This window comes from Zootermopsis nevadensis, unplaced genomic scaffold (genome assembly GCF_977971745.1).
Source record: "Zootermopsis nevadensis isolate Lab colony 2312 unplaced genomic scaffold, Znev_1.0 Znev_ptg000007l, whole genome shotgun sequence".
Lineage (NCBI taxonomy): Eukaryota > Metazoa > Arthropoda > Insecta > Blattodea > Termopsidae > Zootermopsis > Zootermopsis nevadensis.
Window position 1 is genome coordinate 969281 of NW_028259139.1, and position 143577 is coordinate 1112857.

At 37.6% G+C, this 143577-nt stretch overlaps 10 protein-coding genes and 1 long non-coding RNA gene across 18 annotated transcripts in view; 6 read left to right on the forward strand and 5 right to left on the reverse strand.

Annotated features, from left to right (window-relative positions):
- The window catches only part of LOC110834661 (uncharacterized), a 9083-nt gene extending 7344 nt beyond the window's left edge, over positions 1 to 1739 (forward strand). Inside the window, exons 9-10 of the mRNA XM_087343882.1 lie at positions 1 to 57; positions 1557 to 1739. The exon at positions 1 to 57 is cut by the window's left edge and continues 165 nt beyond it. Of these exons, the coding sequence (XP_087200008.1) occupies positions 1 to 57; positions 1557 to 1681 (182 nt within the window). The 3' untranslated portion in view covers positions 1682 to 1739. The remainder of the gene's footprint in view (positions 58 to 1556) is intronic.
- Positions 1740 to 9502: 7763 nt separating this feature from the next.
- Positions 9503 to 19147, forward strand: LOC110834663 (uncharacterized). Its single transcript, XM_022074064.2, has 11 exons — positions 9503 to 9661; positions 10373 to 10504; positions 10679 to 10799; positions 12512 to 12664; positions 12934 to 13069; positions 13346 to 13473; positions 14393 to 14518; positions 15022 to 15186; positions 15523 to 15744; positions 17422 to 17548; positions 18766 to 19147. Exons 1-10 carry the CDS (start codon positions 9521 to 9523, stop codon positions 17544 to 17546), a joined length of 1449 nt encoding a protein of 482 aa, XP_021929756.2. The 5' UTR covers positions 9503 to 9520; the 3' UTR covers positions 17547 to 17548; positions 18766 to 19147.
- LOC110834662 (rho guanine nucleotide exchange factor 39) lies at positions 18366 to 25993 on the reverse strand. Of its 3 annotated transcripts, none has more exons than XM_022074062.2 (10): positions 25826 to 25993; positions 25647 to 25715; positions 24822 to 24988; positions 23724 to 23854; positions 22688 to 22909; positions 21808 to 21994; positions 20745 to 20908; positions 19990 to 20259; positions 19508 to 19633; positions 18366 to 19058 (listed from the first exon to the last, which is right to left on the reverse strand). In XM_022074062.2, exons 3-10 carry the CDS (start codon positions 24925 to 24927, stop codon positions 18774 to 18776), a joined length of 1491 nt encoding a protein of 496 aa, XP_021929754.2. In that variant the 5' UTR covers positions 24928 to 24988; positions 25647 to 25715; positions 25826 to 25993; the 3' UTR covers positions 18366 to 18773. The 3 variants fall into 3 exon arrangements, with proteins under 3 accessions (XP_021929754.2, XP_021929752.2, XP_021929755.2); XM_022074060.2 differs by having other exon boundaries at positions 25638 to 25715; XM_022074063.2 differs by lacking the exon at positions 25647 to 25715.
- Positions 25994 to 26212: 219 nt separating this feature from the next.
- Positions 26213 to 37641, forward strand: LOC110834665 (aurora kinase C). 2 transcript variants are annotated; one of them, XM_022074072.2, is made up of 8 exons: positions 26213 to 26289; positions 27568 to 27758; positions 28744 to 28983; positions 29832 to 30023; positions 31065 to 31199; positions 31873 to 32031; positions 33067 to 33298; positions 34539 to 37641. In XM_022074072.2, the coding sequence occupies exons 2-8, from the start codon at positions 27586 to 27588 to the stop codon at positions 34668 to 34670; spliced, it is 1263 nt and encodes a 420-aa protein (XP_021929764.1). In that variant the 5' UTR covers positions 26213 to 26289; positions 27568 to 27585; the 3' UTR covers positions 34671 to 37641. The 2 variants fall into 2 exon arrangements, with proteins under 2 accessions (XP_021929764.1, XP_021929765.1); XM_022074073.2 differs by lacking the exon at positions 26213 to 26289 and adding an exon at positions 26316 to 26539.
- Positions 30055 to 39138, reverse strand: LOC110834667 (uncharacterized). Of its 2 annotated transcripts, none has more exons than XR_015533880.1 (4): positions 39007 to 39138; positions 38792 to 38874; positions 33098 to 36283; positions 30055 to 30426 (listed from the first exon to the last, which is right to left on the reverse strand). It is a non-coding gene; the product is annotated as an uncharacterized LOC110834667 (long non-coding RNA). The 2 variants fall into 2 exon arrangements; XR_015533879.1 differs by having other exon boundaries at positions 37747 to 38874.
- An 83-nt stretch (positions 39139 to 39221) lies between these two features.
- nbs (nibrin) lies at positions 39222 to 50263 on the forward strand. The gene is made up of 10 exons (XM_087343880.1): positions 39222 to 39444; positions 41386 to 41519; positions 42021 to 42187; positions 42759 to 42918; positions 43768 to 44023; positions 45273 to 45410; positions 45553 to 45973; positions 46943 to 47369; positions 47784 to 47942; positions 49952 to 50263. Exons 1-10 carry the CDS (start codon positions 39420 to 39422, stop codon positions 50147 to 50149), a joined length of 2085 nt encoding a protein of 694 aa, XP_087200006.1. The 5' UTR covers positions 39222 to 39419; the 3' UTR covers positions 50150 to 50263.
- An 868-nt stretch (positions 50264 to 51131) lies between these two features.
- RpL14 (ribosomal protein L14) lies at positions 51132 to 53094 on the reverse strand. Its single transcript, XM_022074092.2, has 4 exons — positions 52942 to 53094; positions 52563 to 52664; positions 51943 to 52137; positions 51132 to 51484 (listed from the first exon to the last, which is right to left on the reverse strand). Exons 1-4 carry the CDS (start codon positions 52942 to 52944, stop codon positions 51197 to 51199), a joined length of 588 nt encoding a protein of 195 aa, XP_021929784.2. The 5' UTR covers positions 52945 to 53094; the 3' UTR covers positions 51132 to 51196.
- Positions 53095 to 53188: 94 nt separating this feature from the next.
- Positions 53189 to 64997, forward strand: ZC3H3 (Zinc finger CCCH domain-containing protein 3). 3 transcript variants are annotated; one of them, XM_022074088.2, is made up of 8 exons: positions 53189 to 53444; positions 54182 to 54270; positions 55358 to 56675; positions 56860 to 57035; positions 58491 to 58725; positions 60807 to 60962; positions 62004 to 62199; positions 64438 to 64997. In XM_022074088.2, the coding sequence occupies exons 2-8, from the start codon at positions 54201 to 54203 to the stop codon at positions 64891 to 64893; spliced, it is 2607 nt and encodes an 868-aa protein (XP_021929780.1). In that variant the 5' UTR covers positions 53189 to 53444; positions 54182 to 54200; the 3' UTR covers positions 64894 to 64997. The 3 variants fall into 3 exon arrangements, with proteins under 3 accessions (XP_021929780.1, XP_021929783.1, XP_021929782.1); XM_022074091.2 differs by lacking the exon at positions 53189 to 53444 and adding an exon at positions 53464 to 53871; XM_022074090.2 differs by lacking the exon at positions 53189 to 53444 and adding an exon at positions 53860 to 53992.
- Positions 64998 to 65560: 563 nt separating this feature from the next.
- LOC110834687 (LETM1 domain-containing protein 1) lies at positions 65561 to 71571 on the reverse strand. Its single transcript, XM_022074118.2, has 5 exons — positions 71185 to 71571; positions 70377 to 70739; positions 69989 to 70277; positions 66924 to 67070; positions 65561 to 66014 (listed from the first exon to the last, which is right to left on the reverse strand). Exons 1-5 carry the CDS (start codon positions 71256 to 71258, stop codon positions 65838 to 65840), a joined length of 1050 nt encoding a protein of 349 aa, XP_021929810.1. The 5' UTR covers positions 71259 to 71571; the 3' UTR covers positions 65561 to 65837.
- A 928-nt stretch (positions 71572 to 72499) lies between these two features.
- Positions 72500 to 94106, forward strand: LOC110834678 (phosphatidylserine lipase ABHD16A). The gene is made up of 12 exons (XM_022074095.2): positions 72500 to 72669; positions 72773 to 72826; positions 73061 to 73300; positions 74690 to 74760; positions 77200 to 77366; positions 77809 to 77926; positions 78700 to 78835; positions 79717 to 79881; positions 80155 to 80339; positions 81533 to 81666; positions 89308 to 89453; positions 90982 to 94106. The coding sequence occupies exons 1-12, from the start codon at positions 72571 to 72573 to the stop codon at positions 91090 to 91092; spliced, it is 1626 nt and encodes a 541-aa protein (XP_021929787.1). The 5' UTR covers positions 72500 to 72570; the 3' UTR covers positions 91093 to 94106.
- Positions 82967 to 86993, reverse strand: LOC147874572 (uncharacterized). 2 transcript variants are annotated; one of them, XM_087343884.1, is made up of 4 exons: positions 86910 to 86993; positions 85321 to 85482; positions 84863 to 85062; positions 82967 to 83707 (listed from the first exon to the last, which is right to left on the reverse strand). In XM_087343884.1, exons 1-4 carry the CDS (start codon positions 86983 to 86985, stop codon positions 83516 to 83518), a joined length of 630 nt encoding a protein of 209 aa, XP_087200010.1. In that variant the 5' UTR covers positions 86986 to 86993; the 3' UTR covers positions 82967 to 83515. The 2 variants fall into 2 exon arrangements, with proteins under 2 accessions (XP_087200010.1, XP_087200011.1); XM_087343885.1 differs by lacking the exon at positions 86910 to 86993 and adding an exon at positions 86003 to 86404.
- Positions 94107 to 143577: the final 49471 nt, after the last annotated feature.

Here is a 143577-nt window from a genome sequence, read left to right on the forward strand (position 1 = left end):
GCATCTGCGGGGGAACTTTCAACACAGAAATCTCGACAACACCGGCAACAGTAATCAGTAAGTACGCAAACGTAGCTAGTAAACTCATAACCTTATCCTGTTGAGGCCTGGAGCTGAATCACAAATCAGATTAATCCTTGTCCCTTGAATTCTGAGTTACAAAATTTCTCAATTTTGTAATTTTTTTTAACATACATACATACATCTTTATTACATTCCATGGATCCATAAGTTAGTCAGATGACAATAGGATGTGGAGAAAGTCATAATAATACATGTTATACAATTACAAGTCATATAAATGTCACAGAAATTCATCAACAGAGTAAAAGGAGTGTGTAATTAAGTATCTTTTCAATGCTGGTTTAAATTGTGCCTTTTTATTTACAAGACGTGTGAGATTTGATGGTAGACTGTTGAAAATTTTGATTCCTGCATAATATGCACTCTTCTGAAAGCATGAGAGGTTGGCAATTGGTCTATGAAGCTGATTTTTATTCCTTGTGTTGACACTGTGTACAGCAGAATTGGTTTGAAAGAGTTCTTGGTTATTTACAATAAAGTTCATTAATGAGAACACGTACTCACGTTGAAGAAGTAAGATTTCTGATCTCTTAAACAGACTTCTACATGAATTCCTAGGTTTTACGCCAGCCAATAATCTAACAGTTTTCTTTTGTGAAGTCAATATCTTTTTGCTGTTTGATGAATTACCCCCAAAATTATTCCATACTTCATTAAAGAGTGAAAAAAGGCAAAATGTACTGATCTGAGTGTGTCAGTGTTGCTAACATGCAACAGAGATCTAACTGCGTAACATGCTCCGCTTAACTTAGGTATCAGTTTATCAATATGATTAGTCCAATTCAGGTGGTTATCAATTTGCAAACCCAGGAACTTTGTATTTACTGACTCCATTATAACCAATACTTAAAGCAAGCTGTGGTGAGTTATTTATTATAAATTTTATTATATTTGTTTTATCAAGATTTAGGGCCAGCTTGTTAGCAGCAAACCATTTACTCATATGAGACAGAACTATGTTTGATGTTGAACAGAAATCATCAACCTAATATGACAACAAATTCCTTTTATCTGATGCATATTCTGCGCATGGAACTAATTCAATAGAGCAATCTTTCTTGAGAACCTAGTAGTCGCTCATCCAATAAAGAATAATCCTGCGATTTGGGGAAATTGTAGATCCGCTAACAAGATCCGTATCCAGCCCATATCCTGTTTCTTAAAGATAAATTTTAATATCATTCTCCCATCTATGTTTGGGTCTTCAAAATGGTCTCTTATCTTCAGATATTGAAACTAAAATGTTATATGCATGTTTATTATATATAAGACAAGTAAACGTCTTGACTTGCTCAGACACTATCAGCTTCTCAAGAAGGGCTCTACTCTACAAGACTTAGTTTTTATATTAAGCTGGTTAGTAGTAATCTTCTTAATTCTATTCTGGAAATATTTCATTCCACTTTTACCTATATTTAGAAACTTTGCCTTTTGCAATCCATGTTATGTTAATTTTCAAAAACTTTCAACAGGCACAGTAAAACCATTCAGGCTGACTGTCCACACAAACAATGTTGAAGCTCCAAATGACGTGGGCAACAGAGGATTTTGCCTGAACTACGTGCAGCAACCCTGCACAAATAATCTCGATGTATAAAGGTACAAATTGTATCAATGTTTTGTTTTGTTAATAAATAAATTATCTTTTAATTACCCACACTTCAATAACACTACGACCCTCTACGTTAATTCAACGGTATCAGCTTTACCTTCGGCTAATTTTGTATAATTTTGACGCAAGCGCAACGATGCTAGGTCCTGACACTCTCCATCCAGGTTCATTCTAGTCATTTTCGTTAATTAAACCGCAATAATAATTATTCACAACTGATGTATATATTACTGCAAAATTCATATAATACATGCAGTGGAAACAGAAAATATAACAATGGCAATTCAGACACAGACACAATTATTACAGTCACAAACTTAAATGTAATAAACTAAAACAACACACGCACACGCGTAAGTATAATCAGCCGGAAGTTGCTTGCAAAACGGAAACAACATATAAAGAATTAAAAACACCGCCCTAAGTTTACGTAGCTACTACAGGCTTCTATAGAAGTACGCGCCTTCCCATGAAACAAACGCTGCACGGTACTAGAGAGAACCACCTGATATAGAAGCTTCCTTATCGCATGATTATCAGCTTAGATCGATCAAACAACATTGACATACTCTGACATCTGTGGGTCAGTTATAAAACCGTCTAGTAGCCCTGTAAAACTTCTTTGTCTCATTGACGAGATAAATTTTGTATTTTAAAAGCGCTCTTCGCGGTCTGAGGCGTGGGCCTTGTGCCGCTTGGTTGCTGGGACCGTGGGTTCGAATCCCACTAAATCTATAAGTAACGTACTGTTAAGTTAATTATTAAGGAAGATTGTCACTGGACATGTAGAATACTGTAACTTAGCGGCCTCCACTGTAAGGCGGTAAATTTTGATGAGAAGTATGCAATGGCAACTTTGAATTTTGGAACCACTTCAGAATTTGCTTAAAGAAGACAAAAATCAAGAAATCCTGTGTCGAGATGGCCAGTACTTATTTCCATTATCCTTGTTTCTCCTCGTAAAGTTCACCCACCTCTCACATGTCCGGTGTTCCACCTGCCGGACCCCGAGGGTCCCTTAGAAGGCCACTTTCTCGAACCTCTATCTCTCTCCAAAGTCCTTACCCTTCCTGCTGATAGTGTCGGTAAGCTCTTCGAGAAGATCCCACTCACTGCATGCCCGATCAGCTGCCAGCAACCACGTCCGGAAGCTGCAGATCTTGAAATCCAAGTGTCTGCGCATTGCGACTAGAGCGCTTTCGTACGTTGGTAACAAGCAAAATCACGAAGATTTTGTGATTTCATTCTTCGCCGACCACATCAGAGCACTGACTGAGAGCTCCGACTCAAAGTTAGCTGATGCAGGAACTCCTTAGTTCGGTAACTTGGAAGGCACTTGTGCCTACCCTGACTTGACTGAGGTCACTAAGGGGCAACCGAGGGAGGCTCATGTTCAGTAGGTCAGCGTGATTTACTGTAAAGGCGTGACGATATGTGGCCAAAAGTGTCGGAAGATGACGAATTTTACAAAGCGTGACCATGCGTGACAAAGCGTGACAAAGCGTGACTATGCGTGATTTACTGTAAAGGCGTGACGAGATGTGGCCAGAAGTGTCGGAAGATGACGAATTATACAAAGCTTGACCATGCGTGACAAAGCGTGACTAAGCGTGACTAAGCGTGACTATGCGTGATTTGTTGTTACGGCGTAACGTAATGTGGCTAGAAGAGTTGAAAAATGACGAATTGAAACAAAGCGTGACCATGCGTGTCAAAGCGTGACAAAGCGTGACTGGTCGTGACGTATTGTAACGGCGTTACGAATTGTGGCCATAAGTGTCGAATCGTCACAAAAATTTTCAAAATAATATCAAACGTAACAAAATACACAAACCTAACATAACCTAACCTAACCTAACCTAACCTAACTTAACCTTACCTAACCTAACCTAACCTAACCTAACCTAACCTAACCTAACCTAACCTAACCTAACCTAACCTAACCTAACCTAACCTTACCTTACCTTACCTAACCTAACCTAACCTAATCTAACCTTACGTAACCTAACCTAACCTAACCTAACCTAACTTAACCTAACCTAACCTAACCTAATCTAACCTAACCTTACCTTACCTTACCTAACCTAACCTAACCTAACCTAATCTAACCTTACGTAACCTAACCTAACCTAACCTAACCTAACTTAACCTTACCTTACCTTACCTAACCTAACCTAACCTAACCTAATCTAACCTTACGTAACCTAACCTAACCTAACCTAACCTAACTTAACCTAACCTAACCTAACCTAACCTAACCTAACCCAACCCAACCCAACCCAACCTAACCCAACCTAACCTAACCTAACCTAACCTAACCTAACCTAACCCAACCCAACCCAACCTAACCTAAGGTAACGTAACCCAACACATGCTAACCTAACTACTAGTTACTTCTAACGTATTGTAATGTCAAAAATAACCGTAACTTACGTAACATAAGGGAGACGTGCCGAAACGTGACATGGGGATCATGCGTGCTCAAGCGTGACAGAGCGTGTCTATGCGTGATCTAGCGCTCACGTCGTTACGAGGGATCGTCATAAGTGTCGTAATGTGACGAAGATTTACAAAGAGTGACCATGCGTGACTAAGCGTGACAAAGCGTGACTAGGCGTGATTTACTGTAAAGGCATGACGATATGTGGCCAGAAGTGTCGGAAGATGACGAATTATACAAAGCGTGGCCATGCGTGACAAAGCGTGATTAAGCGTAACTATGCGTGATTTACTGTAAAGGCGTGACGAGATGTGGCCAGAAGTGTCGGAAGATGACGAATTATACAAAGCGTGACCATGCGTGACAAAGCGTGACTATGCGTGATTTGTTGTTACGGCGTAACGTAATGTGACTAGAAGAGTTGAAAAATGACGAATTGAAACAAAGCGTGACCATGCGTGTCAAAGCGTGACAAAGCGTGACTAGGCGTGATTTACTGTAAAGGCATGACGATATGTGGCCAGAAGTGTCGGAAGATGACGAATTATACAAAGCGTGACCATGCGTGACAAAGCGTGACAAAGCGTGACAAAGCGTGACTAAGCGTGACTATGCGTGATTTACTGTAAAGGCGTGACGAGATATGGCCAGAAGTGTCGGAAGATGACGAATTATACAAAGCGTGACCATGCGTGACAAAGCGTGACTAAGCGTGACTATGCGTGATTTGCTGTTACGGCGTAACGTAATGTGGCCAGTAGAGTCGAAAAATGACGAATTTAAACAAAGCGTGACCATGCGTGTCAAAGCGTGACAAAGCGTGACTGGTCGTGACGTATTGTAACGGCGTGACGAATTGTGGCCATAAGTGTCTAAACGTCACAAAAATTTTCAAAACAATACCAAACGTAACAAAATACACAAACCTAACCTAACCTAACCTAACCTAACCTAACCTAACCTAACCTAACCTAACCTAACCTAACCTAACCTAACCTAACCCAACCCAACCCAACCCAACCTAACCTAAGGTAACGTAACCCAACACATGCTAACCTAACTACTAGTTACTTCTAACGTATTGCAATGTCGTCAAAAATAACCGTAACTTACGTAACATAAGGGAGACGTGCCGAAACGTGACATGGGGATCACGCGTGCTCAAGCGTGACAGAGCGTGTCTATGCGTGATCTAGCGCTCACGTCGTTACGAGGGATCGTCATAAGTGTCGTAATGTGACGAAGATTTACAAAGCGTGACCATGCGTGACTAAGCGTGACAAAGCGTGACTAGGCGTGATTTACTGTAAAGGCGTGATGATATGTGGCCAGAAGTGTCGGAAGATGACGTATTATACAAAGCGTGACCATGCGTGACAAAGCGTGACTAAGCGTGACTATGCGTGATTTACTGTAAAGGCGTGACGAGATGTGGCCAGAAGTGTCGGAAGATGACGAATTATACAAAGCGTGACCATGCGTGACAAAGCGTGACTATGCGTGATTTGTTGTTACGGCGTAACGTAATGTGACTAGAAGAGTTGAAAAATGACGAACTGAAACAAAGCGTGACCATGCGTGTCAAAGCGTGACAAAGCGTGACTAGGCGTGATTTACTGTAAAGGCATGACGATATGTGGCCAGAAGTGTCGGAAGATGACGAATTATACAAAGTGTGACCATGCGTGACAAAGCGTGACAAAGCGTGACTAAGCGTGACTATGCGTGATTTACTGTAAAGGCGTGACGAGATATGGCCAGAAGTGTCGGAAGATGACGAATTATACAAAGCGTGACCATGCGTGACAAAGCGTGACTAAGCGTGACTATGCGTGATTTGCTGTTACGGCGTAACGTAATGTGGCCAGTAGAGTCGAAAAATGACGAATTTAAACAAAGCGTGACCATGCGTGTCAAAGCGTGACAAAGCGTGACTGGTCGTGACGTATTGTAACGGCGTGACGAATTGTGGCCATAAGTGTCTAAACGTCACAAAAATTTTCAAAACAATACCAAACGTAACAAAATACACAAACCTAACCTAACCTAACCTAACCTAACCTAACCAAACCTAACCTAACCTAACCTAACCTAACCTAACCTAACCTAACCTTACCTAACCTTACCTAACCTAACCTAACCTAACCTAACCTAACCTAACCTAACCAAACCCAACCCAACCCAACCTAACCTAAGCCAACCCAACCCAACCCAACCTAACCCAACCTAACCTAACCTAACCTAACCTAACCTAACCCAACCCAACCCAACCCAACCTAACCTAAGGTAACGTAACCCAACACATGCTAACCTAACTACTAGTTACTTCTAACGTATTGCAATGTCGTCAAAAATAACCGTAACTTACGTAACATAAGGGAGACGTGCCGAAACGTGACATGGGGATCACGCGTGCTCAAGCGTGACAGAGCGTGTCTATGCGTGATCTAGCGCTCACGTCGTTACGAGGGATCGTCATAAGTGTCGTAATGTGACGAAGATTTACAAAGCGTGACCATGCGTGACTAAGCGTGACAAAGCGTGACTAGGCGTGATTTACTGTAAAGGCGTGACGAGATGTGGCCAGAAGTGTCGGAAGATGACGAATTATACAAAGCGTGACCATGCGTGACAAAGCGTGACTATGCGTGATTTGTTGTTACGGCGTAACGTAATGTGACTAGAAGAGTTGAAAAATGACGAATTGAAACAAAGCGTGACCATGCGTGTCAAAGCGTGACAAAGCGTGACTAGGCGTGATTTACTGTAAAGGCATGACGATATGTGGCCAGAAGTGTCGGAAGATGACGAATTATACAAAGCGTGACCATGCGTGACAAAGCGTGACAAAGCGTGACTAAGCGTGACTATGCGTGATTTACTGTAAAGGCGTGACGAGATATGGCCAGAAGTGTCGGAAGATGACGAATTATACAAAGCGTGACCATGCGTGACAAAGCGTGACTAAGCGTGACTATGCGTGATTTGCTGTTACGGCGTAACGTAATGTGGCCAGTAGAGTCGAAAAATGACGAATTTAAACAAAGCGTGACCATGCGTGTCAAAGCGTGACAAAGCGTGACTGGTCGTGACGTATTGTAACGGCGTGACGAATTGTGGCCATAAGTGTCTAAACGTCACAAAAATTTTCAAAACAATACCAAACGTAACAAAATACACAAACCTAACCTAACCTAACCTAACCTAACCTAACCTAACCTAACCTAACCTAACCTAACCTAAACTAACCTAACCTAACCTAACCCAACCCAACCCAACCCAACCTAACCTAAGCTAACCTAACCTAACCTTACCTAACCTAACCTAACCTAACCTAACCTAACCTAACCTAACCTAACCTAACCTAACCTAACCTAACCCAACTCTGCAGTCTACAGCTCCGTAATATCGGACACGCACCTCACACACAACCCGATTTAAGACATCCAGGCGCAGTCTTCAAAATTAAATGGAAGAAGCCTGGAGGTTAAACAAATAAAATCTAACGGGTAGAAAAAATCAGTATACGCAGGGCAGCAAGTGCAACAGTTTTTAATTTTAATTGATAGACCTGACGATGATGGAATGAACATCGAAACATGTCGTCATTTTAAAATGTAACAATATCAAATGTTGAAATGTTATAATTTTATGTGATTTTAACAATCTATAAGCTTGTGTAAAGACGGTGAATAAAATTATTGTATTGAAGAACACAAGCATGACGCAATTAAGATATAAGTTAAATAACTCCCAGATCAAGGCATAAACGTTGGCATACCATGAATGGCTCGTGTTTGGTAATTAAACTCTGTTCTGGAGATCCCCATATTTCTGGACAAATGACAGAAGATTTTAATAAAACGGGGCTACAGAACGCTACCTACTATTCCCTCAAAATCACTTACAGAATACAAAATTATCATTATCTCACCTTCTGCAGTGAAATCAGTTAGGAATGGTAGGAATGAGAACTGATCAACTCTACCTCCGACTGATATATTGTAGCTAGTAGCTAATTCTGGTCTAGAACTCGGTACGTGCAGAGAAGCAATTCCATTGTACCCTCATCATCATGCTTTGGTATTGTTGCTATTTCTGTATCCACAGATTTTCCTTTTCCTGGTAATTCTCCTCTCGAGCCGATGGTGAACCCCACCACTCAGACTTCAGGTTGCAGATTGTATCACTTTCCTCGCAGTGTTCCTAGTACGGCTGTCTGGTGTACAGAATCTGTTTAACGCTATTGTTCAGAGATATTTTTAGTCATTTGGTTGTAATTCCCGTGGTTACAATTATTACCAGAGTGGCAAAGCATTTTATATTTCACATTCTCTAAATTTCTATACTTTTATTTCTTTATTTTCGTTTATTTTCGGGAATCCGTCTATTATATTCCTACCCAATGGCATCGTTCTCTTTATCAGTACGAAAAATTTTATCTTTATTTTTTTGTAATTAAAATGTCTTGCCTTTCTGTTTGAACCCCTTGATTACACATTACTGTTATGTCGTTATGTTCACATACCGACTGATATGTGAACCAGTTTTCTGTCTTACATACTTAGTAGTATAGATGTGTACAAATTATATTATGTCTTATTATGTATTTGTTCTTTGCTGATGTGGGGCATTCTGGTGTAAAGTAGCCAATAATTTCTTCGTATTCTTTGTATAGTTGATTATTTATATTTTATTTAGTGTTCTGCCTGACGACAGGTCCATATGAACAGGATCCTTCCATCCTTTTCTCGGACTGGGACCTGTTCATATACGTTCTTGGCAGATGATACAGAAGTGGTTTGCCATTGCCTTCTTCTGTGTGTGAATGGAGTAATTGTTGGGAAGCCCCCAGAGGAAAACTCCGTGTTGCCTAGACCACGGCCTTGCCCAACACAAGTTATAAATTCGGGCACCGCCGGGAATCGAACCCGAGACTCCCAGGATTACAAGGCCAGCGTTCTGACCGCTAGACCACCGTGATTGTATAGTTGATATGTATTTTAAATTTCTTCTTTCATATTTTTCTCTCAAATTAGTTTGGGCTGCCTGCCTGATCCTAAGCTGCCATAATTGTACTTTCTGTAGGACTGTTCCTTGCCTACAAATACAACCAATTTACGTGGAAGTTGTCCATATATCCTTATTTCGTCCAATTTTCCATGTATATTCTGTGCTATTATGTATTTATTACCTTTATTTCAAAAGAAAAACTTTTATTCCATATCCCGCCAGTTAAAGTGATCTGGTGTTGCATTGCTAGGCAAACCATCCGCATTGACCACAAATTGTAGCTACTGCGACTTTCGTCTGAGGCTATGGCGAGACATTCCGAAAGAGAAAGACTTCTTCTACAGTGGGGGTTGTATTGTTTCTCGCAGAGAATGAGAGTGTCAACGCAGAACAATGTTTCCGTGCGACACGGTCCTGAGGCCAAGCGGTGCGGACACTTGATAAAAGAACGCTCCACGCCACGTCACATGTCACACTGTACTGTGCGCGTCTACGACTGTTTTGCTAACAAGGTAAGGGAAGACACGGTGGGTTAGTGAGCAGTGTACAACATTTCTATTAAAAGAATATATAGATCGCCCTTATAGTATATAAGACAGGTATCGCCAACCGCGTGACCACTGTGAAATGCTTTGGAGCACCAGCCGAGAAGCTGAGGAAAAGAGAGAATTTGGTCACAGTGTTTAAATTAGGATTAAATGCGTAATATGTTGTTGGCTTCTTAGTCGTACAAAAGTAGGCCTGGTCTTTTTAAACGTACGTGCCTTTCTTAAGCTCATGGTGCCCGATTTTTATTGAGATATCCTCCTAGCTGCCCTTACCCAAAATGTTTGTCACCCCTGATATAGAATATAGAGTAGAAACTTGGATGGGGTTAGGCGTAAGAGATCGAGGGAGGGGCTGTGATTTGTTAGCATTGATACTAATTTCGAGAATGACACACATAACCTAATATTTTTATAGCAGACAACAAAGTTAAATAACAGGAATGAGAAACCGTAAACGTGATTTGCAAATAAAATTCACTTACCCCTGTTGTCGCCCCGAACTGAACTTTAAATCCTTCCAGCTATAATGTTTCTTTACAGCTCGCTTAAAATTACGCAATTACGCCAATCGCTTGTTGCGCTTAATTAAGGGTTAACTTTTAACTGCATCACAGCTGCTGTTAAAAAATGTCGGAACCTGCATGCAAAGCTAATAGTAGTAATATCTCCAACTAGATGGCAGCAGTGCGCAGATGCGCAACGATGCTGGTGTTGTGTGCGCTCACATTCGAGTTCGTCGTAATGGGAGCTGAGGTGATCGATGGATCGGCGACGAAGGACCGAACACTGAACGGGCGACGACGACAAGTGAGTTCATACAGAATGTTCTCACTAAAATTAATTTGGTTGAATTTATATTTTCCCTGCCATTATAGCACACATCCCACTATGCACGGTTTATATTATAATATATAGTATAAGTTCATTGTTACAAATCGAAATATAATTTGTCGATTCGATTGATCGTCTGTTGTTCTGAAGGTCGCAACGGAACCGAATGGAGCTCGAAGAAGACGGCCAAGTGCAGGGCTGAAGCCTGGACTGGACAAATCGCTCGTCAATGAGACGCTCGGGCCCTCAGCAGTGGAGAGGAACGGGAAATGTGAGTTTCTAACAGAGTTGTGGTCAACATGTAACAAAGTGTATTAGGATCCAAGATTTACTTATTTAAAATGTGTCTTCTGTATGATACAGGTGTAGATTTGAGAAACTGTTCTGAGAAGAGCAGTTTTAAATGGCACTGACGATACATTACAGTCAGCATAGTTTTTTTGACATTGTTGTCGTACAATCTCATTCTTCTATTTGTAGAGCACATGACAATGGACTGGTTCTAAGAAACTATCAATACTGACTTTAATGAGAAGAGCTTATGAAAATATCTATTTTTCATAAATTTTCCCATCTGAAAGTAGAAAAGCATCAAATAATAAAATAAAACCACTGGAAGACAACCATTATTTAAATAACGTGGTATATAAGAATGATTTTATATATTCTGACACCGCTTTCAGAATAGCAAAAATAAAATATTCGACAATTTCCCAAGAAGAGCTTCGTCGAGTATTTCGAAACATGTTAACGAGATGTGAAACTTGCTTGAAAGCACAAGGAAGTCACCTTGAACATCTTTTGTGATTTAAGGGAAGAACAATTAATGTAATAACATGTATTAGTGACGAGAAATATTCGTAGTTCGCTGATACTAGCGGCACTGAAACTGATTCGCCCGTGACTCACGCGTACAAGTCCCGCCTTCGTCAACAGCAGCGGCCGATAACGCAATGCAAGCACGACCGCAGCCTCATAAATTGGAGACCCGGTACTAAAAGTGATGATAGTGCTCCTGAAACAACAGGCCCACCTGCTGAAACTATATCCGGCTTTGAATTTTCGTGTGCATTATTTTACAAAGAGTGTTGTAGTTCGGGACCAGATAACAGTACAGACACCAAACTCATATCGAATTATGCAAAAATAAATGTTATTTCTTGCAGGATGAGTGGTGAAGAAGGAAGTCAAAACACAATTTATGATTGTACCTCCTGAAAATGATTTATTTTTTCAATTTTTCAAATTTTTTTGTGAGTTAAGTATAACATTAGAATTTATGAGATTTGTTTTCTACTCTACAGTAGTTAGTGTATAAGTGCAATTTTTTTCATATGTATGTGTGTAAAATTCTTTTCTTGGTGAATTTCTACATTCTAAGTTGTATATAAGTGAAAATTGACCTCAGTATTTTCAACAGGATTTTGCAAATAGGCTTCGGGGTTAAAAGGGTTAATATTATACAGCCATTTGCATTAAGATCTTTAAAGCAGTCTCTTCCTTTGAGCTTCTCAGATAAATATTTTTTCTGTTACATCATTTTATGCATTCCTCTGCTCCTCTCATTGGTTCAGATATTCTTATCACCATTTAGTTCACTAATGCCCCAATATGTTCACTCAAAACAAGGGACTGAATGTTACATTCATATAAAACAGATTAAAATTTTAAATATCAGGTTCTCACATCAGTGAGTATGTTTACTGCCACCCATATAATGGAGACAGTAAGCACCTCTGAAACATCAGTTGCTTCTTGACATACTACACATTGCAGCATCCCAGAAGACGGTCATCTTCGGATCAAAATTAATATTAAGTTGGGGGTTTTTAAATTGAAGACAGAATATAAAATAAAATAAACTTCTTGAATTTATTCCTATTAATTTTCCATACAAATTAAAGTTTTTTTTGCATTTTGTGATTAATCACCTGATGCACCCCCATCGTTTAACACTGAATCGCGGTGTCTCATTTTTTCCAGTCCTCTCGCTTTTCACCATCGTGCAGTTCCAAAACCAAGGCTGCGCTGCATCTTCTGGTGACAACGGCAGCTGCCTTACTTCGGCAGAGTGTTCTGACCGTGGAGGCGTGGCCAGTGGACCATGCGCTAATGGCTACGGTGTTTGCTGTGTCTGTAAGTTATCCCAGTTCCAGTTTGTAGCAACCATTTACTAAAAGATTTGTTTCTGTGAATTTTTTCAAAGATACAATTTGAGAGCAGGGAGATGCAAGATTTGGATTGCGGCATTGTGTGGGGGAAATAACAAAATCTGAGGCACAGTGGACAAGGTGGTGACTTTTATACATCAGAAGATCCTTAAAATATTATTTAAATTGTATTAACTGTAAGAGAGCAGAGAATTTAATGTTATTTGCTGTCTAATATCTGGGTGCTGGGCACAGTTTTAGCCACATGTGGTCAGAATACCAAGGAGAACTGCACCTACTTCGTAAACCAAGGTTACCCGGGGCCCTATGATGGTACGGGATCCTGTCAACTTACTATCAACAAGGCACATCCTGACATCTGTCAGTTCAGGTAGGTTGATGATAAAATCCTTGGGCGATCAGCTGCACCAATTCAGGACAAAAGTCTAATAATATTTCAGAGACCTTTGTGCCTGAAATGGCAAATCTGGTCACCTGAGATGATTTTATTGCATTTAGTCAAGATGATAGCTTCAGTCATACAAACTTGTAAAACTAATTCTCCAAAATTATAAATTTCTATTTCAAACAAACACTTAAATAATATTAACATATCAACACTTTAGCCAATAGAAAAATTAATTATAATTCTCTTTCTTAATTTCAGGCTGGACTTTGATCAATTCAGTATTGCAGGACCAGAGTCAATTGACCATATATGTAATAATGATCAGTTCATTGTAGCTGGTGGTAACCCCACCTCGGCCATATGTGGAATTAACACTGGAAATCACAGTGAGTACCCAGCGACAAAACTCATTTTAAGATTTTCATATCAGCCACTTCACCCAGCATTGGTTGCGCTACGTATCACAAGCCACAAAATTTAAGTACGTACCGCAGAAGCGTGCAGTACGACGCATTCAGTACCTTCTTGTTAAATGCTCCTATAAATTCTACTATAAGCTTTATTATTAACTTGTAATTATCTGTATAATGTAGTGAATCTGTAGAAAACAATTTCGCTATATTTTTAACAAACTTGTGTTGAATTGTGGAGATGTCTTCTGGGTTGTAGTGCCATGTTGCGTTACATGGCACAACACCTTAGAAGACAGTCGTCTTCGTACGTGCCACTGTGAGATCCTGAAATCTCACTTTTGTTTAATTTTCTGAAACATCCTCCTCAATCTGTCACCCTGTTCGGTCGTCGTGGCACAGCTCACCATAACACACAAAACTAAGTCAGGTCCACCCACTTCCAATTTCAAAATTTGTTTCTCTTTAATATTATTATGCCACCTCCTTTTTTTGGTAACGCAGTTAGCACAGCATGGTAAAACAACCTGCTATTAATCCATCCTTTTTTACCTTCCAGGTCGATGTTTATAAAATGTTTCTAATTGTATGCATTTCTTGTCTCTCCGTTCATCATTACTCTTAAATATTTCGTGAACTGTATAAATAATAAAATGTCTTATTTTGTAATATCCCAAATCACTCGCTTCCTTCATCATCCTCTGTCCATATATTTCATAAGCACTATTATTAGAAATAATGACAATAAATTACAAAATAATTCACTATAAATTCTCTCCAACAGAGTATTTAAATATAGAATGTGTTTTTCTACGTTTCATACACCCAGAATATCTAATATCGTTGACTTCCGTTGCCATAACAGACGACCACTGAAGGTACCCTGTGATTTCAGTGTACATAGATGCAGGAGTGGGAAACACCAATCCTGTGACACTCAACTTCGTAACAAGCGGGCTATCTTTCCCACGAAACTGGAAGATCAAGATCTGCCAGATTCCATGCAACACCATCTACAGAGGTACGCAGCATTTTTAGTTTGGTTTAAAAATTTTTTGTTTACAACCAGTAATCCTTCTTAGGCCAGGGTCCCAAAAGAGAACACCCATCCTGTGCCTGTCTGTATACATATCTACGCTGATTACAACTTTCAGCATTACACAAAAAAGGTTTTAATGTTTATAATTAATATACGGCAGTTTGAGCATATAAAAAAGAATGATAGCACATCGGAGGTTACTTTCATGGCGATAACAAGAAGCATATTGTAGCATAAAAACACCACTGGAACTTTTTTGCACACCTTTCGAACCTTGTTCTTGCATACATCTGTCAAATCCTGATGATGGAGGCAACAAGGTCCCTGAAATGTTGGAAAACTTCTACCAGATAACAGCCATCTTCAAGCGTTATAATTAACTACTACATTCTGTAATAGGCTTTCTCTTAATATGGTATTAATAAATCTAGTTCTAAGTACCTTTGCTTTCTGTAAAAAATGCTACGATAGAATTGTTCTTCCAGCTGAAGAGGGATGTCTCCAGTACTTTACTGGTGTGTCTGGGCAGATAAAGTCCTACAATTACGACCCAGCATTTGGCCTTCAGCTGTCTAAGCAAGATTACAGCATCTGTATCCGCAAGGAGAGGAACTTCTGCGGAATTCAGTACGCCGCCTGTCCTGATACAGGTGCAGTAGAACATGTGTCGTAGAGGGGTTCGTGATCTGTACTCCCGTGCTTTGCGGCTGTCTGCCTGATTAAACCCCAAGGTCAACAACTTGGTGGAATGTTAGTGTTAGGATTGCTGTAAGCTGTGGTGCACATATTAAAGGTTAACAAAAGTCTGCTATTTGGCTCAGTTTTTAGCCAGTTCAATCCAGTTTACAACTTCAAAACTTAATTATCTTACATTCATTTTAATACCATCCTCCCATCTACATGTCTCAACCAAGTGGCCCCTTCCCATGCCACTTCTATAGCCAATATTCAGATTCAGATTTAAGTTCGTGTCTGGTGCATTTCAGTGAACAACAGGACGCATGCGTTCACTCTCTCTGGCAACACTCGAGGTCAAACTGCAGTATCCTCAAATACAGGTACGATCGGCCCTAACTCCTGCAATGAAGACTGGCTCATTATCCCATGTGCAACAAATGTTGGCAGAACTGAACTGCTGGCATGTGTAGACCGCATCTGTGGGGGCACTCTCAATACAGAAATCTCGACAACAGCGGCAACGGTATTCAGTAAGTGATTCCTATCACTACAACTCATTCACGATATACCGTTGAAAATTTAAACATTTTGAAGTTTGATTTTCCTATTCTAAATTTTGTAATTCTTCTAACCAAATAAATGATAAACCTCTCTAACTCGGACACTTGCGGTTCCACGATAATGTGTCCGACTTACAGAGGTGTCCAGGATAGAGGGAAAGGGGAAAATCATCCTTTCAAATTGTGGTGTAATGACAATGTGGTAAATGTAAAGTATTATGGAGCCCTTCCCAAAAAGGAAATTATTGATAAGAAACATCAAAAGGGTAAATTAAATTTTTACAAATTTTGTTTTCACTAAATTAAACTTGTAGCATGGTAGAACTTTACCAATGTTTCAGAGGTTCCTCCATTACCATCTTTAACAGACTCTATGGCACAAGATCCCAGAAAACAGCCATCTTATTTTCAAATAACTAAAAAGGCTAAATAATTACACCAGAAAGTATCAGTGAAGGTAGTTTTGAAGATTAAGGCCAGATGACAATGACATGGAATCAAAACAGATTTTGAATAATGTTATACGTTGCTACCCTGTTAAATGTAATCTCATACAACGCTGATTTGGTATAATGTTCTTTGTTCTCAGATCAAGTTCTCTATAAAATAATAATCATTGGCTGTAGAATGATTGTGACAAAATTGCATAAATGTAGAATAGTAAATTCTTGCAGTTGTGCGGCATCATTCATGGGCCCATCTCAACATACATAAATCTTATCTTATATATATATTTTGCACGTGGTATTTAAAAAAAAAAAATTCTAACTGTACTTCACCATTTACGTTACTGTAAAACAGTGGTTCCCAACCTTTTTGTGCCTACGGGCACATTTGGTGGGCACCAACCAATTAACAAAGCCAAATTTTCTTTTCTCTGGACAAATAAGAAATGGACACCAAATAATACGAAAAACAACACGACGTTTAATGATACAAGAAACCATGCAATCAAAAATACGTAGTTTTATAAGTACAATTATTAATACTCAAGTGGGAAGTTTGGCGCTGCATTTCATCGGCCAGTTTTTCAAATTTGGGAGTGTAGGATGATGTTGCTGCTCGCAAACAATCGTCAAGATGGGCGTCAGTAAGTCGAGATCTGTGCTTTGATTTTATAATGTTCACGGTTTAACGGCCTTCATTATTCAGTATAAACTCTTTCCGTAACAACGTGGGCACCCAAGAAAGCCTTGGCGGGCGCCCGCGAGCACCGCGTTGGGGACCACTGCTGTAAAACATTGTGTTAACTACCTATAATATTGTTCTGGTAACCTATTAAAACCTTCATATATTTAAAATTAATAAATTGCAATTTTAGGAATGCTTCTACTTTATGTGCTACATTAAAATTACAACAAGCCAGTATTTCTAGCATTCACCCCTTTATTGTTATGATCATTACATTATGTAGTTTTAAATCTCTATTTGGTACCAAATTTTGATCCCCTAACCTCTAAACTGGATTTTTTATTCTTCATAACCTTGTCATTTATAACTGCAATATTCTGATAATTTTTCCCACTCCATTCTACATTGTGTTCTTTCCAGTTCTGTCTGAATCTGAATATTCTATCTGTTAGATACTCTGCTCCTTCCTTACATTTTCTTTCGCATTTTTTAACCGATATTAAATACTTTTAACAGGCACAGTGAAACCGTTCAGGTTGACTGTCCATACAAACAACATAGAGGCCCCAAGTGATGCGGGCAACCGAGGATTCTGCCTGAACTACGTGCAACAACCCTGCTCAAATAATTATGAAGTTTGAAGGTACGAACTGAATATCGACACTATCATGTGGTGTATAGTATTTAAATTAACTATAATTTAAATGCTCTTAGAGAAGAGAGCTGCATAAATAATGTATTTTATTTATGATGATTATGGAGTTTAGAAACAAAATAAGAACTGTGCTATTTGTCATAGATTTTAAAATATCCAACCTCAGACATGTGATATAAATTGCATTATTTCACATTATTACTATTCCTTTTGTATTTGTCTTGTACTTTTGTTTCCAGCATAAATTAAGAAACAATTTTGTGGTGAACATGAGTCAGTTTTCATGAAGTAACAATTATTGATGTTGCACATGTCACGAAGCTTTTAAGGTTAGAAGAACTGGTCACAGATCTCGAAACATAGTTCAGTATAATTATCATATAATAATTTTCTGGTAATTAATGTAATAAATATGTTTTTTAATTTAAATGTTACAATTATGTTCACTATAAGATAGGCATTTCATTTTATAAGGAACTCAATTGGCGACTTTAAGAAATTTTGAATGAACTCTGACGTTAGTCATACCGGATGTTCGTAAAACCCAGCTTTGTTTACGTTGTCCGTCTGGTGTTTTTTCTGGCGTCACCCAGGCAGTTCTTTCGCTTTTGATGATGGTTAACTTGAAGCTGCTGATCGTCTGCCACTATCCTACACCTGACACCAATCTTAGAACCCATCATGTTTTGCTTTATGTATAAGCTCTTAGCTTCTATCATCCAAGGTAAAAGATTCATTGGGAAAAATTACATACTTTGTATGAAGGTTGGGAAACTGTCTACCGTCTATCAATTTAAGAAGTAAATACTTTTAATATTCGATTTTAATACAAATAATTCCATGGTACAAGGTTTCTCTTCAACAGTTCATATCATTATTCAGCTGTTGAAGATATTACCTGCTGTAATGGAACCTTAAAGTTCATTATGTTGATCACAAAACTCAATACTAGCCTCCATGCTGAGCCAGCTCAGTCTACTTCACGCAGTCAATGTTTTCTCTAAGAACCACTAATTTTACCTCCTGTATACATCAAAATTTCTCAAATGGTCTCTTGCCTGAAGTTTTTCCCACTAAAATTGTTAATACACTTCATATTTTCCCCACGTTAAAGAAAGATATCAACGCTATTTTGGTATAAGAGTTAGTGGTCCCTTTAGTTTCATCTTACGTTGGTCTGACTTTTATTTCCTTACTCACTTCAGGCTCAACATCACCTGACCACCGGAACGTTAGAAGCACGCCTAAACAAGCGTTTCCGAATCGCTTGAGAGACACGTGCTGCGACATATCTGAGAACTTGGGTACCCTGCATGCACCAATTTGGAGCTGAATTCTGGATAGTGCTGACATCTCCACTGGTCGCAGAATGAACTTCTTCGTGTTGTGCTTTCTTCGCACTCAGTACAGTGGCGCAGGCTTCTGTAGACGGTACTACTTCTTTCCTTTTAATTGAACTTCTTAGTGGATACAGACTGTCTTTCAGCACTTGTGAATCCTGTAATTATGAATATCAATGAGTTTTTAGTGCAATAGAAATGTCAACTACTGATAAATTTAACAAATTCATATAGGCACAGAAATCTACGCTTGTTTTGAATTAATTATTTCAACATAAAACCAAATGAACTTAACACATACAGTGTAAAATTATTCCTTTAGACTTTTTCCATAATTTAAATTATAAAATTATCAAATCTACAACATTTTGGAAGCTGGATTGGATTGTTTTTCCATCTTTAAGTGGGAAAAGTGGGATAGAGGACAGGCTTTCTGTCCTCTTCCCCTCTTTTTCACCTAAAGATGGAAGCACAATCCAATCCAGCTTCCAAAATGTTGTAGATTTGATAATTTTATAATTTAAATTATGGAAAAAATCCAGAAGAACAATTTTACATATTATAATGCATCATCATCGGAAAACTTCAAACTTCAGTTAACACATACTGATTTTGAAACTGTCTTCATTCTCTTAACTGGATGAAGATCTTCGCTTGAGTTGCATGCATATGGCCGACGAACTGGTCTCCTAGAGCTACTGTCCTTCCTTAAAGTTTGGCGACATTCCTGGTACTGAAACAGTCCACGGTAATCTTTAATACTAAATAATTTAAACCACGATGACAGGCAATGACAAACACAAAACCCAAAGTTAATCATAATGTGGCTGTAATATAGGAATAAAATGAGGCTAACAGACACAAAGACCAGCGAATGCCTGATGACGACAGCATATCCGAGATTTAATAAAAGAGGAACAAGAACTACATTATACAACAAATATCCAAGCTGGTGACATCATCAAATGTTTCTTTCCTAATATTTTTAATGCTCTTTTGTTTTCATTTCCAGCAATTTTAGGGTGGTTGGGACCCATAAATCTTTCCCATTAAACATGACCCTGTGATGATCCGAGTGTATGGACTGACCTGTTTCGCTGCATTTCTCAACGTGGAAATCCAAGTCTCTCCTTCTTCAACCGTAGATGAACATAAGATCAAAACTTCATTTTGGCATGTAATCTTGAACATTCCTTTACTCAGTATCTCGTCCACCGTGCATTTCTTGAGAGGCAGGACGCAACAGCATTTCAAAGAGTTTGGTTCTTTAGGAGGACAGCGTCGCATCTTACAATACATCAGCATGTCGTTGAACAGAATGAAGTAACGGGAATGAGACTTCCTCCCATGGAGTGACACCTGTATCATATTGAATCTGTATGATATGTTGACTCTTCAGTCATTATCGCTTCGCTTAGTAGCCTACCTTCCTAATTTTATACAAAACGCAGCATTACGCTACGATCGTGTCCATTTGACTTATCCCTTAATAACGTATGAACCAAGTGACAGTGGGAATATATTAAATTATAAAAACACTGCTCCAGTAAAATAACTAAATCGTACAATCTTAAACCTGAGAAGAGATGTCAAATATATGTACATATAAGTACCCCACACTTGTTTACAATCACCATAAATCATGGAAAATTATCCTTTATGTTGAGCCAAATATGTAACTGGCACTGACGATGGCTTCATGAAACTGAAATGCGTTTGGCAAGTAAAGAAATAAAGTCAGCAACTGGTAAATGTCTGTTCAACTTTTGTACTGTAGTACTATATGGTATTAAGGGTTTTAAGTCATTTGCATAGTTGTGAATGAAACCTCAAAGTACGCTTACCTTCAGCAGCAAGCCTTCTTTAAGCAACTTCCTGCCAGGAGTTACGATTCTCGGCCTGCCACTGCACAAGCAATTCTGCAGCTGAAGCATCCTCTGCATGTTTTCCTGCTCTTGTACCAAACTATTGATGTGGTCCGCAGCCTTCTCTACTTCACGGAGGGAAGCTGTTGGAAAACAATTTACAATCACAAAGATGCCTATACACAAATAAATTATAACTTAAAAAGTTTAGTTGCATTTCTCTTGTTTTATAAATTATACTGATGTTTAATTATTGCTTTATGGCCTTCATCATAATAACTGAGCAATTTGACAATAACTCCTTGCCTTTTAACGGTCCTTCATCATGCTTCAAAATATACAAATCTATCTATTGATTATGTACTTTCGAACATTTGGAAGAATGTAAAATGAAGCTGCCATGGCTGCATGTCTGGAGAGACGGAAGAACAGGAAACCTCAATATATCAGGCTCTGGGCTGAAATTATAATCCAAGACTTCCCAAATTCAAAGCAGGAATTCTAAAATTCTTCTTCTTCTATGGTTCTCTGGTCCGTATTCGGTCCATGGCCTCCTCAGTTCTCCTCTTCCATCCGGTCCTCCGTTAGGTCCGTCTGTCCGAGGCTTTGATCGAGGTTTCGAAACATCTTCATTTTTACGGCGCAAGGTTGTTAGCCTTGCAACCATCCCCCAGCCTGGAGGACCAGGGTACCTGTCTTAGTCTGACCTCTCCCCCTCGACCAATCTGGCTAGGGAGGCCCTACCAGTAGCTATGCTACCGTCACTGAGGTACTCAAACCCCACCACCACGACAAGGTGCAGGCTCAAAATATAGATTTAAATATTTCACAGAATGTACTTGTCATAAGCTGGTCCCAATTCTTCTTTTTAAACATTTAATAAATGCGGGATTTTAATATGTTTTAGAAAACCTATATAAAAGTGTGCCTGGAAAATTATTTCTACATTGGTACTTTTCTTTTTTTCATGAATGCAGCCACTCATGAATGTAAACACAGAATTTTTTCTTTCTTTTAAAGAAATATTGGTGAGAGTAATTACCCAGAAGAACAGAGTAGTCTGGGTGTGATGCGGGTGTATGTGAGATCACTTGCTTCAGTAGTAGACGATAGCGAGGTATGCGCTGTATTGGTGCAATAAGTAGTGACATTAACTTTGTCGACACTTCAGGGCGACTCTCTTGGTTTGCTATGTAACTGCTCAGAACTGGATTAGTCTTCTGCAAACCCTGGTTAAATATAACAAAAATACATTTGTACACGCATTTATTACAAGATTATGATACAGAATTAGATCACACTGAACCATCTTAAATTATTATATACTTGCATTTTATTGTGGTATGGCACTACCTTTTCATGTCACAATACTGTGTAAATATTTATTAGAATAGATAATGTTTCATTCTTTCTAAGATGAACCACACGCTACATAAACCGTATGTGACGATCCATCCTCAAGATTACGGGCATCAAACACACAAACTAATTTGTGAAAATGTAAGTTAACTGTGATGACAGTTATTTTTAAATAAATAAAACATAGTCAGCTACAATAAAAAAAGTGAAGCTGTCCTGCTATGCGCCTAGGCGCTTGGGGGGAGAGGAGGTATAGCTCCTACTCATTCTTAACCTCGGCACTTGATTGGGGTGAGTGGTCAGTGGCAGCCGCACTTTATCCCCAGGAAAGGACCCTGGTACCCATGGATAGGAGGCTGGGTGGGCTCCAGAGCTGGTCTGGATGCAAACCCTCTGCCCCTGCCAGGGATCGAACCCTGCTACAATGCATCACAAAATATTGATGGCATAATTGACATGACACAGATGACGGTGAATGGTTGTTGTGACACTGTCGTCTGGGGTCAGTGCATTTGAAAAAATTAACCCTATAAGAATGTGCACTGTACGACAGAACGCTGTACCTGTAGAACAGCCATTGCTTCCTTATAATCATAGGCATACACAGAGTAGAGTTTGAAGAATGGAGCTAGCTTCAAGAAAGATGCTGCAATGTTTTCAGGATTATGTCTCAATTCATGAAGAAGTTCACCATTCACATTATAAAGTGTTTCGATGTGCCCAAACAGAGCCGTGTATGTGGCATTGGGAATGAAACTCTTGTTCTTCAAAGGTTCCATGAAAAACTAAAACAAAACAAAAGAATTATTTGAAGCAAGGAGATAAAATTACAGGAGTAAAGGAATGTAAGAAAGAGGATAAGGTTAAAGATACAAAATTACTCCTTTCAGAATCTGAATGGTCCTTGTCCACTAGTTTATTACAAGTTACAGTTTTCACAGAATTTTTTTATTATTACTCCAGAAAATGTTAGGCACCACAATGAGCCCTGTCTGTAACTAAGTACCAGAACATAATGGCATATATGGGGCATAGAGTCAAAGCTCCATATATCTTTAACCTTAGAACTAGTTTGGGTTAATGGTCAGATTCATACTTCAGCCTTCTCAACTGCAAGAGAAATAACATTCCTACAAAGTTCCATAAAAATTAGCTAAATAATTCAGAAGTTTTCATCTGTAGTGTGGTAGAGGGGAAAAGGAATATGAGATGATCAAACTGTATATATCAGCCACTAACATTCCTTCCCTTTTCAAAAATCAGATTAAAATAATTTAATATTTCTTGTTCTCCAATTATTACAAATAACGGACACAGGCAAATTCTTTCACGCTTTGAAGCTGAAACTCATCTAAATAATGTACATAGATTCAGTTCGGATTAAAAAAAAAACACTTTTCCATTATAAAAATTAATTGGCAAATGCTATTTAGGAAAATAATCACTGTTTCCTGTGAAAATCATATGAAACCCACAAAGATGCTTTGTGGGCAAAATTCATTTACAGACTGTTAGAACAGGTGGTACATATATGTGCCCATCCATGATGGATGGCATGTCAGACAACCGCACATACTTTTGAACTACGCCTGGAATTACCTGCATGATAACTTCCAGCTGGTGCAGATAACTAACTTCTGATGTTAGAATTTCTTGAATAGCCTGACATCTTAAGGATTTTTCTCTTTCGTTTATGGAATACTTATTGATGTTGTCCAGTGCTGAGAGGACTGAAAACAAATTATCAGTATTCAAAATTAAAATACTGAAGACTATTTAGTTGAAAATCATTATGCTAAGAGAACATTTGAAAGACTAGGGTATAAAGGGAAGTTAATATTAAATTTTATGCTACTGAATTAGAGTATAGAGGTACGAATTGAATGGAACTGACTCAAAATAAGTTCCAACTTGGAATTTTGTGATGATGGTGATGTAATTAGATTCCATCACAGACAGTTTTCGTAAACAGCTGAAAATATATCAAATGCTGAAGGGGTGTTCCCATATTAATGGATGGCCCACACATGGCATCAAAAGGCTCATCATTGCATTGTTGTGTCTCAATAAAAATATTCTGCCTTATGTTAAGCAGCTTTGGAGCAAGTCTGACCTTAGGGAAAATTTTCTTACTGACAAGCAACATCACTACAATGATCCTTCTGATACCATGTTTGGGTCACCAGTAGTAGGTTGCTCGGGGGGGGGGGGGGGGGGGGGGGGGGGGTAGCGCCTACTCATTCTTGACCTTGACACTAGATGGAGGTGAGTGGTCAGCATCACGCTCCAGCTGCGCTTTATCCCCAGGAAAGGACCCCAGTACCCATTGGATAGGAGGCTGGGTGGGTCTCAGAGCCGGTCTGGATGCAGAGGCTAGATGAAAAATCCTTTTCCCCTGTTGGGGATGGAACCCTAGTCATCCAGCCCGTAGCTAGTCACTATACTGACTGAGCTATCCTGGCTCATGAAGCAATTTGCAAACCCATGTTAAGTACAAACTACACTTCACATACCCAAATATTATCATCACTTACAGAAGAGCAATGTACCAAAATAGTTCACAGAATTATTACAATACAAAAATATTTGCTACATGTTACACTTGAAAGGTTATTGACACTGTAATTCAAAAAGTATAGGATGCAATGCATCTTACACTTTCCTTATAGATAATTCTGTAATCACAAAACATAGCACCTTTCGTCCTTGTTCTTGTTGTAAATATATGGCGTTCATTGATAACATTACGCAGTTCTGCGCTCAATGTAAGCTGCCGTTGTGGTGTATTGTACACAGAAGTCATGCTTTCAAAACATTAGAGATAATGATAATGAATGTTGAAGATGATAATTCTGATAGGTAACCTGCAAAAAGAAAAATCAAAGGAGAAATGTTTTTCTGGCTTGGAGCTGTTGACATCTTGTCTATGTATGGTTATGCCTCAGTCCTTATAGGTAAATGCTGGGACAGTAATTCCAGAGAGGCCACAGCCACTTCCATGACCTTTTCAATTCATCATCCACAACTTATAACATTCTATTCTACATAACCAACAAGTTGAAAATGCATACTTAAATAAGGAACCAGTCAACTAATAAGGTCTTACTGAACTTAAATATTACCTGAAAAGTTTGAAATTGAGAAATGAATGGTATTCACTTTACTAGTAAAACAAAACAGAAAATACAAAACTCATTGTGAGACATTGCTAACTTTATTTCTCACAACCAATCAACAAGTAAGTTTCTGAATTTAAATATTACCAGAAAATTCAAAGTTCAGAGAAAAATGGGGCTCATGTTACTGGCAAAACTAAATGTTCAATAGAGAATGTGTAGAGGGATTACTGAATTTCATTCCTTAAGGAACCAACAAGTGGCACATATTTTAGTAAGTCGCAAATGGTCCGCAAACCGTAAGCTGTATTGCAAAACGATTTTGTGATTGTAATTAACTGTCAAAATTCAAGTTACATTTCATACAGAAATGTGGCATTCTTAATGCATATTATACCTGTCTCACCATACAAGATACGGTGTGAGAAGTTCAAACTGTACACTTTCGTAACCGCTGAACATATACCTGTTTTACCTATTACAAGAGAACAATGAAAACAAAATCAGAATGATTTGTTATGCGTATAACCTCACAATTGATAGATTTCAGAGTTAAGAATTTTATGATATTAAATACGTGCATACCGCCACAAACAAACTCAACGAATGGTTCTCAGCACAATGTTGTCAAGTCGGTGCACGGCCATTAAACTGATTTTAGACTTCCTACCAGTATAGGTTTCTTTACTCTAAAGAGACTTCCCTTTCATCAAATTTAATTTGGTTTTCCTGTGTATTATGACCGTATTACTGACTATAACGTGTATTTCGCTTTAGGCAAAATTCATATTAAATCTCTCGGGAAAAGGTATTGAATCTCTAACATGACCACTTTTAACTTATAAATTAGGTTAAGTAGTTTTAATTAACTTTAATTAAGGTAAATCATAATTATTAATGGTACATTGCGTTGTTTTATTAGACAATGTTGAAATCATAGTCAATTTGGCATTTGGCAACACTGGCACGTTATTTTAAACCAATAGCGAACCGACCATTCCTCTTTGCAGATGTTTTAAAACCCAGGCGTTCAGCAGTGGCTTTTAACGGTTTGTTTGAATTGTTTTAATTTAATATGAGGATGTGTTACATTCATGAATTTCATTAATGCGTTGGTAAAATTTGCTCAGAACTGTTAGGTTTGATAAGAAGCATTGTTAACCTTTAGCAGTATATACTGAAATAAAAATGCATTTGTAAATTTGGTAAGGTTAAAGCCCCCACCGACAATTCGAAGGATTACGGTGTTCCGGATTTCTGTGCATGTTGTTTATTTCATTGAAATAGTGAATTATACATGTAAGTTTTAGCATATAAATGTTCGTGTTCATGACCAAAATTAATTTCAGCATGCTTTGCAATGTGATCTTTTATTGCTGTCATAGCACTTTAAAATACAAGGTTTTCATGTTTGTATGCATTTGGTGATTAACATATGCTATAATTATCTGGGGAATTCCACTATTTCCAGTATTTTTTCAGAAGAAAATCAGAATTGTGACATATGGACAATGTTGAGAGAAGTGAATCATGTAGACATTTATTTAAGAGATCTTGCACAGCTAATATAACTTTATTCTGAGTATATGTTTTTTAATGAAATTTTTAGTCTGTAACTATTCAATCCTCTTAAAGGAAATGAGAGGCACAGACAAAGTTCTAATTACAATACCATAAAAGTCTGTCCAGTAACATGACAAATTCATTTAGGATGAATGTGGTGTTATGGAACCCATGCTGTAATTGTCATATTTAATTCCTTGTTAGGACAGTATTCAGTGTTGAACATTTGTGGTGATGGTAATACATGTTCAGAATCCATTACAACAAAAAATTTCTTAGCCCAACAACTAGTGCTCTTTGAAGGCCTTGTATCATATTGTTATTATTCATTATTGTGTAATAGATGTACTTTTTCCTGGAAAAGTGGACTAAAATTTGCATGCCACAGCCCATAGGTACAGCAGCCCCCCCCCCCTTTTCCTTTTACATCTGAGTACACCCAGAAAATACAGTAACTTTAATTTGCCCATTACGTGAGATCTTCTATGTGGCTTGTTAACTGAACACAACAGTTTAATGGTTAACATTCCTCTTTTATAGTTGGGCATCTTGGAAATGAATTGTCTTAACAGGTTTTTCAAAGTTTTCCCAGTTCAGTCAGATGTTGAGATAGTACCTTACAGTAGGATATCACTCCTTCTGAAACCCCTTCAAATAATGATTCACAATCATCCTACCATTTGATACTATAATCTGTATACTCAAAAACTGTCATTAAATAAATCAAAAATTGGTATTTGACTTGTTCTCTTCTTGTGTTGCAGGTGAAGTAGTTTCTAATTATGAGTAACAAAGAAAACAAACCACAGCCAAAAGTTGCCAAGGTTCCTTGCTCCAAACTGATTCTCAATAGACATCAGCCTCTTGTTAAGTCAGTAAAGCAAACTACAAAGCCAGCCTGTATTAAAAGTGTGACCCAAGGAACAACTCACACTCTTCACACACAGAAACCCATGTTAGTTCACATTCAGACTATTATAGGATTTGAGACTTTCACGGCGAGTACAATCAATAAAATATTCTCGGGCAATCAGCTGCATCAACTGGTTACCATAGTAAACCAACATTTCAGGGTTCTGATGTGACTGGATACCTCGAAAGTCGCCTGACGGGTACTACGGTAAACAGTTGACGCGGCTGATTGCCCGAGAAGATTTTATTGATTCAGACTATTATTAAATTGAGCATTATGGTACAGCAGTGACATTCTACAACCGACACAATTTTGTGCCACTTTGCTGTTGCAGCTGTACCACAAAATATTTTATTTCTGAGAGGAAGATATTGTAGTTATATAATATATAAATAGCTGTCCTAATGTGTTGTTCATTCTTTTTATATGTGCCAGTACAATTTTTTACAAAAGTTGTAAACTTTCCTGAAATATGCTTTCTAGCATGCACATACAGTACTTATACTGAGTAGAAGGTAATTTTGTGTCTTCACAGCTTCTTGGATACATAGAGATTCAGTTTAATCGAAGGCAGGAACGTGAAACATTTATCAAATGACAGAGTAGATCAAGTTTATTTTGCAGTTGCTCTGTGTGTGCTTATTTCATAACATGGCAGGTGCCCTAATAGTTGTCTGTTTCTTTCTAAATCCTGTTAAGCACGCTGTACTGCTTGTGTAATTCAAACCTTTAGTGCTTCGCTACTGTTTGGTGTAGAAGGCACATGAAGCTTCGTTACAAGAAGTCCAAGAGTTTCCTTGTTATCCTTGGCATCCATGAAGTTGGGCATCTGTAGTCAAAACATTGCCAGGATAATATTCATCAATGATTTTTACAGTGCGCCAACAAGTGGAAAATATTCAGACATGCAGGAACCGCAAAGGACTTCATATTTTATTGTAACTTTTATATTTGAAATTCTAGGTGTTCTATATATTTATTTCTGATGTCTATCATCTGTTTCCTGATTGTTTTTGATCTTTTTCAGTGTACGTTCAAGAGATAATCAAGACACAAAAGTGACAATAGAAAATGTTCCTTGCATGACAAAGGTGACCCAAGCATCCAAACCTGTAGAGGTAACCTGTACAAATGGAAAAAATCTCCCATTGAAGGAAGTTCCCGCAGCAGCAAGTCATTCTAATGTAAAATCTGTATCTCAAAAAACTGTAGGTGTTACGGAGAACAACGCTTGTGCGAAAAATGAGTCACAAAAACAAAATGATAGGTGAGCCACATTATTATTTTAACAGTGACCTCAGTCGCCTTTGTGTAAAATTGTCGTAGTTGTGTGGGTTGGCTAGTTTTTAGGAAGACAGATATGGATGGGCCCAGGTTGTGTTCTTTGCTCACACCAGTGTGTAAAGAACACCTAAAAACTAGCGTATACATGTAAGACTTGAGGTTCTCACAGCGGTGAGTATGAAGATTTCCGTCTTCTGGGTTCTTGCGCTGTGTAGTCTGGTCGATGTTTACCAACGTTTCAGAGGTCATACTGCCTCCGTCATCAGGGCGATGAATAGCGTATACATGATAGTGGCATTTACTACATCCTCTATGTACTGATTATACCATCCAGTTTCCAGGACTTAAGAAAAACCTGTCCCATTGCCACCTTGTCCATTTTATGTTGCTTACTGACATGGATGTCGTACTGCGAACAGTTTGTCCATTGGATAGCGCTGCAGCCAAGAACAGTATTTTCATCACTAATAAATATTATGAGCTTTCAGTAAGTGGAGTGATCAGCAATAAAGGCTGAAAGAAGGAAAAGTTGTAATTCCTGGTTTCAGGAAAGGGGCAGTAGCAGTTATGCTGTTTTTGTGCCCTGTACACTATAACAAGACTGGAGAGGTGTGTTCAATGGAGTACAGGCATACCTCGCTTTATTGCGCTTCGCAGATATTGCGTCTTTTTTACAAATTGAAGGTTTGTGGCAACCCTGCATCGAGCAAGTCTATCGGCACCATTTTTCCAACAGCATGTGCTCACTTCGTGTCTTTGATGCCTGGTAAGAACTTTGTTTTCTGCTAATATAATCTTTTTATTTTTGATACATTCTGTTTGTTTTTACAGGAAAAAGTGGACTTTAGCAGACTTTGACATTGGACGAGCTCTTGGAAAGGGAAAATTTGGCAATGTATACCTTGCGAGAGAAAAGAGTTCTAAATTTATTGTTGCCTTAAAGGTTCTATTCAAATCCCAGATTCAGAAAGCAAATGTTGAACATCAGCTGAAAAGGGAAATAGAGATACAGTCACATCTGAGGTATTATCTTCTTACTTTGTTTCCATTATGATACTTTGCAGTTTTCTCTATATTTAACTGTTAACATCTTGTGCGAAAAGGCCGTTTACAGTATGATTTAAATTTATAATACAAAAATTGCATAGACTTGTTTTTAAGTAACTAATTCATAATAGAATTTTTTTTAATATCAAGAAAGCAAATTGACATCATTTTTACACCGCATAACATTAAGTTAAATACCTTATAGTGCATCTGGCATGAATTATTAACTTTGTCTTATACTGTGGTGTGTTCCTATACGAAACTCAACTTTGTACTTGTAGATTGAAACCCTTTTGCTTCTGATGCTGTCTAGTTTTGTAGGTGGTTAACAGCATTCTCGAAGAACCCGTCCCCTCCATCTTCAAGGCCAAAGGCAATCCTGAAAGTACCATCAAAACCTTAAATCTCAGATCTAAAACTTCTTGACGATGGTGAAGAGTCATTTGAATAAAAATTTCCTTGGATATTATCCATCGTCTAGTAAAATGTAAAACGACATTTCGGAGATGGGACTCTATCTCCGTCTTCAGGTTCCTACACAGTTGGGCCCACTAGATAGAGCTAATCCCTATCTCCTATCTCAGACGTTGTTTCTTATGATGAGCATTGTAGTTGTATTAATTCTGTTAAATACTGATGAAAGTACCTCATAGTTCAGTTATTTGTATGAAACTTTTAATTTAAATAGTAATGCATTCCTTTTTATAAGTGTACCAGGTTTTATCAATTGAGTGGGTCTCTTCGCACATGTCAATCCAGTTAGCCCTTATTATAATCTGTGTTAGAATCTCTGGCCTGTCATAGGAAGCAAAGTGTGTATTGGTAAGGGAATATTTACTGGAACTGAGTACGTCTTATTAAAATATTAATGCTGCTTTAAAGCATATAAGTAGGAAAATTATTAGAACCGCTATTCTATGTTGATATGCTGTTGCCTTAGTAATAACTGTTGTAGTTTTTGAAGATGCCTTTATAATGCGGTGTCATAACAGTAATTAAATTTAATACCACTTGCAGACATCCCTACATACTAAGGATGTATGGTTACTTCCATGATGACAGTAGGGTGTATATGATCCTTGAATTTGCGCCAAAAGGAGAATTGTTCAAAGAACTTCAAATACAACCAAACAAAAGATTTACTGAAGAAAGGTTAGTAAGAGTTATATTATCTTTTTTGTCTTCATTCCTGTTTTCTGTCCTGTTCAAGGAATTTATGGTATATTAGCATTCATGCCATGTTCCTTAGAAGTCATGGTGTTGAAAAGTTTCTGACATTCAAGTTGCTCACGGTATTTTATTGTTATTTTATCTACTGAAAGAAAAGGTAGTCTGTCTACCCACAAACTGGCATCAGTGGTCAGATTTTGATAAAACTTTAATTAATAAGTCATTAAAATGCTTACATATATATGGTAAAGTTCATATTTGTAATCCATGGAAACAGAGGAGCAATGGAAGAAAATAACACTGCTCTATTTGAATTTATTTATTTATTTATAGTTTATTTTATGAACCTTTTTCAGTAGCTCAGACTATATAGTATTGAATGAGGATAATAATGAATAATGAATTGGAAAGGATGTTAAAGGAAGTGGTTGTGGCCTAATTTAAGGCACTAGCTCAGAATTTTCCTGGAGGGACTGAGGAAAACCATGAAACTTAACCGTAACTTGAGCCGTAATCACTTCTTTCCAGAGACTTTCTAATTCATTAATCCTATAATTTGTCACAAAATAGTCTGAGCTCCTGACATTGTCATCAGATAAACTATATAAAAATAAGTGGAAAAGCATTCTGTTAAAAAATGCTTTGTGAATTTCAGGACTGCAAAATACATTGCACAGATTGCAGATGCTCTGAGATACTGTCACAGTAAGAAAGTAATTCATCGAGATATAAAGCCAGAAAATCTGCTGCTTGGTCTTAATGGAGAAATAAAGATAGCAGACTTCGGTTGGTCAGTTCATTCCCCATCATCAAGGCAAGTCACAGTTCTCATAAGATGAATTAAAATAAGTAGTTGTCTCAAAGTGTATCCCTGGTATTTTAACTCAGTCACCAGCTTTGTTTACTTTGGTAAATAGCGAAAGGAGTGCATATATTTTCCAACCTATTTTGTCTTACCCTTTTCATATATTGCAGAGAAAATTGAAGATGGCTGTCTTCTGGTGGTGTGAGAACCTCAAATCCCATAGAAAAAAATTATTTCAAAGCTGATACAGATCAGACACTGCATAGAAATTTATACTGTTCATCCATTTCATTAAATATGCACTGTATCAAGAAATGTATATGCATTTATGTTACTAGTTTTAAAAATCTGTTAAGGTTTTTTCTTTGTATGTTGAGCCATTTTAAAGAAAACTTACAAATATTAATCTGAACTTGATGTAAGGTTCATGTTATGTTCACACAGATATGCAATTCACATGATAATTGTTAGCACTGACTGTCCATCTAACTCAATTGGATTCTGAACCAATTCCTTTAACTCAGTTGAAAGGTTTGTTTCAAGATTATCTTCCCTTTCCTTCTTCGTCTTAGAAGATGTTTCTCCACCGAAGTTTTTAATACGTTTCTTGTTTCACACATCTGAGCTATGAGTTTAAAACAGCCATTTATAGAAACTACCGTTGTACTACTAGAACTTTTAACCATGAAATATCTTTTGTAATAGCCTTCATTCTGGCTATTAATATTTGTCTTGGGACTGCTTTCAAATTTTTACAATACATTATCTTCATCTGTTGAAGACCTGTCTTACCAGCATACAAAACAACATGCATAATTTGTATAATCTGTATGTTAGTAACATATTTTAACTACATAATGAGTATTTCTTTCAATCTCCATCTACTGATTGTAATTGGAATAGTGTTAGCTTTGAGTTTCGTCACGGGTCTAGCAAACGCAGTTTTACTCCTTGCTAAATCTACACTTATGTTAACATTTGGCAATGAAAATAGGGCAATTCATGATTAAGTGTGGTTTATCAAAGTGACTTTTCTTTTTTCAGAAGAGACACATTGTGTGGTACTTTGGATTACCTTCCACCAGAAATGGTCCAGGGTCAGCTGCATGATGAAAAGGTTGACTTATGGAGCCTGGGCGTGTTGTGTTATGAATGCCTTGTTGGAAAGCCGCCATTTGAAGCTGCAACATATGAAGAAACCTACCGTAGAATTGGAAGGGCTGAATATTCTTTTCCATCTCATGTATCTGAAGGTGCCAAAGACCTCATTCGCAGAGTAAGTGCAATATATGGCTTCTGTTTCACAGTACCACTGCAGTGGTTAGCGTACAAGCCTAGCATTTTGAAGGTCCTACATTTGATCCCAACTGTTGTCACTAATAATGATGATAAAGTAAAGTAAAGCTGTCCCACTATACGCCATGTAGGCGCTTGTGGGGGGAGAGAAGGTATTGCTCCTATGATGATAATAACAATAACGTAACTGTCAGTATCATGACAACCAGATGACAAATTATCTTAAGACATGGGTAGAGTCAACTCCAGAAATGTCATGTATATAAAATATATCTCAGACAAGGAACAGTGCTCAACGTAATGTTCCGTGATGAATCAATCCTTGTCCAAACCTTCAGAGAATTGTTAGTACTGTGTTTCAAAATGTCCTTACCAATTGCAAGTGTATTTCGAAGTCTAATTTAGCTATAACAACCAGTAAATCTTCAGTACTAAGTTTTTATCACAGGCAGTGTCTGTTTCTTACATCAGATGATCAGCATATAGTCAGCAAGTTAATAAAGGAATTAATTATATATGCAGTGATATATTTCTAATTATTTTCTCTAGGGGTACTGTGATATGGCTAGGGTTAGGTCTCTAATCTGACTGCTGCCACCACTTTTAATGTGGTGTGGGTCTTAGTCAAATCTGACACTTTCACTGGATGAGGTTAGCGTGTACACAAGTCAGGGTTTCGCGCACTGGCCATTGCACCACATCACTGGTTGGCTGCAACTACCCTTGGTTTGGTCCTTGCCAAGGTATACTGGTTCCCAGGCAACAGTTACGTGGGAAAACTTTAGTGTTAGCTGTCTGACTGTGTCTACTTGTCCTTCGTCTTTAGGTGGGAAGAAGATGTAGTATTAAGTTGAGTTGTAAGATTTGAGGTTTTCACAGCGGTGAGTATGAAGATTTCTGTCTTCTGGGTTGTTGCGCTGTGTAGTCTGGTCGATGTTTACCAACGTTTCGGAGGTCATACTGCCTCCGTCATCAGGCGCAACAACCCAGAAGACAGAAATCTTCAAGTTTAGTTGTATTCCATGTACAGGGATTGGCAAATGACACACTAGCCTAGATATTTACACACCATCCATCCAATGGCACTACAGCCCATGTTTGGGCCTTGGCCTCCTCCCATGTGGGAGTCTTCCAGTTTTGTTCCTGATGCCTTGTCTGTGTTTATATTCACTACATGAATGAAGTATGTTATTAATAAACAAAGCTTTTTTTCTTTTCAGTTACTTGTAACAAATTCTTTGCTACGCTTGCCATTAAAAGACGTTTTGAGTCACGGATGGATTGTAAGTAGTGCAGTCAGCAGTATTGAAAATAAATCATCTTCAGAACATACACAGAAATCTACTGTATAATGTCACTGTGGTAGATAAAGTTGCTGTGACCAGTATTTAGCATGTTAACCATAATAAAGTTTTTGTTAAAAAACAGTGATAAATGTTAGCATGGTTGTGTGAAGAAGTAAAACTTACTAGTTGGCCAATATTCAATAAAAATTCTAAAATTTAAGATTTCTGACTCAGAACCATGTTTTCTTTTTGCATATCCAGTTTGTTAATCCAGATTATTACTACTTCCAAGTGATGTTTTTAGTCGATTTGGTTTTAAAATTTGAATGTAAGTCTGTTCTCTTGTCTATGATGAAGAGAAAATGGAAGTTGATGAATGAGAAAATTGAATTTTTCTTCTTATCCCTTTCTGATACCATGTTTGGTTTTTGCTTGGACTATTCAAATTTCCGCACCCCAGAAAATAGGGAACTCATCTGAGTTCCCTATTTTAGAAGAATTATTGTATTTATCAGAATGTTGAATGAACTAGGGAACTTATATTTGGGAACAATTACATTTAATAGACCATCTAATACAAATTTAATTTAATGATGCAGTAGTCAAAAATACCACTTTGAAACTTACGTTTAATATCAGTGGTGAAAGTGGATCTAATTGTCATTGCTCCTTTCTGTCATTCTAGAACTGATAGCTGAAGATTATTGTTAAAGACTAGATGGTTTTGCGTGTGATACACTTGTAGTCATAATAATGTTTTTCATTTTCAAACATAAAATAACTTTTAAACTGAATTTCAGAAAGGTAGGAGCACTTATATACTGACATTTGGAAATTATACATTTACTTGTCTTTTATAACATTTCTTCCTGTGCCTTAAACCCCTTACCTGTACATTTTTGGTTTGATCTTCCCACGCATTTGTTTTGTGTTCACCATCATAAGCTCACTCACAGTACTTCTACATTCTAAGGCATTTTGTAAGTGTACTCAGCACTCATTACATTGATGTGCAACCTCTGGCTTTGGCGGTTTTTATGCCACAATTTACCTATTGGGCTATAAAATTCATAGTCACCTTACAGTTACTGTGGTCAACCACAGGCCGAATCTCCCTGCTTTGAGGATATCATGTTGCAGTTCTCGCCAGAAGAAAACATGGCAAGATGCTAAAGCAAAGAAGAAAACAGGGATAACAAAGACACTGAATAAATTCCACATACATTAACTATTTTCAAACTGCTTATAATGTCTTGATATTTATTTGAATTTACTGTGGAATTAATTGATTGCAAACATGTTATTACTCATTACCCTGATTATGGAGGTAGCAAGGACCTCAGAAATATTGTTATAATGTTACGACACTCGGCTTTTTCTATTCAATGATTTCTGAATATCGGGTTCATCTCATGTTCAAGGTTTTCATATAATAATTCCAATACATGAATTCATGTGAACACAGTACATTATTAATGCAGGAGTTCTGGTTTGAAATGTGCAATCAAACTGAAATTGATTAAATATTAAATATTTTTGTTATGAATTTCATGGAGGGTAGAGACCTATTCTCCATCACAAAGAATCTTCCTCCTCATCCTACTTACTGAGTTTTATTTGTGAATTACTACTGGGTTGCTGGTAAATTTATAAATTGCAGATGCCACATATCAGTATATCTGCAAACAAAATATTGTATTTGTACTATATTTATGTACTGATATCTTGTTTTATTGTTTTTCATTCTTTTTATCATCGTTTATTTTGTACATGCAAAACATGCACAAAAATCCTCTTTGTCTAGATTAAACATAAATGTAGCAGTATATATTCCTGTAATGGCAGATATTCACTTATTTTGTCTACTGTAAACACTCAACTGGCCAAAGAAAAATAAAAAATTAATAAAATAAACAATAAACAGTTGTGCTCTTACAACAGTCTTTACTGTTGAAAAATTGTCAGCTGCTAATCCTATTTAATATTGTGTAATCACAGAACTCTCAAATGTAAAAAGATCATGTAAGATTTGAGGATTTCACAGCGGTGAGTATGAAGATTTCTGTCTTCTGGGTTGTTGCGCTGTGTAGTCTGGTATATGTTTACGAACGTATACTGCCTCCATCATCAGGGCGATACATTACATACTGAAACTTTGGTAAACATCTACCAGAATACACAGCGCAACAACCCAGAAGACAGAAATCTTCGTAAAAAGGTTATATTAACATGTTCACTTTCAGAAAATTAATTAATAAATGTGTTGAGGTGTAGTATGTGCAGTGGATCATAGCAAGACTTGACTAACCTGCTGTTTTTGCTGGTGATAACTAAAAGAAATTGTATTTCCTGAATTTTGTTTTTCAAATTACTAATAGAAATTCATATTGTATGTAATGAACTGTAGAGGCATGCCACTGTTGAGATCATAACTTTGTTTTTGTTTTTTAATTTAAAATGAACTGGTAATAGTGTGGCCTGAAAGTTCTATGTACTTATATACAGTGGTAATGGTTTTTAGAATTGTAATTACTTTTATAATAAACGAGCATTGGGGAATGTTTTGACCAGTAGACAGCTGTGCTGATTATTCCATTCTTGCAAGCAGCAGTGTAGTATGGTACAGTCAGTCCTCACTTTAAGGAGATTTACATTTCGAGCTTCGCTCATGAGGACTTACGTGATGTCGTGCATATCTTCTGCTTCGCTTGTCATCCAAAATTGACTGAACAGAAACGTGTATTAACAAAAATGCAAATGCTGGAGTGTCGCACAGCCAGTCAGTGAAACCAGGAAAATTACATGAGTCAGTTTTCCTTACACCTCATGCTCTGTGTTGGTATGTATCTTGTGAAGATTTTGTTGTCTTTTAACTGTTTTGTGGTTTATACCCCATTGATCCTGGCTCACAGGAAGAGATGTATGAACAGTTTTTCTTCAAAAAATGTTTGTATGCTTTTATGAAATGTGTAGTAATTTACTGTGTTTCTGTAGCTTGTATGTGTCATATCAGGCAATAAAACTGTATTGTATTTTTTGGGTGTCTGGGAATGTAACCCTCCAATTATAACATTGCACTTACGGGAATAAGGACTTACTTTACAAGCTATTCATAAGAATGTGGACTGCCTGTACTACTTACTGTGCTTGTTCAGTACAGTTTCAGTATGTCACTACTGGTGCAGTATTCAAATCAGTTGGCTATGACACTGATTCTAGTATTCAATGTGGCAATGTATCGCTGACATTTCAGCCTTCTTCAGAGTGATGCTCTGGCCTGCTGATTAGACTGACCCAGTGTCATGTCTGCTTGCAGAATACCTTCCATATTGTCTACATCTTGGAGATTTGTGTCTCTTATCCAACATTTATTTGTAATGGAATTCAGTTTTTACTTTGTATCCTGTATTTATGTACATTTTGAAAATATGCTTTCAAGATCATATTTTGCTTGGTGCCCCCCATAATCAACTTATTTACCCAGGTATGGAGTCAAGGCTAGGTATGTTGTAGAAAGTTATTGTAGTAATGATAACCTTTTCTTTGTTTGAAAAATTTATTTAACTCCCCAAATTGCCTATATAAATGCTGCCCCATTTATTCAAATTCCATACTGTAAACCTTTTACTTTTCTAACCTTCTCAAACTTGGGCCATGTTGATGGCTAACACTTCATCTGTCATTTCACTCTTAAAATTTTGTAATTTTTTATGGATTTTGGATAAGCTGAATAGGAAAGTAGGGGACACTTAGTTTCTTCAAGCCACTCCTTTCAAATTAACCTCACATTTAAGCACTGGTTATTTCTCACAAATGATGCTGGAAACTAAGTCATGGCTGTATACTCAATTGTTATTAAGTGTAGTTTCAGGCCAATTTCAATTTTGGTTTAATGTATTCAGTCACAAGTAACCAGTTCATTTTATTCTAAATTGCTTAATTGGTGGTAGGTTAAGCCAAGTTATAAATGAACACTATTCACACAATTTATATTACAATAAAAAAAACTTCCAGGATTTAGATTTTGAAGGGTCTAAATATGATGCATTCTCTGCATATGAATTATTTGGGCTACGCAAATTATCTGCATCTGTTGCTGAACAACAAATGATCCGAATTTTGAACACCGAACACGGCAAAACTATGTTGGTACATTATTTAATGCAAAGTCAGGTGTATAAACATACATCTTGGAACAGTTCAATAGCCACCGATGTTGTCGGAATCGAACCTGTGATTATTCCATATGGCGCATCATACGGCGTATGTTCTGAAACGAAGAGATGTGCACATGTCAGCCCTGGTTGACAGAGTTTGCAGACCTTCATACAAAGACTATTTGTTGTTTAATAGCTGTATAGAGCGCTAATGTCTTCAGCATGATTGTAGACAGTCTGCTCACCGCCCTGAAAAACCTCGAGCAATTATTCCATTAATCTGCATTCCTGACATAGATGATAATTCTGCGGCGAGGCGCACAAGCGACCATGTGCTGTTTCTCCCGTATTTGTTCTTCGATAATAAATGTCCCCAAAAAAGAGTTCGAGGGCATTAGCCATCAATTAATATCAGTTCATTTATTTAATCTAGAAAATTTCGACCTCTCGAGAAAATGTGACCGATTTGTATTAGCAGTGCAGTTTTATCAGGGGGAGGGGGCAGATGAATACACGGTATGTGTTCATTACTATTGTCTGGAGAAGATTCGTTTATGTGATTTTGATGTTATATGTGTAGGATTTCTGTACTGTGGCATCTGAATGTGTAGTACGTTGTTAATTCCAATGGAAAGTTGTGTTTAACCTTGATAATAAAATGTGGTTGTTACGAAATTCTGAAGGTAAGTAATAATTGATAACTTTTTTTCAGACACTGTGGAAGAGACAAATAACTTGTCATAAACATGACACATATTAATCACAGTTTTGGACTTGAATTTCCAATGTCTGTTGAACAAGTGGTTCTCTTTCCTGTATTGTACTTTTCGAAAGTGGGCCCAGATTGAATGTATTTTAGATTAAAGTATATGATACGTTGTTCAGTCCCACCACGTTACACGACTTTAGAGATTAAATACCACAAGATGAAAAAGGATGTGTGTGAATGAGAGGTTTACCAGTTTATGTTACTTTTTTACCAGCGTAACTGGAATTTTTAAGTTCTTGGTGTTTGGTTACAAATAATTACAAATCAGGGCATCCTTTCTCAGTGTTCCCAATGGATATTTTGAGCATGAACTATGATGCTGTAAACACTGAAATTTGATTTATTTCGTGAGACGTAAACTGTGGTGCTCTTTATGCCCTTAAAAATTAAATTGTTCATATTAAACAAAAGATATAGTAAAGTCCATGTAGAAAAACATTTGTCTGACACATTTTTTATTCAGAATGATCTAAAACAAGGAGATGCTTTATCCTTGTGGATTTTCTACTGTACTTTAGAATTTGCAATTGGTAAGGTGTAAGAAAACCAGGTGAGAATGAAATTGAATGGGACACATCATTTTCTAGTCTGTGCTGATGATATAAATTTGTTGGGGGATAACATAAATACCATAAAGAAAACACAGACACTCTAGTTGATGCTTGTAAAGAGGTTGGTCTAGAAGTAAGTAACAGAGAAAACTGAGTAGATGTTGATGTCTCATCACCAGAATGCAGGGCAAAATTGCAGCATAATGGTAGCTAATGGATCCTTTAAAAATATGGCAGAGTTCAGATATTTGGGAGTGACATTAAAGAGTAAGAAATAGATTGATGGCAAAATTAAGGGCAGATTAAATTTGGGTAATGCTTGCTACCATTCAGTTCATAACCTTTTGTCTGCTGTCTAAAAACATCAACCAACCAACTAGATGGCTTACCGAACCTGAAGGCTCATCACCGAATTAACCAAAGCCCTCCACCGGACCCTGTCCTGGACCAACAAAATCCAGTCGCCTTCAACTCCTATCTCCCATAGATCCCGCCTGAGATTATCCTCCCATCTATGTCTAGGTCTCCCCAGCGGTCTCTTCCCCTCAGGCTTCCCAACCAATACCCGGTGCACACCACTTCTCCCATCCATGCCCGCTACATGCCCCACCCATCTCATTCTTCTTGACTTAATCACCCTGACAATATTGGGGGGTCTAAAAACATAAAGATTAAAATGTACTGAAATACAATTTTACCTGTATTGTATGGGTGTGAAACTTGATCTCTGATGCTAAGGGAGGAATGTAGACTGAGTGTGTTTGAGAACAGGGTGTTGAGGAGTCCATAAGTTCTATTCCTCACCAAATAAATTCACTGATCAAGTCAAGGAGGATGAGGATGGGCAGGTCATGTAGCCGACATGGGAAAGAAGAGGAATGCATACAGGGTTTTGATGGGCAAACCAGAAGGAAAGCACCTCTAGGAAGACCTAGACATAGGTGGGAGCATATTATTGAAATGGTTCTTAGAGAGATAGATGGGGTGGTATGGACTGGATTCATGTGGCACAGGATAGGGGCAAGTGGTGGGCTCTTGTGAACATGATAATGAACCTTTGGGACCCATAAAATGTTGGGAATTTCTTGAGTGGCTGAGTGACTGCTGAACTCAGGAAGGACTTGGTTCCATGGAGTGAGTAAGTAAATATGGCTTTTGTTGTTTTTTGGGATACACCTTCATTTCTTTACAAAGTAAGGAAAGTACGTTTATGGTATCGTGATACACATGTTTGTGTGTTGGTGTGTGTGTGAGAGAGTGAGAGATTCACAATTACTAACATTTTCCTGTATGTTATTTCACAGGAGGACAGTACTATTTGCTTGTAGGAAAGAGCCATGTAGTAAGTCGTAGGGATGGAGATATCATTCTAGCAGATGACCAGTCTGTTAGTCGCCGACATGCTGTCATCACTGTCGAACATAATATTAAGGACTTGGTAAGAAATTATATGACGGAAATATTTTATTAAAATATATTTTTTCCAGTTCAATTATTGGAAATGAAGAGTAGAAGAACAGATTGTTGCAAGAAGGAGTTGTGATAGTATCCCCAAGGAAATTATAAAATAATAATTCAGGGGAAGGAGATGTTTAGGAACTCCTCAAACAAGGTTGAATGATAATTGTGTTAATGTCTGTAAAAAGTCCAGCTGTCATAATTAATTGAAAGGATCGTGATGGTCAATGGCGAATGCTCCAGTCTGGATAGTAGTGCTCTGCCAGACAACTAAAACTTGAGGAATATAAGAAATGTTTTACTGAGTAACACAACGTAACAGCAACAGTGTTAATAAATACCTTAGCATGTGATTGCGGGGTGGAGATTTAATAATATTACATGTTCATATGATCTGACTTCTAGACCAGGATTTTCCACTGGTGATTGTAAGAATCTATTTTACATTATTTGTTAACCTCTTCTTATTCTTTTCCCTTAGGGAGACCCCAGTAAACTACCAGTCGTTTCACTTACTGATACAGGCTCAAAGTATGGAACCTTCGTGAATGATAGAATTGAAGCTTCAGTCAGATTGGCCAAAGATTCTACAGAGGTTCTCAGAAGTGGTGACCGTATTCGATTTGGCCTGCAGTGGAATGAATGGAGGTAAATACAGCAAAACAAAGATAGTTCAGTATTTTTGTTGTAGATACTGCTGTTATCTTTTACAGTGGATTGAGGTTAATTGCGACACATCAGGACTAGAACACTTTGGCCCAATTAAGCAGCTGCCCCAATTACGTGAAGTTCCATGTAAAGAGTTTAAAAGGTTTGTTCTCTAAGATTTGTCCCAAATAAACAGCTGCCCCGATTAACTGATGGCCCAGTTTACTGGAATGTGCGCCCGCCCCGGGCCACTGGAAAAGACTAAAACAACACCAAAGGCTGGGAGGTGGTACGGTCTTGGGTTATTGCTGGGGGTTAACCCCAAATATTCAATTGTAAGGCATGTATAAAGGAAATATTTAGAATAAAGCTAATATATAAACTTCCTTTCCGTATAGACGTATTTACGTCAAATTCTCCGGAACCGTAGTTCCACTGTCACTTTTGTTTATGTAAGCATATTTGTGTAAAGAAATAATTGATAAGAATTATATTTCTTGAAATAAAATAATAGGTATTACTTTTGTAACAACTTTCATAAAACAAGGTAGCTTTGAAATTATTTGTGTAGATTGGAATACGTCCCACTGGTTGTTACAACATCTACCCTCACTCCTGATGAGAGGAAGAGGTTGCAACAGCATATCATCATACTTGGTGGACATGTAGTGAGCAGTTGGCAAGACACAGTATCACACGTAACCATGTGCAGCTTGACACTGACTGTCAAGGTAGGGCACCCAAATACTACTGGAATGGAGAAGCAACATTTTATATCCTCGTCAATGAGAATTGTTAGGGGGAGACATACAAAAAGTGCAAAAATGCTACATGCAAATCTAGCTCATTCTATGAATGAAATAATTACAAGAAAATACATATCAAATCTAAAACTTCTTGGCGATGGTGAAGAGTCAATTGAATAAAAATTTCCTTGGATATTATCCATTGTCTAGTAAATATAAAACGTAAAACGACATTTCGGAGATGGGACTCTATCTCCGTCTTCATAACTGTGTAGGAACCTGAAGACGGAGATAGAGTCCCATCTCCGAAACGTCGTTTTTTACGTTTTATATTTACTAGACGATGGATAATATCCAAGGAAATTTTTATTTAAGAAAATACATATTTACTTATTTAACTTACACTTTTGAAGAATAAGAAAATTTATTGCACATACTGTATTGTGCAATAATAGGAACAGATGGAAAGTATGCAGTATATTAAAACACGGCTGTTGTACCTCACTTCGTAAAGTGACGGATTACAGCCAGTGTTCACTTCCTGGCAGTGACATTACATTTTACTTAATCATATATTCGTGTTGGCTGTAGAGCTTACCTGTAACCTATTTCAGGGATGGAGAACATTTTTGCTGCCTGGTGCCAAATTTGTACTGAAATTACTTACCATTGTGAAGTGCTGCCTTTATGATTTTTTTGCTATAGTTTTTGTAGTATGTTGACGTTGGCTTTGTATTGTACATTCTGTCATTATTTCTGTTTTTTTTATGTCTTGAATCTGTGCGTAATTTTTAAATACTGCTGCTACATGGTAAAGAAATCTCACTGTTACAGGTTGTATGTGCACTTGCGAAAGGAAGGCCAATTGTTACACCACAGTACTGGGATAATTACATCAGAGCACTGGAGACTAAGCAGCCATGTCCAGACTGCAAGGACTATATTCCTCCTTTGGCTGAAACAACGCTTAATGTGAATGAGGTGTCATTTGATGTCAATGAAGACAGGAAGAATCTGTTTGTGGGAAAGCATTTTGTGTTCTCTTCTGTGTATCAGTATAACTCTTATTCTTGCATGGTGACTTCAGCAGGTAATGTTATTGCTTGTTTCTTTGTCATATATTCACAGAAGAATGTTTTTACTAACCCCTTGGGACTCATAAGTTCTTCACTGCCATAACAAACGTACACTATAATAAAGATATTTTGGACCAACTCAGTACTGTCCATAATATTACAACCTATTTCCAACTAGATGTAGCTGAATGTTTATGAGCCGGGATAGCTCAGTCGGTATAGTGACTAGCTACGGGCTGGACGGCCGGGGTTCGATCCTCGACGGTGGCAGAGGATTTTTCCTCTAGCCTCTGGGTCCAGACCGGCTCTGGGGCCCACCCAGCCTCCTCTACAATGGGTACCGGGGGTCCTTTCCTGGGGGTAAAGCCGGCCGGGGCGTGATTCTGACCACTCACCCCCATCTAGTGCCGAGGTCAAGGAAGAGAGGAGCTACACCTCCACTCACCCCAAACGCCTACATGGCGTATAGTGGGACAAACTTTACTTTACTTTGTAGCTGAATGTTTACATCATATTTGGGAGGTCCTGGATTTAAATCAGGGCTATCCTGTCAGGTTCTTTTATGGTTTTACTCTTTGAAATTTACTTACTTTAACTATTTGAATAAACATTTCCTTGGATATTTTCCATCGTCTATGAAATAATAAAATAGAAATATGACGTTTCGGAGACGGGGCTCTATCTCCATCTTCAGGTACCTACTCTGAAACGTCGTTTTCTATTTCATTATTTCTAGCCAGCTAGTCGGCTTAGGCTCTCAGAGGGCTGTTACGCCACGGATTATTATTATTATTATTATTATTATTATTATTATATGAGGTCATAAGGAGGGTCAATTGGTGAATGTAAGCATGTAAACATTTCCTTGGTTAAAGGTGGCTGTCTTCTTGGTTATTGCACAATGTAGTCTGGTAGAAATTTGCTGACATTTCAGAGGTACTTGTACCATACTAAATAGTGTAACAACCCAGAAGACCAGCCATCTTCATGCTCATCACTGTGAGAGTCTCCACTTTCTTGGCTGTGCTGTATGAATTATAAGAAGTTAGTGTCCGTCATGGGAGAATTGTATCTTGATTATCTGTTAGTCTTCTTTTTCTTGTGTTGATGATCTTTTAACATATGGTGAAATTTAATAAGTCACTTGTCATTCTTGTGTATTTCAGAAGGTGGAGATGTCCTCTCTTTACAGGTTCATATTGTGGTAAATACCTCTTATTTTTATAGCTCTCCAATTTTCATTTGAAATTTGTTTCCTTTCAGGTGCAAAAGCTGATATTCTGGAGCAAAATGGAATGTCTTTCAAAGACCTTGTACAGCCAAATGTCATTGTAATGCAGTACTCATTTAACAGACCATCTCAAGAGTCCCAAGTGTCACAATCATTTCAAGCACTGAAAAGTGAGTTTGGACGACCAGTTTTCTGTCAGTTTATGACATTCTTCCCCTTATCTCTTTCCACATTCCCCGCCGATAGCAATTTCTAACCCTTTTAATGTCTTTTTTTGTTTAGTTTTATTGTTCTGAATTCTTTTTGTTGCAGAATATTTAAAGTCCAGTGGTAAACGAGTTATCCCTGAAAGTGACATAGGGCTGGCTATTTTACATTGCTCCATTGACACACATTGTAACCCTGATTACAAGATTGCTTTAGCACTGGTACCAAAAGAGGCTAGAGAAATTAACAGCCAACCTGAACTTGTTGTGGCTTTGGATACGCAAGAATCAGAATCAGACAGCATAAAGAAAATAAAGCAAGTGGGAAAAGATATAATTATCCCAGAGAGTGGGACTGTATGTAAACCTGCAGGTTCAGGTGTCACTTCAGCTGCAGAAGATGTAATGAATAATATGGAAAGTGTTCACGCTATAAATGAAACTGTCACTGTTCCTGTCAATAGGGTAGTGAAGGAAAGAGTGTCAGTAAGAGATGAAGAGGGTGCTTCTCTCCGCCCACAGAAAAGGTGAGATTAATGCTTTCTGATAATAGTAGTTTAGTCATCCTCGGTGGACTAGCGGTTAGCGTGCTCGCCACTGGACCCAAAATTCGCAGGTTCAAACCCGGTCGGAGTCGATGAATTTTTAAGGGCATAACTTCCTTCGGAGGGGAAGTAAAGCTGACAGTCCCATGTCATAGATTTACGGCACGTAAAATAATCTTTTGAGCGTGGAACGAGATGTTTCGGAACCAAAATTCAGTGATTTCTCACCCAGGTCTCTCCTGATTCACTACTAGATGGCTCTAGCAGTCAAATTAGGATTGAGTAGAAATTTTGCAGAGACAGTGGGCTGGTCACTCACTACTCACAAATGTACGCTTCAGAGACTAGGGAAACCTCTGAAAGAAGGTGGCAAAGACCAACAACTGGGTTGTAGAGACAAGCAAGAAGAAAGATAATAGCAGTTTAGTTGTTAGTGCAATCACAAGTTCTGAGTTTTCATTCCATATATCTGTTAATATAATTGTTTGTTTTTGGTATTATTTAACAATGCCATATGAATTTGAAACATTTAGAGTATGCCACTATCTGGAAATTGGCTCTCCTGATTTTTTGTCTCAGTTCTTCCAGTCTGATGCAAGGAGTATCTTGAAATATGCCATAATGACTTCCTTTACGTGCACTATTTACATGAAATCCTTTTGTGTCTTAAAATGATAAACAAGCTCTGCATCTGATAATTATCAATAAATGCTTTACAGAACAACTGGTGATTGTTACTATTGAAGAGTGGCCAAGATGTGGAATGATACCTTTAGTGTTATAGAGTTTAAAATGTATTGAATATTCAATTCAGGTTTTGTTATGGGAGTAACAACTTTTGTGTGAGAAGGCAAGAATATATTTATAATAAAAAATAAAATGGAATTAATTTTACACAATGCATGATTTCAGGTTTAGAATCTCATTATGTGGCTTGGTTTATTGTTTTAGGCTCAGAAGTTTGGAAGATGATGGGTTTCTCATGAAGAGAGTTGCTGCCCCTCAACAGACCAAAGCAAGAATAAAATTGGAACATGTTGTCAAAGAAAGTGATGAAGATTTGTTTGAGTTTCCATCAGATAAGAAGGCCAGGATTACAAATGAAGAAGATGAAGATATTTTTGCCTTTGTTGATGATGTAAAACACAAACCACTTCAAATGAATGTTCATGAAGATGAAACTGCAAAATTATCTCTGCTTACAAAGAAAAGAAAGTTAAAGGCCAGTGAAACTATATCTGAACTGAGTTCTGTCAGCAAGAAACATGCCCCAGAGAAGGATGTTTCTCAAATCTCGTGCACAGAATCCGATAAGGATGAAACCAAAGAACCCAATGTTTCTCTTTCTGGCTTCCTTGATGCAGTTCAAGAGCCAAAGGTGAGTGTCTTTCTCATGCTACTGAAGCTAGTAATTTTAACATAATTAATGTGATTTACACTTTAAAATTAGTAAGGTAATCAAGGAGGATAAGATATATGGGAGAGATGAGCTGTCTGTTGCAAAGTATGCAGCCTTCTTCTCCAGTGGCCATGAAAAGGGCTGTTTTATGTTCTTGCTCCTATTGGCCTGGTCTCGGCTCTACCTCTTCTCCTCCTCCTCCTCACTTGACTCTAATTGGTAAATTTTCTTGTGTTCTAACCCTACATAACCCATCAAATTTGATCCTTCCTTCACTTCAACCCTAAAGATGGGGACAGCATATTCCTCCATAATATGTTTTTACATCCTGAAGATTGCATGTTGTAGCAACCCAAAGGACCACAATCTAGACTCGGTAATTGTTTCTTCCAGGTGAATACAATGGACGTGCCCATGATGGACATTGCTGAAGGTCTGAAAAATGTGACTGTGGTTGAAATGAAAGCTTTGATTTTTCGAAATACTCCACCTATCAGAGCTCCTGCCACTGGGTGCAGTCATGTTAGCAGTAATTTCAAGAAGTTTAGAAAGGTCTGTTATCCTCTTTTATGTTCAAAAGTATATGGGGATAAACTATTCAGCTTTGTTCCCTTGGCGTGCAGTAAAAGATGAATACGTATCGTTATTTCTGTCTGAACCAGTTACAGTTCCACAAAATGTTCAGTAACTGATTTTGAAACTGAGACGTTAAAAAAGAATCTCTAGTTCAAGGTTTTCTCTGAAACCTGAAAGTTTATCACCATCTCCACAAAAGTCACACCAGTTGACTCACAGTCTCTTTTACTAAGATACTGGTGATATTACTATCCCATTTATTTCATGGGCTCCCAAATTCTCTCTTCCTCAGTCTTTTTCAGTCAAAATTTTGCATGCAGTTTTGTTTGTCCATTTTGAAAATGCGTGAGAGGGTTGGCAAATATGACAAATGAAGTGGCTGAAAGAGACTGCAAGCTGTTTATTATGTTAGAAAGAAGAAAAAAGAGTACAAAGACATGTTTATTGCGTGTGCTTCTATAGAAAAAGGAACCATCCCATAACTATAAATTAATTAAAACCATCTAATGAAACATGTTATAATTCGTATCAGAGGAAATTAGATATTTGTTTGTTACACTGCACATTTCTGCTATGTGAAGCCGTATTCAGGGTTATGATATTTACGTTACTACAATTAGGAAAACTATCATTACAATGTACATATCATCAAACATTGTTAAAAATTCCAAGTATTAAACAAGTACCTATCAGTGGTAAAACAACTTATGATAAAATCTGCATTGAATTAACTGTGTTTAAAATAAAGAACCAACCCATGTTTTCATCCAATTCATTTCATAATTAGACGTGTATTAATTTGAATTTTTACTAAATATTATTCTGGTGATCAAATCAAACAGGATGAAATCACTGGGACATGTACAACACATGTATAATACAGAATTTCTGTCAGAGACCCTGAAGGGAAGAGACCACTCGAGATTCTTAAGCAGATCATAAATAAATAGGGTGTGAATGTTGATTAGATTAATTTGGCTGAAGATACCGCCACGGTGGTCTAGCGGTTAGAACGCTGGGCTTGTAATACTGGGGTCCCAGGTTCGATTCCCGGCAGTGCTCAGATTTACAACTTGTGTTGGGCAAGGCCGTGGTCTAGGCAACACGGAGTTTTCCTCCGGGGGCTTCCCCGGTTTCTCCATGGCATCCCAACAATTACTCCATTTTCATCATCATCTCGCAAAAAGGGGGTCACAGCAGGAGCATTAAATGTTGCAGTCCCGATCGAACCCATGTACTGATGGGTCATGAATCTTGCTAACCACCAGTGCACACCATGCTGAATGGTATGTACTGGACACGAGAAAAAACTGAAGATGTGGTCCTATGGTTGGCTCTTTTGAATATATTAGTGAACATTTCTGTTTCTTAAAAGGGGACAGAAGATTTCTTGGTTATCTGAGTGACTTTGTGGCAAATAGTTAGAGAGGAAATAGAAAGGTTGGTATTATGCACAAAGTATCCCAGTAGGGATGTTTCATGTGTTCATTAAGCTAGCTTCATTATTTTGTTGTTATTAATTCAAAGACAATCTGCCATATGAGAACATATATCATTAACTTTAAATATTAATCTCAGGTTGTTTGTTATGATTTTATAGCTGATTTCACTGCATAGATTATTCATTACTATTAATTCATTAAAAATGTAACTAAAACTTAAAACTAACTCACTATAAAGTTTTCATTGTCTTTTCCTTCACAGCAGATGTAATGGTAATTTTATCATAACCTGATAACCAGACCCCTCGAGTGAAAATGAATTTTACATTCGTATAAGAGATTATTTGTGATGTATATCGTTCCTGTTATGCCTCAAAATATTAATCTTATTACTAAGCTTGCTTTATTTGCAACATTATTTTATCTGTTTGTTAAAATATTTTGAAAAAGAGATGGTCCATGTTGGGCAGTTAAGATAAAAATTGCAAGGTCAGTAAATTTGATAGTGACAGTCTGTTTTTTTTAAAAATGTTCTGTTTTTAGGTTCAGGCAGTTTACCATCGTCCTGTGATCAGAAAGGAGAATTTAGTTCCATATGATGCTGATACAAAAGGTCTCTGTGAGTGGCTTAATGAAACACATGACAAAGATGAAATGGAAGATAATGATGATGATGATGACTGGGCATTCTTTGGGTCTTCACAGGCTAACAAGAAAAAGACACATTTTAGACACCGATGAATTTTCAATTTTACCAATTTATTTTACGATATTTGTAAAAATATTTAACAACACTTTAATCTAAAGACATTTTATATTTCTTGCAATTATATAATAAATATGTAGTTGCTGAAAGTTACGCTCTCAATAATTTTGCTGATACAGTGGATTCCGGTTAATTGCGACACATCTGGACTAGAAAACTTTGGCCGAATTACGCAACTGCCCCAATTATGTGAAGTTCCACGTAAAGAGTTGAAAAGTTTTATTCTTTAAGATTTGTCCCAAATAAACGGCTACCCCGATTAACCGATGGCCCAATTAACCGGAATCTACTGTATTTTCTTATAGGAAGTCCAGAAATTCTTATAGATACATACGTCTGAATGAGAATTTTCAGTCAGTTTTGTTACCAGAAATGTCTTCCATTGAATTGTGAGCTCTGAATGGGGAACGGCAACTCTGCACATAATATGGGAGTTTCTCATTATTTGCCGTGTGTAGAACACAGGCTGCAAGAGAGTATGCAGGAAAAGGATTGGATTCATGTGGCCCACAGTTTGCCACCTCCAAGTAATAGTTTATTACACCAAACTGCTGGGTGTCATGCACCAGCTGTAGTTACAGGTCACAGATGGCCAGAAATGGACATAAAGTAGAACAGGTTCAGATAGACTGACCTTATATTACTTTTCTGACAGCTGGTAAAGCAAAATAATATCTTTAATGAAATCAGTACTCATAATAATCCTGTCAACTGAATCATTTTCTGGCTATATGGCCTATCAGCTTTATGATGTCAGGTCTTCCCAAATATAAATTTGCCATTGTTATTCTCATTAAACTTGCTTCTGCGTAGAAATGCTCCTCCATTACCTATTTCAGTAATATACCGAACTCCCAACATAATGGCTAGAGTACTGAATCCCTAGAGACATACCTTCTTTTAAAATAGGAGCTAGCTGTGATCAAAAGGGCATGAGGTTCATACAAAAGATGATACTTAATTATTTAAATTTTATTACCTTTCAGAATCTGTATTACATTATAATTAACAAGTGTCATTGTTTACTTCTTGGGAACATCTTTCTTTTGTTTTGGTTCTTTCTTCTCTTTCACTTCTTTCTTTTCTTTAGATTCCCCTTTCCCCTTTGCTTCTTTCTTTTCTTTAGATTCCCCTTTCCCCTTTGCTTCTTTCTTTTCTTTTGGTTCTTCTTTCTTTTTCTCCGTAGATTTCTTTGCTCTGTCCCTCAAAGCCCTCTTTCTGAGTCTGTAATAGGTAAGCGTACGGACCTTGTTCCTTATCTGCCTTGCCTTCCTCAGCTTAAACCGGTCAAAATCTGTCATTGAACGTCGCTGTGCAAAGAGAAAAGCATAGTCAGAAACCAAAGTATAAATCATGTGCCTGAAAATTATAATGTTAAAAAGTAACACATCAGTATGATTTTAGCTTCATGTATCGATCAGTCGGCAATTCCTATCTTACCATCATCATCATCTGTGATCTCAGTAATTTTTGTACTTTCTCCTTGGGTCAACTTTCCATAACCTTTATAATTAGTATTCTTTCACACACGAGAATGGCTGCTTGTTTGGGTACCAGCTAATTTGTATCGTAGTGGAACAGAAAACAAACTGCGTTTATTTCAGAATCTCTGGCTTTATGTATGTACAAAAATTGTAGACATAAATTTAGTAGTAACCCAATCAATTAACTATGGAGCCTTGCATTTTAAAAGTGCAGTCAGAATGTATGAAATTTACTTTTACTTTCTCTCATAGAAAATTATAATGAACAAATCACCTCCACACACCTTACGCTTGGCTGCAATTTTCTGAGCCCACATTCCTGCAGCCCATTTCTCATCAATCTTGTCCTTAATCCATGATTTCCTCACTGCTTTTGTGTGATCTGTGAATGGGAAGTTAATTTTATATTTTGTGAGATGAAGCTGATTGAGCCTCACTTGTCCCCGAGGCACTCCAGTTTCTGGTCCATCCACCAAAGCCTGTATAAAGATGAAATTTCAAGTAAGAATAATTCCTATCTGCTGCAGATTGTAAGAGTAACAATGAGCACAAACTTACATCTTAAACTAACAATCTTCAGAACACAATAATATGTATTTGATACTGTTGGTCCAGAATGCGTGTAGGGGCCCCCAACCCACATGCACTATGCTATCTTTAACTAGTCTAATCTAAGTAAGTATAACACAACTTATTTACCGTTTCATTAATTTAAATAGTTTTTCTGAACCCTATCTCCCACTACATCAAGAACAACTACTACTTTCTACGTATTATTCCACTGCCTGCCATTATAACCTGGACACAAAACGCCCGATAGATGAACTTGTGGAATAACACATGCTCAAGTGACAGAATCAAATTGTAACGTCTTCTGATGGTCAGCCAAGATCATTATACGTACTCGGGTCTGGTCGATGACATCCACAATGGCACACAATTTTCCCCTGTATGGGCCATCAGCCACATAGGCCACACGGCCTGTTTCGACAAACCTCTTGAAAGGCTACAAAAAGAGTAAAATTAATTAAATGTTATAACTAGAATGAACTATTAAGACATACGTAAAATTATAAATATACCAACAGTCACCACACGACTTCCACACTTACGGACACGTGAGCAACCACAAATGGAAAAAATAGAATAAATTCTCCATTACCAAATTATATCCGTATAACTTTACAATCTTATATTCATGCACACTTTCATAAATTCAAATGAAAACGAAATTAAACAAACAATAAAATTAATATAAATCTACAAACCCACCGCATGCTTACCATGTGTAACAGGAAATTAAGACTATGCTTGGAAAGGAAGTACTACTATACACATCTAACTTCCGTCTTCATTCAAAGTTATAGTTACATACATTACTATAAATATAACAAATAAGAGATACTAAGTAATATTTAAATTGTACTAAAATTGGGTTCTTGCGCTTAGAAGAGACAGTAATATATATAGAATTTCATTCTATTCTAATAGTTTTCTTCACACAACAACCAGCAAAGACTATTTACCATTTCTTCTTCTTCTTCTTCTTCTGTATTAAAATATTATGTGTGCACTGCTTTAAACATTTCTACCATCGTTGATTACCTGTGTATGGCTGTCAAGTGATCAACCAGTTGTACTCTGTGTGAAATATTAAGGTTCTTAATGCAGTTGTGGCAGGGTTGAGACGTTTGAATGCACTATTTTTAATCTGTGCCTTCATACATACGTGAATTGTGATGTTCACTTTACAAGTCGTGACATAATACTTATTTTCGTAATAGAGGTAACTTAGTGTTGTAATATATCAATGCGTTTTCTTATAGTTCGTCACGTTCTAATTTAAAACTCTTTCGTTATTGTAGATAACTAGTTTGGATTCCACTTGCTTTATTAGGCTATGCTTTCAAACTCATTAAATTATTTGCTTTATGAAAATAACATGCTTATAGTACAGCAGTTGTAATGGATACTTCAGAATGTTTCGTAATTAAGTCTCGTGTTTATACCCTGAACCACTACCCACATCATGTTAACAATTGTGTATGACGAAACATGTAAAACTGAGTGCGCCTATTATCATTTATGGTATTGTTTAATAATGATGAAGAGTACTTTGGGATTCATTCGTCATGTAGAACAATGGTTCTGATTAAAGTATTGGACTTTTGAACATTATCCACATACCTTAGTATCTTCCATCAGTGTTCAAGGTATGACGAGGGGCATAAGTTCATGACAATATTTTGAATTCAGAGAGGTAATTATCCAACAAGGGCCCAAGTAACTTGGAAGATGGTGCTAGAATTGTACGACATTTAAGGGTAATGGAAGGTGTGTAATAAAAAAAATTGCGATATTGTAGTCCTGATTGTGAAATTACTCGTTAGAGCTAATCTATCAGTATAATATAAACTTTATAATGTCCATTTGATCGATTATAATATTTTCATAATGCAGGTATATATTGAGTAGAACATGTATGCAGGTTAAGTAATTTTGTATGTTGTTTTATAAAACCAGAGGGAAACGTACATTGACTATGGATTACAATAAGCAGCTGATGGAGAGAAATACATGCAATTTACAACAGGAATGTACATACCTGACTCGTGAGTAAAACTGCAGTACTTCCACAGACATTTCCAGTCTTATAGTAATAATTTGTTATTTATGATTTCTGCTTACTGAAGGGAATTAATGTTATTTCAGTCACGTGCAGAGTGATATTTAGCTTCATATGCTTGACCCTATTAATAAAGATAAATGATAATGCAAAAAATAAATTGTAAACTCTTACCAAATCATTTAAATACTTCTTAACAGTTATCGAAAGAATGAAAAATTACACTACAGCCAAGACAACAGAAGACACAACAAAGTACTTTCATGATATAAGGCAACAAGTAGAAATAAAATCACCAGATTCAATCAATAGCACCTATTCAAATTGGGATATTTTTTGTTTGTTTGTCATCAGTCTTTCGACTGGTTTGATGTGGTCCTCCATTTCCATCTATCTTGCGCCAATCTCTTCATTTCCACATATTTTTTTTGCAGCCCACATCCTCAAAAATCTGTGTCACATATTCAGATCTTTGTCTCCCCCTACAATTCTTCCCTTCAACTGTTCCTTCCATTACCAAATTAACCAATCCTGGGTGCCTCGGAATGTGTCCCACCATCCTAACTCTTCTTCTCGTAAGATTTTTCCATAGACTTCTTCCTTCGCCTATACTGTCCAAGACCAGCTCATTTCGTACTTTATCAGTCCACTTAATTTTCAACATTTCAAATGCTTCTACCCTCCTTCTTTCTGGCTTTCCCACTGACCATGTTTCTCTTCCGTATAGCGCTGTGCTCCAAACATATAACTTCAGAAAAATCTTTCTGAATTCCAGGTCAATGTTTGACACTAGTAGACTTCTCTTTTATAAAACATGAAACTTCGTACTACCAACAATAATTGTGTTAATGTAGGTATTGGGCATGAGAATAAAGCAATTGAAGAATTAAAAACAACTGAATTTCTTGGCCCACAAATTGACAGTAACTTAAGTTGCTAAACGCATATTCAATACATTACACCCAGTATGGGTTTACAACCAGCAGCTTATGTTCCTTCACTCACATAATTGAAGAATGTGGAATGTTTCTGCAGTCTGATACGTGCCCTTGAGATATCTTCTTCTTTTCCAGGTTTAATCCAACAGCATAAGCTTTTTCATAGAAGAAAAGGCAACCGATCATTCAATTCACAGACATCACCAAAAGTTGGTTGGTCTAACCTCAGATCTTATGGTACAACAAATGCATCTGTTTCAAAATACAAGAAAATAAATGTGAGCACAAAACCTCAAGTTCCATTAGTGGACAAATGGAAGTTATGTGCAGATAATAATCCAACCCAGAGTCAAACAATGAAATGTGCCAGTAAGAAGAAATCTGTGTCACCGAGTCCAACAGTTTCAAACCTTCATGAAAGTCAGCCTCTGACTTATGCCACATCACATGCTTCTTGCCAGAATGTTCCTGATTCAAGAAGCAGCCGAATGTATTTGAATCCTCATTTTTTCAAAGCAAATAACTGTTTGCAAACAGATATATCAGCAAAATACGTTGCTTCAGAAAGTGACGTTTCTAAACTGAAACATTCTGTACATATAAATCCAAAGGTTCTTGCGGCACAAGTCATGAAATTGGCCGCACAATCAGAACCAACACAAACTCATGCGCTTGTGAACAGGTGTACAGCAAATAACAAGCATGAGACAGGACTGCCAACTTGTGAGCTGCTGTCACAGCCATCAAACAGTAACTTTGTCACTAAGAAATATGTATTTCGTAGCAAAACCAAATTAGTGAAGCAGAATGCAGTCATAAGTAGCACGGTGGCAAATCCAGTAACTATGTCACACTTTGTGCCAGAAAAGAAATTGTCTCCTCTAATTAAGAGTTCTCTGTCAGGGCCTTTGATGTCTGTCAGCAGGACAAAGTTAGTGCGTGCGAAGTCAAGGAGATCCTGTGAGAGTTTTCAGGGTTTATCAAATAATAGTCCGTCAGTTATTTCCCCATATACCTTTCATACAACACCGAAAGCTGTAGGAAGACTGTCTTTGTTGTCATGTTCTAGAAATAGAACGGTAGCTGTTAAAGCAGCAAAGGCAGTATGTTCGAAATACAAGTTAACCAGATCAAACATAACCAAAACTCCAGTGACAAAATCTCGATACAGTTACACGGCTAATAAAATCACACCACGCCAAGAGTCGAGGTATAAAATAGACAGACGACTTAACAAAACAGTGAAGAGACTTAAAAAAGTGAAAAAGTACTCCCTGCAATATGAAATGCCAAAGTCTGGTGGACCTAACCAACACATTACGAGTCCAAAATTATTCAATAAGTATGAGAAGGTTCAGTATCCCTTCACAAGCTTGAAGTTTGGCAATAAAACATGGAATAATTCTCTGCGTCCAAGGAAGGTCATGGTTGTAGACAAGAAACTAAGGCGAATGTAAGTACAGGTGTTCTCCAGTGCTTGAATATTTTTTTTGTCTTCTTATTATGCTTCTAGGTTTACTTTTTAAATTTTAGTTACTGTAATTTATGTAGGATTGTCTTGCTACTCCACATGTACTCAACTTATTGAAACTGAAAATTATCTTGTGTGACGTACATCAGAATGTGACTTTGTTTAGTGGAAGCAGTCCAAACCTTGGGAAAGGTAGAGACCACCGGTTTAACCGACAAAGCTCAAACTTAGTCAGAATTGGTGGAGTTCTGTACAGAACCTCTAAATTGAAGCTCACTCGGAGTCTTACCCCAAAATGCAAAAATGAAGGTGGAAGAAATGTGGCAGATTATGATGTGAAAAGTAAGTATTTTTTTTAGTAATTTGTTAAGAGATTTATATTTCATACTAAAGTGAAGTTTGGAGTAAATAAAACTTTTTTTTGGTCATATATGGAGATTTCTGTTGGCAGTTCCCAAAGACAGTTTTTATACTTAAGCCTGGAATAACTTATGTTGCCCTTTATAAGGGAACTCCTTTTAAAAATTGAGAGAGAAATAGAAGTAACATGGGCAAAAATTAAAAAAATCCTCAGTAAGGAACATTTATTATGCTAATAGATTATAGTAATTGCTGACTGTCATTGAATATGTATGGGTGGTAGTATTTGGTAAGCCCTGTGATGTGCTGACCACTTATCCAAGGATTCCTACCAAATATCTAAATAGATTAAGAAACCTCCAAAAGGAGGCATCTATGCTCCATATAGGAGTTAAAATGCTGTAAAGAGAAAAGAACAAGGGTATTTGGAAAGAACAGGATTGAAGTTTCTTTCTGAAATGTGTTGATGATTTCATAAAAATTAAGTTTTATATAAGCATATTATGAGATGTGGCATAACGTAACGCAGTAAACATTTTGAACTTGAATATTTTCGAATCAGATTGTCACTGAGCTTAATCATGGATAGTTCATAGAATTTTTTTCTTGAGTTTAGAATCTGATGTGTCCCCCCCCCCCCCCCACACACACACACACACAGTAGTGGTAAAATATTTCATATTCAAGAAATGTTTTCTTAATCCATTTACAAGCTTCTGTTTATATTTTAATATTTTCCGTCAAATCACAATTTTTAATAAGATAATAAATAATAAAATATTTAAAATATCATTTCACGTTCCGCATCGAATGATCGATTTACAAATTCGATGCGGAACGTGAAATGATATTTTAAATATTTTATATTTTATTATCTTATTATTAAAAATTGTGATTTGACGGAAAATATTAAAATATTAACTTAATTCACAATATGACGCAAATATACTACCTTAAGCTTCTGTATGTCTTGCGCTGATTTCTATTTTTAGGTTTTCCGTATTACTGTGTTCGTAGTGCATACATGTCTTATCTTATGGTTGTAAATCTGATTGAGAAGGTTTGTATACATAATTTATATGACTACACTATTTACAGACTTTCTGCTGCCACATTACCGCATCATTCTGTGATTATGGAGACGTAGGTCTTTGAAACATTGGAGTCCTGTTCCAAATTGACGCTGGTTGCCCAAGAAGATTTTATTGCATTTGGTCACTGTGAAAACTTGAAGTCATATAAAATTACTAAATATGTGTAAAAACAACAACCACCACCACAGCTTAGGCAGCACATTTGACTTACCATAATTTAGTGTCCTAAGAATGACTTTGAATATAAGTATGCACCTGTTTTGTTTGTTTGTTTGTTTGTTTTTTCCCCCCACCTTCGTCTCAAACTTTGGAAGGTGATGTTGGTTTCATTTCCATTTTTCAGAGCCCAAGTCAAGATCTAGTTTTGCAGTGTATGTACGTGGGAACAAATTCTTAATGGATGCGACGGGGAAGACTATGTTACGAGTTCCTCAGAGATCAAAAAAACCTGGATTTAATGAATTGCCCTTGAGAAATTTACCTTTGAAGAGAATAGACATTGGTGGAGTAACATTTGTCCAGAAATCAACAAATGTTCTTGTCAGAACTAATACCCACAATGCAAGAAGCCTCCTGAGGTGGGTTTGACTCTGTGTTGGTATGTTTGAATTGGTGCTATCAGATCCGAATTCGGTTTGTTCGTGGTTGGATTGCTGTAAGAACTGTCAAGTTAAATGTTAAGCTGGTTCTTTTGAATTCTGCTGTTAGCAGAAGTCAGGATCATGTTTGGAAGCAAATATGTGCAGAATAACTCAAATCCATTGCCAGAATTTCTTAGAATATGGTGTATGATTATTGTTACTTTTTGAGGAATAGAACAGGATATTTTGGAATAACCTAACATTGTTAGGTATGAATGCATCCCATAGGTTCTAAGAAACAGGATGTGCAATAACGAAAGTGGATTGTTGACTGCAGTAATGTTACACAACAATGCCGAGTAAACAGATGACGTTTCCTAGGTAACATAACAATGCACACGAGCTGACCATTGTTGTCGATCCATATTTAATTTTTTTTTTGTGATTTCATCGTCAATAAATTACGTCATCAACAATGTCAACTATAAACAAACTCGGCATTGTTGTGGAACACAACAATGCCGAATTTAGTGTCTTACTCAAGATTTTAAAATGCAACCAACCCCCCCGAAGGAGGGGTTGGTCAAGTGTTTTAATCCTACATTCGGGGGGTTTAGTTTAGTTTCTTACACAAGATTTTAAAACGCAACCCCCCCCCCCCCCTCCGAAGGGGTTGGTTGCTTTTTAAAAACTTGACCAGCCCCTCCGAGGAGCTCCAAAAGGAGCGTTCTGCCCTAGTATTTAAAAATTGTTGATATTTCCTGTTTCTCTTTGGTTAATTCGGTGATGAACCTTCGGGTTCGGTAAGCCATCTAGTTAGTTGGTTGATATTTCCTAGGTAACCATCTTACACATTTTCCTGTCACTTTTTTGCCGAATGACCCTTCAGTATAGACGTATTTACGTCAAAAAGTAATTTAGAGCTTCATCTAATACAAGAAATATTCCTAATTTCCAACAGGGGATGTACGTAAGGATGTGATGAACTTTGAACAGTTTCTTATTTAGACAACGTAGCATTCAAAGTCAATTGTTCTGTAGTGTAGCGTGAGGTCTGTATTTTAAATTTGTACCTGCTTTTCTTCAGCTGCTTCAGTCTGTATTACAAAGTTTGATGGAAATTTAAAGTCTGCAACCACACAGTTTTCCACTGTTGCCAGGTTAACATGTAAGAAGAATAATTCATATTTACCCAGTGATGATAATTGCTATAAGAAGTTGAAAATTGTAAACAATTCAACGTGGCAGTGCTCGGTTTAGACACATGACTGCATCTAATGGCATCTTTAGGTAATTTTGAACTGTTTACTATGCATCGTCCCGCGCCGTAGCCGTGCGGTCTGAGGCATCATGCTTCGGACCGGTGATACGGAATGCGCGCTGGTTCGAGTCTCAGGGAAAGAAATTTTTCATGAGATTTTCGACCGATGTACGGGACCGGTGCCAACCCAGCATTGTGAGGAAATTGGGGAGCTACAATGGGTAGCGTAATCTGGTCAGGAAAGCTAGCAATGGCTGGGGGTTCGTCGTGCTGACCACACGTCACCCTATATCTGGTTGGATGATCGTTCAACTCTGCTTAGGCATGTGAACGTGAGGCCAGCAGCCAGCTAGTCGGCTTTGGCTCTCAGAGGGCTGTTACGCCACAAATTGTATTATTATTAATATTCATCACTACTTGGTTTAACACATTTGTCTCTCTCTTGATTTCACATTTATTTGATATTATTTAACATTATTTAATTTGTTCACAACATTGTATGTTCACTAGTAGAATCTTCTTGGTTATAATTTTTATTATAGTATTGTTTCTTTTTAGTTAAGATGGTCGTGTGACTGCAGTTAAAACAGTTTTTAACACATTAAAAATATGATCCACCCATTCATATTTCCCATCTCTAATTTCTACAGACATTTTATCTCAAGAAAAGCAATAATGGAGTTTTTTCTGGTATGTATAGAAATCCAGCTACATTCAAGATGCTGGCAGAAGAACGGTGGGTCAGAACACCAGCTGCAGAGAAGTGGAAGTGCCTCTGAAAGTAAACCAAATTTCGAAGCCTTTCTCTGTGTTTCAGCCAAGCAAAACAGAAGAGCATAGCCCTGCTGACAAAAAAGTTGAGGAAAAGCAATCAACCTTGCATATTCTATCATCGATTTGGAAAATGTATGAGGAAAGAGATGGGCACGTGTCCACACGTGCATGACCCGAAGCATGTGGTCGTCTGCAAGAAGTAAGTTCTCTGTAGAGACACTTGTCAGTGATTGTTTTCTGGATTGGTGAGGAACAATACCATAATTTTGAAGATTTTGAATGCCCTCCTACTCTTATATGGTATGTATCTAACGCTAGGCAATAAGGATCATTTACCTACACTTGGGTATGATGTTTCTCATGGAATTTCTATACTTTCATTAAGCATTTTGAACAGTATGAATTGCGTGTGTCTGGTACTGGCTTAAATGTGCGCATTTGTTTAGATTTAAAAACGTTCTGTTTCAGTGTGGGAAATCCAGGGAAGGAAACAGTATGAAAATAAAGTAGTCAAAAATCAGAATGCTTGCTGGAACAACTGCATTTGCCCAGTCCTAAGACATGTTTTTCTGCTTCAATTTTCAGGAACTAAGTGATGACTTAAAATTAGTGTGTAGTATTTTGTCGATCCTTCTACCGAAGAGCTCTCCGCTTCTGTAAAACAAGTAATAAATTGTCTTAACTTATGGAGGTTTCATTTAGTGAAGTGTTTAATTTCCTATTCAGTTTGTGCTTCGTTATAAAAAAAGCTAATAAAATAATTTATTGTTAACATAATATGGGGGTTTTGTGAATTTTGTTTGCTGGGATTGCCAGTTTTGACAGATAATTTTTATCTTTCCTACATCTTATAAATATATAATAGCATTATCTCTTGATGGTAAAAAGTTGCCAGTGACCATACTATGTTATATTTAAAGAGGAGTGAGAAATTGTTACATAGATCAACAAGGTAGTTCCATGGACAATATAATAGAATTGCAGGAGAAACTAACCCATAAAAACACAGGTTTGTAGAATAAAATAGTATTTCTTTAGTTTTTCTTTTGTTTTATCCATGTGCATAATAGTGGTATCAAAACATGCCATGAATCCAAAAGATGGTTTAAATTTTTGTAAGTGTTCATATGGTACATTGGTGTTACGAGATTACGAACCTAATATCTTTGAAGTCTCAGTATTTTACATGTACAGTTATAGGATTTATGTACATGTGGAAGTGTTTCTTAATCTTGCACAGATTTTTACAAGGCTGTTGCGCAGTCAATGGCTGTACGCTGTCTCATGATGTTGGACCTGAGAAAATGCCAACATGCAAGTACTTTCTGGAAGGCTGCTGCGTTAGAGATGGTTGCCCGTACCTTCATGTGAAAGTGAATGAAAAGGCTGGTATTTGCAAGGACTTTCTTCATGGTTATTGCTTTGATGGGCAGAAGGTGAGTAAGACAATTTCATATCTGAATAGCATGTTTATTGCTATGTTGCATTTGCAAGTCACAAGTTTGCATTTATCATAATGGAATGATTGAGTTTTCCTATAATTGTACCTTTAAAGTACAGTATAGCTCCAATTATCCCATGGTAATTGGGGGAAGCGGGAGCCCAGATAATAAAAAAACACAGTTCATGAAAAATAATGTTTTATTATAATTATCATCATCCGTGTAAGAAAAATATGAGCTTATACATTTTCGTATGCATAACACATATGAAAGTTGAAGTAAAGAGTTTTCTGGATATTTTCCATCGTCTGATAATAAAATCACACGACGTTTCAGAGATGGGACTCTATTTCCATCTTCAGGTAGACCTACTTAGTTTGACCTAATCGATAGAGCTAATCCCTGTCTTTGGACATAGCATATAAACTGATCAAGACAGCATATATCCATGGGACGTAAAAGAGAAACATTCTCCAAAAAAAATTTATAAAACATATGTAGAGGTTAGCGCATATGACAAAAGTAAAATACTGACCAAAGTCCAGCAAACTAAGAAACCAAATAATGACAATAAGAAAACTTTAACAAAATCGGAAAATTATTGAAGAGCAAGTAGTTTGACAATCGAAATGCCAACGACTCACAAAGGTGGAAGAAACTTCATAAAACATTAAGTTGAATAATGCTGCAACACTTTGATCTCTTCCGAGATGATAGGAATCCAAATGCTAGATATATCAAGATTAGGCTGGCTGATAGGATTGGCTAGCAGAGCCTTGTGTGCCGACTCCTTGTATTTCTGTAGATAGTATTGGGTTCAGTTTGTATGAGTAGGTCTACCTGAAGATGGAGATAGAGTCCCATCTCTGAAACATCGTGTGATTTTATGATTTTATTTATTAGACGATGGAAAATATCAAGAAAACTCTTTACTTCAACAACGCACCATCGTCACAAAATTTTAGAACTGAGATATTTGAAAGTACCAAACATTCTTTCTTAAACTAATTTTATGAATTTTCATAATTTTTTGTTTTAAAAATAGTTAACAACAATATATCACATATTAGAGACAGTCTGTGGGCACGGATAATTGGACCCTGGATAATCTATGCTCTGCTGTAATATGAGAGTTACATTTGTTAGTTTTTTAGCTAGTAATTTGTAAGTCCAGTAGCAGGGTTGTCACTTTCAGAACCCATGGACATTCTTCATGTGTCAGTGATACCTCAGGTACCAATGTAATGGTTATGCCCACAATGACTGTCATTATTCACTCGCTTTAAATGAAGAAGCTTTCAAGTGACCTGTGAGTAGGGAAAACAGTTGATATTTTCAGTACTTCTTGCTTTGTCTTATAAGCCTCATAATAAGCTGGTGTTTTATAATGCACACATCCGGCCAGCCGGGCCTAATACTTGGAAGGGCAGTCATAATTGTAGCTTTTGTATTTGGCCGTATGAAGTATTTTAAACATCAGGTTTAGAGAGAAGTCAGTAATGATTTGACTTTGCAAGTTGAGACCACATGCAGATAGGTACAATATTATTGAAAACTGTAACTTCCAGGTGCCATGGTAGGTGAATTGTATGTGTTAAACCACGATCATGAATCTTCTGATCTGTTGAAGATGACCGTCTTCTGGGTTGTTGCACAGTATAGTCTGGTAGAAGTTTAACATTGTTTTAGAGGTCCTTGCTGCCCCCATCGTTGCTCTGATGAAGACAGGAAACACCTCTGAAATGTTGGGAAACTTCTGCCAGAATACATGGCTCAACAGCAAAGAAGATGATCATCTCCGCACTCGCCACTGTGAGAACTTCTCACTGTAATCGCATTTCTAATTTGTTTGTATACATCATGATCATCTCTGAAAACAAGAGGTCTCAGGATGATCCAAGAATTAGGATGTGCGCCATAAAGCCTTGACGCAGACCTAATTTTCAGTGGCCAAGTCAGAGTGGAGTAACTAGTACTATGTGTCTTGAAGGAACTGTAAAACTGCTTAATTCAAGAAGACAGTCATGGTAACATAATCATTGCATTGGGTGTAGAGGCAATGCCATTATAGGAATTTTGTTTAAGTCGCTAATTTTTTCTCAGAGGAAATCAGTGACCCATTGTAGAATCTGAATTTAAACAACAGTTTGGATATTTTCAGTGATGATATGTTGATTTTTCAATATTGACAGTTTTTATTTGATTATGATGTTTTCTGTTTAATATAAGCAGTGCAGGAAGCGACACACATACCTTTGTCCAGAGTTTGAGAAAACAGGTTGCTGTCCAAAAGGTAAGTACTGTCCATACCCTCACAAGACTGTAGTCAAAAAGAAGTCAAGAACTCGGAAACATAGCACAGCAAAGGACGTAGTACACATTGCATCAAATGATGACCGGAAAAGATATTATGAGACGGTAGGAATGGTTTCAGAAGTGTTCCCTGTAGAACCTGAGGACTCACAAGTGACAAATGAAGTAGACGGGAGTGATCTGAATGTAAAGAGGCTGAAATTATTGAAGAAAGTTGATGACATGAAGAGAGCATGGCAGAATGCTCAATGCAATACTGTTGGACAGATGAGTTCTACTCCAAGCTCGGTACCTGAAAGTATGGAGCCAGAGACGAAACGCCCTAAACTAGGAATTTTACCAGCGTACATTCCCCTCGGCTCAGACTCAAAGTAATCTGTTGTGATATGATTTAGTTTTGTTTGTAGTATTTTTATGTAAATTCTTGTAAAAATGTATTGCTGTGTTATATCTTGGAAATAAATTCTTAATGCATAAAATTATAATTTTTTTTATTTTAAAAACACAAATTAAGCATTTAATTACTTGCATGGCGCATTAAATCTGCGTGCTTCTGTTCCTACTCATGGATTTTGTTAATTTGTCATGGTTTTTATAATCCCCTGATACATGTAATGTTTGTCGTGTGCAGTGATTAGTTCTAACTACATCTGAAACAAAGACAGTAATGAAATTTTCTAAGGTAGTAAAAATTAGTATGTTTTTCTGGAGATTTGCAACATTGATTGTTTTGTGCACTTATGTTTACCTTGGCCTCTCCAACATAATTTCTAGGATGGTATCATGACGTTGACCATGTTCAGAATGCTTTATCCCAAATAACCTTGTACATTGTAATAAAATATATGGCAACCTGGTCATGCATTTAAAGCAACGACAGTATGTGCTCAAATATTTTGGTTGGGAAACCTCAAGTGAAGAAACCATTTGGGAAAATCTGGAAGGATATCAGAATGAATCTAAGAATAGTGTCTGTGGATGAGTCTCTCATGCGATGAAGGACTCTGTTCACAAAGGAAATACTTTAAAATAATATGTTTGTTTACACAGTGCAACAAGAAAGTCTGTATTCTGCTAAACATCAGGATTACAAATTATGTTGCTATTGATTGACATGAAAATAAATACATTTATTAGCACCAATTTTATTTTGACTTCAATTCAAAAGTCTCATATTTTAGTGAAAATGGTACTGTTACACTACTTGACACATAAAATAAATATATCGTTCATTTATACAGAATAAACATAATCTTTTTTCAAATATTTAATTCTAGCAGATCTGTTTTTCTCTAGGACTTATTTGCAAAAGGTTTGATTTAATGAATGAGGATCCAGTTGGAGGGTTGGTTGTATCCAAGTAGAATTGGGCAGTGAAGCAAGAGTGAGAGGGAGCTTCTGTCAACAGATTTCGACACGCAGATCCACTGTGTCAGCCAGTGTATCATATCTTCTGCCTTCATTGTAACAGGATTCAAGCCACGAAGAAAACATGCCTGGAAAATAGCAATTAAGAATAAATAAATGTGTGAAATCATCAAACAGATGAATCACAAAAGAAGATACTATTTGAGAGACCTAGGCATAGCTGAAAGATTATATTAAAACACATCTTTACATTATTGGGCGTGATTCATAGCTTTCATGCGGTCCAACTGGCCATGAAAAAGAACACGACAGGTCTTTTCCTACTGTATAGGATGAACTGTAGCTCATTATAGGTCTCTCAAGTCTAAGAAAGAGATTTTTCAGAATAAAATGTAACTTCTTAATTCTAAGGCTTAATATATAGTGAATATAAATAACTAAAACTTAAAATATACATTCCCAGCAAAGGGTTAATTCACTGTTTGATTAGGTTATTTAGATTACTGTATCAGATGCAGACATTATATAGAAATAAATGAGGTGTAATGGCTGAATATGGGGAAAAGAAGCACCGTCCTATTTCAAGGTAATGATTTTCTCACAGGCCGAAGAAAGCGACTGAAAACCTCGTGAAACTGATTTACATGCTCAGGATCTGAACCAAGAACGTCAATACAAAGCAGAACTATTAACACTACACCATTAAGTTTACTAATTCGCTGATGTTTATATTATTATTATTATTACATTTCTTCACCATTTTACATGTTATTTACTAATATGTACCAGAGAGAAACCTTGCTCCTGAGGTAGATAGTGCAGCAGCTATTTCCAAAAAACATTTTGTTTTTGATACGTGTTACATGTATTATATAGTTTTATTGTGAGGGGTGACTATGTATTTTACGAAAGCGTCTTTCGAATGATGTATGAAGATCCTAAAATGGCAGTTTTCTGAAGTTCCCTGATGTCGTGTTTGCCCGGGATGTTGGCCAAATATTTTTTGATTGACTTTGAGTTATTATTATTATAATTACCACTCGTAGCTCCTCTTGAGACATCTTCGATATACCCCCCTCTCTGATAATAGCCATGTCCATCTCATGAAGAATCACTGCTTGTTCAGCCAATCTGTGACGTCGCCAAAACCCTGTGTGCATGCTATACATCCGTAGTAGTCCTTTCTACAAAACAAACCCAGAAACTTTATCTACAACATTGACAGTATTGTTCTGATGTTTCACAGTTATTTATATTAATCTGTTCTGACCAGAATTTGTAACAAAACAAAAATCAGCTAGTCTTCCACAAAGGATGGTTTCCAGATGTCCCACATATACAAGACTGTCACTCACTGTGTTAATGGTCATGATATGTTAACTTGGGAAACAGTATTTTAATGAGTAAAGGTTTAGTTTTATTTCTGGGAAAGATGAAGTAATGTGTAATGAATATCATCATTTATGCAGCTTACTGTAATCAATAGGTAAGTAAGTTACTGTGACATATGCGGCCTGGGAAGTCGTGGCCTGCACTACGAAGAGATAAAAAAATGCCATGCCTGTTCTAATTTGATGCAAACTTTACTGGTCATACTTCATAATTCTGGCAATTATAAAACAGTCAGCAATGACAAAAGAAACCAGTAAATGATATTATGGACAGCAGAAAACAACAAAGGCATGAGAAGTATCTTTGTACTAAAGACTAATGTCCTCCACTAAGAAATAGGGGGGTTACACATGCACACATCACTTGCCTACCAGGCCACCTACATCACAATTACTTACTTAACTCCCTTTTTAACAGACTTGTACATTGAATTTGGAAAACATGCCTAGAGAATTTTTGGGAGGGACTTGTCTTCATTTAATGGTGCTTTTTCAACTGCAGAGGTTATATGGCATTCAGTTGAGGCAGTATGATGAAATGATGAATTGAAAAGGATGCAGAAGGAAGTGGTGTAGCCTATTTTAAGATAATATCCCAGCCAGTGGCAGCTGGTACCTTGAGGATGGTGGGGATGTTCCCCATTAGTCCTCACATTTTAATAAAACTATTTTTTTCTTTGAAACCATAGTCTAAAACATTTTATAATTGTCTGTACTGCAGCTGTGATACCCACCATCATCCAGGCATTACTGTAATTACTTCTCTTGTGCAACAAGTTAAACATGGCATAGCATGAGGGGAGATTGTCTTATTTGATCCCCAAAATCAGTAAGTCTTACATTAATCCAAGGAACAAACTCAGTAACAGAATGCGGTCCCCAAATATTTTAACTTTGTCACACTTTCAAAGGATTTATTAGCCACCCTAACATGATTTTGCCCGCCTGTCTGCTGATGACGAGATACTAACATGTACTTAGTTTTTTTCTGAATTTACTTCTAGCCCCACATTTCTACTAGCTTCTAGTAAAACGTGTGTTCTTTTTTATTGTACTTATATTGTCACTCGATAAATTAACATCATCAGCATATTCCAATAGCTGATGTGTCGCATTCAATTGGAAACTGTCCTGCCTATCTTGTACTTTCCTGATGGCATATTCTAGTGCAAAATTAAAGAGCAAGGGAGACAAAGCATCTCCTTGTTTCAGACCCTTCTTGATGGAAAATGAGTCAGATAAATATTTACCTATACTAATTTTGCTACAGGTTTCATTTAAGCACATTTTGATTATATCAAATTCAATGAGAATATTGTATGACACCTCTCTTAACAGAGTCATAGGCTTTTCTGAAATCCATAAACAATTGATGCACGGTCCCACTGTGCTCCCATTTTTTATCTAGTATCTGATGGATGCAGAAGATCTGATTAATTGTTGATCTGTTATGCCTGAACCCACACTGACGATCCCCAATAAAAACAGCAGTCCTTGTCTAATATAGAAGTTTACTGATGGAAATAATGAACTAATTTTAATGTCTTAGGGATGGCTATGACAGCATATATTGTAGAATGGTTTCTGATATTCAGATATGGTGTCGTCGATGTACCAATTTCATAAAACTAGACTGTTTTTACTCTTCATACAATGACACTGTAACTATGTCAAGCACCACTAAATTTAATAAGAATTAATTACAAATCATTAAATAAGTTACTAGTTATTAATGAAAGAAGTGGTATAATGTTAAAAATAAAAATGCTAGTATGTTCTCACACTTTCAGACTGAATAAGATGAGCATACATACTTACATGAGGCAATTTTTATTTTTACTTGATTGTAACTTTACAGTAATAAATGGAGGGCAGAATGGTAAGCGGGCTCATGAAATGAACACAGGTAAAGAAATTGACGCTTCTGTCTCAAACAGAGATAAAAAATTAAAGAAATCACAATACATTCAGTTCTGCCTAACTCTATACTATATATATTTCAAATTTTCTAGAGGGACATACTTCATATCTTCTATTTTATAAAGTGGCCCCCTTGTCTTTAGGCAATTCTGAGAGGTACAAACATTGGAAAACACCAGGAAATCCCCTGGCTTCACTACAGCCCTGCCTGTAATTTACGTGCTTTGTCTAAAATGTGTTAAATGGCTGTTGGACCATGTATAGAATTTATTTAATGAATAGTAATAAATTGTCAAATTACTTAAATTTAGTCACACTTGAAAAAGTACATTATCCAGTATAGAATGAAAGATTGCTGACCACGGTGCAGATTCAATTTATCCCCATAATTTAAATTTTTCTGTAGCTACCACTCATCACAGCATTTACCTTGAGGGATTTAAAATAAATTGTTAGGATAGCCAGCCCTGGTCCAAAATTCAAGTACAGGACCTTCCAAATATGAAACCAGTTCTAAATAGAACATGAGGGGAGAGGATGAAGCCTTTTAGAAAGTACTCTCTTGGAAATGAAGTAAGGATGTTAATTGAATGAAATGGCCTGGATCTGTGTCCAGATTAGGCTACTGTGCTGATGGCAGAGAATTTTCAAAGCCTTCTCTATCCCAAACAGCCTTGTACATTGTAATAGAAGATTTAGCAACCTAACCATGCATTTAAAGTAATATTTTTCATTTCATCATACTCTTGATATATCTTATCTGTATTAATAAGAAAGATGCTATGCTTTACCACATGCCCAGGATACAGATAGGAGAAGTGATATGGGTCCCCACGAAACAGGTCTACAGACTTAATAATATCTTCAGGCTTTGGATGCATGCCACTCCCCAACAGTCCAAGAACATATGCCCAGTGTTCATATTCTTGTCTTCCTTTAAGTGTATCAAGCTGTGATTGAAGACATCGGAACACTGGTTTATAGTTATATAATTGCCTGCGTAGTCCTTCCATAGCAAACTCTGTTCGCTGTTGCAAAGACCAGAAATGTTGACACAGAAGCTGTCTTGGGAACATATACCTGTTGATTCATGAAAAACCTTTTTTTACTAAGATTCAAATTAAATGTTCACAAAATGGATCATTAATGAACATGTGTGATGCTTGAGTGAATACTCACACTAATGGAAACACAACGTAATTTGCAAATGGTAAAGTAGACAGTATTAACATAGGTGCCACCCTCAACATATCTTTTGGTATCTGGTGGTACAACTCAATCTCCTTTCTTGTAAGGCACTTAAATCCTGCTGGAGATGATAATCTTCTGTGGATTTTAAAGTAATACTTCATATCTGTATAAAAATCTTTAATTCCAACCATAAAAATCCTGTATACATGCATTGCAGTTGGAAATTTCTTTTCCAACACTTTTTCATAGCTTCTGACAAGCTTCATGTAGTGTGACAGAGCATACTGTTTGAACGTTTTTGAACTGTTCCGTTCTTTTGAGCCCTCTGAAAACCGGTTTTCATGACTAAATCTGTAAGGAGAAGAGAACACCATTAAGTACAGCATGTTGTACTGAAGAATTACCACAATTAGCTATGATGAGTATAATACAAAAGTACAGTATGTGTGAATTAGCTTCCTGAACTTGTGTATTATATGGTTCATGGTTACAAGCAGGAAATCGTTTTTGGCAGAGTGCATCGAAGTTCCAAATTTACATTATTCCGGATACATTAACAGCACCTTTATGTGGGGAATAAACAAATACTAAGAAATTCAAAATTTTTATGGCTTCAGTTCCAATAACTTCCACTTCAAGGTGCCAATGTTTTTGAAATAACACATTTCAAGATGTACTTTAAATACGTAATTTCATTTATGTCGTACGACGTATTATGCCGTGTAAATAAGGGGTTGCAATAATTATAATTATTGGGGTGCCCCCAAACATTTCTTCCAAGTTCAACTTTACAGACCTATTATCACATTTAATGATTCTCTGACAGCACCGAATTTGCGACCAATTTGTCCTAACCAACGTCGATGACATATTCACTAACAAATTATTTGTTACTCTTCCTTCCTTGAATATTCGATTTACAGCAGACGACGTAAGTAATTAACAGTCCATGGTTTTCAAGGCTAGCATAGATTATTCAGAAGTGCTAGTATCACCCATATACACCTCAGAATTTGTTATTTAAAACAATTTTTTCTTCTTCTTTTTCTTCTTCTTCAATTCACAGATTAGGCCGAAGGCCTGTTCCGGCTTCTATGATATCCACCTTTGGCGTGATTTTCTAGGAACCCTGCTTCCTTTCGGTCGACACCAAAGGGCCTATTTCGGTTTTCGTCCTTTCTACATGTTCTAACCAATCTTGTTTATGTCTTTTTATTTGTCAGTAGTTGAAGATACTCCTAATTCTATTCTAATATCTTCATTCCTGAGTTTGTCCAATCTTGTACATCCCTTCATAGATATTAAAAATCGCATTTCCTCCGTTTGTAATTTTTGTGTCTCTTTTCCTCATTGTCCAACATTCACTTCCATAAAGTAGTGCAGGAACAGTCATCACTTGATAAAACGTTATTAGCGTATATTTCCGAATTTTCCCTTTAAGTGTTCGCCCGATAGTGCCACAGATGTTTTGGAATTTTTGAATTGAATTATCTATGTCTGTTTCTTCCAGGAATGTTGTGTTATAGCCTAGATACATAAATAAAGTAATTGACGTTTACGTGGACGGGGGATTGCGTGTTCCAAGGAAGCTGGGGTTATGCCGGCGGGAGCACAGGCTCCTGACAGAGTAACCCTAGCCGGACAGGCAAAAGAGTCAGACGAAGTATGTTCCAATACGATAGGGCAGGGAGAGCTCTTTAAGCATTGTAAAGCCAACCCACCTAAAGGAGTAAACCCAGACAGAAAATCCGGGCCCAACAGGTTCTGTGATTGTGCGGAGGGTTGGTAGCTCTCCCATAGAAAACTAATTTCTAGACACTATTGCCGGTGTCTTGTTTACTCTATATTCTAAATAGAATGTCATGGAAGTCGTTCGATATTCGGTTGTAATTTTAATATGAATGTTGTTAAGCTGATCTGGCAATGTATATTTAGCCCTCGGTTGTATAAAACATTTCATGTTAGACGAGTGTTCTGAGGGAGGTTTTGGATTTATCTTTTATTTTTACATATATTGATGGCGACAGTGCTCACAGGTTGAGCAACATTAACCATGAACATTCCTATTCTGTAGGGAAATCAATAGTGTGTAATACAATGTGAACGAAATAATTTATTTATAATCCGTGGTTAGAAATTTCGTCGTCTTTATAGTTAAATAGCATGTCATGGAAGATAGTCGATGTTCGGTTGTAGTTTAAATATGGCTGCGGTTAAGCTGATTTGGCAATGCATGTTTAGCCCTCGGTTGTATAAAATATATGATGACAGGCGACCTGATGTGAGTTTATTTAGTAATTGAAATGTATTAATATTTCCAGTTAATTGACCTTTAGAAGTAATAAGTGTGTTCCAAGTAATTTTGCTTAACCTTACTTTTCCAGGTTGCGTATGAAGCAAGACCTTTCGAAAAATGGGGAGATCAGGTTATTCAATCGGTAAGTGATGTTAACGACGGTGGGTTGTTTAATATATTATATTGCGAAGTATATGGAACTTGATATGTTGACACGACGAAGTCTAGTGTGTTATTGTGCTGGCGTGTTTTATACTGTATTGCAACCTCATATTTTTTATGTTTCATTTGGTGTATTATGTGATTTGTATAAGTAAAAATTTCGATTGCTTTTGTTCATGAGTTTAGTTGATATGTGTGCCTGTTAATTTTTCAGTTGTATATCATGTGGAATGTTGGTCTGTACACTTCTCCCATTCTGGCAACAGTCTTATATCGAAGAGGATACTTTGTTTTCGATGGAATTGTAACAATTGCGAAATTCCTCACTGGAATTGGCTTGATTCTTGCAGCTTCGTACTGTCTACGAAGTATAGATAGAGCTAATAATTACACCTATATAACCTTTCTGAATTCACTGACTGCAGCAAAGAAAGAACTTAATAAGGATACCAAGGTTTGTATCAAAATATTAATTAAACATCGCAGATGTTAATGTATGAACACGCAAGGCATGACTTGAACTTTTATTTTTAAACAGAGCTTGTTATTATAAAAAGTAATTATATTTTAATTAAACTGTACAGAGAATATCAGAAATTATAATACGATGGGATATTTTGTGAATAATTCCTATTATTTAGTAATGCTTTATGCATATAATTTTATAGTTCTGTGCCAGTTCACATCTATAGTAAAAATTGTCCGAGTATGTCCATATATGTAGTTACTTTTTAACAAGTAGCCAATTTACGTAGAAGGAAAAAATATGTAACTGCTTTGTACCTTTTTAATTGTGTCCCTGCTATTTTACTTTTTTTTTTATTTATGTGGGAAAGAGAACAGTCTTAATTTGCTTGATATTATCTTCGCATCTATGTCTGGGGCTCCCCAGCAGTCCTTTCCCATGAGGCTTCCCGACCAATACCCGGTGTGCACATGTTGCCCCATCCATGTGTGCCATGTGCCCCACCCATCTCTTTTCTCTTGACTTAATCACCTTGACAATAATGGGGGAGGAGAACAAATTTTTAAGTTCTTCATTATGCTGTTTTCTACATGCCCCATCCTCTTCTCTCTTAGGTTCAAATATCCTCCTGAACACCTTATCCTCAAACACCTGCAATCTTATGTTCCTCCCTCAGAGTGAGAGACCATGTTTCGCACCTATACAAAGCAACAGGCAAAATTATTGTTTTATATACTTTAATTTTCAGGTTTTTTAGAAATCAGACGGGAAGACAAAATATTTTGGACTGAGAAGTAGCAAGCATTTCCGGAATTTAGTCTCCTTCTAATTTCCTCGTAAACATCATTTTAATTTCTTATTGTTGTTCCCAAATATTTGAACTTTGTAACCCTTTCAAAGGACTTATTAGCTACCCTAAGATAATATTGCCCGCCTGTCTTCTGATGACGAGATACTAACACGTACTTAGTTTTTTCTGAATTTACTTCTAGCCCCGCCTGTCTACTAGCCTCTAGTAAAACTTCTGCGTTCCTCTTTATTGTATTCATATCGTCCCCCAATAAATTAACATCATCACCAAATGCCAATAGCTGATGTGCCCCATTCAATTGCAAATCCTCCTGCCTAATTTGGCATTTCCTGGTGGTGTATTGTAGTGCAAAGTTAAAGAGCAATGGAGACAAAGCATCTCCTTGTTTTAGACAGTCCTTGGTGGAAAATGAGTCAGATAAATATTTTATTGTATGAATTTTGCTACAGGTTTGATGCATCACATTTTTACTAGACTCATGGAGCATCACTGTTAATTAATGAAAATATGAATTTCTGGTCTTCAGTTTTATAGTATTTATTCTGTTCATGTGATTTCTGTTCTAGAAAGCGCTGTCAAGATACGATTTTGAATTCTATGCTTGGCCGGTTGAATTCAAGTGGTCTGATATAGAAGGGTAAGTTTTTTATGCTGAAATTATACTATCTCTCCAGATATTTCCCAGCGTATGAAGTTAAAGTTTTAAATTCTGAATGCTTAAAGCTAACAATTTAAATTTATTTTGTTATTTGAGGTTATGTTGTATCTATGTGATAGCTGTATGACTGAAAATAATGCTGGTTTCCAGTTACAGTTACCTACTGACAAAGTGACAAGTGTAATTATTGTGTGTATATTGTATTGGATCATTTATACTGTATGCATCAGAAATCACTATTTAAAAATCATCATTCTTGTCCAAAAATATTTGATATGTATTAAAAGGTAGAACGTTACATTGGTTTAGTAATATAAATATATACCAACAATGACTTTTCATTTCAAAGCATGGTTTTTGTATATGGCTTAATTATAGAGAATACATAATATATAAATATAAATTGAAAGGGGTATATCCTATATCTTTAGGAACTAAACTGAAATTGTAACTATGTTGTAATCGGTACTCTCCCAATGCTATTTCAACATAAACTACAAACAAGTTATCTTCACTAAGGGAAAGCAGGATGTTTCCACTTGATTTCCAAATCATCCCTCTTGGTCAACTAATAGTGATGGGACACACAGTAAAGAAGCCAAAGTTCCTATACGCAGTGACAGAGTACCGAGATGAAGCAAGCTTTACAAAATACTATTATTTTGTAACCATATTTAGAAATTCGGCGTCACGAAACTTGTATAAAGCCAAGACGACCTATCACCCTTATTTACTATCTGAACTTAAGTCTAGGTCATCTCCACGCTGGAAAGAACTCGACTCTCGTTAGAAGTCGACACTGCCCGTGCTTAGGCAGATCGACATCTCTCGATTCTTGGGTTTCTCAACAGCTTGTACCACATTTATTTGTAATAAATTCTCAAGTTAACCTCCAGCTCGCAGTACTTCGATCACCCCGAACTGCCTCCCGAGGGATCCGCTCGCCCTGCCAACCTATCCCAGCTCGGGATACAACATGGTGTCAGGAATGGCAAAAAGTAATTAATAATTTAAATCTGTCCTTTTAAAGAGATATTTTCTTCCAATTTGATTGATGCAAGTGCCACCTACAGCTGAAACTGTGTGCTTCCCGTTATCAATTTACAGCTTATGCCTGTGTCGATTGCAGTTAGTGCTAGTCGTTGTGTCATAAGTAAGTGTCCGATCATGTTGTACATCTATCCTATTCTCTTAGGTATACAATTTACCAGCAAATCTTTGTACTTATTCAAGTAAAGTTAATTACACCATTTACAGGCAGTTGTCTGTAATTGCACATTTATACTTCTTGAACAATCCTGAATTTCATGTCCCATTCTTTAGTTTGCTATTTGTTGGCCCAGTAAGTGATAATGCACAAATCTATTAACAATTTTTATGACAGATATCATGCACATTATAATCATTCTCAAACACATCAAACATTACCTAACCTAACCTAGCCTATTCTACTTTAACACATGCTCTGCCTCTTTATAATGTTGTTTTTTGTGTCATGAGTTGGAAAAAATAAGATACGACTCGAAGACTGATGTGTAGTGGGAGTATGGTTTAAAAATCGGGTTGGAAACAGTCTTTCTTTAATGTTATGAACTACGTTAAAGCGTTTCATGATTGAGTTCAATTTGTGGTCTTTGTTACTTTTATGGACACTTCAAGTTCAGATTCCGTAGGCAGTTAATGCAGTTTAAACAGTCTGGGTATGGGAAATTTGACTGACTGAAGCATGCTCGAGAAAATTTGTGAGCCTGTGAGATTAAATAAGTGCAGAATGGTATAACATGATGAGTTATTTTGGGATAAGTGTGCAGCCCACTTGGAAGAATCAAGTTATGAAGGTGAGAGTGGGCTGGATGGAGAACATTAAAAATGCATACAGAATTTCGGTCTGTAAATCCATGGAATGTGATCTCTTGGAAGACTGTGATGAGGAGGTGGAAAGATGTAAGATTTGAGGTTTTCACAGCGGTGAGTATGAAGATTTCTGTATTCTGGGTTGTTGCCCCGTGTAGTATGACCGATGTTTACCAACGTTTCAGAGGTCATGCTGCCTCCATCATCAGAGTATGAAGATTTCTGTATTCTGGGTTGTTGCCCCGTGTAGTATGACCGATGTTTACCAACGTTTCAGAGGTCATGCTGCCTCCGTCATCAGGGCAATGAATATGAATATGAGCGCAACAACCCAGAAGGCAGAAATCTTCAGGTGGAAAGATTATACTGCAATGAATCTCATTATTGTGAAATTGTGAGCTATATTGAACTGGCCCAAAATTATATTCTGTGATGGGCTATACTATTAATGGTACTGACCTTTCATGTTCTAATACCGGTGGATGACACCTGTGGCAAATACCGCTGAACACCTTATCCAGCTGAAAACTCATTCTGGTCTGGATTGTTATTTTATGATTTCAGAGATGAAACTAAACATCGATTGTATATGGACCGACCATCACCTCGGCGGACTGCAGTGGAGTGGCTGTTTGCTTTGCCATGTCAGGTGGTCAGCTATGTAGTGGCGCACACATTTGGGCTGCGTCTTGTGTACCCAGGTTCCATTTCCATGCTGCAGTATGTGATGGGTAAGTGCTTCCTGATACCTGAAATCTTTATACAGTTCTCAGGGAAATTATCCTGTATGTTTGCGTGTATGTCATTCATCTGAGAGTATCTGCACCCATGCAAATTACATTTTTGTGTTTTAGACAATGATTTTCACAGTATGTGTGGTTCCATCTGCCTTCCCAAAGAAATGAACTCGGAGGTGAACAATATATATTTATAGATTTATCATGACTAAAGATCTGATTTTGTAGAAAGTTTCATGTCGAACTAAAGATGCAGTCCTATTGAAAGTGAATTTTTAATATCCTGAAATTATTTTACAAAACACAGTTAAGAGAATTGGACCAGCAGAATATGTCGGATCTATGCTGTGTTGATAGTATGTTCTTCATCTTGTGTATTTTTTGTAGTATAACATCTTCAATTGAAACCTGACATGTGACCCTGTTATCCTTGCAGCTCCAATCCTGTTGCAAGGCAGAATCAAGTTGGTTAATGAGAATCAAGCAGAACGATTCAAATTGCATACCAGGGATGGTAACTATGTGGACACTATGATTGTGGATAGGAGAAATAAGTAAGAATATGTTGCTTTGTATTTCTTTGCTACTCAGAACAAGTTTCTTTAAATTCTTCATTTTCTGCTTTGTTTCACTGTGATCATTCTTTAATAAGTACATTCTGAAGATGTAAGAACTTTGTTACTTTGCTGTTGACAGCAAGTCCTTTTTAATCTCATAAGTTTGTTCTTTATTTCTGATAAGTTATTCTTTTGTGTATATTCTGAAGACACTTTTCAGATGGATGAGACAAAACTTATTAGTTACATAATATAAATGCAGCAGTGTAGTGTGAAGGGTGCTGAGGAGAACATTTGGACACGAGAGAGGAAACAACAAGAGGCCGGAGAAAATTGCGTAATGAGGAGCTTCATCATTTGTATTCTTTACTAAATATCATTACAGTGATCGAAGTTGAGGAGGGTGCGAATGGGTGGGGCATGTGGCATACATGGGCAAGATGAGAAATGCATACAAAATTTTAGTTTGAAAACCTGAAGGGAAGAGACCAGTTGGAAGACCTTGGCATAAATAGAATAATACTGAAGTAAGATGGAAGACTATGGATTGGATTCAGGTGACTCTTCATAAGTACCAATGGCAGGTTTTTTTTTGGAACTTTTGATTACATGAAGTGCAAGAAATTTCTTTACCATCTGAGTGACCATTAGCTTCTCAAGAAGGGTAGTGCTGCATGGTGTTAGGTAATTAATTTGAGCGTCAAGCTAAAGTTCCGTCCTAATCTCATAGAGGCACAGTCTTCAATTTGTATTTTGTTCTTCTGTTCCAGGCATGCCAATGGAAACACTCTTGTGATCTGTTCAGAAGGCAATGCTGGCTTCTATGAAATTGGGATAATGGTTACTCCTCTTGAAGCAGGATATTCAGTTCTGGGGTGGAACCATCCTGGGTTTGGTGGTAGCACGGTATGATACATTTCATTACCTGATGAAATATCCAAAAACCTGAAAGCCTACAACAGATTTGGTACAGAAGAACTGATTGTTATCAAACAGTACTTTGCTTATATCTTAACTAATAGAGTGGCACCCTGAGGTTTAATGTCACTAACGTCAAAACTTGCCATTGGACACAGTGCCGAGTAGGATCTTTCCACCTCCCACCCTTCCGATATAGCTTTCACGGAGATTAAATACAGTGAAGTCTTCTCAGGTGATCACATCTCAGTATGGAATTAGTTTCTGTTTCAGAGACTGTTTTCTGCCTCCGTCATCAGAAATCATGTCAATCCCTGATGATTGCGGATCGCCCAAGAAGACTTCATTGCGTGAAGTAACCTGTTTTGTATGGAAGAGAATTCATGAGGAAGATTTCACTGATCTTGAAGGTTAAAATGATGGTTAGCAGAGGGTACTTATAGTTTAAAACACTGAGTACTGAATGTATTACCACGAAGCTCCCAAAAAATAGCACAGGCTTGAAAGGTTTCAGTTCTCCATTATCAGAAGTTGTGTATAATTGTGATGTCTAATAGAGCTGTTTATTTGTTATGTTGATTAAGTTAAGAATCATGGAAGTTCTTGTGTGAATATGAGTTGGTATTTATATGTTGGCCTTATGTTCTCTGCATTCTTCACCAGAGGTTAAAGCTTGAATTTGTGCACAGAAAAGGTCTTCACCAGGTCTGGCAAGGGATCAGACCTAGGGCTCATTGAATGAGACTGTCATTTATCACATCTGCTGACAGTATAATTTAGTTTTACTTCATAGTCATAAATTTCTGTGTTCCTGTATCGCTTTTTAATATCTCTTTCTTTATCACAACTTAATATTATTGGCGTTGCAGGGTATGCCGTACCCAGACCAAGAACTAAATGCTATTGATATTGTGATGCAGTTTGCCATTCATGGTTTGAAATTTCAACCTGAGAATATTCTGTTGTTTGGTTGGAGTATTGGAGGATATCCCATATCTTGGGCTGCCATGAACTATCCAGATGTCAAAGGAGTGGTACGCATTTTTTAATTTCCATCTCGTGCAGTTAATTACAGCTACGTAAGCATTGTTTACTGCAATATGTTGCCATCTTGTCTTTCGTACTTTGCGTCTTTTCTTACTTCATTGACCTTGATGTTTATTTATTGCAGATTTAATTAATTTTTTTCATACTTTCTTATTCTGTGCATTTTGTCAGATACTTATCAGTAAGTATAATCATTCTAAAATTTATGCCAATTTTAATTTTAATTTTGGTATTGTTTCGTGTTATCTTTCCGTGTGTAGATATTAGATGCCACATTTGATGACATTGTGGAACTTGCCATTCTGCGCATGCCCAGCTCATTGGAGCCACTTGTCAGGAAGACTATTCGAGACTACATCAACCTAAACATCTACCAGCAGCTCTCAAAATATCCTGGACCAGTTCTACTGATCAGGAGAACTGAGGATGAAGTTATCTGCACAGAGTAAGTGTTGAACAGAATGTGGCTACTGTCCGGGCCCATGTGCTGAGCAGAAATTTCGAATCTAATCTGCATACAGATATGTATTCTTCGGATGTTTCCTTTGTAGTCCTTGGCTTTTCTTACTGAAGATGTTAAGTAGGTAATGTACCAAGAAAACAGAGAATTGTGGGCATGTGCAAAGGAATGGTTTCGAAATGTCATCACTCTATGAATCCATTTCTTTAAAAATTAGGATTTGCAGGGCATGTAGCATTTGTTGGAGACATAAAAAGCTTTGACATATTGGTCAGAAATTCAAAAGGGAAGCAACCACTCGCAAGACCTAGGCATCGGATAATATTGAAATGGACCTTGAAGGTGGTGGTCAGTGGTCGGTTCTTGTGAACATTGTAATGGCCTTTTGGTTTTCATAAATGACCGAGTTTCTTGACTAGCTGAGTCACTCTTAGCCTCCGAAGAAAGACAATGCCCCACAGAGTTTGTTGCAGTAGTTATTGGATCAGGCTGCAGAATGGGAAAATGTGTGCGACAGTTACTCTAGACCTGCGTTTGGAACACAGATCTTTACTGGGCTATCAGCTGTCCTGAGATTTTTAACAGTTTTCCTCACTCTATTCAATTGAATGCCAGGAGTTTATTTTTAAATAGGCCACAGCTTCCTTCTTTAAAATCCTTCCCTATAATGATCACTTGCACTCAGTATAACTAAGGTATTGGAAAAAGCATACATTCAGTCGGTCAACATGCCACAGAAGTAGCAGTTTTCTAAAACAGACGGAGCACCATCACATGCGTTAACATTTTTGTGAATTTGTTCAAAATAATATTGGTACTTAAAAAATATTCTATATCTATATTTTCTGGAGAGCTGTCTGTGGATAATTTGATGTCCCCTCCTCCAGGTGGTTCTCAGTATTCCAAATTCCTGCATCCCATGAAGTTTCCCCATCAAAATTCTGTATGCGTTTCTTGTCTGGCCTGCTTTGCCCAGCTGTCGTAATGTACCATAACAATATTGTTTACAAATTACAGTGTTCCTCACTATGTACTTATGTCCTCATTCTCTGCTTATGTCATTGCTAATAGGTTAGGTTGTTTTTGTATTTTTTTAAACACTTGCAATTTTTACTTATTACTTGTGTTAAGATGAAGTTATTTCATTAGTTTATCGATGGTTGTGTCATTTCTTATAGGGAGATGAAATTATCATCAAACAGGGGGAATAATTTGTTGGTGAAGCTGCTGAAATACAGATATCCAAAGATATTTGATGATGAGGGTGTCGCCATTCTTCATGCGTGGTTGGCTGCAGATGTCAATCAACGAAGTGAGTAGGATTTATATATTAAAAAAATTTTAGTTGTTGCTATTTTTCAGATATCTTTATGCTGCTGCGATATTCATTTGTATTTTTGTGCTATTTCTGACACTGTAGCTCAGTTGGTACGGAACTAGAAACAGGAATGTTTTAGTGCATTAAAAACTATAGTTTTTTTATTTAAAAATCTTGATACAAGACCTTGTTTTGGAATGTAGCGAGTAAATGCCTTTCTTTACTGAATTTTCAGGAAAAACATTTTTGTTTCTAAGTGTAGAAAGCTCAGGTGAAGACTTATAGCTGTCCTTGTGAACAGTTTCTTGAAATTTCTCTTGTTTATTACGGTAGTTTTTGTATTGGACAGAAATTTGTTTGAGATGTACAGTTTGCATTTAACATATTTAAAATATAATTTATATCTCTATATCAATCTTCATTAGTGATCAGCAAGATAAAATTACATTTTTTTGGAAAAAGGAATATTGTTTCTGTGAAATTTGTAGGTGAATTTTGAAAATAGCTTTTAAAATCCAGTTATATGTGTTAATGTATCTGCCTATGAGGAATTGCACTCCAGATATATAAATATTTAAAGAAATAACACAAAAACACAGTATTTTCTAAAATATATCATCATCCCACCATTTAGCCCTTCAGTGCCAATCCTGCAGCATAATTCATATTCTGAGGCAGCCGCTTCTTGGCTGAGCACCTGCGCCATTTTGCAAACTCTGCCCCTGTAAACATTTGTGTGTTGTATGAATAAATATTTATGCTTTGTTGTATGAGTAAGCGCGTGTACAATATTATCCGTGTCACTCTAAAGCTTCTACATGTGCTGTAACCATCAGTTACTTAATATTTGTTTTAACTGCCACCATCACATACACTTCAAGTTTTCTCTAAGTGTTTATCGAACTACATGTTTCAGCTGCTTGCAGCCATCTTCAGGTTTGATGTGTGTATGTGGTCATTGCACCCATAACCATATTAACAAGCTAGAAAATGTCTGCATAGTTCAACATTTTTGTTTCTTTCACTCTCTTATATTATCTTTAGATTTTAAATTCATGAATGCTTTCATAAGTAGTTACGGGAAACCGTTTGTTTTATTAAACCCGTCTTTGATTTTTGTGAGTAGCTCCGTCGAGATTAGAGATGGCCGGGATTAATGACTCTTGCGTGAATGGGGTATCTGGCCAGATAATTATGTTATTCCAGGGGATTCCCCAAGATCACTTTGAAGCACAGAGACATATATAGGTGTTTAATTAAAATAAGTATTATTGTTATTCAATTTTAACCAGAATTTAAGTTTTGACATTTTTATTGAAATTTAATGAAAATCCATTCAGCAATGGAGACATGGAAAAGCTAATAGTGCATTTTTGTAGCTTTCCTGTGAACATACTTAAAAGATTTTGATAAATTAATAGCACCTTGAAGGAACAATAAGTTGGAGTGTTAACGGTAGACCTGGTGTTATTGACAGTGCAGGAATTGCCAGATTGTTTGTTAAAAGTTGAAATTTCATTGCAAACACGCACGTGTGTAAAAATGACAGTGCTTTTCATGGCAGTACCATCTTGTTATGTCTATCTGAATTATATGCAATTTCAAACCAGCTTCTAAGCGTTATTCATTTCAGAACTGAATATTATAAATTATTAAATAAGAACTTGGATGAATAATAAACAGAATATTTGTATTGGTCCTCAGTAATAAATGGCAAATAGCATCTCCGTAGAGTAAAAAATAAATTTGCGTGGTCCGCATGAGGTTCTGTTTAGACGGGTTTTATCTTGTCATAAACGCGGCGCACATAACAATATAGTACTTTACCAATGCGTAGGTGCTGTTACATGTGACATAATTTTGATATGTTTGCATCACTGTGTGTTATGCACCGTTTGCTTTCTTTATAATAGACGGACTTGTTGGGGCATTGATACAAAGTCATTATGATGCAGGGAGTGGTGTATCTTTCGATCTGTAAATGTTGTCCGATTGCTTGTTCTGTGCTCCATACAATCTGACTGGCTGCTGGTTCCTGGAATCAGAGATAGGCATAAATTGAGTTGGGACTGTCAGTTTGATTTTATGCTGGTTTTGTGAATAACAATTTTAGCAGAGTTGGAATTATCCAAAAATTTAGAAGTTTGATGGTTAGGCATTTTTCATCTTGCTCCTATGCTTCAGACAGTGGCCCTCACCAAATGTTGTGGCAGTGTTTTTAGCTTTGAGAGGTCTTGGGTTTGAATCTCAGCCTGAAGACTGGCTCTTCAGGCAGATGTATGGATACTACTTCTAAATTAGGCCTCAACCACTTCCTTCCACGTATTTTTCAATTAATTGTTCATTAATAATTTATCATTGGCTATGGGCTGGGTGATCGGGGTTTTATCCCTGACAGAGGCAGGGGATTTTCTTTTACCCGGTGAGTTCAGACTTGCTTGGACCCACCCAGCCTCCTGACCAACGCATCCCCGGGGGTAAAGTGCTGTCGGGGCGTGATGCTGACCACTCGCCCCCTTCTAGTGCCGAGGTTGTGATTGTGTTGGAACTATACCTCTTATCCCCTAAGTGCCGACATTGGCAAGTAACGAGATGCCTACAAATCCACATAACTCGAAAGACCAACAATACCTTGAAGAAGAAACAGTGAGATACCCAGAGCATAGAATTGGTAAACAAATGAAGGAAGGAATTAAATAATGGAATGGAGCAACTTGCACTCTGGAAATAAGAGTTTGTGGGCCTAACAGGAGGCGGAGGAGGAAATTACTGTGAAATTGGCATAAGTACATGCGGAGATGAAAGTCAAGGAACTGCAAACAGCAACACAGATTTGCGAGTCAGTTAGTGAAACTGAACTGTACCAAACGTACAAATTAACAACGAAAAGCTAATACAGGTCTCCCCTTGCTATTTTTTTCCTTTATTCTGAATTGCATGTCAGAGTAAGAAGGGAAAATGTGAGAGTTGTGTAACTGCAAAGAAGCAGAAGAGCTCCGCATACTTGAAACGGCGAGACAGTGACTAGCTCTGTCGACCGGGCCCAGTGAAGTAGGTTTTTACTAGAGGACAGAGACAGATTCTAGTCTCGGAATGTTTTTTAACAAACAAATGAAGACAGTGGATAATGTCAAGAGAGTCTGTTGTTTTAACAATATTTGGTTTAATGCCAGATGTAAGCGTATCTTACCAAGCGTTTGTTCGATATTGCCTTTCCGTATTCTGCATCGCAGTAAAAGGGAGGTTCTGAATTCACTTCACAAGTGTAGAAACGTTGACAGTCGCTAGTGTCCTCCCACTGGCCAAGGTGGGAGGGGTTGCAGACACTGCTGTTCACTTTGATATAGTTATGCTCGCTTGCTTCCAATTCTTTGTAGGAGCGTCCAAAATCTGTAACAGAAGCATATAACTCTGTCAGGCGCGAAGATTCTGTTATATGTCACTCGATCATCAATTCTGAGAACTAGGTGACCTAAAATGTGTAATTAATCGGGTAGCACGAATATAATTGGACACTTTCATCATGTTTGCTTGTCACTTTTATTTAGTTCTTGAGCGTAATGAGATTTATCTATATTTTCACAATGGCTACAGTTTTACTATGTCGATGTAATGTGCAATATGTGAATTCTTCTGATTGTGATTTACCTTGAGATCCAGTCTGGTTAATACCACTGAATCTGCTGAACAGCCTTGGGAAGAAGTTTGCAATGAGACTGAAGAGCGGTACAAAGGATACGGAGTACCCAGAAGATGAACTGTCACTGCTCGATGCTCCACCAGAGCTACTGCCGATTCTTAACGAACGCTCTGGGTTGGAAAGAAATAGGATCATGAACCATTTAACAATACAGGCGTCCTGTGTATAAAACTTCAAGTCACATTTGTCTCTGGCATTCATCCGATATTGTGTCCGGAGAATGTTCTTTTGAGACAGAATGTACAGTTGGGCAGGCCAGAATGTTGCGTTTTTTTATCACAATGTGAGACCAGTGCATTTGTATTATGTACTGTATAAATGTTACAGCATTTGGGATGTTGCATCGCGTAGTTTTGTAGAAATTGACCGACGTTTCACAGGTGTCTACTTTTCTCAGATGATTGTTGATCAAACGTGTGAAAAGTCTGCCAGTTTCTACGAGACTACATCATCGCTCTGATAACGGAGGCAGTAGAATTATCTGAAAAGGTTAATTTAAAACGTGACTACGCGGCGGAACATGCCAGAAGACGGCCATCTTTATATACGTCACAGCGAAAACCTGAAATTTCACAAAAGGAAATTTACCACCTTTTGGAGTACCTCAACTTCCTCGCGTATTAAACTTACTGAAATTACGTTTGATAGTTTTTGAAGTTAAACACAGAGACGAAAGCCGCGACTCGAGTTCGTCCAGATAATCCATAGTAAACGCTTCTGCGAACGCCAAGCCTGCAAGTCATCATCGTCAGTACCGGTTCATCTTAATTCAATGAAAGATCTCATTCTTGCCTCCCACCCCACGAACTTCGTAACGGTACTCGTCATGACTTAATCATGTCCGTGTCCGCGATTTGTACATCACCTGGCTTGACCGATTTGTGATGTCATCATACCACGCAGAATTCAGATATTTTCAGAGAAATAAAGGGAACATGTTAAATTCGAGGTATACTTGTTCTGTATAGTTCATAATATTTTTCTTTCCCGTGTGATAACAAAAATAATAAAGATTACACACCGCGCGCGAAAAGGTCGGTTCAGGAGACATCGCGGAAGCTTACTCGATTAAATTTCAGGTTCTCAGTGACTGTATAATGATTTGTGTCTGTGGTGGAGGGAATTGTTACAATCTGATTCAAGTAAACTACCCTTTGACCATTCTATCTGATGATAAATGGCACAAACAACATTTAGATTGATCGAGATAATTTTTTAATTTTTTTATTTGTGTAATCTGTAACAGGTGGGACAGCACCGCAGTTGAGTCGACTTTAAAACAATTAATTGCGTATGTTCGTTTACCAAAAGGTTTTTGAAACATCGTTTCTATTGTATGAATTTTACCAACGTTTTGGAGGAACTTGTTACCTCCATCTTCAGGGACTTCTGCCCTGAATTCTTATCACTTTTGAATCTCAAATGTCTCGCAGTCAGAATTTGTTAAAAAGATCAATAAACGCCCTGTTGTTATGAAACCAGAATGTTCAGTGCCTTAACATTCTCAGGATATTGTCGTTTCTCCTTTGCGACTTACCGCTGTGTTCGGCCAAGGGGATGGCCATGATGGCGACGATGCACCCCAGAATCACAACAGCACAGCGCGCGTCCATGCTGTTCCAGCACTATACGCGCAGACGCTGCTCTGACATCTATATATATAGGTTCCGGTTATTTGCCTCGTGCTGAAGTTTTATTCTTCTCTAAGTCCCGGTCCCGCAGAGCACGGTGCAGTCATCCTCAACTTGAGATGGTCTTAAAATGTTAATCGGCTAGTTCCTTTAAGTTCTTTAGTCAAAGCTGTACCCAGACTGATTTTGCTATTTGTTCTTCTAGGTTGTTTAATTCAAACGGCCTGGTTCTTAAGCTGATCCTAGAGATTGCTTAGTTTAAGCTATAAATGGTGTTATTCTCAAACTTTCGTTAGTTGCTTAGTTCAAGTGCTAATCACTGATTCTGAAACAAACTGTTATTCTTGGATTTTTCAGTGAATTTTTTTAATTCGTCTGATTTGGACGGTTATTTATGTCTGTCGTCAATAAACAAACCAAATATATTTCTAGGGAGTGAAAGTAAACCATCATCATTAACACTGAAATGGCATTTCTTTATATCAGATGGTAAGATAACGTGATTTTACTGGAATTAAGTTCAAATATTTCCTTAGCCAAAGACGCAAGTTCGTCAGTGCCCCTTGGATGCACGGATTGAACATTGAAGCAGGAGAGACGCATTCTTGCCAACAGACTGTTATTTCCCCCAAGGTTACTCAGTGAATGGCCGGCCAGCTAGTAAGTACAGAGGGTTGCATTTAATAAAGAGAAACTTCGCACTTTGACCGTTTCAGACTGATTGGCGCCTTTATGTCTACGCCTGTCTCCCAACAGATCTATTTCGTTTAGGTTCTCCAACCAAAATTTTGTTTTGTTTCGTATTTCTTTAATCCCCGTCTCCTTAATGTTTATATGATCGCCGTGATAATTTGTGTCTATGTTTGCCACAATGCTGGAAAATACCGAAGACCAAGAAGAGAACAGTGTGCGAAAGGAAGAAATCGGAAAGGACGCGAAAATAAAGAAACAAAGGCAATAAGGTTTTGTGCTTGAGAATATTTACGTCTATTGTGTGCCTTGCAGCAATGCGTAGTCGAATTCAAGTTGAGCGCGCCTGGAGCTGTCGCTACCGGTAACCTACATTCCAGTCGTAACATTGCCCTTTATGGCCATTTTGTGAAGATGATGTGAAGATGACAGGTGTGGGACCATCCATTGTTCACAACTAGGTCGCAACTCGCAGGTAAAGTGAGGTTATGGGATGATTTGACATTGAGGCCAGCAGGGCTTGGTCTGTCCCTTTCGCCCACGGATGTTGTCTTAATTTTGTGTCAGAAACGGAAAGCAGACTCTGTTAAATTCACATCGTCGTGTCTCATACAGATGGTCGCTGGTATTCGTTACACCCGTTGAACCTAGTATTGGGAGTTCTCTGGGAATTTAAACAAGACTAGGTATCAGAGAGTGCAGGTCCTGGGAACCAGACGAATAAAGGTCGCCATGTAGATGTTACTACTCGTGCTTTGTATTCGGGAGGTCTAAAGAAGATCTGTCTCCACAGAGACAGATACTTTAAAATATACTCCAGCTACTTCCTTCCCAGTTCTTTCCCATTTATCATTCAGTATCATATTACCATTTACCTTATATATAGTTGGTAAAGCGTCATTAAATAAACCAAGAAACAAGAGAACAACAGAATGGCGAGCATTTCATAATGAGGAGCTTCATAAATTTTGCTCTTTGTGTAATACAGGTAACCCTCGATTTACGCCGGGGGATGTGTTCCTGGACGAACCGGCGTAAATTGAACCGGCGCAAATCGAGGGTTACATGTATTTTTAGGCCAAAGTATGGTGGGTGGGACATGCAGCACACATGGAAGGAACAAAATAAAACATGAAATATGAGTTGGAAGGTCGCAGAGGAAGACCAGGCCGTGGATGGGAGGATATTATGAAAATGTTTCATAGAGAAATGGGTTGTGAGATTTTGAACTGGATTGAGCTGGTTCAAGGCAGGATATGGCTCTCGTGATGACAACGGTGGGAATGGTGGCTGCTGAATAAATATTCTGTACTGAGCTGAAATTTAAAAGTTACCTTGAGGCAGTTTCAGCCAATCGGAGCTGATGATTTGCTTGAAAGACCAAATAAACGTCTTTAACTATTTAAGTGTTCATCAGCCCAAATGTGTTCAGGACAAAGTTGCAGATCATAAAAAGATAAACTAGAGGGCATTATCCTATCTTCCAGTGTGCTGATGCCAGTCAGTTGTATTGTTTAATTAAATTTATTTCTTTTGTTTTAATTAGTAATATTTTCATATCTATTTGTTTTTTACGTTAGGATTGTTTTTGGATTTGTCTTCTGTTCATTTCAGCAATCATATGGAGCAAATATGACATTAACGAGGACCTGTGCGTGTCTACTTTGATGTCCTACATCTCTGAACATTCCAACTCATTTCCTTGCCTGGTCGGAGAAGGCTTCTCATCAGATCTGAAAGCCGAGATGGTTCTGTTCCTTGTAAGTGACTTGTCTATATAAGGTATATTTGTAGAAGGTAGTACGAGGCACCATGAAACACCAGGTTCTGTAAGATCTTCCCAAGGTTTTGAGATAAATTTCTGTAATGGCAGATTTCATCATTTACCATGAAAATATATTCCTCGAATAAAGTCTGTTTGAATCAAAAGATGTATACATGGCAATTTAGAGACGGATACGATTCCATCTTCAGGTTAAGGGTATAGACACTTATTCTACATGACCTGTTCGAATCACATCCATTATGAACGCCAGTCTGAAAGAAATTTCATTTTGAAAGAACAGCTGAAAGCTTATTTTTTTTTCCAAATAACTGATCTGGCAAAGGAAATTCATTGAATGGAAGATTTTTGAGTGAACACAGTATGGAATCTTAAAACGTTGCATACCGTGCGGTGTATTGGAATATAAAATCATGCGTACAAACAGCTGTTTACACTTGAAAGGACACTAATTTGTTTTGCCACTGACGATGACCTCTTGAGGTCGAAACGCATTTGACATTAGTGTCCTTTCATGTGTAAACAGCTGTTGGTACGCATGGTTTTATATTCTAGCACAGAATGTAGTTTGACAAGATTTTCATTTGCACTGTTTTGCGTCTTTAAGTAACTGCCATTTTTGGATTTTGTTACATCTTAAGGAGAAGACGGGTCTTGGTAAGGATTTTTTTTACTGTGGGTCTGATTTAAAGCTACTAGTTTCATCAGATTACCTTGATTAATTTCTGACGATTCAGAATGCGATTTATCTACATTGTTTGAATGGGAGTTCTCAGAAGAATCATGCAGGGTCAGCAAAAGAATTACTGTTTTTATTAACGCTCTGAAGTTCCTGAAACGTCGAACCTAATTGTCAGGGAATTATGATGGTCAACGCAAACTGATGGCTGGCAACCAGAATTCTAAATAAATCCAGATATGCGGTAGAACATTTATAAATTGCTTTTTATATTTTGTGTATGAAAATCTGTTTCAGTTTGGGAGTTTCAGTAGTGTTTTTTGAGTCCAAAACTTTTATTTGGGCAAAGTCATTGGCTGTCATTGGGAATCACTGGCCCAGTGATATTCAGTGATGGAAGCTGCAATACCAACTCCCCCCCCCAAAGTAATTGCATTTTTTTTAACTACCTGAAGGATACTTCCGATCTCTCTGTTGAAAACCACTAAAGATGCTATTTAGAGGGCAGGGCTTATGGATTTAGACTTTTCTCCCCCTGAATTCTTTTGGACATTTCCCACTGCCTTGACAGAATTTAGCGGTGAAAGGAATGTTGTGTGGTGGAAGTGTTAAGATTTAAGTAAATATGTAATTTATTTAAATATTGAAGTATTTTTCAAATCTCCCCTTTCCTCGAATTAAATTCTATATATGCAGCTGATTCCACTGCTTTGCTTTTGTATAATGTTAGGTCCAAGTTATGAAATGCAGTTGTTGTTTTTTTCCATCGTGACGTACTGACACTGCTAATGACGTTAGTTCTTCGTTGTTTTTGTTTTGTTTCCAGGCACATAAGTACATGATAGATTTTCAGTCCACTCATTGCACCCCACTTCCTGCCAATATGTTCCGGTTACCATGGGAACTATCTTCAGAATTAGAGTATGTGAAGGTATGAGCCAGACATGGTCGATCAATATTATATTTGTAATTAAACTTATTGGAAATATCAAATTCATGGTTTTCTCATATGTAGTCTGGTAGATACTGAGTACGTGGTGCTATGTCTCAGAAGACAGACTTTTTGTTTTTTTAGTTTATAGCACAGGTAAGTGAATATTTATAGGGACTTTATTGTGATTTGTTGCTTGTTGTCGAGTACCGCCACATCAGGGTTTATGTTGTATCGATTTTCACTTTTTTCTCTGCATTTAATTGTGCACTCAAATCACTTAAACTTATGTAGCTATTTTAACTTCAACTTCAAAATTTATGTTGGGGAAAATTCTGATAATAAAATGTATAAATTTGTGAGTGGGTCAGCCATTCTTGGCTGTGAAATTGAACTAAAGATTTATCCATCGTATGTTCTTTAAAACCACGACATTTCGGAGGCTGCTTCTGTCTCCGTCTTCAGGTGAGAGGTACGTACTCTGTTTGGATCTCTGTCACTGGACCTGTCCTGACAATGAATAATTTTAAGTGTAAACTACCGTCGTCAAAACCCTTTAGAATAGAAATTTATGTTTTGTTTGTTAATGAAATTACACAGAATGTTATGAAATTGTTATATACCACGTTTAAGTTTATGACAATAACATATCTCATTGATACACAACCAACATGGATGATAAAGCATTATTAAATAAACAAACAAGGATGCATTTGACTATCTGTTGGGAAATAAAATGTTGAAGTGTATGCTAATAGCGGTGAAAAAGTTGAACTCATTATGAAGTGCATCAGAAAAAAAAGACACAGACTTGTATTACAGGGCAGAATAATTACCCTATAAAAGGTAATTTCATTTCAGAAAAATTCACAAAAAATTATAATTTATGTTATTTTATATTCTGTCATCCTTGTTCATTCCATTTTGTGGCATTTTTGGGTTGTTCAAACAACATGGTTTTTCCGGCTAGTTCCGTCATTTTCTGTAAGTTCCGTGACTTGCGTGTTTGATATTTGATTCTTTCATCATGTTTAAGCACCGTGAATATATTTATAACACCGACTAAATGCTATAAATATGGAGAAACAAGCTGACAGTATAGAGCACTGATGGAAAGAAGAATAATAATTTATTAATCATTTGTCATCTTACTGACATCTCACATGACTCACCTTTTAAACATAAAGTAAATTCCAAATTATATACACTAATGAAGGGGAGGAGATGCACAAATAATCAAAGAAACACGAATATCCAAAATATTTTGTTTGGTGTTTTCATAAAACTTAAAAAAATTACGTATTTTCTGAACACAACTGACCTTTATTTTGAGAAAAAGTTTGAAATGTTCAGATTTTTCCTCATGGCAGTGCTAATTTTTCTGGGGACTGTAATGTCACTGTATTTGAACCCTCTCTGCCCCATGTAGTGTAGTAAAGCGTCAACACACTGTAGCGCCATGCTGTGTCTGACACACTCGCTGTTTTCTCCTCCTTCTTAACTCTCATCCTCCCCATCCTCTTCTTATGTATTATATTTCACAGTGTCTCCATCTGTCATGTGCTATAAACAAAATTCATGCTCGTCACTCTGTGTTCAGTATTCCGTATTATATTTGTTGATGTTTTTAGAATTTATCATATTTCACGTCAAGAATTTCAGACTTCTTGTAGATTTTTAACAAGTTTCTTCCATGATCAGACCAGTGTTACTGGATTTACGGAAGACCTCGCTCAAGATACGTCATCCAGAGCATCCAACATCATAATTTTCTTTATAATCCTATTGTGTTGCCTTAATTAGCAAGAATTCTGAGCTCAGCTCATTAGCATAATTTTACTGACATAATCTTTCAATCCCTATCCTGTAATCTTTGGCTAATTTTGTCACCAATTGTCAATTTTTAACTTTTTCAATTAACGTGAGCCTTTGGTTTACTGTCAGTACCATATCTTACAATTTTCAGCCATGGACCCACGAGTGTTATCCTTCACTTTCACCTAACTGACGCAAAGTACAGCGTAACAGAATTGATTCTAAGACGCTAATATTTGAAAATATTAAGTGCACCCCTTGTCACTACCATAACCATTAGAACTAAACTCCTCCCCACTAATACTGGCCACAAAGTACCGATAAAGACAGGTATCGTTCAACCAGATCTTTTGTAGACTCGTCTAAAAATAAATCCTCACCCCCTGAAGCAGACGTTACAGTGTGGAAAGTTGATTAAAGCCTAGTTCTTGTTTATGTAAAGGAGAAGTTATGCAGTTACTCTATTCATGGATAATTGGTAGCCTACTGCGAAGCAAATGGCTGTTGAAATAAGTAAGTAGGTTAAATTATAAAGCGAGCAAGCTATGGCTTATGTAAGATTTGAAGTTTTCACAGCGGTGAGTATGAAAATTTCTGGGTTGTGCTGTGTAGTCTGGTCGATGTTTACCAACGTTTCTGATGTCATACTGCCACCGTCATCGCCCTGATGACGGAGGCAGTATGACCTCCGAAACGTTGGTAAACATCGACCAGACTACACAGCGCAACAACCCAGAAGACAGAAATCTTCATACTCGTCGCTGTGAAAACTTCAAATCTTACAACAGAGATTAAGTTACATAGGTTCCCTTAGTCCTCTTTTAGTGTCAGTGTTATAAGGCCTACAGATATTTATATTGTGCCACGGCACATTTTCTCATCATTTCCATATACTCCCATATTTATCAACTCCACTGATGTTACTTTTAGTATTACTTCTCTTTCAAGAAGTTATGAATAGAGTTTGTGTTGATTGATGTGGGTCTCCTTTAGCTCTGGTGCTGGAATGGTATAAAGAAAGTAGAATGAATATTTATTTTATTGTACTAGTATTTTTATAACTGTATATAATTGTGTATATGATTAGTTTTGACTATTGTATCTCTAAAGGAATTTGTCCAAAAATTTAATGTGTTACGTGTTGTGTTATGAAATAGAAATGTACAGATAACAAAATTCAGGTATTAAAGTTTGGCGTTCATGTGTTCCTGGTGTTAATAAAACCCAACAACAGTGAATGATGTGTGATCTGAAGCTTTCACGGTGACTAAGTACAATGAATTCGTCTTGGGTTACGAGCCATGTCAGGTGGTATAATGGAGAAAACACTAAATTTTTGTCCTTGTCCTCAGGGTACTGAACTTCAGTAGCCTGAGAAGAATTTATTAAACAATGAAAGTCCAATCCAAATAAAATTGCAAGAAACAATATCAATTGTAGTCTGTGCTTGAGGGGATTAAATTCTGGAAATGCTTGCTACTTCTCAGTTCAAAATATTTTGTCTTCCCGTCTGAGTTCTAAGAACCTGAAAATTAAAGTGTACAAAACAATAATCTTGCCTGTTGTTTTGTATGGGTGCGAAACATGGTCTCTCACTCTGAGGGAGGACCACAGATTGCAGGTGTTTGAGAATCGGGTGTTGAGGAGGATATTTGGGCCTAGGAGAGAAGATGATGGGGCGTGGAGGGAACTGCATAATGATGAGCTTAAAAATCTGTACTCCTCCCCCAATATTGTCAGGGTGATTAAGTCGAGAAGAATGGGCTTGTAGCGCGCATGGATGGGGCAAGAGGTGTACGCCTCTTTTTCTCCTTTATATCCTTTGACTGTTGAAAGACAACTGACGGACTGGCAAGAACAAGTTACAACGTGATGTGACTTGCATGGGCTTTGTATAGTCACATTGATATTGTGACTTTATTAATCTAATAGAATTATATTGAATTGCAACCATTAATAAATGTTTTAATATGGGTTGGATGACTTTTTGAACATTCTGTACATCTAGATGGACACTCGGAGGAAACTGACATGCCATGTTGTTTCCCGGCAGAGTTACCAACTTTCTCTCCAGTTGCGTTGGAGTTGTCAGGTTTCTTTGGTGTGCACTGCGCTATATGACTGCATGTGCTATAGTCAGTTGTGTTGTTGAGCTGTTTCCAGTTATTTGGTGTGCACGTAGCCGCTGTGAATTTTGTCGTACCTTGAGGAAGGTATGAATATTCCAAACTCACCCTCGGACAAGAAGACGAGATGCTAAAGCAGCGCCATTAAAGGATTATTACGAAAGGTAATATTGTGTTGCAGGATCGGTATGATTAATTGCACCATTGTTCTCGCAAAACGTAAGATGAATAAGGCCATCGTTTTAGTCGAACTGATAGGCGAATAACGTGCAGTACGAAATTTCAGGGTTAGAATTGGGTTGTCATTTCTATCCTATTTTGTTTGAGCAGTTTGTCACCAGTGTCAGCATTGTGTGAGCACACTTCTGAATCGGACACTTTGTGAAAGGATAAATGGAGTCATTTGCAAGTCGTCCGTTATATAATGCTGAATAAAAAAAAGACGGTGGCGAGGCGTGGTCTAAAAGTCAAATCACTCGGAAATGCAATATTATTAAATTCCCTCAACAGCCACTCCACATTGCTAAGGTATTTTAAAAATAATAATAATGACATTATGTCGCTGTTGTAAAACTTTTTTATGTTCCCCCAATTTTAGTAGTCTGGCATCGCACTGCTAGCCAGAACAGAGCATTTGCCACTGGTGACGGGAGTAATGAACGGAAACGCCTTGTATAATGAAAAGGCGACAACAGACAATACGGAAACGGAGTGGTAACAAGCTCTTGAATATGCTTGGAGAGCGAGTTTAAATGCAGGCTTGAAGCGACCAAAACTACACTTCGCCATTTGTCTTTCGCAGGTGTACATTAAACGTCATCAGTGCCTTCCTGTTACAAATGAATAACATCCGATGTGTTAAGAGGAGCTCTAGGTTCCATGCAATCCGTAGTGAAACTTTAAAGAAGTGCGCCATTGTGGGAACGTACGCGGCAATCAGGCGGGATGTATAAATGGTGTATAACTTAGCTAAAGTTATTAAATTAAATAATTTTGTGCGGTTAGAAGTCAGCAGAGAAATATGCACTACACATCATGTGAGTAATGAATACTTTTTCATTTCTGCCTTTCTTTAGGACTTGATGAAATAACTTGGCAGTGTAAATCATAAACGTAAATAATTGCATGTAATACTTAGCATAAAAGTATGTCAACATGCATTGCATATAACCTAAAAAATTCATAAATGTTAGTTTATTGCTACAGTTTTGCTCCATATGATGACAAGTTCAGATTCAACACCGCTGTCAACCATGTCATCACAGATTTTTATTATTTTTATTTTACAGGTAGAATTCCATGAAGTAATTTTTTCTCCAAAGTTTAATTGTACTGTTGTGACTAAATCCCTAGATTTAAATTAATGACATTAGGAATTTTACATGACAGGACAGCAATTTTTAAGCAATGTACATATCTCAGTTATTTAAAAAGTCAGAATTACAACATTTGGCATCCAGCAGTACTTTTTCTCAGGGAATCGACTGACATAACGTTTAATTAATTTTTGTATATTTCTCTAAATATCTTTAAAGCTGCTTTCCCAGTCAAGTATGAAATATAAGCAAAGCAAGGAATAACTGGATTACACAAGGAATAAAAATATCTTTTAAACATAAAATAAATTATGTATGTGTAGTGATAATGATCCAAACACAAGAGCATTTTAAATTAAGTTCTGTAAAATCCTGAATAATGTTGTAGGAGAGTCTAAAATGTAGCATTACAGTAGATTTATAGCAAAATCAGATAATATAATAAAAAGGACACAGAACATAGCAAAGTGGGAGGCAGGAAAAGAAAAGCTGAACAGATGCCATCTCTTTTTATAAACAGTGGAGAAGTAAAGTATCCAGTGACAGTTGCTAATGCCTTCGGTGTTATTTTACTGCTAACAGTTATTGAAAATCTGAAGTTACATCAAGTGGGGAGTGAAGATGCTTTTTCATTTTTGAAAGATGCGTTTCCTGTAAAACTTGCTGGTATTAAAATTGTTCCAGCCACTGAAACTGAGATAAAAAGTATATTATATTCCCTAAAATAAAATAAATAAATAAAAATATTTTTGTGAGGTTATGGTGAAGTAACGAGTAGAATTTTGAAGGGTTGTTCAGGTTTAATTAGATACCCATTAACTCACATTTGTAACCACTTGGTGTACACTAGCATTTTACCAGAGCGTCTTAAAATCTGAGTAGTAAAAAAACAAGTATTACAAACTATAGGGCAATTTCACTATTAGCTACTTTTCCTAAAGTATTTGAGAAGGTTAAACCATCATATTGGTCGCAGAAAAATTTGGTTGCTTTCACTGAAAATGGGGCCCATGGGCACCGCGTTGGGGACCACTGATGTAAAGTGTATAGAAGATTCAAAGTCTATGAAAATTCTTGGTTTACAAATTGATATCTACAAACTGGAGAAATTATATTGATCAGTTGGTCCCAAAGTGAAGTGGAGCTAGATCTATTTTTCATTTCAGCAACACAGACACTCTCAAATCGGTTTACTTATCCTATTTTCACTCTGTAATGAGGTATGGAATAATTTTGGAGGGTAATTCATCCAACAGCAAAAAATATATTCATTTTACAAAACAAAATTGTTAGAAATTTATGTAGAAGTCTGTTTAAGAGATTAGAGATCTTACTTCTTCGATGTGAGTACGTGTTCTCATTAATGAACTACATTGTGAATAACCAAGAACTTTTTTAGATATTCCACTGTACACAGTGTCAACACAAGGAATAAGTTTCAGTTTCATAGACCAATTTCCAATCTCTCATGATTTCGGAAAATTAAAATTTTGGTACTTGTGGGTTATCGGGACACATCGCTTTAAAAATAGGTTAGGTTAGGTTAGGTTAATGTGTGTGGATAAATGACATATACTTGAAAGTTATTATATTTTATTTCAACTAACCTATTTTTAAAGCGATGTGTCCCGATAACCCACAAGTACCAAAATTTTCAACAGTCTGTCATCTAGTGTTAAGAGTCTTATGAATAAAAAGTCACAATTAAGGAAGCATAGAAAGGTACTTAAGTGAAACTCGTTTTACTCTATCGATGGATTTCTAATTTTTAAAAAAATACTTATATTATTGTTAAAGGTATTCTTGCCTTTGTAAAATATAAATGGATAATATAAGTTACTTCTTGTATGTGAGTGGATTTTTTTTAAAATGTCCATTACCTTATATGAAATCTTTATTTATTATATGTAAAAAGTTTATAATAGTTTGAATTGCACTTGTATATACGTAATGTATTTTTCTAACTTATTCTATATCCTAGTGTCATCTGACTAACATGCGTGTACCTACAATTTTTGTGTGACCATCACAAACCCATTGCTGTCTTCCACATCGGAATCATTAGCCTGAAATAATTCTTCCACAACATTTTTGCAGACTCTGCCTTTGGACAGTTTGAACATCTGCGAAGCATACAACGCTTTTTAATTTTTTTTTAAAAAGTTTGGTACAAAGGTTACAACTTCAAAACTAATACAGATATGTGCATATGCTTTGCATATATAGATTTCTGGAGACAAATTACTGCTGGGCACTAAATTTCGTAACTGTGACTTTTAAATAGTTGAGATATTAACAAATTTATGAGGAAAAAGGCCTACTGCAATCTGACTACTGTCTAATTTCATTAATTAGTATGCATCTTTTGTTTGAATTTTTTGTCAGAGAGATAGACGATTTTAGGAAAAAAAATTAAACAGATACTTTACTAGTATTTGACGTATTTAGCATAAACATTGTCTCCCTTGAGCGAACGTTCTCAACAAGGGAAATGATCTAGCTTGGTTATCTGTTTTTTGTATTTCTTTAACGATGTACATTTATATTAGTGTTCCCTAGGTGGATTATTTGTTTTTATTTATATTTCTTCATTTTTTGCTCTGTGTTAATATTGTTTCTATTTTGGGTTTGCCTGTACTTGGCAGTTATATTTAATATTGTACATGTATATGTTTAATTAATCTGTGTGTGTAATATTTTATTATTATTGTATGTATTATCAGTGTTTGCCTGTTATTGGCTTCTTGCTGTTGGCAAACACGTAAATAAATTAACTTAATTAAGTGAATTATTTTATAATATTTTTCTAAGAAATCAGATTTCGGAGACAGGTTGGGTTAGGTTGGGTTAGGTTAGGTTAGGTTGGGTTAGGTTAGGTTAGGTTAGGTTAGATTAGGTTAGGTTAGGTTAGGTTAGGTTAGGTTAGGTTAGGTTAGTGTTTAGCTATTTATCCATCATGTTGAAAAGGTATTCGATAAAAGAACATTTATATCGATTGAACTGCGATATTCTCCTTTCCTTCCAACTTCAGCTGTTGCCGACCCTCGACGGACTGGCGTCTTATTTGTATTGATGACTGGGGCTCTAACGCGTGTAGCAATAATATGGCTACCAGGTTATCCATCGGCATGTTTAAGAGGCAGTTTGGACATTTTATTCCCTTATAAAATCTGATAAAAGCTTTTACATGATAGGTTATTTGTTTAGAGAGAAACTCTGACGGGTTTATGAAAGTAGATAAAGGAAATTTGGTTTAACAGTTAACCTATTTCCGCCAAGAAATATGTTATGATGCTAATATCGAAACGGAGAGCTGACGTTTATGTTGTAGAGACGTCTTCATTATCACCGGGGAGGGGGAGGGGGGGGGCAGACGCCCTGTAATTACAGGGCGATATGTATGAGACTCTTCTGATATTGAAGTTGCGCGGTTCGAAACATGAGGAAAGCGTACCAGCCTTTCTACACGTGAACTTATAATGAGATCCTCGAACGATGTAGATTTCAACGTCAGATAATGAATAGTCATTTTGAATTTATCTCAAACTTCGAACTGCATCGTCAGTACCATGACCATCAATTTATACCCTTATTGGGCTAGTATGAAGATTTCTGTCTTCTGGGTCGTTGCGCCGTGTAGTCTGGTAGAAGTTTACCGACGTTTCAGAGGTCATACTGCCTCCATCATCAGGGCGATGAGTATGAAGATTTCTGTCTTCTGGGTCGTTGCGCCGTGTAGTCTGGTAGAAGTTTACCGACGTTTCAGAGGTCATACTGCCTCCATCATCAGGGTGATGAGTATGAAGATTTCTGTCTTCTGGGTTGTTGCGCCGTGTAGTCTGGTAGAAGTTTACCGACGTTTCAGAGGTCCTTGTTGCGATTCGGGTAGGTGTGAGGGCGGGTTAACCTAACCTAACTTGATCTAGGAGGCAGAAAGCACCTCTGAAACGTCGATGAACTTCTACCAGACTACACGGCGTAACAACCCAGAGGACAGCCATCTTATTTTATATATTGTCTTACGAATTTGACAAGAACAATATATTTTTTCGTGCATATAACAGAACCTTCAACACGTCCTGGGCAGTTGACGTGGAAAGCAAGTTATAGAAGTAGTTAAGGTGCGTCAAAGTTAAGCCTCCTTGTAAAGGGGGGGGGGTGTCTGCAGAGTAAGCAAATTGTTTCCTTTATGGGTCACTGTTGCCCTCCTGAGACAAGGTACTCGAGGGAAAATCGAATCTAATCAGAATGCACGCTCGACGTCTGTTTTCAGAGAAGTTTACAGAATTTTACAACAAGAAATATTCACTGTTTTAAAAAGAACACTAGCCTTGTAAGCCTGGGGTCCCGGGTTCAATTCCCGGTGGTGCTCAAATTTATAACTTGTGTTGGGCAAGGCCGTGGTCTAGGCATCACGGAGTTTTCCTCCGGGGGCTTCCCCGGTTTCTCCGTGGCATCCCAACAATTACTCCACTCACACACAGAAGAAGGCAATGGCAAACCACTTCTGATCATCTCTGCCAAGAATGTATATATGTATGAGCAGGTCCCTGACAACCTGAAGAGGTTGGAAATACTTTAGCCTATGGCTATTTTAGGTGTTCCAGTTAGAAGAATACAGATTTTGTAAGTAAGTCGTGTCAGTGTCTTGAACTAGATATCTCGACTCGAAAACTACGTGAAACTGAAATACTTTAATAAAATATTGTGTGGGAGGCAGTGTTTGACTAGGATTTAATTTTGGAATGCATTTTTTTACCCCATTAACGAGACATATTTGTTACACAGATTCAAAACGCAGGACTCGTGTCACTATTAATTTTTCATCAATTGCTCTGAAACTAAAGTCTGACACAAATACTTTTGTCTCAATATCAATTGTCAAAATATAGTTAAATAAAAGAATGAACGTTAGTAACGTTTGTTCAAAGTGATCTGTTTGGTGAAATTTCATATAAATTTGTACGTAAATTTTAGCTTAGCCTAGCACTGAGGAGTGCTTAGTTTGCAGCGAAGGTCACATAGGCTGTTCCTAGTCTGAGAATAAAGATCTGTCCCCGGGAGTGGCATCTCACATTGCTGATGCAAGATTCCTCTCGAATTTCCCTCCGGGATCCCTAATCCACTGGTGTGTTTGCTGCACCAGAATGAAATACACTTTAAACAGGACGAATCTGGGTAGAATTGGCTCGCCTTGCGATACAGGAACAACAAATAACCCAGTTACAGGGCCCGCCCTAACAAAGTGTTCGGAAATGTTAGATGTTTTCACACGGAAGGAATGCAATTATAATTGAATTCACGAGGAAATTAAGAACAGATTGAATTTGGAAATTTTGTTCTTACACGCAGTTTAAAATATGCTCGTCGCTTGTCTGACAATGTAAGACCAGAAATCAGAGAACTATAATTTTTCATTCTGTTTTATATGAGCATAAAACTTTGCCTCGCATCAAGAAAGGACCTACATAAAAGGCGTTTGAGATGAACATTTTGAGCCAAGAGAGACGAATTAACATGAGGATGGAAATAGTAATATTTATTCTTATCAGATATTGTTACGGTGGCTAAATCAAGTAGGATGAGATGTGCGGGACATGTAGCACGCATGGAAGAGTTAGTTTGAAAAATTGAAACGGAGAACTGCTTGGAAGACCAAGGCGTATATGGCAGGATAATATTAAAATAAAATTTTTAAATCTGGTGGGAGATTGTTAACTGTGTTCATCTATCTCAGGAATGGGGTAAATATCGGGCTGTTGTGAACCTCTGATTTCCATAAAATCGCGGTAGTTTTGACTGCCTCAGCGACTGTTAGCTTCTCGAAAGGACTATGCTACTTAGAATTTTTGTCATTGACGATGAGGGGCATTGGAAGCAGTTCATTTGAACTGATTTATTCATTGTTACCTATCTTAAAATTGAAAAGATAATTTTAAATTGATCTTGTTTTGTTTTTGTTTAAATAAACGGAACTCTAAAGGTTTCTCTTGTGGGCCCCAACCCAACATCCGGACAGACACTTTTTAATTGTCCTCAGATTTAAAATTCATACAAAGCAACTGCATCAGATCTTTTTTCAGATGAAACAAATGTGGACCAAACGATGTTAACTTTTAGAGAAGGGGCAGATTATGTTATGATTGTTACCACGGGCACAATCTTAAATGTATCCAATTTGGCAAATCCACGTTGGTCGAGTAAATAGCATGTGACTATCAGCTCAGGACGTCCTTTCAATACCCTGTCTCTTTATTGAATTCTCAGCGTCCATAAATCTTTTATGCCAGAAGTCTAATTTTACACACTGCTCGACATTGTCAGTTGTGTGAGACATATTTTTTTACAGACTTCACGGGAGGTGGCTTTACTCCGTCTTGAGATGGTTAGTTGCCATAGTGCTGAATCTTTATCTTTGCTGGTTTTATTTTCGTAAATATATTCAGTTGTCTGCATCAAGTCCACTGTCATAGATAAAAATAAAACACATACAAATCTGTTCGTATAATATTTAAAATATAGAGTTGAGACTGTTGCCAAAACGTCGTTTATATCGAGAGTCTAGATAACGGACGTTATCCAACATAATTGCGGTGTAATGAGTCAAAGTTACAGATCTTTCGAGACGCAACGAACTTCATACGCCAAACCGTTTGTTAACGTAATTCAATACTAAAGGGGTTTGACGACGGTAGTTTATACTTAAAAATTATTTGCTATAAGGACTTTTTCTATCGCCTTCGAAACGTCGTGAATTTAAAAAAAAACAGACGATGGAAAAAGTCCTGACAATAAATAAATTTAAGCGTTTGTTAACGATTTAATGATGAATTTAGGACGTAAATTCGATTACTCAGCTGACGTACACCAGAAGAATTAAGCATATTTTAGTCTTGTAGGATATAGAAAATCGCCTTTTTTCTTTAACAGTTAGCGACAAAGGGAGATTCGTTCTTGCTTTTATTACACTCTTTAGGAAAGAGAAATCTTTTCCGCTAACTTTTATTTTGGTTCGATCTTTCTCGGAATGGATTAGAAGTCATTTGACATAGTTCCAGCAGCTAAGACGTCGGTTTCCTTTGTTTTGCTTCAGATCCATTGTTTAAGGTCTTCTAACTCGATCTGAATATTCATAAAGTGGCAATTAGTCTTCGACTTGAAGAAGCCTTAGGATCTTATCCGGAGCGAATGAGTTAATACTCGTGCTGGGATAGTATCTTTGAAGAAGCCACTGCCAGTCGTTTCCAGTCCACCGTACGTAATAATCCTTTACTGTCTTTAGTTTATGTATGTAGCCCATTAAGAAAGGAAAGCTTTCCCGCTACACGCCATGGATGTGCTTGAGGGGAGTGAAGGGTATAGCTTCTTCTCGTTCTTTAACTATACACTAGATTGTGTGAGTGGTAAGCGACACTCATCGGCTAAGCTTCACCTCCTTGGAAATAATACAGATACCCTTTAGATAGGTGACTGGGTGGGCCCCATTCCCGGTATAGACGTGGTTTCTGTATCTGCCGCGAAAGGAAGAATTCTGTCCGAGTTCTGTTCTGGCTTATCAGTTAATTTGGGGACTGTTAATTAATATTTACAGTGTATGATTTGAGGTTTTCACAGCGGTTAGTAAGAAGATTTCTGTCTTCTGGGTTGTTGCGCTGTGTAGTCTGTTCGATGTTTACCAACGTTTCAGAGGTCATACTGCCTCCATCATCAGGGCGATGAGTATGAAGATTTCTGTCTTCTGGGTTGTTGCGCTGTGTAGTCTGGTCGATGTTTACCAACGTTTCAGAGGTCATACTGCCTCCATCATCAGGGCGATGAGTATGAAGATTCCTGTCTTCTTGGTTGTTGCGCTGTGTAGTCTGGTAGATAAATTCATCGCCCTGATGACGGAGGCAGTATGACCTCCGAAACGTTGGTAAACATCGACCAGACTACACGGCGTAACAACCCACAAGACAGAAATCTTAATACTTACAGCTGTTTTGAATATTTTATTTTTTTGAGATTAAACCAACTGATAACGAGCTCAAATCTGGTACCTCTTGAATATTATTATAATACGCTAACCACTAGAGCACCGAGGCATGCCACTGATAACCCATTTATCTGTTGGCCTCACTCCGTCAGTAGATACATAGAGCCTTAGAGCGCCTTGATGTGTACCCTGGTGTGTGTGAGAGAGAGAATAAGGCTTCTCATGTATAAGGCTGTTGCCAGTTAGACAATGGGAAACGTTCGAGAAACATCAGATTCACATTATGGTAAACCACTGTTCGTCTGTCTTCCATGGCATCCAGTTCTGTGCTGTCAGAAGCGGCTACGACTATACATATTCAGCACTTCGCAATGGGTGAAGGGAACTTACGTGAATTCGCATGTAAAGTATGAGAATGGACCACAATACGACAGAAGATGTGTCGGCTGTGGGTAGTCAAAGATGGACTCTTAGCAAGACTTGCGTGAATCTATTTCTTAGACGGGATATCTCTTTTGACAACATTTTTGTACCTTCCTTTTCGTCGCTCTTATATTTCTGCTTTCCCTTACATTTATTTCGGCCCTTAAATCCTTTATTTACTTAATTCGATTTAGAATTTTATCTAATTCTCACATTATTTGTTGCTACAAATGAAAATAACACATTTCAGAAATTAATTTTGAGGTTCTCACGGCGTCGAATATGAAGATGGCTGTCTTCTGGGCTGTTGCGCCGTGTAATCTGATAGAAGTTTACCGACGTTTCAGAGGTATGTTTTCTGTAGCTCGGAAACAAAGCTCGATAGAAGAAATAAGGTTTTCGTGGCCTTACTCAGTCCTTCAAACGAAATTCTTGACGAAAAAGTAGGCTACGTCTGCAGTCTTCACAACGTTATCAGTTCATGATTCACGATAATTATGCTTTTTGATGTGATGTAACTTAAGTAGTTGGCAAAATGTCGAAATATAAACCGATAAGAGTACACCTAAGTGATAAAACATTTGAACTTAACTGAATACCGTGGTGTTGGAACTCGCCAACAAAATTAGAAACAGCTATTGGTCGCATATCTTAGGCACATCATCACAGTGTTGCCTGTGATTCTCTTTAATATTATCCTCACATTTGTATTTCTGTCTTCCATTTAGCATCTGTGCAACGGGTTCTCTCACAAAATTGATGTGTGATTTCTGTCTCCAATTCACATGTCCGATCCATCGTAACCTGCTCCATCTAACTACCTCAGCTATACACATTACTGAACATGTAAAGCGGTTATTACCATGGTCTCTGGGTTGCATTATACCACAGTAAGCAAACTCCTCTATTACACGCTATGACGTCAAAATGAGCCGGTTATGTAGCGATAATATCTGTGCTTTGTATTAGGGAGGTACCGCGTTCATAACTTTACTATGAAATTGGCTACCCTGTCCCTTATTTTGCGCGTTTGTGGACTCCCTGAAGGAAATTAGTACCTTATAATTGATATTCACAGTTCGGAATAATTATAATTATTCTCCGGTGCACAGACATTCTTGTTGGCAAAAAAACAAAAGAAAGATTTTGGCGATGGCATTTGGTGACGCCGGATGTCACTGTTAAACTGCCGTGACAAGGTAAGTGATGGGTGTGTCTCGTGAAAATCACGACAGAACATCGCAGTCTCGTGATCTATATTCTTGCTTCGAATTTGAGGGTTTTCATGGTTTTACCCAGTCCCCCCCCCCGGGAAAATATGATAGTACATTTGATTAAGTCAGGTCCGTTTCCTTCCTTATCCTTTTAAATTCATTATTCACTTTACGAAACATCTGAGCGGCTGGTATCGAAGGTAAACAAAGAACAAGAAATCGTGAAGATAACTTTGACGTTAAAGTAGATTTTTTGAATTATGTAAGCCTGTATTACTCCTTTCATTAAGGCTTCGACCGGGATGTTCTTTTGTTAAATCTTTTGTGGTACCGCCTGATTCGACTTCTAATGGTTAAGTGAAGTGTTTTCTTCGCGGTACGGTCTGGATTCGTAAATATTATGAAGACGAGCTTCGGCTTCAAAGGGTTAACCAGCTGATTTTCGTAATGGTGAGGTGTAGTGTTTTCTTCGCGGTACGGTCTGGATTCGTAAATATTATGAAGACGAGCTTCGGCTTCAAAGGGTTAAACATAAGTATACAGGCCCTTGAAAAGAAAAGTCGTGTCTAGCGAGACACAAATTTGTTTTTTCGCCACGAAGAGCTCTAAAGGCTTTTTATCTAATGAAAAACTAAAAGTCAGGGGACGTTTACACTTTTGTGTTTGCCGACTTCTTTTTGTCTTTCTTTCTGTTTGCGGTTGCCTGTGTAGTTTTCAGTTACTTCGAACATTGTATGCCCCGAGAGGATGTTTCCCCTTGTAGCAACGACAACTTGCACGACATCAGCGTGAGGCTTGGAAGCCTAAATACTACACCGCTGACTAAACTGATAAACTCGTAGTTTTTGTTATAATTGCCAGTTGTAGTGTGTAATCTAGCTCCGACGCTTCCAGAACCCGGTGTTTTGTGTGGAAACAGCAAAGTCCTTCAGGACTGATGCAGTGACGTCATTACGGGAGCCATGTTTGTTCTAGAGAAACATTGAAAGAGCTGCCAAAGTCTTAATCAGGTCGTTTGTATGGAGATCCGGGCTGTTTTTAAGGCTCAGTAACATCTTAATCTTCCTGTAATTTCTACGCAGTACTGTCTGTAGTGCAACCAATGGCGTAATAATACGCATAAAGGTTTAAACTCGTTGATACTGGGTGATCCACCTGTTAGAATACTGCCTATGTTCTTCCCTGCTAACACGACGCAACGTGAAGGTAAAATGTAAGTGTCTCTGTGCTAAATTAAGCACCATGCCACGAAGACGATAGGAGATTCGAGTTGTAACACTTAATATTTTTGACGTAAATACGTCTATATTTTAGGGTCAGTGTCATTCGGCAAAAATGTGTTACGAAAAATTGTTACGAAAAAGTGGTACGAAAAAGGGAAACGAAAAAGTGTAACTTCATTGTTATGTTACTTAGGAAACGTCATCTGTTTACTTAACATTGTTATTACCTACCTGGGGGTCTCGGGTTCGATTCCCGGCGGTGCCCGAATTTATAACTTGTGTTGGGCAAGGCCGTGGTCTAGGCAACACGGAGTTTTTCTCCGTGGCATCCCAACAATTACTCCATTCACACACAGAAGAAGGCAATGGCAAACCACTTCTGGATTATCTGCCAAGAACGTATATGAACAGGTCCCAGTCCGAGAAAAGGATGGAAGGATCCTGTTCATATGGACCTGTCGTCAGACAGAACACTTAAAAAATAAAAACAAAACATTACCTTACCTTACCTTACCTTACATTATATTACTTTACATTACATTCAGCTACCACAGACCCATTTTAAGCGTAACTAATTCAAGTTGAATAATCAAAGTCTTAATCAAACTTATCTGAATTGTAAAGCATGTATAAAGGAAATATTTAGAATAAAACCGATAAATAAACTTCCTTTCCGTATAAACATATTTACGTCAAATTCTCCGGAACCGTGTTTCCACTATCACTTTTAACTACAGGTTGGAGATCAGCTTTAAGACCGAATCGTTTTACCCCAAGGGTAAGAGACCTTGGTACCCACTGATTAGACAGGAGGTTTGGAAGCTATGGCGATTTCTGCCAGGCATCGAACCCCGGCAATTTTAGATTAAATAGATGGTAACATTGAAATAAATGTCGTGAAAGAAATAGTGTGTGATGTTAACCAGATTAAGCCGGCTCAGGTTGTAGTAGGACTCTGGTGATATTCCGCGTTCCCTAACGAAAATTAATTTCGTGAGGGACTACAATTGAGAAGACTCACCACCGTGAAAACCTAAAATCCTACTTAGTCGAATGTTGTTCAGTAAAGAAGCTATGATGCGAAGGTAGATTATTCTGGAAAGCTGTACACCCCTGTTGTTCTCATTGTGTGAACTGTCTTGTGAACATATACTTGATAGCGGCAAAGACAATGTGTGCAATTCAGTAATCAGGATATCACGGATTAATCTTACAATTAAAACAATTCTAGTCGCATTACTACGATATCCACGAATGAAGACAGTATAACATTAAGGGGAAATGCATTATCAAGACAAAACGGGCACCAGTTTGCAGTATTTAGTGCCTAATCTGGGACAATGGACCTGGATGTTATGGTAACGAGCACGAACATGTTGCTATGGTAACAGCATTGCACTTACGTTTTTGCAAGATGCACACATTTCTTGGCCTGAGAGCCACAGTAATTGTCTACATATTCGTATACTGCAACAAAGCCTGTGATATTAAGAAATAAATTGCACGCACAGAAAGACACAAGCTTTGTCCTCCGCGTTCCACTGCTGAATACGTTATGGACTTTTCAGAGAACAGCGTTTACAGGAAATCAACCCTCTTTGAGCTCGGTCAGGCGTTTCAGGGTTTTTTTTTCCACAACAAAATAGACTTTGTCTCCTTCATATGTAAGTTAATGAAGAGGCTGCTCTCATTTTAATTTCGGGATTATGTGTTTTTTCTCTGCCGGCCAAATCGTGGATGATCCAAAGAACGTAGAGCTGCCTTGTGTACTGAGGAAGTTGAAAGCTGTGAGAATGATGGCCCTGTAATTAGTCTGCCTTGTGTGCTGAAGTCATACGACGTTACCTTACAACACGAAATGCGAAGTAACTCGAGGAAGAGGGCGACACGGAGCTGGAATAAAGAAAAACATGAAATAACAAAGACGAAATTAATAAAAAAGGAAGAAATTAAATAAAGAAAGAATAATAAAGGAGAGAATGACAGAGAAAAGTAAAATATGTTAAATTGTTGTGAGATAAGAAGAAATACACAAGAAAAGACGTAAACATTAAACAGACTAAATAAATGTGTAAATAATGAAATAGAATTACAATAAAAAATTGAAATGGTATGAAAGGACACAAACAAGAAAAAAGAAAAATACGACGGTATAAATCTTAAAAGGAAGAACATTCAAAGAAAAATTGGTGTAATAAGGAAGGAGGAAGGATAGATCGAAAGAAAGGAAGATGCACGAATTAGAAGGAAGGTCATAATGGAGAGAGAAAAAGAGAATGTGAAAGACAGAATAAGTGAAAGGAAGATTAAAAGAAAAGAAAGGAGACAGGAGCGATTGAAGAGTAGAGAAAGTAGCAAAGAAAGGAGAATATAAAAACACAAGTAAGGGAAGAAACAAACATGAAAACAGATCGAAGGAGAAATTCAGACATGAATGAGGAACAGAAGAACTCATCGTTTTACGTGGCTTGGACACAGCTCTTTCCGTCATTACCCTCGACTTTGTAATTACAGGAATTCAGAGCAGCAATTTCCGGTTACAGTGACCTCTCGGTCTGAGGCGTGGACCTCGTGCGCTTGGACACTGGGACCGTGGGTTCGAATAGCCCTAATGATGGAGGCAGAAAGGACCTCTGAAACGTTGGTATACATTACCAGACTACACGGCGCAACAACCCAGAAGACAGAAATCTTCATACTCATCGCCCTGATGACGGAGGCAGTATGACCTCTGAAACGTTGGTTAACATCGACCAGACTACACAGCGCAACAACCCAGAAGACAGAAATCTTCATACTCTGATGACGGAGGCAGTATGACCTCTGAAACGTTGGTAAACATCTACCAGACTACACGGCGCAACAACCCAGAAGACAGAAATCTTCATACTCATCGCCCTGATGATGGAGGCAGTATGACCTCTGAAACGTTGGTTAACATCGACCAGACTACACAGCGCAACAACCCAGAAGACAGAAATCTTCATACTCACCGCCGTCAAAACCTCTACCGAATATCTAAATAGATCAAGAAACTTCTGAGAGGAGACACCGATGCTCCACACAGGAGTGAAAGGAGGAGAAGAGTTGCAGACGAAGGCGGACGAGCCCCAGTAGCCTTGCAAGAACTTTCTCCTTGTGCTGCTACTCTGTTATTTGACGTGTACAAATGACAGCGGACTTAAAGCCATAAATAAAAATTATGACGTGAGAGTTTATCTCGCATGGTGGCGCTGTGATAGCCCAGTTACACGCGGAGGCAGAAGGAATTGTAGTTTGAATACACACACACACAACAGACTTTCTGATGTCCATGTAAGAGTTACAGCAAAACAACTTTCTTTGAGACCTAAACTACCAGAGAAGGGCGACAAACTGCGGCCAGCAGGCCGGGTGTGGACTGTCCTGTCCGCGACATTTTTCGGATATTATTAATAACAAGGTCGTTGATTTATTTTGACTTTCTCATACGTGGTATGGAGAATGTATTTTGTTATATAAAAAACTGGGATGTTTGCGGATGCTGGGTCCTAATGCATGTATTTACTAACGGAATTTAGTGTACCTAAGTTCGATATGAGAAAGTCGTGTGGGGTCTACATCAGATAAGCTTTAATTCGTGAGGGCCCTGCTCGGAGTTCAAGATGTCACTTAAAATTAATGTTTTTCGTTTTGTATTTTCATATATTCTTAAATTATGTCCAGTCTGCACAAATCTTTGGCGATTATTTGCTGTTCAAGAATTTTGGATCTTGTGGGATAATATTTATTTATATCCCGTCATTCCTGACTGTAAATTTACTACTAATTGACAGCTGTTTTAGCAGTTTTGGAAGTAATTAATTTGTATCACCTCACAGTCCTGCCCACTGTCATTTTAGGACACGCCTAGATGACCATTGATTCCTCCAAGGTAGTTTAATTCTTTTGAAACCAAAACAAAAGAAACACGACATTTGAAGTTTTAAACATGAGAAATATTCTTGATACTGTTGATCTCGCAGGGTTCCTGCATGTACTGACGAGCAATGAGTAGTTTATATTTACGATTTACCGTTGTATTGTCTACAGCGATACATTTATGCTGATGCACCGCACAAGTAGTAGACTTAGATTCGGGATATATCCGGTTCGAACTCCGCCGGGCTATCGGCTACCTTGTTCGAGGTTTTGGTGGTTTCTGCGGTCTGGCCAGGTAAATGTCAAGAGATGGACGAAACGAAAATAGGAACAAGAAATGTAAATAACTCTGCTCAATAACATTATATGCGTGAACAGATCAGGTTCATAAAAATATTAGGTATCATGGGATTACGTTGTAATTATGTCCTATTGTACTAGAATTGTTGTTGGTAGAGAAGTTGGCACGTGTTTCGTGATGAAAATGTTAGGTTAGGGATTTAAAAAATGCCATATGGTTGCCTACAAATAAGTTATTTTATTGACTTAATATAAATTATATAGTTAGATTATCATCACTTTCTTTTCTTACCGAACTGTTATTTTTTCAGTTGATACAGTGTCATTAAATTGCGTACCGCCGATTGTGTGTGAGACAAATCTCACGAAGCTCAGAAGTTTGCGTATTACAAAGAACACTGAGATGCTTTCAGTTCATTGTGATGCCAACTTTTCGTTTTTGAGAAAACGGAATAAAACAAGTCGCTTAAAACCTGATACTTTATGCGCTTATGTTCTAATTCAAAACTTAATAACTTTAAATTAGTTCTGGAACGAATGAATTTGAACGCACGGAGACATTAATTAATTTAAAGTACCAAATCCTTGCAGGGACGCTTAGAAATCAACTAAGAACTCGGAGGAAGGGATATTGTTAGGTTGGCAACAGTCGGTGTCCTAGCAAATAGTCACAGTCCTCGTAGAATTAAGCCACTGAACTTAGAATAGAATTCTAAATCATGATCTTTGCCTTTTAATGTAAGGCAGATCCAAGTAAGCAGACTTTCAGCCTGTGTCACATATTTAGAAAATGCGCGATCCGTGGTTTCTTGTCGAATTAAATGCTTTATGAACCATGAACACGAATCTCCATGAGCTGCAAGTTGTATCGAGGCCAATTTCCTGTAAATGGAGAGGTTTAACGTGACTAACATCCTTGGCAACCACCACAAGTGGTAGCAGTATTAATTATTCTGTGGCAAAATGGCTTTGCGAGTAGTCTGCCCTGTTGATGACGTCACACTTACGTATTTTTGAGATGGAAAATATTTAACATAAGCTTGTTAATTTTTTTTAAGTGTTTTTACGTAAATAATTAAGAAAGGAAATCAAATGATGAAAACATGGAACGGAAACGGAATTAAAAATTAACAGAATCCCGAAGGCTAAAGGAAAAGGAAGGAGAGTGTTAGTGAAACGTTTCAGAGAGTAGAGAGAGAGAGAGAGGAATAAATAAGTAAGGGAAAATACGAATGTACGTTTTATTTTATTTGAAATATTTTCGTACAACGTTTTGTGAACACAAGAGTTTTTTTCGTAAGTTATTAGACGTGGGGCAGACACGCGGGACGACTAATGTGGGGACGTGAAACCACAGAAATAGTGTATTTCCTTATAAAGTAAGAAAATTAGCCTAAAATAAATATACGGATGTAGTTGAAACCTTGCATACCGTGTAGTATATTGATATATAAAATCATGTATTCAAACAAAACTGTTCACACTCGAAAAGACAGTGGAAATAAAGCTAAGTAAGCTCAGTTTAGATAATAATTAACGTCCGTTGTGGTATTACATAAATTATGGTTTTGTAAAGTGTGACCTTTTAGACTTTATAACGAACCATCGTCTTATGAATTTTAATGATTTAATATGAATTAATTTGTTTGCCACTGATGATGCCCTCTTGAAGTCGAAACGCGTTTGAATGCATGATTTTATAGACCAAATGAAAGTTGAATTTTTTTTAGGTTTATTTTGCTAATGCCAATTTAAGAGATCCGATTTTTATATATTTTAAAACTGGACTGTGAAATGATTTAGTAGATTTCAGACTGATTTGAACAAGGGGTGTATTTTTAATATCTTTTAAACACATAATGGTATATGATATAAGCTTTTTTGTGTGGGTTTTGAATCTGTTGAATGAGTCGGCAGAAGCGAGATTTGTCGTATGACATCGTGAGTCCGACCCGAATGGGTTAACGTCGTTTTCAAATTGTGTTACCACGTCACTCCATCACCGTCTTACATGTAAACATGTTTGTGTCCTCGGTGTTGTCTACGAATGACGATGCAATATGGATAAGAATGAAGTAGTTCTGGTCGTAAAAACCTGAATTGAAAAGACAACAAAACATCTGTGGACGTGGGTGGGAGGATGACATTAAAACACTTTAAGGACGTTAGATGGCAGGGTGTGGACTGGACTCACATCGGAGTTGTGACCTATGGTTATCTGTTGTGAATATGGCAATGAATGAAGCTCTGTGTTGAAGGAAAGGAGACGTTTCTTTCGCCCTCTTAACTCTCTCTCTCTCTCTCTCTCTCTCTCTCTCTCTCTCTCTCTCTCTCTCTCTCCCTCCCTCCCTCCCTCTCTCTCCATCTCCCCCTCCCCCCTCCCACTCTCTCTATCTCTTTCTCCTCCTGGATTTAGTTAGTTAAAACAAAGACAGAAATTAGAATTCTTTTCTTATATTACCGACACGCACCTGACCTCTTATTGGAGACATATTACAGACATAAGACAAGTTTAAATGCAAAATCGATTACGTAAATAAGTAGAATTATTGCGATTTGTTTCTTCTTGTAGAATTATCAGTTTTGATAACAGGAGAGCATTCAGCACGGATGCAGAAAAACCCAAGATCGGATGAGTCTTGTGTTAATGCGAATAATTTGGTTTTAACATAGAAGTGTTATTTTATAATTATAAAGTGATAAAAAATGCTAATTAATGCTTACTACCTAACGTCGCCGTCGATTGGTTTGCGCTCCTGTTTTCGTGTATGGGAGATTCCCGGCACAAGTCTAGGTTGGGAGACTTAAATATCCTGACTGAAGTTTTGGGTGCGTTTCCCCGTCTCTTCAGACATTGGAGGATATTAATTGAAATTAGGCCACGACCGCTTCCTCCCACACCTTTTACAGTCATACTGATCACTAATCAATCTATCATTCGACGCTATGCAATCTGAGATATTTACAGCGTCATTAAATAAAATATAAATAAATAAAATATAACTTTCTGAAATTACAGAGTAATCGAAAGGTTATGAAATCTATTCGGGCATATGTTATAGTGTAAAAAAACAGCTGAAATCAGAAAAAAGACAATATTAAGTGTTGGAAATGTCTACCGCGTTCAGCGATGCGTGCATCTACTCATTTCCTAGTTTGACGCAACCTGGCGAATAATTCCTGTCTCGGAAACATTTCACCAGACGAGATATTATCGATTTATTTGGCACAGGAGAATCGGGAAATATATCCCCAAACTCATTGTGGAAAGTTCTTTGAGAACAAGTCAGGTAGAGTTCGACGTTGCACTTGTGAGAAAGTCATTATGCCACTTCGACAGGTGAAAGACAGCTGATGGACTGGCCCTCGCAGGTTACAACATGACTTGACTTGCGTTATAGTTACAGCGATATTGTTTGTTTATTACAATCATCAATAAGTACTTTATTATGGGTTGGATTACCTTACGTTATTGGCCTGTTGCTTTAAAAAAATACTATTTCCGTATAGTAGACAAGATTGCAAGAACAACAAAAGAAAATTTACAGAACTAATGACGTATCTCCGTATATATATATATATATATATATATATAAATATATATATAGTCTTGTTTATAGATTCTTCAGCCGCAGGATATTTCAATGAAACTTCTTGGCTATTGGTATATTGTTGGTATAATCCAATGGACGAGGGTGGAATATGGATATTTAAGGAAAGATGTAATGATACCGAATATCATAATCCTTTTGCAGATATTAGTGACAAGAGGGCAATAATATTGTATACATGAAGTTGATCTGTCACGGTGGTCTAGCGGTTAGAACGCTGGGCTTGTAATCCTGGGGGTCTCGGGTTCGATTCCCGGCGGTGCCCGAATTTATAACTTGTGTTGGGCAAGGCCGTGGTCTAGGAAACACGGAGTTTTCCTCCGTGGCATCCCAACAATTACTCCATTCACACACAGAAGAAGGCAATGGCAAACCACTTCTGGATCATCTGCCAAGAACGTATATGAACAGGTCCCAGTCCGAGAAAAGGATGGAAGGATCCTGTTCATATGGACCTGTCGTCAGACAGAACACTAAATAATAATAAGATGAGGTGGTCTAGCGGTTAGAACGCTGGCCTTGTAATCCTGGGGTCTCGGGTTCGAATTTATAACTTGTGTTGGGCAAGGCCGTGGTCTAGGCAACACGGAGTTTTCCTCCGTGGCATCCCAACAATTACTCCATTCACACACAGAAGAAGGCAATGGCAAACCACTTCTGGATCATCTGCCAAGAACGTATATGAACAGTATTACAACAAAAACGTGTGAAAATTGTCAGTAATATTACAAGTTATAATAATATTAAAGCATATTTTATTATTATTATTGTTGTTGTTATTTAGTCTGTTACTGTAGCCATGTCGTTTATGTGATACTGTTCATGCATGTATCCATGTGTTCTGTCGTGTTTTATTCCTGTTGATGAAGCCTCTACATGCCTTAAAATTATTATACTTTTATAGCTGTTGTAAGAAGAGGGTGAGTTTTATTGTCTGGGGACAAGTGATTCTTTCCTGTAAGTACGTTCCTTATAAGAAAGCTGACATGCCTTTTGATGATAGAGACACCATAAAACGTAGAGGATTTGTAGCACAAACGGCTAACATGTAATCGCTCTCAAATAAAGCTTTTGTTGTCTGGTTATGTTCCTGTCCTTATAAAGGCTGCCTTCAGAAACTGCAACAAGTATCTGTGTGTGTGTGTTGCAGTTAAGACATTTTCATCTGTCGTGTAAGTCCAGTGCTAAATTGTAGTAATAAATCTCCTGAAAATGTATCAAGAATAAGAAAGAAAATTGTGTGTTTTTTTTGGAAATTAATGACCATGAAGAATTTTTAGTAAAAGTTTGAATTTAAACATTTAAATAAAAGTATTGGTAAAAGAAAAGTTTCTTATAGTTTGAGCGGTTTCAAAGAGACTGTACTTTAATATATGTATGAGTAATCTTAAATAAAAACGAAGGCTATCTGGAACAATTACATTAATATTTTCGTTATGTATGATTATTTCGGCATAATGAGGTTTAGATACCGATTTGAAATTACCGAATTTGTGTTTGGGAAACAGACTTATTCTTCTTATGCTTTTGAGTTTGTTAATATGAATTATGAACCGTTTTCTCCTTTGTGTTCTGCAGAAGCGAATATCAAAATAAAGTAAGAGTTTTGAGAATAATTTGGCACTCTTACCTTCGCATTCTCCATTCCATATTGGGGATGCTAGATTCTCAATTGAATGATCGATTCTATGATTAATTTTTAGTAGTACGTTTTATTCCTCAAAGCTTCGCATTCCCTCCATTTTAATGATATGTTTCGTATAAAAATCCAGATATGTTACAGTCTATCTAAATACACACCTACACATGTTAAATATCATCTAATAGGTACATATAATATTCGCGTGGCCGCCATGTTGTCGTTTTACTCTTTAGAGAACAATTCCTTAACACAGTCGCAGCACACACTTTTGAAGTTCGCTCTTTCTAATTATTGATATCAGGTAAGAGATACAGATTGACTGGGGAACGCAGTAATGTATTTGGCTTGTCTTGGAAATGCCTGCCAAATTTGATTTATTTCTTTATATTCTGTAGCGTTATAAACATATCAGGGCCTAGCTCCTCAAGTCACCATTCACTGCTACAAAACATCTGACTTGAGACAACGTTGTCAAAATAACCTAGTTCTCCGCTTTATCACACTTGCCCTGGGAGATCGTGTACCAATAATCCATCACCCAAAGTTAGCGCCTGCCAAACTCTGTTGCGATGACACGCTAGACGGAGAACTCTACGGCGATGTAGCATTTATATTTCAAGTTCGGAGTTTTGTGTCGTGAAAAAGGCAATGACACGTTTCACAATGTTGCGATAAGTCGAACAGAAAGTGGAAATAATGTCACCGGACGACTTGTAATGAGGTGTGATTCTCTGTTGGAATTCGGGTTGGGCATCTCATGATTTTCTTCAGTCTCTCTCGGAGAATGGTGTCTTCTCCGACGAAGTTCATGCAACAGAATTCTGTCCTCCTCGGGGAAGCCAATGGGCTACTCATCTCGCCGCATTTTACGTGACAGAAGGTTTATCACCGTGTTCAGAAGAGCGCTCCATTTTAGTCAATCCCGTGGCTGTTAAATCCTCAAACTCCATTTATTTAAGATTAATTTTAACACTATCCTCTAACCTACCCCTCTGCCTTTAAAATGTTTTCTTCGCTAAATTTTTGTAAGCAACTTTCATTGCCCATATGATATGAATCCTGGGGTCTCGGGTTCGATTCCCGGCGGTGCCCGAATTTATAACTTGTGTTGGGCAAGGCCGTGGTCTAGGCAACACGGAGTTTTCCTCCGTGGCATCCCAACAATTACTCCATTCACACACAGAAGAAGGCAATGGCAAACCACTTCTGGATCATCTGCCAAGAACGTATATGAACAGGTCCCAGTCCGAGAAAAGGATGGAAGGATCCTGTTCATATGGACCTGTCGTCAGACAGAACACTAAATAATAATAAGATGAGGTGGTCTAGCGGTTAGAACGCTGGCCTTGTAATCCTGGGGTCTCGGGTTCGATTCCCGGCGGTGCCCGAATTTGTAACTTGTGTTGGGCAAGGCCGTGGTCTAGGCAACACGGAGTTTTCCTCCGTGGCATCCCAACAATTACTCCATTCACACACAGAAGAAGGCAATGGCAAACCACTTCTGGATCATCTGCCAAGAACGTATATGAACAGGTCCCAGTCCGAGAAAAGGATGGAAGGATCCTGTTCATATGGACCTGTCGTCAGACAGAACACTAAATAAATAATAAATGATACAATTCGTCTTCCTCAACTTTGTCGCCCTAATAATATTTGGCGAAAAGTACAGATTTTTAATTTCTTGTACAATATTCTCCAGCCTCCCTTTACTTATTAGATCGATATATTTCTACCCAGTCTCCTGTTCTCAATAAATATTCATCTTATGCGAGAGATCGAATTTCACTTCCGTATAAAAACCACAAGTAAACTGTTAACAATAAATTTTAAAGTAGGCGTGGTGGGTGCAGATGAACAAAATGAAAAACTCTAAGAGTATTAGTAAACAGGTATCGTTATAATTTATCGAGTATAACGAGTTCCTGCCTGTTCCCGAGGCATAACAATATTATAGTTCGTAACACAGGTTCTTTAAGCCTTGGTAGTTAATTAAAAGGAACCCAAGTATTATTCCCGCTTAGAGACGCAGCCTGCCTGATGCTTTTAATCTCACACTAAGACTCTGCGGTTTGTGGAGAAAACAGAGCAGCATGGACTAGACACTGGCTCATATACCTACTAGTCTTTGTGGCGTAAGTAAGTTAGTGATAGTATTTTTTAAAACTAGTAGTGGAGTATTCAGAAGTTCCTTAAATTTATCTCATTTCTCTTCTGAAAAGCGAAAGTCACTCACTGAACTTCAGCCATCTCACGACATCTTCATTACGTCACACAGTAGAAAGGAAAAGAATTTCAGAGGTCGTATTCGGCGACGGCTGGGAAGTCTTTTTTGTGTGTGTGTGTGTGTGAAAACGTCGATTAAGCGCAAACAACTCGCTGATTCAGGTTTCGATTTCCTACACATACTAAGTGGTTTCGTGGGTTTCGACAGCCGCTCTACAAGAATCGGAATTCTAGGGACCTACGACTTTGAAAACATCCTACAACTGACATTCCGTTTATCAGAGTTGTTAACGCCATCAGTTTATCAGTTTCAGTTGCAATATGTAGTCTGGTAGAAATTGACCGACGTTTACTGTTCCAGTTATCAGAACGATGGTGATGATAAATTTATATAAAAAAACACATGACTCAAAATCCCAGAAGACAGACATATTTTAACTTTAACTACTCCGTTTTTACAATAATAATTATAAAGTGCAGATTTATTTCTGGGAAGTATGCATTGATTTGACAGGGTGCCACACACAAATGTTAGCAATGTCTAATACAGTTGCAGCTGTTTCTGATATAGTGTATACTCGAAATGTGGCCTGAAATATAAAACAGCCTTAAATAATTTATTTCTCCAATAGACCATTCTACACTCCGGTATGACATAGCATACAGCCTATTAAAGTTTTCGCACTGCTCGGCCTATCAGTACAAGTCTGATGTTTGAAGATGGTTGTGTTCTGGGATGTTGGGCCCGTGAATTCTGGTAAAAGTTTACCAAAGTGTTTGAGGTGCTTGATGCCTCCATCATGGCCCTGATTGAGGCAGCATCAACCCCTGAAACGTCGGTTGATTTCTGCCAGATTACACAGTAAAAAATCTTTCGTACTCTCCGCCGTGAGAACCTTGAAATATCACCAAGTCTTGTGTTTTCCTGTCTAGAATTTCTCAGTACAGGATCTAATAATTGCTTTAACTTAGAAATATCATTAGGCAGAAAAATGACGGTGTAATATTAGGAGAACAAGATGTATGAGGAAGTTTTTAGTTTTCTGGAAACGAGTTGAAGAATGTCCATTTAATATTAAAACATTCAGTTCTTACCTCAAAGATGCAAAGCCCAGAAACATTACAAGTATCAATTGGTTTTTGCTGTTTAAGGAAAAAAATGTTTGTTCTTAGAATTATATTAAATCGATAAATACACTTTGTAGATAAAACAGAGACTTGTTGATTTTTATAGCAGGTGGTACTTGGAGGTACCGCTAGGCTTTAAGTGTTAATTGAATTTGTTGGAGACACTTAACCAATCAGCGAACACAAGGAAACTGATACGCTTTTTCGACATGTATCAATACGCTTATTCTGTTTAGTTGCCCACATGGGAGTTCCATTGTTTTTCGGACAACTCTATACTGAGTCGTACTGTACCCGAGGTCAGAAACCGATATCTTTTTTCTTAGGGCGGATCCTGATGTATTGTTTCTTTTGATGTCTGGGAAGCTGTTTTACTCTCTACTTCAAGAGCGCGCCGCTCTCAACGTGGGTTTCTCCCTTAGATATCTTCCGGTTTCAATATAAGACTACTTAAGCTTTCCACCAAATGGCGCTGTGGTTACAGAAATGAAATTGCTTTGACGTGAATTATATTAGTTTCTTTCTCGTTTATTAATTAACTGTTCTTGAAATCTTTCCATTCAGGACGCCAGTGACGGTTTAGTATGCTTTAAACCCACTAAAAATACACATTTAATTGATAAAAAAACATTTTCATATCCTTAATGTGCTGGTATTATTTCGTAAGTGCTTCGTCAGGTGCTACATTTTAATTCAATTCCTTTGAAGTCTCATTTACCGTCAGGTAGAATAGTCTAAGTTATTTTTATGTACGAAGATGGTTATCTTCTGGGTGGTAACACCGTTCATTCCGGTACAAGTTTACCGACGTTTCAGAGGTCCTTGCTGCCTCCGTCATCAGGACTTCAGTTTTCAAGCTTGCAGTTGCTATAGGCCGTTGTCTATCGGAATTTCTCAACGATAGTAGCACTTCGTCCAAAATTATGTTTCTGTGTCTGTATGTCCCATAATACACAAGATATTTCTGGGAGCCTACACGATATAAATTCACGCGTTGAGTTACTACCAGTTCCTTTTTTTCCCACCGATTTTCCTCCCTTCGTTTTATATACACTTTAAGGGTATTTCCACCATAAATTAGTCATGTGTTATATATAAGTTGTAGAGCGGTCTAGTCATTTGTGAGTTCACGGTTGTGAGAAGGGGCTGAACCCCGCAGAAGGTGTAATGTTAATATCGTGTGTTGATACTAATGGGAACGCATTTAATTCCATTCAGTGGTCCTTGCTGCCTCTATCATCAGGGAGATGAGTGATTCATCACCTTGATGATGGAGACAGAAAGCTATCTTCAGTTACAGTTACTGTAGTTAGAGTACAAACATCAGAACTCCGCGTTCGTTACGTACGAACTGGACGCTCGGCCCTTGGACGAAGGCTGGTTCATCGTTGTAGTGAGAGTAATGTTCGTAAATTGAAAAAAAATATGTAAAAATTTACATATTTCGTTCGTTGAAACGAATGTTTGTAACTCGAGTGTATGTTATATTCTTTAAGTATGAGATTTGCCTAAGTTTGGAGGGCTCCTCTCTCCGCGTTCAGTCCAGTTTGTCGTGTAATGGTTTAATGTGTGTGGATCAACGAGTTGTTTTTGGGTTGACGTCCCATTAATCGTACAGCAGCTGTATCCGCAACATAGGCTGTTCGTTCACCTGCCAAACCACGACACTACCGACCGACAGGGTCTGACATAAACGCCGACCAACCTGTCAGGGTAGCGTGTTCTCCAAAACCCATACACCGCACTTATTTGCGTACATAGTCGCCTTCCTAACTTCCTGATACAGGATATTCTCCGAAAAGTTGATGGCAACTCAGCTGGTGAAGTTTTTCCTAATTTTATTGATCCAGTATGTTTACAGAAAGTACAAACCATTTCTAAGATTAATTTTAATATTATCCCCAATTTAAGTCCACGCATCCGAAGTCTTCTTCTATAATTAACTTGATACATGACGTAAGATTTTCTTGAAATATTTGATAGCTAGTCAAAAGCGTCCTAGGTTCATAGCTCTGTTTACAAAAATAATCCACGCTACTACCCCGATCCAGCTGAATCCACTCCTCAGTTTCATACTCTGTTTATCTAATTATTAATACTATTCTCTCTCTTGCCCATCAAGGTCTAGTTCTAATATATTATTTTCTGAGGTTACCTGACCAAAATATTGCGTGTTACGTGTTCTGCCCATCTCATACTTGTTTTAATCACCATACCAATAATTGATGAACAGTGAAAAGTATTAAATTCTGTCCCATTAAATATATGAACTGAGTTTGTACATGATGGGTTAACTGTTTGGGGTTTGGAAATTCTGGAGTGTGATGTCGAGTGTGTCAGTAATGTAATGGACCGGTTGGGGGGGGGGGGGGGGGGGTCGACATATATGCGACTCTCCTATCGATTCTGAAGTGTGGCCACCAGCTACTTTCAAGAACTGAAACTACCCGCAAAAATGACTTGTGTGCAGATGAAGAGAGTTTCTGAGATGCCTGATCTTAATGTTATGAGAACGGCCCACTTATCTAACAGAAAATTTGAGGTAATTAGACCCCCACTTTTGAATTATGAAAGCTCGTAGGCATACATTGAAGAAAAGAAATACTATATTCAACTTTTCATATTTGTGTCTAAAGTATAATCTTAATGGATTTATAGACTTTATACCGTATAATTCTTACAATTTGTCTTACGTAATTTCATTATTATTTTATGCAAATTTATGTGTTAACATCATTGAAAATCGCTGTTATATAATTATATATTATTTTTAATTGTTTGACCAATGTAAATATTATATAGGTAACATTGGTGGTGGCCCCTTGAGGGTAAAATGAAGGTGTTAATAATAATTCACAGGTAGTGATAAAGACTGTTGGACGTACACACAAATACTTGCATTATAAACCACGTGGTGTGAGAAAGTACAAAAAGTTATTTTTCGTTTTACGTAATTCGTTCCACCTTATCGGAAACTGTTTAAAATAGAATCTGTAGAACTTGGTTGGTTTTCTGTCTTATTTCGTATAAACTTTTTTTTAACGAACCATTTTTCACGATGTCGGCACTTTTCAATTTGAACTTGTTGCAACGCGTTAGTCACAGAGTGCCAGTATCAACCGACCTTAAATTAATCGACAACTTTTAGCTCATATGTCTCGATATCAAATATCACAGATGAAACACGCGAGCGGAAGTGCAGACAGACCATCCTAACGTGCGTTTATTTTAAGCACATCATCGCTACGTGATACCCGATTAAGTAAATCTCCATATGGATATAGTTTAAATGCGTCATGTTTGTGTTTTAAAATTCAAATGTATAATGTAATTCAAGTCTATACACAAACTTTAAATTGTTGATGTTAAAATTTAAAATTAATATTGATATTTTGCGCTATTCATCGTAATAACGATGAATAGCGCAAAGTATCAATATTAATTTTAAATTTTAACATCAACAATTTAAAGTTTGTGTATAGACTTGAATTATATTATATATTTGAACTCCATATGGATATTATGGCATCTATATCAAACTGCCACGTAAAATTGCATGTAGGTACGGTAAAGATTCTGTTTGTGACTGAGAATACTTGGGGGTGTTTGAAGATCGCTGTCTTCTGTGTTGTCGTGCCATGGTGTATGTTAGAAGTTTACTGATGTTTCAGAGGTCCTTGCTACCTCCATCATCAGGGCGAGAGACCACATGGTGCTACAACCCAGAAGACAGCCATCTTCGTACTTATCGCCGTCAGAACCTCAAATCCTGTGTAATACTCAAGTAGCTTTGTAGTGTTTCACAAATCATTTCCTTTCTTAATATGACCCATAAAAATTGACGGGAATGAAACATCTTGTCCTTTGTGTTCAACAGTAGTACAGATACCTGCACCATTATTTTTGTAAATCGCTTGGGGAGTACAACATTTATGCAATTTCTTCGTAAAGTGATTTAAATTTGGAAACATCTTTACTGTACCAGCATGAAAGACCTCCCGATTTCAGACTGCCGACTCCCTTACGCCAGACTCCACCTAGGACACCACCATAGCCTGGTTTGTGTTTCATCCCACCAGTCATCACCTTCAGAACTTAATTTCCAATTTTTCCGCGTCACACTAATGGCGTACGTGACAGGCATTGGCTATTAGGCATAATGAGTGGGCACACTCGAAATAGTCGTCCAGGAGCCCCTCCGACTCGCAGACCGGGAATTAAAGAGACACAGAGTAAATTTCTGGTACATCATCACGTTGGCTGTGGCCCGGATGGTAGAAGTGAACTTGTTGAGGCCCACAAGCTCCATTTCTCTGACGAAATGCGTTTTTCTTAACGTTGTCGAGTTAACTAAGCACAAGTTTTGGCATCGTACTTACTAAACGTTTCAAAAATCGGGGATTTCTAAGTTCTACAAGACAGTTGACTGCCTAGGAGTTCGTCTCGTTGTCCTAATGAGCTTTCGATGTCAGCAAACCATCCTATTTTCACAAGAAACGAAACACGGAAATTCGTACTCCAAATATAAGTAATTGGTGGTTATTTTTAATTGCATGCATCGAATGTACAGGGTGATCATAAATGAGTTGGAGGGACGTGAGTAGAAGCGATCGTGGTCTTAATTTGAACTGTTGTCGCTGCAGTGGAGTTGTGCCTTAAAATAGACGTCAATGTTTATTGATAGCAGTGCCTCCTCTCCATTAACACGTTTCTCTTTTGTGTCAGCTGATTGGTGGTCTCTGGGGTCGGGTTGCCTATATAGTAGAATGGATGTGACGACTTGGCCAGGGCTGCGCTAACCCTTTACGGAAACCCTGCGTCATTCTGTTGCCACAGGGTGTTCCAGAATTCAGCAAATTTCTTCTACAATGGATCGTATTGCTCACACACACTCTAGTTATCATCGTAGCGTTGATTAAACGTTCTTATACCTCAGCTGTCTTCTGGGTTGTTGCGCCGTGTAGTCTGGTAGATGCCACCAACGTTTCAGAGGTCATACTGCCTCCATAATCAGGGCGATGAATGAGCCAATCGAGCGGAAAGGAGCTAGGTTTATAGGGACCGGACAGTAAACGGAATAGCCTAACCAGTGGGAACTGGTGACATGTTATGATTAATGCCGATATAATCGCGTGACTAATGATATTGTGTCACGATGGAAGTCTCAATGTGAAAAACATCGCAGACTTTACGTATATATTAACTTACTTTTAGTGCTGTGTGAGGTCTGTCGAGACCAGGCCACATGGTTAACGTGGTAACCTCATTTGAATAAAAATTTCCTTGGATATTATCCATCGTCTAGTAAAATATAAAACGTAAAACGACGTTTCGGAGATGGGACTCTATCTCCGTCCCATCTCCGAAACGTAGTTTTTCGTTTTATATTTTATACTTTACTAGACGAAGGATAATATTCAAATGACTCTTCACCATCGTCAAGAAGTTTTAGATGTGGTAACCTCAGTTTATTTTGTATTTGTTCACTCCTTTGTTATTTATGACGTAGCTACCGACAGTAAGATTTGAACCGAAGATACTCAGGTCCGATTTACTGCTGAACTGAAGTCAATAAACTGTGCCCCTATGTTATCTGTATCAAAGCATTAAAGCTGGGTCACGTAAACACTATTTGCTATAATGCATTTGATTGCGGTACGCGTCATCTGACGTCATTGATGCAGTGTGTACAGATTATGACGTGACAAAACTTCCCTCCAGAGGACTAAATTGAACCCAACCCAACCCAACCGCCGCGGAACATAAAAGTAAAGTCCTCATTTATTGTTGCAACAAAAATAAATTGAAACGACGGCCTTGTTAAATGGCGCTTAAATCATTGATTTCCCAACAAATTCCGAAATTCTCTTCTTCCGGGCAAGTTATTGGATTACGTACTGAGGACATCGCACAGATTTGCTTTTAATGGGATCGATATTTTTACGAGGGGGTGACGTACGAGACGAAGGGGCCTTAATGGAACGTTCCAAGGTTGATATCGTATACTTACTTCAATTGACGGAGGAACGGGATGCAGTTGTGTTTGGTGGCTTCGACGTATTTCATTTTTAATAGAGGTTTCAGGAAGAAAACTTATGGCACTTCTTTATCAGAGCGTTTATCCCAGTTCACTTTAACTTGAAGATCACTCCTTTGGTTTTTCTAAGCCATGTTCTAGTCTGAGAGGGAGAATCCCCAATTTGGGAGGTTTATGACGATAAGCCGGATAATCAGTGTTTATGGAAAACGCACACAAATATCTTTTCGAACTCCACGGAGAAAATCCTTCTTGAGAAGCTTATAGTCTCTTAGTTGATCAAGAAAATTTTCCTTTTTTTTTGTTTGTTCAACCGGAAGCTTCATAACTGTGTTCACAAGACTCCATCCGAAGGTAGATGAATCCAGTCTACTCACTCCCGTCGTATATATTTAAGATCCGTTTTAATATTGTCTTATGTACGCTTAGATACCCTTCCTTTTAGGTTTTTAGGACAAAATTTTGTACATATTCCTCATTTATTCCATACCGGCGCGTGATACATAACCCGCCCTAACTTGATTTCATAATTTTAACAATAGGTCCGTATCTGGCAGAATAGTTTAACTCCGCATTGTACAGTTTTGAGAAGTTTTGTGCTATTTTTTATTTCTTAGAACTAATTATTTTCCTATCATACTGTCCTCAAACGCCCGCAATGTTTTTACCTTAGTTTTACGTGAAATTTGAGGTTTCCGCAGAAATGCGAGTTCATATTATGGTCTTCTAAGTTGTTACGCTATGTGCCTTACACGTAGATACCAACGGTTCGGAGGAACGTGCTGCCTCCATATCCGAGGTTATAATGAGTCGGACTAGAATGATGATGGGCTGTAGGAGTAGGAAAGAGGACAGGGCCTGGGGGCACAAAAAATTGGCCAATCAGACCCATGGGCTGGGGAGGAGAATTCAATCCATTTCGGACCTAAATGAACGAAGAACAGGAAAACAGCCCTTTTCAGAGGCGTTCCGAAAGTTGCGGAGTGCTGAGAATGGATTCCGGTTTGGAATCCAGCTCGTGGGATGAAAATACGTCGGTCATTTATTTGTTATACGTTGGGATGAACGTCTTGAGATGGGATGCTGTCCAGTCCATGAGGTCCTGTCTCATATTTTATGCAATAATAATTCATATTTGTTTGAATCTTATCAGTCTAATCACAATAAAATACCTATTAAATATTAAAATATTACTATAATTAACATTTAAATATTTAAAATATATTAAAATGATGTTCTCTATCAATTTAATAGGTATTTTATTGTGATTAGACTGATAAGATTCAAACAAATATATATTTATCACAATATGACGCAATTTTATCATGTCAATAATAATTCAATTAAATTGTTTATTATTAGTGTGATGTATCAACAGCCAGAAGGCCAATTACATTAATAATTTTAATAACATTTATCAGTTATTCCGAATTATTCGTTATCCGACAGTAGGTTTGAGAAGGAATGGAACGAAGAAGGAGACATAAGAAGGAAAATGAAAAGAAACAAGGACAGGTTGGAATCCTACAGAATATCTGTTGTAATTAATAGCTCAGTCCGAATTTTGTGGTCTAATTTATAATTATTAATCCACAGTGGATTCCGAAATAAAAGTGAAGAATTGAAAAGAGGAAAGAAAGAAATAAAGAAATAAAGAAAGAAAAGTGGAAAGGAGACACATAGAAATACAAAAAAGAAATATTACGGAAGAGGAAGGTGGAGATGAGATATAAGATTGAGAAAAGAAAGGAGGTAAAACGGAGGGGAGGAATAGTAAGTAATAAAGATACTGAATAAATAAAGAGAAAAAGGAGAAAGGAAAAGGAGGACAGGTGAACTGATAGAACGCAAGTCCCGTATCACAAGAACATGGCGAGCACAGACCAAGGTACGAGGTAGATAAGACGCACTGAGCTTCTGAATAGCTAATTATAAGTCGCGAAGCAAGTGTTCCGGCTGTACGCGCGATTTCGTGCTCAATTGGACCCGCCCCGGATTATTCCGGGCACGTCCGTTGTGTTGCGGCTGTTTTACTGACCATTCGCCGCAGACATTTGTAGCTTGGAATTGTGGGGCAAGACAACTGCAACAGGTCGTCTTGTAAATTGTGTAGAAGTTCCACTAGGAAGATTGAGATAATACGTTCCTTCGAAAAGCTGGTACAAGACTACACGGCGTTGCAACACAGAATACCAGAATCTGCATCTTCGCCGTCGAAAGAACCTCGAACCTTATAAATTCGTTGGATTTTAAAATCAGTTCCAAATCATCATAATCATTCTACCGTCTCTTTTTTGGTCTTACCACTAGATGTTTTACTTTAGAATGTATTTCTTCTTCTTCTTCTTCTTATTCCGTTACTTCGGTCTTCCAAGAATTTATTTTAAAACTTAATATTTATCTTTATATGAGTCTTTTTATTTTTTAATGTGCGAGCCTTGTTTGTCGTTGACTTTCCGTGTTTTTGCTTTTAATACCATCTTGTAGGACTACGGCCAGATAAGACAGACACATACGTATTATTGTGTAGGGCAGCGTGGTCCAACTGGCGGCCCGCGACCACTTGTAATCCGGCCCGTGAAAATATTTGTTATTTTTTTATTAGTTAGTACAACCGATTTATTGAAAATAATTATTGCAGGAGCAAATTTAAAATAATATACAACTCTGTAGTGGTTTGTACACATTTAAGTAAAATTTATATTTCATCATATGCAATGGTAATTTGTAATTTCTGAATAAGTATTATTAAAGATATCGTCAATGCGAAAATAGTGATAGTAAGGGTTTCTTGGCCCTTGGGTCGAACAAGAAAACTATTCCGGCCCGAGAGAGGAAAATTCTCGTAGTTGGACCAGGCTGGTGTAGGATTTAAGGTTTTCACGGCGGTGAATCTGAAGATGGATGTCTTCTGGGTTGTAGCGCCGTGTGTTCTAGTAGAAGTTTACGGAAGTTACAGAGATCCTTGCTGCCTCCATCATCAGGGCGATGAGTCGGTAAACTTCTACCAGACTACACGGCGCTACAACCCAGAAGACATCCATCTTCTTGCTTATTATTTCTTATCGGTTTTCCGATCTGATATCTCGCTTTGTGTAGACGCGACATACTAATTACTGTTTATATACACAGCCATTTCGATTCAGTTTACGTGATAATGTATTTATTTTTTTAATATCCGTGTTAATAATTTCGTGCGTTCTCCATCACAGTCCTTCATGTTGTACGTTTTCGAGAGTTTTGATCGTTTCATCAAATTTTCATACGTGTTTGTCTTCGCAAAATCTGTTACCAGGGAGTTACACTACAAGTTCGTCTTCATTTAATTATATCGTGGTGTAGTGGATTGGATTGAAGTGGCTGATTGATATAGGTTCCGGTTTGTTGTGGGAGTGCACGCGACGGTCTGGTTCCGTTTCGATTCGCTCCGGCAGTCTGTCAAACTGCTTTCCCATCCCAGTAATTAGTCGACCAGCCTTTGACTCGTGATGCGTATACAAAATAAGGGGGACGAAATTGTTTAACGTTGTCCGTTTGTGGTTTAAAACATCTTGTGACCGCAACTGTTCTATCGGGCCGTGTAAGTCTGTAGGTGTTTGAAACGTACACAAGAGATCTGGTGACTGCGAATTGTACACCGAGAGCTAAACGAGGATTTCTGTAAACACGTGTCACTTTCAATAAATTAAACTAAAACGAGTTGAAGAATATCATGCAAACTGAAGTAAACAGTTTTCCGTGATCTTTACATCTTTTGGGTCTTAATGTTCATTTTTCGCAGATATAAACATTTTGAAAAATTTATTAACAATTGACCTATATCGTTATAAATGTTATTAATGACACTACAGTACACATTGTGATTGTATTCTGGGGTTCTAGAGCTGTGTAGTCTGTCTCCATCATCATGACCCTGATGATGGAGGCAGCAAAGACCTCTGAAACGTCGGTAAACGTCTACCAGACTACACGACGCTACAACCCAGAAGACAGCCATCTTCCTACTCACCATAGTATAGACATTACACCTTATGGAAACAAATTATTTTATTCTTTGCATTTCATTAAATAAACAACATATTAGAAAATTTTCCCAATAACATTTGTAGATTTTAATGACGTCTGTGAATGTCTTAGAAACGAATTATTTCTGATATTATTCGGTTTGATGGAAATTAGGAAAGTTTTATTTGAACTTTATATAAAGGAGGTGATATTTGGGATCAAAGTTGAATTTTGATAGGATTGTAACGTAGCTCGTGAGCCGGGATAGCTCAGCCAGCTGGACGACTGGGGTTCGATCACCGACGGGAGCCTCTAGCCTCTGCGACCACCCAGCCTCCTCTACAATGGGTACCGGGGTCCTTTCCCGGGGGTAAAGCCGGCCGGGGCGTGATGCTGATCACTCACCCCCATCTAGTGCCGAGGTCAAGGAAGAGAGGAGCTATACCTCCACTCCCCCCAAACGCCTACATGGCGTATAGCGGGACAAACTTTACTTTACTTTATATTTTGCAAAGGTTGCCTCAAAAGTGTGTTTTTAACTGTAAGATAACTGGAGGGAGAATATACAAAGAGAATAAACAGAATTGTTTAAAATCATAGGAAATCGAATGTTTCGAGAAGGAAATATGAGCATGTTTAACGAATATGAAAACAACAGAATTGTATATTTTACAGAGCACGCTGAAACGTTTGGTATACAGTGCCTAAAAGTATTTAGCAATTTGTACCGAAATTTAAAATTGATTGAAGTATATGCAAAAACGGTCTTTGAAATCCTTTGATGTAAACGTATGCAGACGTGGGTGCATGTTAAATAGAACTGACTAATTTAATATAGCAGGACAGCTTTGAAAAGTAGACAGTGTGTATTTTAAAGGTTTTTTTTTTAAATGCTCTGTGCGTTGGAATTTTGTGACCTTTTTATATGTAAGATATGCGCTGATTATCCGCGTGACAGTTGGTATATTGCTGCTAGCGATCATATTCCTCGCCACGCCAAATAAAATTCTGCTCTAATTCATTTTCGTCACAACTTGGCAGGTATGATCTATAATATTTGCCATGGAATCAGATACTCCGAAAATTTTTTGGTCTAGACTCTCACACGACCATCTAGTCTCTTTCAGCAGTAATTAGTACGTGCAGAAAGATCACTAATATTCTTTTTACTATTGGCACCTTCCAGTTTATTATATATATTTTTTAAGTGTTCTGTCTGACGACAGGTCCATATGAACAGGATCCTTCCATCCTTTTCTCGGACTGGGACCTGTTCATATACGTTCTTGGCAGATGATCCAGAAGTGGTTTGCCATTGCCTTCTTCTGTGTGTGAATGGAGTAATTGTTGGGATGCCACGGAGGAAAACTCCGTGTTGCCTAGACCACGGCCTTGCCCAACACAAGTTATAAATTCGGGCACCGCCGGGAATCGAACCCGAGACCCCCAGGATTACAAGGCCAGCGTTCTAACCGCTAGACCACCTCATCTTATTATTATTTAGTGTTCTGTCTGACGACAGGTCCATATGAACAGGATCCTTCGATCCTTTTCTCGGACTGGGACCTGTTCATATACGTTCTTGGCAGATGATCCAGAAGTGGTTTGCCATTTCCTTCTTCTGTGTGTGAATGGAGTAATTGTTGGGATGCCACGGAGGAAAACTCCGTGTTGCCTAGACCACGGCCTTGCCCAACACAAGTTATAAATTCGGGCACCGCCGGGAATCGAACACGAGACCCCAGGATTACAAGGCCAGCGTTCTAACCGCTATATACAAAGAATACAAATTACCGGTGTAGGATTTGAGGTTTTCACGGCGGTGAGTCTGAAGATGGCTGTCTTCTGGGCTGTTGCGCCGTGTAGTCTGGTAGATGAATCATCGTCCTGATGATGGAGGCAGCAAGGACATCTGAAACGTCGGTAAACTTCTACCAGACTACACGGCGCAACACGGCTATCTTAAATATTACCGCTGATCTTCGCAATTTGTAGGCTCTTCTTAAATTATTCTCCAGCCTCTACTATTAAACCAAATAACTATCTCCATTGAGTGCTCCTAAAAAAGCTGATAGCCCCTGAGATATGAACCTGGTCTTTTATAGAACCTAAAGGTTCATTACCGTTTACAGAAGAGCCCAAACTGTTGAAAAGATATTTGTAACTAACGTTTGAAACCTGATATATAATCCGTTCTTGCAGACATCTGTCCTAAAGGTTGATGTGTTTGGAACGGATAGTGCCATAAGGCCGGTTGTTATGACAGTGTCCAAACGAGTAACAAGAAAAAGTGGCGGTCCCAGGGGGTGGGCAGAGTGCAAGGAGAGTCAGTACATTATTCTGACACATTACGGACTGGATGGTCTGGTTTCGGTTTTGGGAGAGGTGATGGAAATATTTTTTTCTCCGGACGTGTGTACGGAACGACTCTGGGGACTGACTTAAGGTTCCAGCCTCTGAGAACAGAACGTCTTTGCCCGCATTACTGATAATGATATGGAAACTGAAGAATGGATTTTTATCAGAAAGAAATCTGTTGTAAGACGGTGAAGTCATGAATATCGAAGGTTTCAGATTAAAACAGGGGATGAGTCACATTGAACACATTCTTGGTGCAAATTCAACGGCGTTCAGTTGAACCCCTTTTATTCTGGGTCTAGGCAATTGGCGGGTCAGAGATGAAGCCAATAACTTAAGTTAGGACCGAGGGTGTGGTATTCTGATTGGTCAGGACTATCGTATAACACATGGGGCTGTGATATGTATTTATGAATCAGTGATAAGATAATAATTAGCAGGAGAAAATATAACTAAGATAGAACCCTGTTCAATTATCACTTCATTCACCATGAATCTCCCCTGAAGTCACTCGAGACTGACAGCACATAGTTTGCGTCAAAGCCCACAGCTTGTACACCCCTGCCGGCTGTCCAGCTGTACACGCGCGCGGTGAACAAACACTGTTCGCTAATATGTAGAGTAATTTAACGTGTTTGGCGGGTTAAGCCCCCATCATGTATTTGGTTTCGGAGTTGGGGGGGGGGGTGCTTTAGTGCTGCAAATCCAGTGGTGATACCGCGGTCAGTGGCGATTTGCCACCATTGTCACCTAAGGGGTTTTTTTTCCTTGCGAGCTCTTGTTCGGACATGAGTCGGACGTTCATCCCGTCATGTCAAGGCGATACATGGGGTGTAAGTTTGATTCACGGTTGCGCTGAAAAGAAAATTCATGCAGAAATAGGCCACAATTATTCTGTAGCTTAGCGCAGATTTGCGGTTAATGGAATTTTGCAAACTTGACCTCATATTCTCATTTTTTACACCTATGAGTTAGTTCTCTTTCAAAACTGATTCCATGTAGCAGAATCCTTCTTGAAAAAACTAATCGTTCACTCAGTCAAGAAATTCACCACGTTTTGTGCAGCATGAAATATCATTACCGTGTTCACAGGACCCCCACCACTGACCCCTGTCTTAAAATTAACCAAATCCACGCCCTTTGATCTTGTTTTCGTAAGATACATTTTAATATTATCCTCCCGCATACTTCTTGGTCTTCCTAGTGGTCTTTTCCTTCAGGCTTTCCAAACAAGTTTTGTAAACATTTGTCATCTCCTTCATACGCGCTACATTTCCCGTCCAGATCACTCTACTTGATTGTAATAATATTTGATGATGACTACAATTTATAAAGCTCATAATATGCAGTTTTCTTTAGCATCCTGTCACCTCATCCCTCTTAGATCCAAATATTCTTTTACTCAAGACCAATTTCGACTAAACTCATCATGATAAACCCTGTCGTGTTTTTTCTGATTTCAAATTTTTCTTCATTCGAAGAACAACTTAGATTAAATACACTAATTAAATTTTACTTACATATTTTGAGTCTTTAGTAGATATGTGAGTTTGATTTCACTTTAATCTATTTTTAAGGTTTACATTACTCAAGGGTCTAAGTGGTACTCTCCCATCGTATCTTGCCAGGATTCCACCCGAGAAAGAATATTGCGAATAAAGAATGTTAGCATCGATAAAATACTCACACAATGCCGTATTCGATATTTATATTTAGAACGATTTGATTTCGATAAAATAATTACACTTAATAAGTAGATGTGTTTATACGTATTCGAAAGCGTTGCCAAAGCTCCGATTGCCTTGTAATGTAGCTGATTTGATCCATTTACAGTTTGCCTGTACAACAGAACGTCATTATGAGTAAATGAAACACGTGTTTTTAATGACACTTCAAAGGTGCATTTGTGCGCGCTTGTTAACAGGTAGAACTGCTCCATTGACTCTTAATTTATGGGGTAAACCAAACGTACAGATGTATAGGTTAATAAAAAATAAATAAAGAAAACCTGAGGGTGAGAAAATACAAACTGAGAGGACCAAGACACAAGAGAACAGAAGGAAAAAGTGTAGATGGAGTCTGAAGGAAAGTACATGAACTACAGGAAAGAGGGGACCGCTTCCTTGCTCGTACTTTCCCGCTCATTTGTTATCATCGTCTTCGTGAGCACATGCAGAACGAAGACAGAAAAGAGGAAGGGAGTGAGAAAGAGAGAAAGAACACAAAACCACGATGTGAAAGGAGAATAAGGCAAGTACAGAAACTCTCGGTTTACGAACGAGTTCCGTTCCAAGACTTTGTTCGTTATGTGTATCTTGCATTCCTGAGTTTTTACGATACGTTAGCAGCCTTTTTAAAGCATTAAAATCATGTACTAAACATCGCAAGCAAGTGATGATCCTATTATATTATAATAGGGTGAATCATCGATTTCTTTCCAACGAGAAAACATTCTACGCGGCGTGGCATGTAAACCAACGTTCCTTTACTGGATATGTTAGTTTTTTAGAACCGAAACATGTAGTGTAAAAGATGATGCTCTAATGTAAATCGAAATATTCGATAGAGAGCTTCATTTTAATATATTTTAATGTATTTTAAATATTTAAATGTTAATTGTAATAATATTTTAACATTTAATAATAATATTTTATTGTGATTTGACTGATAAAATTGAGCAAGTATATATATTCAACACAATAATGACGCAACATTATCATCTCTAACCAAGAACAGTTGAGTATAATTATCATATAATAATTTTATGATAATTATTGTTATAAATACATTTTTATAAAAGTTTATTTATTTAAATCTCACAATTATGTTCACTATACGTTTGGGATTTCGTTTTTTAAGGAACTCTATCTATTGGCGACTTTAAGAAATTTTGAATAAATTGTGACGTTCGTTATAAAGAATGTTCATAAATCGAACGTTCGTAAACCGAGAGTTTCCTGTATATAAAGCCAGAAAGTAAGAAAGAAAAAATGGAAGAAAGAAAAGAGAAGAAAGAGAAACGATTAAACTTTTAGTGCCATGGGTATGAATTGCAATTTCCATTCAAGACCAAGAGTTCATTCTTCCATTTGCGTTTTAAGACACACGAAATAAATGAAATGCTTGAAATTCAGTTCTTTGCGCTCTGAAGCCGTTAATGATGCGGTCAGATTGAGAGACTGGCTGGCTGTCAGTAGCACTTGTTAATGATGCGGTCAGATTCAGGGCCTGCAACTCGCTACAACTCTGCATTCCGAGCAAATGAAGATGTAGAAACAAAGCCACAAGAATGAGCCGGGCGCAGCCTCTTCTGTCCGTTTGTTTTGCTAAATCGACTTTTCACCAACCCTTTGCTTCTCAGAGGCTTAAATCATTACGAGCTTCGTAATTGGTACTCTTCACGCAAAGGCGAGTGTCCACGTTTAAATTTAGAGTCGCAAGTCTACAATAATTCAGTGCTGCTTGCAAGTGGACATAAGAGATGCTGAAGATAGTCTTGAGTTACTGACACCGTTAATAAATAAACTACTCAAAGAAACTGTCCCCCTACACGCCATATAGGCACTTGGGGGAAGTGTTGTATATATATATATATATATATATATATATATATATATATATATTTTGTTACAAGCATCCTTTTTAATATCTGCCAATATTGACCAGTGACAACGAAATCAGTGTAAATAATATTGAACAATTCAGCCCGTACCTCAAGTGAAAGTAAATCTTCAGTATAATATGAATAAAATAGTTTACGGTGTTTAAGCAAATAATCTCTGTTTAAACCGAGAATTCATACGAATCCCATAAATACAATATGAAAATTTAGAGACTGTGAAAGATTAGGGCGGTCTATTGAATAAAAATTTTCTTGGATATTATCCATCGTCTAGTAAATATAAAACGTAAAAACGACGTCTTCAGGTTCCTACAACCACTAGATAGAGCTAATCCCTATATCCGCCTACAAGTCTAAATGGCGTTACAGCCCAGAAGAGCGACCAACATCAACAAAATGTAAGAATGGCTACGATTCGTGAAGTAGAATTAAAGCAATTTTCTGGCTTTTCGTGTTTGAGGAAAGACTCTCTCTCGCATAGCCTACTGGGCAGCTGCCTTGATGCTGATATAACCTACTTTACTCCTAATGCGGGGAAATTAATATCTCGCGGCCAAAGTATGATGCATACCATCACCACCATATTCCTGAGAGCATGAGACTGCATTGCTAATACATAGACTCGATGGATGTTTACTAAATCATGCAAAACTCTCTTATTCACACGGGGCCGCTAATGTAACACAATGTTGTTACGCAAATAGAAATATTAAAAGCACTCGCCATTAACATTACCGTTCTGAAGGACTCAACGTGCAGATTTTAAAACTAATAATTCAGCTGCCATTAGGCCTTCACCTCTCGGTATCGTATTACTATACAAATGTCATAGGTCAGTTGATAATATGCAATAAAGAACGTTATCGCAGGTATCGTGCTATTATCTAACCATTTTTTTTTAAAATGACGCTGTTGTATTGCGTACTTTTAAAAGTCTTTTGCCGTACAAAAACATTAGCCTTTTGTCAGTGGCGCTGAAGTTTATAACGAACTACATGAAAATACGTGATACAGTCTTTATAATTAAAAAAAAAGTGAAATTTATTCAGGGAATGGGCAGACATACTCACATATACATATACAACTCGCTAATATGACCTTGAAGAAGGGATTACAGCCCTTCGTTGAACGTTGGAATATGATTCTTTTACCTTATATCGCTTGTTGACGCTTGTTGACGTTCCAGGAATTAAAGCGAGAAGCCGAGAATAGGGACAACTGGAGAGCTCTTTTTGGGCAGAGCAATGGACCTGTCGTAAGACAGAACACTTAATAATAATAATATCGCTTGTGTATTGGCGCTGAGCGAAAAGGCAAATCGTGTCTTTTCAACACCTGCGTACTGTTTTAATGTTGTTCCAGAACAAATTTGCTCCTTGAGCTCTGGAAGACACACAGCTTCCGCAGGATCACACTATACATGATGTGGTTGCGTCCTCCATTTAATTCGAGATTATCTCTCGTTTCTAAAGGCTTGTACAGTGAAACCTTCTGTTTTTTGAATATTAAGATCTGTTTATGAAGTTTTTTCAACACTTTTTACGTCATCTACAAAGTGTATCGAATGGCGGAATAACTTGCTGATGGAGACAGGGATATTTTATTACCAGAGCAGAGGGATTTGCACTAATGGATATTATCCTCTTATAGAACCACTGTTGTTTTAACCACTGACATTTGATTTCATAATAGCGGATGATCATAACATTTGTGGCTGCGTCAAAAAAGCCTGTGTGTTGACGTTTATAAATTAGAATGCCTGGCAGCTTCCCATAATTTTGAAAATCCAGGTCCACTGTGTGGGAGATTTTACGCTGGTGTCTCTTGGGCTGTGTCCTTGTGTCATTTCTCAGCTAGAAAACAAAGTATACACGATTCAACCCATTCTTTTCGTGGTTATTACAGATAAAATCTCTTACTATGGGGTGGGGGGGGGGGTGACCGTAAATTAAAAATATTTGAATATTGTAACACAGATGATAACTTTTGAATTTTCGAAAGATGAAGTAAGTGTAAAATGAAGGATGATGCTTAAAGAACTAAGAGATTACCACGTCTGTTCTCCTAGCAGAGTTAAGATGGTAAATCTGTTTCTGTGCCTAAATTTAACAAGTATCGAGTAGGGGGAAGTGGAGGTATAGCTTCTTTACCATGGTACAAGATGTTGAGTGGTCATTTTTTAAAATATCCAATTTGTAAGAGGAGGCTGGGTGGACCACAGAGGTGTTATTAGGACTAATGTGTGTATGATTTGAGGTTTTCACAGCGGTAAGTATGAAGATTTCTGTCTTCTGGGTTGTTGCGCTGTGTAGTCTGGTCGATGTTAACCAACGCTTCAGAGGTCATGCTGCCTCCATCATCAGGGCGATGAGTATGAAGATTTCTGTCTTCTGGGTTGTTGCGACGTGTAGTCTGGTCGATGTTTACCAACGTTTCAGAGGTCATACTGCCTCCATCATCAGGGCGATGAGTATGAAGATTTCCGTCTTCTGGGTTGTTGCGCTGTGTAGTCTGGTCGATGTTAACCAACGTTTCAGAGGTCATACTGCCTCCATCATCAGGGCGATGAGTATGAAGATTTCTGTCTTCTGGGTTGTTGCGCTGTGTAGTCTGGTCGATGTTAACCAACGTTTCAGAGGTCATACTGCCTCCGTCATCAGGGCGATGAGTATGAAGATTTCTGTCTTCTGGGCTGTTGCGCTGTGTAGTCTGGTCGATGTTTACCAACGTTTCAGAGGTCATACTGCCTCCATCATCAGGGCGATGAAGATTTCTGTCTTCTGGGTTGTTGAGCTTTGTAGTCTGGTCAATGTCGACGAATCGCCCTGATGACGGAGGTGGTATGACCTCAGAAACGTTGGTAAACATCTACCAGACTACACAGCGCAACAGCCCAGAAGACAGAAATCTTCATACTCATCGCCCTGATGATGGAGGCAGTATGACCTCCGAAACGTTGGTAAACATCTACCAGACTACACAGCGCAACAACCCAGAAGACGGAAATCGTCGACTAATTTGTGTTAGACTTGGATTATGATTATACCTTGGATAGGGAAAACAAAATGTTTGAGGAATTCTGGTGTTGAAATCTCTTGGAAAGCGGCCTGTGTGTCAAAGCAGAAAGCAATCATGGGACTCGTTGTAATCAGACGAAAGACAACAAACCGAGACGCTTTGCAGCCCTGCACCTCACTCTATTCACGAAGTGTTCTATTCCTGATACGGGTAATAATACACACTCTTAAGTCGGATAGCAACGCGTTACATAAGGGATATCTCACAACTAAGTCTTAGAATGTAAGTAATTATAGTGGCATTGTGTCACTGTTTAATTTAAAACACAACGAAACTTTAATTTCAGGTTAGTGTTAACTATAGATACCACTCAATTTAACGTTTAGGTTGACATCACTTTAATAAACCTTATCATCTGAGTCATATTGTACTGGTGACGTATTTGTTTTGTTCAAGCTGTGAAACTAATTCTGCTGGCCTTAATATGTAGATCAGCTCGGCCACACAGAGGGTCTTGCGGGTTGTAATATGTGTTTAACCCCCCCCCCTCCCCCATTTTGGATATAGTTTTTCAGACGCAAGATCTATCTATTTGTCTGTCCATCAATTCACCGATCCTCGTATCCAGCACTTTCTTGACACTAATTTTCACAGACGCGTCAGATCATAGATCCAAGGCCTTCTGCATCCAGGAACATTAATCAAAACCCCTTGACAGCGAATTTTAGTATTATTATTATTATTTCTTTTCACGTATGCAAAGTCCACGTATCTCCTTTGCCAGTCCACGGATTTATAACACTAGAGTTTTACAAAGAGGCAATTTGATAAATTTCAGCATCCTCTCACCACCACTATCCGTCTTCTCTACCAACATCTTTGAAAACCTAACCAAAGGTTTTTTCGTTTTCTCCTCTCTTTATTGAATTGCTAAATTTTTCGTACTTTCTCACCTTCTCACTCTTTATTCAACTGTAATCTTCAAAAGAACCGCCACGGTGGTCTAGCGGTTAGAACGCTGGCCTTGTAATCGTGGGGGTCTCGGGTTCGATTCCCGGCGGTGCCCGAATTTATAACTTGTGTTGGGCAAGGCCGTGGTCTAGGCAACACGGAGTTTTCCTCCGTGGCATCCCAATAATTACTCCATTCACACACACAGAAGAAGGCAATGGCAAACCACTTCTGGATCATCTGCCAAGAACGTATGTGAACAGGTCCCAGTCCGAGAAAAGGATGGAAGGATCCTGTTCATATGGACCTGTCGTCAGACAGAACACTAAATAAAAAAAATAATCTTCAAAACTATACAGAATGATGTACATCTGAATTGGAAACGTAAGTGAACGTAAAGATGATCATTGCGTGGATAATTCAGCAGCTGCATGTAATTGCTCAAGAGAGAGTGAAGTTCGAATATGAGCTATTTGAAGTTGGAGGAGAACGTACGCGTCAGGCTGTTGATTGTCAGAAAAATTGGAACAAACACCAAGAACCCGTAGAGGTCCGATAGTTTCCTTAAAATTCTTGTTTATTCGGCAGGAGCTATAAATTGAAAGTTACGCGATTTAATGAACTATGTAAAATTTTCACTTACCGTACGGATTTCGTCTACGTTATAGGACCAAATGTCGTATAACTACACTTCACATCGAAGTTCTGCTCAGTTTCTAGAATTGAAATGCTTAACGTACCAAAATTTTACGTTTGTTCGAGGGTATGGTTGTAATGTATCTCCGCCCAAAGTTTCACATATCTAGCTTAAATTGTTCATTAGGTGTAGTCTTAAAATATAAAGTTAAATATAAAATTTGAGCCTCTATGATGTTGGTTCATTCTAGAAAATAGACATGTTATTAAAGTTTCACAATTTTCAAGGTTTCTGCACAATCATAATTGGAAATTACAAAGAAGTGAAAAATGTTATATCTGAAATAAACGGAAATTTAAGGAATAGTACATTTTGAAAAAAAATAAAAATTATGAATAACTTTCCAAGACTGTTAATTTACACAAAAACCATAAAAGGCCTACTGTTGCTATTGTGGTTACAACTTCCATCTCTGGCTGAAATACCTAACTAAACGAACTGTGAAATTAAACGAAGATGGCAGTTTTCTGGGTTGTTGGCGCCGGACAGTGTGTGAGGAAGTTTGTCGTTTGCTTCCACGATTAGAAAGATCGTCCTGATGAAGGATGTAACTAGCCACTCTGTAACGTCGATGACAAGATGGCGCAACAACCATCAAGACAGCAATATTCATTCTCGCCGCTGTAAGAACTTGAAATCTCACGAAACACTCAACCGATTCCACGGACCACAGTCCCTCATTTACAATAATAGTTACTCTGCTGGTCAGGAAATATCTCGCCTATTTTGAAAACCCCCCAAGAATTTACTCCCCCGAACGTGTTTATTTAAGGCACGTTTTAATCTGTCGTCTACACGTAAGATTCCTTTTAGATTTTTTCCAATTAAAATCTTGTTTGGGTCTCTGTTGTTTCAGACATTAAAACAAAGAATGCGTATTTATTTAGTGTTCTGTCTGACGACAGGTCCATATGAACAGGATCCTTCCATCCTTTTCTCGGACTGGGACCTGTTCATATACGTTCTTGGCAGATGATCCAGAAGTGGTTTGCCATTGCCTTCTTCTGTGTGTGAATGGAGTAATTGTTGGGATGCCACGGAGGAAAACTCCGTGTTGCCTAGACCACGGCCTTGCCCAACACAAGTTATAAATTCGGGCACCGCCGGGAATCGAACCCGAGACCCCAGGATTACAAGGCCAGCGTTCTAACCGCTAGACCACCGTGGCGCTAAAGAATGCGTGTGGCAACATAATTGAAGGTAACGATGCCCCATAGGCTGAATGTCTGCTCTGTTAAGTGGAGTAGAAGTTTTTTACCCAGCCAGCTTAGGGAGTCTCACTCGAGTGATTGCTCTGACGATGTACTACGTCATCACTTCTCTAGAGGTCCTCGATGTCCTTGCTTCTCGAACTTACTAAACCAGCTCTTGGCTGAACCAAAATTACGTCAGGGTTGCATTAAGAAAAGTCAGATGGGGTTAGATCTGGCGATCGTAACAGATCCTTTGCGTCCTATCCATCAGTATGGATAAATTTCAAAATAGATCCTGAAATCACGATGGTAATGTGGGGGTGCCCCGTTTTGTTGATACCACATATCCTCATGTCCATACAGCTGACGAACGGCAGAAACAATGGATTCTTGAATGTGTATAGATATTTTTTGTACACTCTGTGTTTTCGGAACTAGGGCACAGTAGGTAACTCCTACTGATTATATCTAAAAAAAAAGGCTTTTTAGTGTGGTGTAGGCCTCTGATATTACTCGGGGGTTAATCGTGAAGCAATTGCACGCTGTTAGTGAACATGCTATGCGTTTTCAAGCAAGGACATTGCCCTGCAGTTCTGAACAAAATTGTCTTCTTTATATGGTCCACGGCAATATTATGCTTTAGTTATCGTGGTGGCTGGCATCTTTTACTGAACAACATCTGTGGTTTGAACTTTGCATCCATCCTAACATTTTAAAACACAATAGCAACTGTACGCACCACCTCCATAAATAATAACGCTGAATTTCGCCAACAGAATGCCAATTTATGAACGTAGTGTGATTTTTAAAATAAACAGTAATTATTTCTTTAAACATTAGTAACCAATTGACCTTCGTAATTCAGTCGGGCTTGACAGTGTGTATCTTCATGTTCTAAATTTTAATTTTTGATTCTTAAAGGATTTATTTAATGATATTTTTTTAAAATTAAATTATTTGGTTATTCCGTCAAATCACAGAATCGATTTACAATTGGAAATTGTAAATCGATTATTCGATATGGAACACAGAATGATATTTTAATTATTTTAATTATTCTTATTTTAAATACATTGTGATTTTGAAGGAATAACCAAATAATTTAATTTTAATTTAATAAATCGCAATATGACGCAACTACACTATCTTATGATATTTTTTGCTCACAACGTTCATGAATTAATATATCGTCTACCAGAGGATCTTTACAGGAAATTACAAAATCAACAATTTAAACCACAGTAATATTTCAAACATTAACAAACTAACGCAAGTTGTGTTGTATTAATTCTTTTAAAGTCCAGTCGAAGTTACCACTAAATGTGTATTTGTCTTATGAGATTCTCATTGTAAACAGAGATTATTTCCTTAAACACCATTGTCTAATTGGTCTTTGTAATGTCGAAGTTGTGTTTTCTTTGCGGTACGGATTGAATTTTTAAATATTAATTTTTTATTTTGATACGGGGCCACCAAATGTATTATTTCTCAAAATTGTTTTCATAAAAAAAGATAGTGTAATTGCGTCATATGTACATCCAATAAAAAATTTAAGAAAAAACAACATCTCCGCCCAAAAATGAAGAACAAACGCAATGAAAACATCACCAAATGGAATCATATTTGAGTTTTAAGTTCGTAGATATTTTACACCTGATGATGGTTTTATAAAAACTGAAACATGTTGTGTAAAATGTTCCAAAATGTAAATCGA

Bases quoted from the DNA above. Each gene is read 5' to 3' on its own strand.
- LOC110834663 (XM_022074064.2), top strand. From the start codon at position 9,521: ATGAGAGTGTCAACGCAGAACAATGTTTCCGTGCGACACGGTCCTGAG. The intron at 10,800-12,511 runs GTGAGTTTCTAA...CATTTTTTCCAG, and splicing joins AGTGGAGAGGAACGGGAAAT to TCCTCTCGCTTTTCACCATC. The intron at 15,187-15,522 runs GTGCAGTAGAAC...GGTGCATTTCAG, and splicing joins CGCCGCCTGTCCTGATACAG to TGAACAACAGGACGCATGCG.
- LOC110834662 (XM_022074063.2), bottom strand. From the start codon at position 24,927: ATGACTTCTGTGTACAATACACCACAACGGCAGCTTACATTGAGCGCA. The intron at 21,995-22,687 runs GTACAGCGTTCT...ATATTTAACCAG, and splicing joins AAGCAATGGCTGTTCTACAG to GGTTTGCAGAAGACTAATCC. The intron at 19,634-19,989 runs GTCAGTCCATAC...GGACTGTTTCAG, and splicing joins TGAGAAATGCAGCGAAACAG to TACCAGGAATGTCGCCAAAC.
- LOC110834665 (XM_022074072.2), top strand. From the start codon at position 27,586: ATGAGTAACAAAGAAAACAAACCACAGCCAAAAGTTGCCAAGGTTCCT. The intron at 32,032-33,066 runs GCAAGTCACAGT...TTCTTTTTTCAG, and splicing joins GTTCATTCCCCATCATCAAG to AAGAGACACATTGTGTGGTA. The intron at 33,299-34,538 runs GTAAGTGCAATA...TTTTCTTTTCAG, and splicing joins CCAAAGACCTCATTCGCAGA to TTACTTGTAACAAATTCTTT.
- nbs (XM_087343880.1), top strand. From the start codon at position 39,420: ATGTGGTTGTTACGAAATTCTGAAG. The intron at 42,188-42,758 runs GTAAATACAGCA...TTATTTGTGTAG, and splicing joins CTGCAGTGGAATGAATGGAG to ATTGGAATACGTCCCACTGG. The intron at 45,974-46,942 runs GTGAGATTAATG...TTATTGTTTTAG, and splicing joins TCTCTCCGCCCACAGAAAAG to GCTCAGAAGTTTGGAAGATG.
- RpL14 (XM_022074092.2), bottom strand. The intron at 52,138-52,562 runs GTACGTATAATG...ATCTTTATACAG, and splicing joins ATGTCATCGACCAGACCCGA to GCTTTGGTGGATGGACCAGA. The intron at 51,485-51,942 runs GTGTGTGGAGGT...CTCTTTGCACAG, and splicing joins AAATTGCAGCCAAGCGTAAG to CGACGTTCAATGACAGATTT.
- ZC3H3 (XM_022074088.2), top strand. From the start codon at position 54,201: ATGGATTACAATAAGCAGCTGATGGAGAGAAATACATGCAATTTACAA. The intron at 54,271-55,357 runs GTGAGTAAAACT...CTTCTTTTCCAG, and splicing joins GGAATGTACATACCTGACTC to GTTTAATCCAACAGCATAAG. The intron at 56,676-56,859 runs GTAAGTACAGGT...GACTTTGTTTAG, and splicing joins GACAAGAAACTAAGGCGAAT to TGGAAGCAGTCCAAACCTTG.
- LOC110834687 (XM_022074118.2), bottom strand. From the start codon at position 71,258: ATGTCATCGACGTTGGTTAGGACAAATTGGTCGCAAATTCGGTGCTGT. The intron at 70,278-70,376 runs GTGAGTATTCAC...ATGAATCAACAG, and splicing joins TACGTTGTGTTTCCATTAGT to GTATATGTTCCCAAGACAGC. The intron at 66,015-66,923 runs GTAATTATAATA...GCTATTTTCCAG, and splicing joins CTCAAGAGGAGCTACGAGTG to GCATGTTTTCTTCGTGGCTT.
- LOC110834678 (XM_022074095.2), top strand. From the start codon at position 72,571: ATGTTCGGTTGTAGTTTAAATATGGCTGCGGTTAAGCTGATTTGGCAA. The intron at 72,670-72,772 runs GTGAGTTTATTT...TTACTTTTCCAG, and splicing joins ATGATGACAGGCGACCTGAT to GTTGCGTATGAAGCAAGACC. The intron at 79,882-80,154 runs GTACGCATTTTT...TTCCGTGTGTAG, and splicing joins ATCCAGATGTCAAAGGAGTG to ATATTAGATGCCACATTTGA.
- LOC147874572 (XM_087343884.1), bottom strand. From the start codon at position 86,985: ATGGACGCGCGCTGTGCTGTTGTGATTCTGGGGTGCATCGTCGCCATC. The intron at 85,483-86,909 runs GTAAGTCGCAAA...TTTCCAACCCAG, and splicing joins CCCCTTGGCCGAACACAGCG to AGCGTTCGTTAAGAATCGGC. The intron at 83,708-84,862 runs GTAAGATACGCT...CTCTGATTCCAG, and splicing joins CAATATCGAACAAACGCTTG to GAACCAGCAGCCAGTCAGAT.